Source organism: Uloborus diversus, chromosome 3 (genome assembly GCF_026930045.1).
Source record: "Uloborus diversus isolate 005 chromosome 3, Udiv.v.3.1, whole genome shotgun sequence".
NCBI classification, from domain to species: domain Eukaryota; kingdom Metazoa; phylum Arthropoda; class Arachnida; order Araneae; family Uloboridae; genus Uloborus; species Uloborus diversus.
Window position 1 is genome coordinate 208830384 of NC_072733.1, and position 143673 is coordinate 208974056.

Here is a 143673-nt window from a genome sequence, read left to right on the forward strand (position 1 = left end):
TTGCAACTTCCTACGTTCTCCATTCAAACCGAAGTTGTCGTTGAACGATTAGTCAGAGCGCATGCGCAATGAGTCGCTTTCCTATTGAATCACTTTTGTTAACGTCGTTCACCCACTGAGGAACCAAAAGCACCTTGACGACACTTCCTAGCCTCCGTTTCACCCCGCGGCACTGTTTTTTCACCCTAGGGTGAAATTCTTTACCCCTGTGGCACTCCTGGTTTTAACAGTGTAACATAATGTTAAAAATAAGACAGGGTACGCTCGTTTTCGGACCACTCTGTATTTAGAAAAATTCAGGAATCTTTTCAAACATATTTGATGCCAACAAAACTGGTAAGAAGGTTTAAAAGTAATGTACGATGTCCGACCTCATCTCGTAATACATTTACTGTAGAGGTGCCTTCAATTCGATCAAAACTGATGGTCGTGTAACCTATCGTCCAAAGGGATCCCAGATATGCTCGATCTGTGATAAACCAGGGGATCTAGAGATGATGTTGTGGAAGAGGAAGTCCTTTGACACCTTTACTGTGTGTGACGAAGCATTGTCCTGTTAACTAATGTCTCATTGAAGCCCCGCCATCAGTGTTAACACATGTGCCTAAAGCATGCCACAAATGTACCAATAGGCTGTCATGGTGTTGTGGATCAATATTAGAGGTGAGTATCCGATAGCCCCCACAACATTTCTCCAGCTGCGGGTGCGGTATGCAGCCGACAAGCAAAATTACTATTAGGGTGTTCACGACTCGGTCGCCACAAGGGTATACGATTGTAATCATTGTCAAAATTGAATCTGGATTCGTCGTCGAAGACGATCTGGATCCACTTTGTTGTTGCCCAATCCCGTCGTACGCGACACTACTCCAAATGTAGGCGACAGTGTGAAAACCCTAAACTTGCCTTTGTTTTCCGCGTCAAGCATAACGTGAAGCTGATGTGCCGTTATTGGTTGCCTTGGCATACGATACATAGTTACCCCTATATCAATCATAAAACCATGACAGCCTAATGACACGTTAGCGCCATGTTTCAGTCACATGTGTTGTAACTCGTGGCAGGGCTCGCAGGAGCTTTTTTGAAACAGGACAATGTTCGGTCACACAAAGCATGGGTATCAGCGGACTTCCTTTTCCACGTCATCACCTTCTCAGGCATGTTTGATCCCCTGATTTGTCACAGATGGGAGCATACCTGGGATCGCTTGGAACGGAAAGTTGGACAGCGTTTGATGGCATTTTTAGTGCGTTCACAGTAAGTGTGGTGCAAGATAACGTAGGACATCGCTCAAGAATATTATGCCCTCAATGATCTCGTACATTTCCGTTGTAGGTAACTCAACAAGAGTCTAAAACGTATATTCATTCGACATTTTTCCAGTAATAAGTTTTTTGCTTTTAATTCGTAATCACTTTCTTTTATCAATGTTGTCCTTACGCATGTAGAATTTCATTTCATTCTGACAAATCTTCAGTTTGTCTATTTTGATTTTGTTATATAGAGTGTAATTTGAAACTTCTGCTTGAAATTTTTTCCGTCAGCTGAGCGGTAGTTCACAACATGACCATAAATCAAATCTAAACTACGTAACTAAATCCCATGTTCGCGATTGTTGGCAATGCAAACTGGAACATAAAAGCTGAAGGTGATATTTTCCTCCTGTAAGTGTGGTAACTTTTATGATTGCTATATCTCCCGTTTCAGGTGATTTTTATGATAGTCGCTCAAGGCCATTATATGAGCCTCTTTTATGATAGCTACATCTCTCTTTTTGGATGTTATTTATGATAGATCGTATTTTGCAATGTTGCTCCACCTTATTCCACAACTTTATTGGAACCCTGTACCTTTAATTTTTTATATTTTTAATGCGAAAAGATTCTTGCTATTGAAAAGTTTGGAAAGGTTTTGGAAAATTCAATTATCTACGCATGTGCTAGTCTTTGAAATTTGAAGAACTACGTAGATAAGGTGGGTGGACCATGTGGGAGACCACTGTTACGAATAAACAGTTTTTATGAGTTCAATTACTACATAAATGAAAGAAACAAATTATTAATTAACATTTTATTTTATTGTGTGTTATATAAATTACGTTTTTTCTCATTCAAGATATAATCACTACTTATTAAACTTAACTTTTTTTAAGCTCTTCTAAACGGCCTTGCAAGGAATAGGGTACCATACAAAGCCAATATTACAAATCAGTCGTTCAACTTAAAAGTACAGTTGTAATGATAAAAATATATTCGCTTTTACTAAAACTGCATAAACAGCTCCTTTATTTAAACGAAATATTAAATGCTTAACATATTATAATCTTCTTTAAAAAACTCAACGAATATTTCTTGAACACCATCGTGCAACTAAGAATATGTTAATGGAAACAATTTAAAAATTACATTTATTTCTTCTTTAGCTAAAAATGAGCTGTTTGCTGACTGTTTCTGCCCCTGCAAAGCAAATAGTATGAATTAAAGGCATACTAAATGTATTCACAGTATTTCGTGATATTTGTAAGTCAAATTTCTACAGAGACACATTTTACTAGAACTAAAAATGATGAGCTCTGATGGATTCAAAATTAAAAATTGAAGAAGGGATATTCATAAAAATATAAAACAATATACTTAGCAATGTTTAACGTTATTCGAAAAACTTCTATCTTAACATTTTAATAGTAAAAGAAACCCAATGTGTAGGACATCTGAAAAGGTTATGGGACAAATGATTTACGCATGAAGAAAATGTTTTACTGTAAACCTTTTATTGTGATTCCAAAAATTTAAAATAAATATCCGTCTAGATGTGAGTCACAGCTGTTCTACCAGGCTCCCTAGAGAAATTCCAGATACATCATAATCACATCGGGGTCTTGAGTCCCACTAGGGTCTTGAGTTCGAACCTCGATGGTCGAAGATCCACCGTCGTCATTAAAGGGGACTGGGCGACGTTAAATATGCTCGTAGTCTCAATGTCCTCCAAGTGAAACGATACCTCTGGGGGTGCTAGCACCAGGTAGCTATTAGCTCCTGGTCTAGTTCTAAATTCTCATTAACTGTTCGATCCGGTGATGGTGCTGCCATCTATCGGTATAAAAAATAATGGAGGCAAGGCACTTAGTATGCAGTCCTCGACATAAATACAGTTGTAGTCAGTTGTGACTCTGAATCGGCTATGATGAAATCTGTAGTTGTTATTAGTTGCTTGTTCTTGTTTTGCATTGTACTTGTATGTTATATATCGTCAATAAAGTGTATGTCTAAATCATTGCAGTCTTGGATTCCCTTCTGTCAGGTTAGAACTTTTTGTTACCTATTGAATGAACTTTCATTTGAGATTGAATATTTTTGGTACCTGAAACCCGACAACTAGACCTTCAGATTTAAATTTTAACTCGTAATATAGTTTAATTTACCTTACGAAATGGATTGTGAAACGTTGAAGAAAATACGAACGCCTGTCAGAAGGTCAGCGATAGAAACGAGTAATGCGATTGAAATTGGCAAACGGCGAAAATTTGTCGATTGATTTCATTGAAGAACTTTGTGCGAAATTAATAGATAAAGAAAAGCAACTTCAAAATTTAGATCAAGAAATAGCGAAAGTATGCAACGAAGACGCCCTGGAAAAAGAAACGGAAAAACAACTGGAATATTGTGATTTAATAATAACATGTAAGTAACGACTGAATAAAAATCTCGAGAAAAAAGAACATCAAACATGAAATGTACTGAATGCAACTGTTAGAAAGGAGCAACAATGCAGTCTGAAATTTCCTCAGTGGCAATACCTTAGTTTGAGGGAAATATTTTGAACTTTAACGATTTCTTTTCTCAATTGAAAACCGCCATTCATAATAACGCAAATTTGAGTAAGGTAGAAACATTCAATTACTTAAAATCGTACTTGACTGACGAAGCGGGTTTAGCTATATAAGGTTGTAACTGTAAACGCGGAAAATTATGTTACGGCTATAAACATACTTGAAGAAAGATTTGGCAGAACCGTTATAATAATTGACACGCACGTGTCTAAATTGCTTAATTTGAATCCTGTGAGAAAATCCTACGATGTTAGAAATTTGCGAAGATTGCTTTCTGAATGCGAAATTTATATTCGGGGGTTAGAAAATATTGGTGTAAATCCTAAGGGGGAAAACCCCTTATGGCCAAAGTAAACCAAACGCAAAGGCAACTTTGGCACAAGTAAAAAATAATTAAAAAGGGAAATAATACTTTGGAACAAAATTATCACTATTCAGAAAATAAATTAAGAGAGCTTTAGATGCGTAAAAAGGGTTCCACAGCTTGGAAATATGAATAGTTACAAAAATATGAGAAAATATGACAAAAGTTCCAAAATGTGGCCAAAGTATCCTGTATTTACATAACGTATCATGCGATGTAGCGCTTCCAGCCACATGGGTATTAATTGCATTATGTTTGGCCGATCACGCCATATGGAGCGATTGATACTCAAACCCAATATATGCATAGTACTCCATTGTACTTAAAAATGTATTCACTTATTTTAAGCACAATAAAAACTAAATAAAAAAATCGACCACTACACGAAATTCCAATTTTTAGCTTAGGGGAATGAAACTGTAAATAATATTGTTTATTTAAGCATTGAGCACTGTTTTGTTAATTTATACGCTTTTTGTAAAATAACAAATGTGCATTATACTATTTTACTAAACATAACATCAACTACACTGCACATACGTTTACTTTTCGACAATAAATCTATATTTTGATAGCGAAGCAGATTTTTAAAAATGAATGCTTTTGTAATCAGTCATGAAACGGTTCTTAGGTGGCAATTTATTTTAATTGACGCTTCTTGAAACGCAAACTCTGACCAATGCTAGACGATAAAACAGCGTATAAATATTCTTTTATGCACCTACTTGGTTCTAGCAGGTTATATAAAATATGGCTTGTTTACTTTCCCTTTAGTTTCTTTTTGTAAGAAAATATTTACACCAAATTAAAGATTATTTCCCTAATAACCTTATCCAAAAAATATTCTTTTTGAAATTAATAAAAAGTAACTACCTTCACTTTTTTACACCAGTTTATGAAAACAAAATGTCTATTCATAATGCACGATGTTTTGTGGCATCCATCCATCAGTTTTATGCATGTACAAATAAATAAGTAAATATAATTAGAGTATTTTGAAAATTAAACCCTTTTCATAGACATTATTTACGGTCTAAACAATAGTGAGATTTCAGTAAAATCCAAAAAATGCCATTTCCCCCCCCCCCCCCCCCCAAATATCTTCAGTTTGTAACAAACCGTTAAGGCAAGAGATTTGTTCTGATCAGTTTTACACACATATCTGGGCGGTACAGTAGCACAACCTTTTTAACATCTTGAACTATGGCTCGGTTAATCCAGCTTTGTTTTTCAAGAAAAATAATCAAAAAATAACTTTTTCCAAAAATTATGAATCTTCATCGATCTGTGTGAGGCAAAAGATGTGATGCCGAAAAATTTGATTTTTCTTAGTATCACTTTTCAACACTCACCCATTCCAGCCCTTGGAGCTTCGAGTTTTTCGTTCCACTCAAGAATGCATACATTTAGTTGAACTGGGTCATAGGGATTAGGTTGATAGTGACAGTTCGGTTATGACGTCAAATATTTCGGTTCCTTTGAAAAAATTGCATTGGAGGCGAGTAACTGCTAAATGTTCACTCTCTCTTTTGGGATGGAAGAACATTAGCCTAAATCAGAAACCATGAATTCCGGAAGAATAATGCCAGAGGGGGTTAATGCGTTAATGTATCCATCCAGCTTGTCAAGTTTGGCAATTGGAGAATCATTTTAATGTTTTGCTACGGGTTTTCCAGAATTACAACATACAGATCATGGATATTTCCCGCTTCTAAATGTGTAACGTCTTCTGAATAAAAAAACAATATTGGATATAGTATTCAACTCAGTTTTATTGAAAAGTATGCGTGAATGAAGTAATTAAAACGAAAGTTATGATGTGTAAAACTTAGTTTTTAAAATAAACGAAAAATATATAAATATTCTAAAAAGAGCAGGGTCACGTTGTTTAACAGGAATTAATCGTAAAATTTGATAATATTTGTCAAAACGTCAAAAACTTGATTAAAACAGGAGAAACAGTATGTCTTACAGAGAAGTACAAATGAAAATGATAGAAATAAAATTATTTTGGAAAAAAAATCGAACCGACTTCAAAATTTCTCTAAAAAGTGAAAAATCATTTTAGTCTTTGAACATCATCGATAATACTTTTAAACATAATTTTTGAAGTTGGTACAAAAAGTAAAATCATGTGTGTAACCATACTTCGTTTATATTTTTTCAGAAAATCATCCAAGGTTAGGAACGAAACATTTATACCGTTGCTCAAATATGTTGTCATCAATGCACAACGTATGCAAGTGGTATTGAAGAAACTGGGTCGAGTTTAATTTATAGTTGTAGTTGAATAATGACTACGAAGGATTTTATCTATCGTTTTTGCGCCAGCTTAAAAAATTATGTTTAAGGGGGTCCGGGACACAAAAATCCTCAAATTTTGCAATTTTTTTTTTATAATTTGAAAAATTGCTCCGTTTTTTTTCTGCTTAAGAGGACGTTTGAATCATGTTTCTACCTTAAATAGAACGAAAGTTATAGTTATTTTTGTTGCATGCATCTAACGAATGTGTACATAACTTTGAAACTTTAAACGCGTTTTTCTCCATGATGCAATTTTTCCCGATTTCTTGCATTCAAACTCTTATAAGTCAGAAACCGCTAGAGATAAAGTAATGAAACTTGGAGCATATCTTTTTCAAGCAATTTACTTTAATTTTTATTCGGCGAATTTGAAAAAAACGTTTACTGCAAAAATTATGATTTTTTTAAATAAAAGTATCTTCGAATTTTTCGAAATTTTTCTTCAAATATTTTTTATTTTTTATTGAATCAATATTTTTAAAATCGCCGAATAAAAATTAAAGCTTAGATATTTGTGCATACTTTTTTGAAAAAAAATTGAAAATTGACCAATAATATTTTGAGTTATAGCAATTTAAAGCAACCCCATTTTTTGAAAAAAACTAATTAAATTTAAGTAAAAAAATAATTTTTTTTCATATTTATGTTATGATTTTGCTTATTAAATAAATGATGAATCAGTTCAAAAAATTTCAAAACTCTAAAGTACATAATAAAAAAAATTTCAAAATGTGTCCCGGACCCCCTTAAAAGTATTATCGTTGGCGTTTAAAGAATACAATTATTCTTTTTAGAGCAAATGTATTTCAGAAATAGTTCGAAGCTTCACGAAACTTGACCTTATTTTTTCATAAAAATGTTTCATGCTAAAAAAAAAAAAAAAAAAAACACGCTTTAAGCGACTATTATTTTGAATTTAACCTTGTTCCTCTCTGAGATTCATTCGTGCACTAATTTAATTATAATTTCCCAAACTAATTTACATTTCAGAACATGCAAGTTGATTGTGATGCAATCCTATATCTCCTTACTTAGCACCGATATCTATTAATGACATAGGTAATAACGATAAAAATCCTACTATAGTTGGGGGCAACCTGGTAGTATTGTGAAGACCTAATTAGAGCATTACCTCGCTTCCAGGTTAGGTTTGCCCCCCACTGTAGATCAATAACAGTGAATAAACTTGATACTTACTTCAGAGAAGCCTTCATTCAAAATTTTCATTACACTTACTGGTATTACTGTTGCATGACAACAAATTTTTGTAACAATGGGTTTTATATTTATATGCAATCATTTAATGGAGAAATTACATGAAATTTGTTGTTTTTTTACCCATTACGTTTTTTCAAACGAACAAATATGATCAACCAAATTCATGGAACCTGAATTGAACCGTCCCTTATCCATTAAAAAAGGAATCGCCAAAATCGGTTCACTAGGTGAGACGCTGCAAGTGGAAAAAGAAGAAGAAAAAAAAACATACATACAGTATTAACTGATAACCGCCTCCTTTCTGAAGTCTGTTAAATACAGTGTCCTTTGATTTGTTTTATTATTTTCGTTTATACTACTTTTTCTTATGAAATATTAAGAAAAGTTCCCAATATCTAGCCATTCATTGCTAAAGCCACTTCTAATAAAGTTTTTTTTCCATTCATATAAAAAATTTCTGCAGCCAAAATGATGAACAAATAAATTCTTAAAACTTGTAACAAAACTATTGGATTTCCGTTAAACATCCGTCACTTAAAGCATAGCATTTATTACCAAAATCAAATGTGACAGATTCGAATCATTGTTAGAGCTCTAAACTAAAAGTTGATTTACACGTATAAATATTAATTACTCATAGCAGGAAGTATGACTGTAACATATAAGTCATAAATATTAAGTGAGCTGTCACTTCTGATTTAAATTCTGTCCGTCGTGCTCTTTGATGTGTAGCAGTGAAGCGGATCTTTCACTCGTCGGGAAGCTTATTTTACAACGTGAGTTTGTCATAACGATTCAATAAGCAAACCCATTTAAATGAATTTTTAATCAAAAGCTACCAAGTTAACGTGATTTTTATACTTATCAGATCCATGCGACAGAAGCGGTCTTTTTTTTTTTGTTTGTTTTATTTATTAGGTCGTTCATTCGCAAAATGGAAGTCAGCTTGAGACACTGAAAATTTAAACTGTTACTTGCATCAATAATTTGTAAAAATTGTTAATGAAATTAAGAGTCGTATTTTAGCTATCCGCAGAAGTTAAGCTTTGTTAATGAATTATTAAATAATTTCAAGATGTTCCACAGAAACTACAAGGTTATAATTCTTTCTTAACACGGCGCTTGTCTTTATTTATGTAGATGTTTTTACATTTCTTCAATGTTTTCACTTAAAATTGCAAATGGTGTTTAAATTATTCATGTTAAAATTGCTTTTTAATTTGGCGTTTATTTTTCTTTCTCTTTTTTTTCTCCCTTTTGCGTTACTTTTTTTCGTTCTTTATCCCTAACTTCATTATTTATCGCTATATTTCCTCAAAAAATCTGAAATCAGTAAGTTATAAAATCTATAATTTCTTAGACACTCAGTTTTAGAATTGAAAGCAGTTTGAAAAGTATTATTTTACCATTACGACTATATTTACAATATTAGTAATTACAAATACTTTTAATTATAAATAATATTTGAATTTGTATAAGTTACAGTAAATGTAACAAAGCAGCAATTTTATATAATTACCGGGATTATTCGAAATCACTGTAAAACTGGGTAAATGTCATACATTTTTCAATATTTATTAAATTTACCCCCGATTCCTGTTTGGGAATGTAATAATTTCAAATTATTCAGTGAAGTAATGATGACTTCATGACCAATAAATTTTCAAGTTTTAGTAAATATTCTTAATCTTAAAAAAAAAAAAAAATCGTTAACAGCTAAACGAGCGTCATGATATCCATAATAACAAACAGATTTCAAAAAAAAAATAGTAAAAGCTGTACTGCTCTATTTTACTTTCATTAGGTCTCTTAGAGCAAACAAATTAGATGATATTGCAAATGTTGTCAAATGCATTGCAAGATACAAAATGTTTAAAACTACCAAAAGTAAAATGGTCAAGAATGTTATTTTAATAAAATCTTAAATTTTATCTGAGCAAAACAGCTTTGAGCAAAAAATGTAACCAGTTTTCCTACATAACGTTTTTGCCTAGTCAAATCTAAAACCAGGAAATAGAAAACTAATTACACTAATCTACAAAAAAAAAAAAAAAAAAACTTTTTTTCTCCTATTACATGGACAAAAATACCTGATTTTAATGTAAAACTAGCTGACCCGGCGAACTTTGTTCCGCCTTAATGGCAATAAATAAGCAGATTGTGTTTTTTTTTTGGAAAAAATACAAAAAAAAAATTAAATAACTACATTAATCATTCATTATTATTTCTGTATTTTAGTACATAGGTTGCTCTTCACTTAAGTACCTTGTGATACACGACATTTTTTGTTTTATTATCAGGCGCAAAAACAAACAACGCAGATGGTCTTCCGACCCGTGAACATGCCACGTATAATTGACCATGTGAAAAACATGAATGTTCTAGATTTAAACCACAAACTTTTAAGGATTGGCCTTGTGATTTGTTGATGGTCATGGCAAATGCAAGACGTATCGGAAATTGAAGTCTTTTAAATTCAAACGGCATATCGGTTGGGATCATCGGGATCCTCGGAATGAGAACTTCCTCACCTTTGAATTTTCCTATCATTATCGTAGCGTAAATTACATTGTTCATCAATTTACTAACCACCAAACGCGTACCGTTGCACAGTTTTGGTTGGTTTATGTTTCGAAGCATGATTACTACGGAGCCAACCTTTAGGCGTAAATTGTGCGGTGGTAAGCCAGGCACGTCCAAAGAGTTTAAAAATTCAATTGGATAGTTGGTGGCTTCATCTTCATTTGTGACGCAGTCAATAGATTTGAATGAATGCATTGTTCCAATGATCTTATTTTGAATTATGTAGTTCAGGTCATCTACATCTTTATTCTTAGCCGCTAAAATTGCTCGCTCACTCAACCATTCATTATTTTTGTAGTTAGAAATAATATTTGGAAATACATTGTTGATAAGTTCGTCTTTTGATGAGACAAAATTACAGAAATTATTTGGAAATGATATTAATCCGCTCGATTCATCGACAGGTACTTGACCATTACCGATAGTCAGCAATTGCTCCGAGAAATCTTCAGCAGATGTATCATTAAGCAATGTAACTCTCATGTTTGTTGTCAGCTGCAGTTTCTTCACATAGCGCCATAGATTTGACGATTTGAGGCAAGCGTTTATTTCATCGGCAGCCGTAGATCTTGGAATTATGGCAGTATTTGGCGGAAATCGCCAGACAGTAAAATCATTGCTCCTCCAAAACATCTCGAGTCATTGCGTAAATCTTTTAATGTTCGGTTAAGTGCTTCTAATGCACGTTTATGAGCCATTGTGCATTCGTCCCAGATGATGATTTTCGATGCCGCTAAAACTTTGGCCATTGCTGAGTGTTTTGCAATATTACACGTTGGTTCTTCAATAGTTTGAAGATTTAACGGTAATTTGAATGCTGAATGAGCCGTCCGGCATCCTTCTAACAATGTGGCTGCTATTCCAGAAGAAGCAACTGCAACCGCTATGTCGGATCTCCCCCGAACAGTTGCTAAAACTAATGACATAAGGAATGTCTTGCCAGTTCCACCAGGGGCATCTAGGAAATATAAACCACCATTTTCATCAGCGATTGCCTTCATTAAAGTATCATAAACTTCCTTTTGTTGGTAATTCAACAGGTGTACATTCCTTTGAACTACTAAATCTAATTCCTGGTGATCATATTTACGTTCCCGTTCCAATTCTCGATTAAATGCGTCATTCATTTCACGATTTGGCGCTGGCATTCCTAACCTGATTAATAAATTACCGCACATGAGGTAACACATATCTTCGATCAAGAGTAAAGCACGATTATGTATCTCCTCATTCATCTCAATATCGTGATTTCTGGAACTGACACGACTTTGATGTAAAATATCTTCTGACATACTATCCTTGTATTTGTGCCACAGGTTACATGGGTTTGATGGAAAACATGTCGAAATTATGATAGCGAATAATGTGCGTATCTGACTTGGAGATGCAGAGATAATGGCTTCAGCGATTGTCGTATCCCAATGGGTATCGTTTTCTAATAAGTTCAATTCTTCACATGCAGCACGATATGTTGGGAATATTACACCATTAACAGTTCGTAGTGTCTCAAATGAAGTTGGCCCACGCACATTTACCAGCAACAACCGCAAATAGAAACATTCATCATTCTTTGGATGAACTGTATACATACGACCAAGAGCATCAGTAGAACGCACATCTGGATACCCAGGAACCGCATCACCTTGCTTCCGTCTTTGAAAATTCTTGGATGAAGCATTCCAAGTATAATAACGTCGCATCTCCGAGTAAAGCAAAGTTCGTGCAAACTGATCGCTTTGGCAGATTGCAAAAAAACTGGTCAATGTAGTTGCTGGAGGTGTTTCAGCACGTTGCGTAGCATTCGAAGCCGTGAAATATACTCGTTGACCATTCTCCAGATGCACCGCCAAATGTATAACAGTAGGATGACGTTCGTGAATTGGAAATGCGAATATACGCCAAATCGCTTCATTACAGTTCACATAACGACCAACTTGATAGCGTGAAATTTCATCGTTGGTATTTGAGGATTGCAATCCAAAAACCGCCATATCACTGCCTTTCGTGACATATTTGCAAATATATTTTATTGACTTAACTGAATTGCAGTATTCAACGTTGCAATGTGTCTTGAACGTTTTAGAAATAAGTGGCGAATATGGAACAATCCAACTGTTGTCGACAACGAAATCCATTCTTTTCACTTTCGTTGTGACAGTTCGACCGTTGTCATCTGGTGATCGACGCCGATACAGCGGATACCCATCGTTGCCAGTGACAGTCTCCGCCGTTAATTTCCGTGGATATCGTTTAGAGCACTTTCCATCGACCATGCAAGGTGATTGGGGATTGATGGCACCACACGGTCCATGAATCATATTAGTAGTAACAACATCATGTAGGTCTGGATCGACTTCATGATCAGGAATCTCGGCACATATGATATCATCTATTTGGTCAGGCTGAATTCTTTCCACTAACCAAATAAGAATGTGTGCGTGCGGCAGGCCTCGCTTTTGCCATTCGATTGAATACATCCAGCATCGAGTATCTCCAAAGACGCGTTGTTTAACAATAAAGTTCATCAGGGACCGAATTTTTTGCCTGAATATACGTGCTGTGATGTCGTGTCTATCATTTGATGTTTGTCCGGGAAGCAGCAATTGAGTAATTTCTATCCATTTTGGATTACAGGTAAAAGTAATAAAGAGATCTGGCCGGCCGTAATGACGAACATATGTCATTGCATCTTGTGCATATTCATGCATATGACGTGGGCTACCAATGTACGTCGCCGGCAGAATAGTTAATCGACCAATATTAGCTGCATTTCCTTCAGTACTAACTGCATCACGTAAATGGACGTACTCCTCAGAACGCAGTTTGGCTTGGTTCAACCTAATAAATGTTAAACGTTCCGTTTCTATTTTTACATACATGTCAACGCAATACTGCTGAAACAATCGACGAAACCGCAGCAAATAGTTGTCAGCATTTTGACGAATCATCAAACGATATGCATAATAATTCATTGAGCTAACTTTCTTTGTAGTTTCTTCACCTGAAATTCAAAATTTGATAATTAACCATTTCAAAGACAAATAATACAGACATTAACCATTATTAAGATACTGATACTTTACCATTCAATGGATTTATCATTTTAATATTAAAATAATATCCATCTTCTCCTTGCCAAAACATCAGTGGGTATTGCAATGCGTCATATGATCGATGAGTTTCAGATATTTGTTGCAGTTGCCCAGTATCGCGACGTGTAAGCACAATATCGCGTTTTTCCAATTGTTCACCAACAATCAGGATGGCAACTTCGTCTACTGTTGGAGCATTAAATGTGCGTTCGTGTGTTCCAGATGGTCGTTTATCTGCTTTGATGACAACTTTATAGTCATCATTTGGCATTTGCTCTAAAGCACTCTTAAACAACCTGACCAACGCATGATGTTCATGAAGCAGACACTGCAAGTCTTGAATAATTGCTCGCTTCATTCCTGCATTGATCCCTAGGCGTCGATCAAGTTGTTCTTCCATGTTGCCCATGAAATATATTTGTAAAAATTTATTCTGTGTATCTTCGAAAGGTAGTAATGATCCAATTCGATGGTGAATCTGTCCTTGTATCTACAAAATAAAAACCAGACAGTATTAACTGGGTTATAAACACTTTTTCTGTGGGAGAGTAGAGTTCAGTATTAGCAAATATAATACATACCAATAGATAAAGTAAGTTATTCTTTAACTACATTCTATGTAAGTACAAAAATAAATACCTTAAATGTCGGATTAAATCCTCCTTCTTCGATAATGTCTGCCCCAAAGCAATGAATACAATGGCTCATGTGGCGGAGTCAACACTGGCAATTTCACTTTACCATTAAGGCAGTATAATCCAGGCGTTTCTCCGGAAAACTTTAATGCACCACAATACTCGCAAACAACGTCCATTTGCCCAATGCAAACGCTAGGATGCAAGCTGTAATCATTGCTGCAATCGTATCGAAACGCTGCTCGATTCAAATCAGCTAAATATCTTGTTCTGCGTCGCAAATTATCTATTTGTTGCCTTCTGTTGTTCGTTCGACGATTCTGCATTGCCAACCGAGCTGTTTCACGGGCTGCTTCACTTTGCTCTCGTGATTGAGAAGCACGAAGTCGAGCCATACTATCGCGGCGCTGTTCACGTGCAATTTCTTGTTCTTCTTCAGTCCTTTCATTTGCAGTATTTTGTATTCTTCTTGCATTACGGCTTTGTCGGGAAAGATTCGATCGTCTTGGTCGCGGCATTATTAATTAAACTTCACTTCACTTCAATCCACTTGTTAATTATTTATTTAATAGAAATAGTTTTAATATTGATTTCTTACAAATATCAAATTGTCATCCATACGTCAATACATAGCTGTCATTTTACGTCAATTACATAGCTGTCATTTGCGTTTTGTTATTCCAAGTCTGATTCTTTTTTGTTATACCACGTTTTATAGTGACTGACGTTTCATGTCAAGTCACACGGGAACGCTGTAGAACGGGATAAAAAGTATCCTATGTCCATCTCCTGGCTCTAAGCTACCTCCCTACCAATTTTCAGCCGAATCTGTTCTGCCGTTCTTGAGTTATAAGTGGTGTAACTAACACGACTTTCTTTTATATATATAATAGATGATGCGCTGAATCAAAATACGCAAACAGTTTTTCTCCATCAGCCACAATTTTTTTGAAACACTAGACAGAAGTTTGAAAGAAATGCGCATATTCACATGCATGACTAATACTGAAATAATGATCAGAAACTTAGCTATTGCTTTTTTCTTTCTGTATCAGGAACATCCGTCTTAAGTGTTTCTCATTAATCAGCAAGAATTAATTTACTTGGATAATAGGGGTCTCTCCCAATATGCATTTTTTTAGCTTTAATAATGCTTAGAAATTCTTGTCTTAAGTATTCAAATTCGGCACCAGTGTTACAAAGTCATTACTAAGTTTTTAAGAAAGGACAAATTTAATATGAAAAGCCAGTACAATTACAGGCCCAGTCTTTTTTTTAAAAATTCTTCTTGCCATTGCTATCCCACTCGAATAGAAGAAAACAAACAATGTATTAATAAAATTTAGTGTAGTTAATAAAATTTGTTAAATTTTATTTTAGATTAAAAACAATTGTCTCGTGATATGTGTTGCGCTAAATTTTATATAGAAAATTCTTACAAATCTCCATACGTTTCCTTCATTAGATTGAATAGGCTAGTGATACCGAAGGCAACGTGTTTCACTCATTCAGTAGTATAGTTTTAAAGACTAGTTTCGAAAAAGTTAATACCAAGTCTCATCTGTGATATTAAAATACAAACATATCCATTACAGAGTCAATACTATTACAGTATACTAAAGCATTTTTCTTAGAGTAAAATCTATGAATTCCTTATCTTTACATGTATATATAAAAATAAAGAAAATGGTTCATCACGAAAATGAAGTGCCATTAAGACTGACTACCATGTTACCACTGCAATACCATCAAACCTGACTATTTCCACATTTCCTGTTTTTATGATAATATTTCAATTGCATATTTGGAGTTTTTTTATCATTAAGTGATATAGGAAAACACGGAAAAAATAAATCACTTAAATCCTATGATTACACAAAAACTGTGGGTGATGTGAAAATTTTAAGTGGATATTTAAAATCAGCGTCAAAAATTATCATAGGAACACTATAAATGTTTCATGTAACAAAACCTTTGTTTACCAGTGTTATTAGCACAGTTCCTCATGGGAAAAAAGAATCCCAAATACTTCTCGAGTAAAAAGCATTTACTTAGTATACTTGTTTAGACTTATTCTGTTATGACATTAAAAATTTTCATAGTTTGGAAGATGCTTATTTTTTTGCAACATTTGCGCTTCTCTAGCTTGAAATTATGTTGCTGATATTCCTTACCTCCGAAAGGAGATCATTTTCTAATATATTCTTGGATATTGCTACACCTGGAACATCGTCAAGCAGAATAAATTCTTCTCAAATTAAAAGCAAATTTCTGGTAAATTTATTAACGTTCCCCATTACGAGTTGAGAATTTTAAAAATAAGCCCGCAAAAGCTTGATAAATATTCAATAATTCATCACAGTTACCAATTTTAGTAGTTATTATGCAAAATCATCGGATTTGACTCATTTGCCGTAACACACACACATACATTATTTTTGAAGGACCAGTTCTAAAATCCATCATTGAATACCATTAAGAAGTCTGCCCAGAACTAAACGAACGTCTTTTCTCGCTGGTCGACATTGTTTTCCTAAAAGCTGCCATCCGTCTCGATTGTAGTTACAAAAATTTCTTCACATAATGGAAAAAATAACTGCAGCAGAACTCCGGGAGTTTTCCGTTTCGTTATTTTCCCGTGAGTTTACGGAAAGATCCATTCATTATTTCTTCGTTGATCTATATTTTCGTGCCTTTACGGAAACTTCGTTTCTCATTTTTTCGTGAAGCTATTTTTTCGTTTCGCATCTTCCCGTGTATTTACTAAAATTTCGTTTCTATGACAAACTCTCTCATTTGTTATTTTTTCTGTAATTTCTCTCAGTATTCAGTTTTTTAGGCATGGTGTACATTTTAAAACTTACGATTTAGTTATTCACCTACTAATGCTGAACTTTCATCCACACGCATATTATTTATATTTAAAGCACAATTCTGTGTATAAGTGGAAAAGACATTTTATCTTTTAGAAAAATAGAAAAGTATTGCAAGAATGTACTTTATCTTTTAGCACAAATTTGGTTCCTAGAAGAAGCGTCTGATATAAAAATGTTAAGTCTTTTTAAAATTATTACATTAATCTTGCATAAGGTGCTTAAATAATACAAAGATGAAGTCATTACTATACAAGTATTAAATAACGTATAACTTGAAAAAATTCAATAAGTATTTTATTCGGTGCATTATTTTATGAAACCTTTTTAAATTAAAAAAAACCCAGCCGATCCACAAGTTTCTTTTTATTTTGTTTTTTCTGAATTTCAATCATGTACTACTATTTTGAGGAAATATCATATACTGACGCATTTCCCCTGCTTCCAGAATTATTGTTTTCTTTAAATTCTGCTCACTCTCTTAACGCACCAGTGTTTCTCGAAAAACTGGTAAAAAATTATCAATTTTTTTTGACATAAAATTTATTTATATGTATAGTCTACGTTTTTTTTTTTTTGCAATTTAAGTTGTGGGGGGTGGGGAATTAGATTCTTAAAATTTGTTTGATACAAATAAAGTGTAATAGATTTCATTGCATGTTTATTTAGAATTTAAAAATATTAAAATCAAGTTAAATCAGTTCTATTTGCAAATACAAAAGTTGCTAAAAATTCAGTTTTGCAATCTATATATATATATATATATATATATATATATATATATATTTTTTTTCACACCAAGAAATTCAGAAGAAAAATGCTGCATAGTTGTGCCATCTGTGGTACATAAATTCAATAATAATATAGCCTAACTATTTTTACTAGAACGGAACTCAGGGGGGTATTCAAAATAAAATAACGCGGGATATAAAAATGCCTGTGTTAGACACGGGCATGTACAAATTTGCCGGTAACTTTCCTCCGTATCAGACGTGGCCAAATGCATTAAGCGGTTGAAAAGTCTTCAATATTGTAAGTTTTATCCATTTTTTTTCTTTCGAATCATTTTTTTTTTGATGTTACAATGTAATCTATGGTATACTGTAACGTTTATATAATAATATTTTTTACAATATTAAGTTCAATTTGTCTATCACAAAATTGAGAAACATTCAAAGATGAAGAAACTTATGCTTTATTTATTGTAAAAGGTTTTTCAAATCAAACATTCATTAACTAAATTTTATTCATGAAATAAGTTTACTACAATTGAATTTTATCAAAAGACAAAGCAACATTTTTCCCTATGCAGCCGGTTTTGATGTATGTGATTTGTATAATGAAAATAATTAGTTAAATTTTCGTGCTTGGTATAAATTTTATCCTTATTATCTATCACTTTAAGAGCCTTGAGTTGAGGCTGCCTCATTTATCTAGAACTTCATGCTTTTCATAATATGGCGAACTTACTATCACCGTTTTTTCATCCTGATCAAATAATAATTTTTGCCATATTAGAGATGTCAGACATTTGGCAATCTTAGAATGATACTGGAATAAGTCGAGAGCTGTCAAATTAAATTAAGCATGAATTTCGGTTCCTTCTTTGTTACTCCATTCAGTGCACTAACTGCGCCAAAAAAACTCAACAATTTTAGGTGCAGTTAGTATATTGCGCCGAAAAAAAGTTGAGTATGTGATTTGTATAATACAAATAACTAGGGAGCGCATGAAAATTGTCCCCTTACCGAAATTGTTGTTCAGATAAGAATGACAGCGGTATAAGTCAATTTCCAATGCCGCTGATTAGACCAGCAGCCAGAATTTCCTGCTGGGAAGAGCAGTACACACTTATGACAGTCCTTGTACATATCCGACTTTCTTCCAGTAAAACTACTGTAAATTTTAGAATGACAATTTTGTGCGTCGTTTTCAGTTACTTTAAAGTAAGTTATAAAAATATAAACGTTAAATAAAAATACAAACAGGTTAAATTTGTTTCAAGTTAAGCCTGAGAAAACCGAATAAGTTGCATATAACGTTTGATGTATTTTATTGTAACTGATACTTTTGATTAGTGAAGTAAAATTTGATCCAAAATGACTTTAATATCACACTATTCAAATATATAGAACGCTAGTTCAGGAAGTTAAACTACATTTCAAAAAAATAGATTGGTTTTTCATTATTGTATTCTTAACTACGTGAGTCTATGGCTGTTAAATCCAAAAACGATAGATTACTAAATTTTTAACCATAGGCTAAGAATTTAGTAATCTGCTACAACTCTTAACCGTATTTAATTATTTTAACAACTACTAAAGCATTCGGTGAAAGATCTCATCTCGTATTAAAAAAAAAAAAAAAAAAAATGCTTGAAGATATTTACTTTTTTCCGTTTAGTCGACGTCAGAGATGCATTAATTCCTTTTTCTTTACATACTAAAGGTTAAAATGATCTGTTTCCAATGAAAGCGAATACGGAAATAGTAAAGCATAAAAGTGCCCTAAAGTAGACGATCTCCCAGACAGACACTATGATTAGAAATCTTTGTGAAACAAGTCCGTCTTGGTCGATGGCTATTTCCTCCTAATAGGTGTTTCGTCTTGGATCTTTAATGAGGTGTTTGGCCTTTCGAATTGAAAAGGATCTTTCCAAAAATCGATGAATATTCCAAGAAAGATTTTTTTGTCTGTGTTTACTTTCTTCGAAATGATCTAATTGAGCTATCTGTTTCTCAAAATTCTATCGTTGGGGGACACTTATTATTCTACGAAGTTCAGAAGAAAAAAAAATTGAATCTCTTTTTCAAAGTTGATTGAAAGCATTGAGGTTTAAATTACTTATCATATTTTTCTTTACTTTTAGCTGACTTACTCCAGATTTCAAAATATTAAAGATATGAATTTTTTAAAACTTTTTGTAAGTTGAAAACTTCGTCGTATGAGAAAAATAATTGTATTATGTACTCATACATTATGGGGAAGAAGTGAAAGCATTTAGATAGTCTGGTTGATAAATATTGAAGCCTTCGTTTAAAATAAGAGGCCTCGAATATTCAATCACTGTACGATATCTGAAGTAATGCTTTTAATTTTGGAGACTCTTTTGATGCTTCTTAGAATATTACTAACACTTCTCAGAATCAACAACTTCTCTTCCAATGAGCATCATATTCAGTTAAAATACTGTGGTATAAAATGGACTTGATTTAAGCTATATTAGCTATTTCTTTAAAGTATTTATCCCTTCAGACTTAACAGCTAGACTTGGTTATTTTATGTGACGTTTTGCGTGAAACTTGAACAGAACCTAAAATAAATACTCATAATTAATCTTTATAAGAACCATATTAAGAAATACGTAAAATATATTTAATCAATAATTAGCACTTAAAATAGCGAGGTAAAATCTACTTAAAATACACTAAAATGTAAAAGTATACTTTTATTCCGTCCTTCCTATCAAAGGTTTTGCAGGGGAAAAGAGTGCCGTGGGAAGATTAAACGCAGTTTCTTGCTGAAATGAGTTTTTGAGAATTTGAAGAAACGCGTTTTGTATTCCATATTAACAATAAGAAATTTTATATTATTTATAAACAATAGGAATATTATATTATTTTTGAACTTAGTTTTCAGCGGAAACCAAATATGCAAGCTGGTACACTAAAGCTAAAGCTAGGATTTCCAATCCCGCGCCAAATTCAGTCCAGCAGGATTGACTTTTCTAAAAGGTAAATTTTAGTGTCAAGTAGAAAAAGTTGTGCTATTTAGGTTACCTACCCACGCTAGTATTAGACTGCAGTGGGTCGGTGAAGGGCAGTAACTGCAAAATTTTCAATTTTCATTTTTTTTTTTTTTTGCTTTATCGTACAACCTTGCTTATTTTGTTTCCGCTGAAAAAAAAAAAAAAAAAACACAAGGGGAAACCCCCCCCCCCTTCTAATTCCATTTTTTTTGTTCGTATTGAATTCAACCCGCATTTCTTCAACTATCTTGAAAATTAATTTCTGCAGATACTGCCGTTTATCTGCCCACGGCAGTATGCTGTAAATGGTTCGTAATACGGTATAAATGCATGGACATTATTTTTAGTGTTTTCGTCAACGGAAATTGATACGAAATGTCTTTGACGTAACCCCATGAAAAGAAATCACATTGCGTTAAGAACAAACTTTTGTTAAAGATTAGACATTTGCTGTAAAACAAAGGGCTCACACATCCAACATTTGGTACCGAAAACAACTTATTATAATTCTCTTTACATTCATGTATTACTGAAGAACATGATTTCTTATTGTCAGGTCCATTATTTGTGCGCACACTGTACTTAAATAGTTAGAAAAGATTTTTGTTAGTTGCGTAAAACTATCCCTGGAAGGAGTAAAAGCTGAAACTTTCAAAATATTTTACTGTCTCCGTCTACTTAACGTTACCTGAAAGGATTACTTTCGACATTCGCCAAATTTCCCAATGCAGGAAAAACGTTAATTTGTGTCTTTCCTAGAGTGAAAGCAAAGGAGAGCAAATACAATTGGCTGGTTCGATTCTTTCTTTTTACTGAGCACTTTACTTAGCAATCGTCGAAGGACTAGCACGAGATAACATTAAAGATAAAACAGAGTACAACACTAACTCAATCCACTAAACAAACAGCGCACTAGAGTCACAGATTTCTTTGTTATGTATCTTCGCGTTATCACAAAATCTGAGGGAGTTTCACGTATTAATATATTTGAGGCTATTGGCGCAATTTATTTAAAGAGCACTTTACCGGCATTAATTTTATTAAGTTTCGCAAATAGCTATTTGGTCCAAAAGAAAATTGATTTGTTTTCTTGTGAGGTTCAATTTCGAATGCAGGATAATGCTATTTTTAATACTCTCGCAGGATATGAAAATAATGTTTCAGAAAGAGTCTTAAAAATTTAGAATTATTTTCTTCCTGTAAATTCAATATCTGTCACCGAAGTAGTTATTAAATAACTTTAAACATTTTTACTGATGTTCAGATTTAGTACATAACAAATAATTTAACTATGTATTTAATTAACCATTCAATATGAATTTTTGCTCACAAAATACTATTTTTTTGTGATTTAAAAGACAAGGAGGAGGATTAAAATCACAATTTTTCAAAATGTCAGAAATTTGCTACTGACTTTGGGATAAAAAAAAGCAACACTGTTGGAATAACATTTCTGGTCATGTGCCTCCTGTTCTCCATGTAAATATTTTCTAAAAACTAAATTTGGTTTCGTTGAAAGGTTGTGTAAAGCAGAGATTCAGACAGCTGAACATAAACAAATACGTTTAATAAGAAACATGGGGACACACATACAGCAAGACATAGAGAAAAGTAGTGAAGACCCGATAAACAAGACTGTGGCTCTTTAAATAGAATAGAGGGCAGATTTTCAGCATCCAATGATGTTTCTCAAATAGCAATAAGCTCTCTCCTAAGTCCGATGGTGGATTAAAGTAGAGATTTTGCGAACTCCGTGGAAAGCTGCAAATTTCTCTTCCAATAAGGAATAAGCACAGTTCTTTCTTTAAACCAACAGAGAAAGCGATTACATGCAACAGGTTTAGCATCTACGTTAAAATGATAAAACTGTTTGTTTCACTTCTAAATTGAAGAAGAAAGACATGTTGATTTGCATACTACTGAGTAATCGCAGTAGCGATTCAAGTTATAAAACTTCGATGAAGTGACCAGTTCCTCCCTTTCAATCTTTTTCATTGCTATTCGTGGAGTGCACGTAGGAACAATTTGTAATGAAATCCTGGAATGGTATGTTTCAAGTTTCTTTAAGGTTGATATAGTGTTTTGATATTTGATAAAATAAATTTTTATCAAAGTTATACTGTCAAGTTTTATTCAAGCAGAATTTCAATTCATATTTCACATGTCAGCTGACTCTGCCATGAAATTTTCCAGAAGGTATAAGCACTGCCATAGAAACAGAAACATTTCCCTAGTATATTTTCTTCATCTAATTCCTTAAATGCTTAGTTTTTTTACCTCAAAGCTGTGGCTTCAGATCATGGTTACTACTGTAACATTACTAATTCTATTTATAATAGGTTTGGTAAGTCACTCTGGTAATGTCTATACCATTGTTTAGCCTTTTTTGCCTGAATAGTTGCACGAACTTCTATAGTTTCAAAACATTAACTTCGTTGAATGAATAAGAAGTTTCTTTTTCTTGCAATTGTAGTACACACTAGGGTGGAGGGAAAAAAAAATATATATTCGAATTTCAAAACGCCTGGGGTCTCAAAAGTTGTCTTTTAGCATCAATAAGGTACCCTTAAAATATTAGCCTCTTAGGATAATATCCTTAGGTTTCACAATCGCCCCAAAAAAGTCCAAAATTGCAAAAAACCGCTCTTTTTTGAACTTTTTTTTACGAAATTTAAAATATATAACTTTGAAAATGCTTAGAGGTGCAAATGATAACTCTATGTAAGGTTAATATCTCCTAAAAGTTTTAGGTCGATAAAGTAATTTCTTCTTATTTTCTAAAAACCACAAATTAAACCAAAAATCGACTTTTTTCTTCTATGTTAATATAAGTATTTTTAACACAGAATCTAAACTTGTTTATGAGTTAAAAAATTTATTTTGTTATTCAGATAATTTATTACATTACATTTAAGAGCTTTTGCTAGACGTAATTTTTGTAGTTTTTGTATACTATAATGGTACAATCACATTAACAAACGCCCAACAAGAACAAATAATTTTGTTTACCAGTTAGTTTTTTGATTATAAAAACCTTTGTTACTGAATTTTCCATTTTGTGAGTTCGAATTAACTAGACTCAATTTGCGTGCATAGCCGCCTTATTTAAAAAAAAAAAAAAAAAATGAATTTCCGAATTTCGAAACGCACAAGTGATTCTCTTCGCAAATGAAAAAGAGCAAAAAATATTTTTTTTAAAACTGCTATCAAACATCATTAATACAAGAACCCGGTTCAAATAACACAGGATATATAAAATTTCTGCTTGGAGAAGCTGAAATTATACAGTATAACATTATTAATTTTCTAACAGCTGATGAAAAGTTATTGGACAACTTGGTTGTTATTGGTTAATTGGCTGCGACAGTACCAACAACAATACTGGTGAGACAGGAGGAGTCATTCGTCGTCTATAGTTAAAACTAAACAAAGAAATACAGTGGTCGATTTCGTCTGCGGTATGCAAATGAGCGTTCATTGATTGAGACATTTAATACAAAATTAGAAGGAAACAACGAAGGGCCCCTCAAATATTTTAGTGACTAACAGAAAAGGTATCAAAACCTGCGAAAATCTGCCACTGGTGAAATTTAAAAATATATTCTTGTGAGAATGTCTCTTCTACTTAGACTGGGGGGAATAATTCTTAGCTCCCATCAACTATACATTCGTATGAAATTTCCCAAGATGTTTCATCTGGAGATTGCTCAAGCAATCTTGATACTAAAAAACTTCGTCCTGTAGTACATTCCAGGTAGATAATGATTGCCGCCGTCTATTAAGTTATAAAGGGTGTCCCAAAATTAACGCAAGATTTGAATTTGACACCATTTTTTCCATAAATTGTTGGCAGCCATGAAAAGAACAATTTGACAGTTGAGAGTTTAGGGTTAGTAAAAATGGGGTGTTATTGTACCATACAGCTAGAGAGAGTGAAACATTTCAATTACTGCATAAGGCATTTCCTAGTCGCGTACTCTCTCATTTCGGTCATCAGAATTGGCACCCTAGATCGTGCGATTTAACATTTTAAAATTTCTTCTTATGGGGTTATTTGAATTCAAAGGTCTATGTCAACAAGCCCACAACCACCCGTGCATTACCGTGTTGCGATACCGAGCGCCAATAACAGTAACTGCTTGACCAGCCTCAACTTTCATTATTTTTGAAACAATTGTTCAATAATGAAAGCGCGTTATTGTATCGTATATAACGCTCCATTTTTGATTACCCAAAACTCTCAGCTGTCAAATTGTTCTTTTTTCAGGGTTGCCAACCATTTATTGCAAAAATGGCGGCAAATTCAAATCTTTTGTTAATTTTGGGACACCCTTTACCTTTCAGCGAATCAGAGTGAAAATGTGGTCGCGCTGTGTATACAGTGTACATTGCTCTTTGAGCAATCTCTAGGTGAAACATCTTGGTAAATTTCATACGAATATATCGCTTATGTGGGCTAAGATCTGTTCCAGTCAAAGTTGTAGGGACGTTCTCTAAGAATATATTTTTAAAACTTCATTAGTGGTAAATTTTCGCTGGTATTGATATATTTCTGATAATTACTAAACTGACTTGTGGGTCCTTTCGGTTTTCCGTTTAAATGTTACATCAAATGTCTCAAAGTAAGCTCAATTGCATACAGCATACAAAATCAACCACTGAATGGGTTAGTTTAGTTTTAACTTAAAACGTCGAATCACACCTCCTGCCACACCAGATGGTGTTGGTACCGTCACAACCGATAATCACCAAGTTGGCAAACGGCTGCTAAATGCTCATTACTTATTTCGAAATTAATAACGTTATACTCTATAATTTCAGCTTCTTTGCACGGAATTGTTATTTGTCCTGTATTTTTTGAGCCGGGTTCTTGTATCAGAGTATAATGATATCCAACATTAGTTGTAAAGTGCTTTTTGCTCTTTTTCATTTGTAAAGAAAATCAGATGTACGTTTCGAAATTCGAAAATTCATTTTTTTCAGTCTACCCTAAATATAAGGCGGCTCTGTTAAATGTAATGTAATAAATTATCTAAATAATAAAATAAATTTAACTCATAAACAAGTTTAGATTCTGTGTTAAAAATACTTATATTGTGTGCACTTGATTTATTTGTGTTTTACAATTTTGTGTGAAAATGGAAGAGAAAAGTCGATTTTTGGTTTATTTTGTGGTTTTTGGAAAATAAGAAGAAATTACTCTATCGACCTAAAACTTTTAGTACATAGAGCTATAATTTGCACCTCTAAGCATTTTCAGAATTATATATTTTAAATTTCGTAAAAAAAGTTCAAAAAAGAGCAATTTTTGGCAATTTTCGACTTTTTTGGGGCGATTGTGGAACCTAAAGATATTATCCTAGGAGGCTAATATTTTGAGGGTAATCTATTTATGCTAAAAGGAAACTTTTAAAACCCCAGGCATTTTGAAATTCGAAAATTAATTTTTTTCACTCCACCCTAGTACACAGTCCAGTCATATTAATGTGGTCATCACCTAGTTTTGACGTCAACATTAAATAACCAATCGCACAAGGCACTTGTCATCATCTAATTTTGCGGATATATAAAGTGTGGTGTAGGCATTCGTTAAAAAATTCAACTCTTTAATTATGCAAAAACGGAGTGATTTATCCTACGCACAGAAGGATATTTGAGTCAAATGCCGGACAAAAACCGAAATTGTCAACTTTACTGATTAACGTCTGTTCTGTGTGTCAAAACAAGCGGATTAACAGAACATCATGAGGAAATGAAAATTTTTTCATAGTTAGTCTCAATGAAAAGTTACTAGCGGTCGAAAGTTAGCACTTTCAAGATTTGGTTGTCTTGTTTGCGACATTAAAGTTTTTCAACAAACCTTTATTGTCTTATTTTTCACGTTAAAAGTGATATTAGAAGAAAAATGTAACAAAGAAAGACTTTAGCGAGGTTCTTACTCATCAGTTTATGTTTATATATATATATATATATATATATATATATATATATATATATATATATATATATATATATTATTTATTTTACTGTCTTTCTTCAAGTCTCACCAAAATAATATACCCCGAATAAAGTTTTGTAGGTGAATGTTTTAAAATAGTGTTTACTTATTCCAAGTTACAGCCTATAATACTTCAGAATGTCTGTTTTGTTAATCTGCAGCCGAAAGTTTGCACGAAAAAGTCACAGCTATAGGTAAATAGAGCAAATTATTATTTTCATAAATTTTTCTTTTTTTTCAGTTAGTTTTATGTTCACACTTCTCATTTGGATGCATAAATCGAGAACAACTACACGATATTATAAATTAGACTACAGAAAGACAAATTCATCCATAGTTCAAATTCATAGACACAGAAATAAAACTGGGTGTAGGTTTTCATTTCGATATTAGAAGAGAAAAAACAATTTCAACTACATGAATTTCTATTTACTTGAACTTTGCATCAAATAGCCTTTCTGTACTGTCTTTTATAAAATCGTGTAGTTGTTTTTAAGTTATACAAGCCACAAAACCTAAAAGAATTCGAAAAAGCGAAAAATTATGAAAATAATGATCTGCTGTATGCTTATAGCTTTTTTATTTTGCATAAAATAATCGTAAAAAAATGGATGATATTTTTGAAGGCTTAAAGAATTGTATTAAAACAAATAATAAGTCTTAAAAAATAAAATTTGATGAATAATAGAATAAAACCATGTCCCTCGAAGCCCATCCATAATAAATAGCTTTTCTAATATAATTTTAACAAAAAAAAGACGTTACAGGTTTGTTGAAAAACTTGAATGTCGTAAACAAAGACAACCGAATCATGAAAACCCTCATTTGCGACTGCTGGTAATTTTTTATGGTTAGACTCAATGAAAAAGGAATGCTTCCACATAACGTCATGTTTATCCACCTGTTTTGAGATTCTAGGCTGACACCAATTAGTAAAGTTAAAAATGTCAATTTCTGGCTAGCTTTTCGGCACAAATGGCCCCTCTGTGCGACTTCCAAAAGGGAATGGTCATTAGCTTTCGGCCCAAGGGTTGAAGTACTTTCAAAACTGCTCATTTTGTAATCCGTTCGCAGGCGTTAAAAGTATATATTGCATGGCAAAATGGTACTATTCAAAATTAGCAACGTCACAAATGTGGTATACCATGGGATATGGACGGTTGAAGTGAACGACGGCTGTGAAGATACTTTCGAGCAAATAAACGTGCAACCGTTGAGCAACTGACTGTCCAAGGAGCCAACAACAGGCCACAAGGATGGGTCTCCACAGCAGAAACCTGGTTAATGCACTTATACTGATGTTTATTGACGACGAAATTTGGGATTTGCACAGCAGTGCTACAACTTCACTTCCAATGAGTGGAGACAGGCTGCGTTTTCCAAGAAGCACGTTTTACGCTCCATCGGACAGATGAACGCTATCGTATACGGCGTGAAAAGCCTGAAAGCAAACAATCAGCAACAATTTGCCAGCAGGGTTCAAACTAGAGGAGGGACCATTATTGTCTGGGAAATGTTTGCGTGGTATTCTCTGGGTGTACTCATCATTGCGGAAGGCACGATGGATCAAGTATACATAGGAGAGACCGGGGCATATATTCTATAGGGGAACGTATTCCAACGCGCCATAGTTTAAGTGTTTCTCGCTAGGTAGCGACGTTTACCGGACAGTGTGAAACTGTAGCATTGCGCACGCCTTCCACGTGATCCTCAGTTCATCAGCTGGCTTAGTCTTGATGAGACTTCAACTTTTGCCGTTTTTCTTCTGGTGAGTAACTTCGCAAGCATTTACTTTTCGTTAAAAAAAAACATGTATGATACTGTTTTTATTTCATTGTCAGGACCTAACTTTAAACTATATTTCATTACGGTTCTGATGGCGTGATTGCTTTGGCAAATAGTTTTCATTTTCATAGTTAAATATTAGAAAAAAAAAATCAAATATGGCATTGGGGCACGTTCAATGCGGGGCACATTTTCTAATTGGAAAATGTGCCCCGGGCTCTCCATGAATGCTTTTTATGTTTTTTTTTATTTTTTATTTTTTTTAACAGTTTAACTTTACATTTTTAGTCAATACAGTTTATAATTACTGCATAAAAGCACAATTATAAATATTTTAAATTAAACTTTGGATAACTGCTTAAATGATCTGATTTTTTTTTTTTAAATAGTATCAAGTCATATCTGAAACTGAATTTCATTCCCCAATGTTATATATCAGATGGACTGAAAATGGTGCGCAATTACCGTAAGAAGAACGGGAACTACACGCAAGCGCTAATAAATGCAGCGCTTGCAGCAATAAAAAATGGATGTAGTGTTAGGAAAGCTTCTATAGACTTTAATATAAATACGAGAACATTAAATAACTACCGCCACAAGTTCATTGATGTTCAGTTGGCTCCAACTGAAGTACCGCAAGTCGAAGTGCCTCAGGTCGAAGTTCCACAAGCCCGAAGAAGTGCTTCAAACCGAATTACCACAAGCCGCAGTGCCTCAAGCTGATGGCCCTCAAGTCGGAATACCCCAGTCCGAAGTATCTACCTCAAGCCAGTCGAAGAGTCTACAACCCAAATGCCACAAGTTGATGTACCGTCAGCTTGAGTTCCTGCAGTTGAAATGGCCTCAACTGAAGGCTTGTCTCCTATACCAGAATTACGATTCGGATTCGCCAAAATATGGTCGCCATTCTAAGGGATACTCCTATCAAAAACGCTCTTGAAACAGATCAAGAAGCAGAAAAAGAAAAAGTCCAACATGGTCATTTTGAAAAATGAAAAAGGAAAGCAAACTGTGAAGCATCAGCTATTTGTTGATGAAAAAAGGGAGAAGAAGACATTTCGCTAGCTTAAGAAAAATAAAACTAAATATGCCAATATATCAAGTGAGGAAGAAGATGAAGATTGTGTTTGCCTATATTGCTTTGACACCTTTTCTAACTCAAAGCCAAAAGAAAAGTTGATCCAAATGGGTTCGTTGCAAGAAATGGGCTCACGTAGCATGCGTCAAAAAAGAAGACTCTTTGTTTTTTTGGTTGCATTAACTGTCACAGTGGTATGAAAGATGACTCTGACTAACTTTGATTATTGTTATAATACATTTTAATGTAATAAGTTATAAAGAATGTACTTATTGTACTTAACAATGAATTAGAATATAAATTTTACGTTACACTCTATGTTTATTTTACCTTTACTATGGAACATTTAAACTAATTGGAAAACTTGACCCGACCCAATTTTATATGGTAGAAAACGTGCCCCGGCTACGGGGTTGGTTTTCCAATGTGACATGGTAACAAATATATATTTATTTATTTGAAGTTTTTTTAATTTTTTTTTATTTTAGTAATGTTAATACTTAGGCTAAAGAACAAGAATCCAAGGCGTAATCAAAACTTAACAAAATGTTTAAATAAAAAACTTAAAATAAAATAAAACAAAAAAAGTTGGAAAACCTGCCCCGATCTCCCCTATATCCCTGTGGACTATGATCACACCCTACATTCGCATTGTTTTTTCCCAGGAGGATGGCATCTTCCAGCAGGACACTGGGACGTGTCATAAAGCTCGCAGTGCACGTGTGTGATTTGAAACTCGAAAGAATGAGCTTACCACTCTCTTGACCAGCAAATTCCCTGCACTTGAGCCCAATCGGGAATCTTTGGGATAACTTCGATCGGGTTATTCGAACCATTAATCCTCAACCACGTCACCTAGTGCAGCTGGCTACAACACTGCAGTCGGTATGGGTCTGCGTCCCAGTGAATACCTGCAAACGAGCCTAATTGACTCTCTTCCTGTACGTTTTGGAGCAGTCCACTTGACGAGAAATGCTTTTTCTGGATTTTGACAGGCCCTACGTGACTGGACTGTGTATTAGTGCGTTATCTTACTTATTATATCGATGAACCTTAGGGTATACTTTTTAGAGTATCCTACAAAGTTTCATCACAAGTTGTGCGCTCTAATATGAAGTCCCTTTTATGAAAACTGGATCTATATATGTATGTTTAGTTTACTAATATTCGCGATGACTTAAAATGGGCAATATTGTTCAACTTGACTAAGGAGAAGATTTGTTGAAGGTCCACCGTAAAGTTAAGTGCCTGTAATAATAAGGTTCATTAAGGTTTCTTTATAGTAACTTTTACCTGAATTTCATTCAATGGGAACTCATAAAAGTATTATATAATGAATATTAAACCATAAACACATTAATTATACGGTTTTATTTTCAATTGAAAGTCCACTGATTATCAACCGGTTTTCATGTTTTGTTTATATATGCTTGCTATTTACACCTTAACTACGCCGACGTCTCAAAGACATCAATCAAAAATGGCACATGAATAGCATCTTCCCGACACCGTTGTAATGCTAAGGAGTTAATTTTCTTTGAAATATAAATATTTTTATTAGTTTGCTAAGACGTTCAATTTGATGTTTTTCACACAGTACGGACGTCAGCCAAGCTATTATCTTGACGGCCAAAATGAAAGCACGCTCCGGCAGCTTCGAGAAGGCTCCACGTTGAATGGGATTCGAAAAATTAAGCCAAGATACTACGGACAAGTCTCCGCCGGTCAACCTTTTGCAAACACTAACAGTAAGTACTTTTCTTTCTTTTTAGAGAAAGTATTATACTTTGAAAAAAAATATCTTTTTTGCCGTCAGGATGGTGTAGTGGTTACGCGTTGGCCTCCTATGCCCAAAGGTTCAGGTTTGAACCTCGCTCCACTTGATAGATTTACACGACACAGAAAATATATAGCACATATCTCCATATAGCACCATACATATAGCACCATATCGGATAATAGCACCAGTAACAGACAAGGGTCCAGTAACAGACAGCCGTAAGTTAGGTTTTAAATAAAAAGAATTTTAGGCGGGTAAAACTGATGTTGCTGCGACCTATGAATCAGTGCAACCATCGATGTCTTGTTACTGGGGGGTTGGACCTTTTTTCGAAATTGAGAAAATAAAAGTAGAATTAACTAACTCAGAGGATCCAGAAGAAGCCAAACGTTGGATGAGACGTAGTTGCATGAGAGAAAAATGGTTTTAAAAGTGCAAATACATTAAAAGGCTCAGAAAATTGAGTGAACCTGAGATCGATGTCTTAAGCATGTCTGTTACTGGTGCCATTACCCTAGTATGATTAAGAAAACCTTCGAGTACTCGTTTGGTTTTGAGTACTCTTAGAAAGTTCAATTTCTAGAGCAGTATATCATCAAAAAGAAACCAGGTGCCATCATCTGGCGGGGAAACAGGGCGTCAAAATGACCTCCACCAATAGTGAGGATAGGTGAAAGAATGGATGTTACCTATATCTAGAGATTGCACTAAATCGGCAAATAGGCAAAATCCTCTAACGCTGTTCCAATATTTAGAAAACATTTTACCCGCATAAAACATGAAATACCTAAAATGTTTAACTCATGCTGATTTCATTTCAAATGCAATTACATTTATAAATGTAATCATGAGTGTTTACATTTAGAAATGTATCATAAACAAAATGTGCCGCGCTTTTTAAAAAGAAAAAAAGGTATTTCAAAGGGAGTGTTAACAATGCCAGTTTTGTATTGTAAAAGTGGGGCTAGTTGAGACTCCAGGGGGTACTTGAACCAATGAGAAAAAAGTCATTAAAATCCGTCCTTATCCTATATAACTCAATGCATAGACTTAAAAAACTTTCTCCGTGATAGGTAGCAGTGCTAGGTAGAGGCTGGAGTATGAAACCAAGTTTCTGCTATTCCCGCCTTTTTCTGTCTGAAGTTGTGATTGTAAGTTGTTTCAACAGTTGTTTTTTGTGTTTGCAAACTTTCACATGTAAGTTCATGAAGACATCTGGTATCATCAAGGTCAAGATAGTTTTATGTTTGCATTCTGTTTCTTAATAAAATAATAGTAACTGCACTGGTTGCCTTAAAATGAGGCTACTTGAACCCAGCATTCAATTAGCCCCAAACCACATTTCATCACTAAATTATGTTAAGTCAGGTTAGTAATCTTTTAAAATAAAGATGTTAGTTACTATTTATACCTGTTTTCTGCAGATCTGGGGATAAAAAGGGTCCGAAAGTAAAGGAGAACCCTTTGAAGTAGGAAATATGCGATTATCAAGAGGAAAAATGACAATTGTGACTAGATTAAACTAATTCCGGAGAAATGTCTTAAAGAGTTGCATTAGCCCATTTTGACTTAAGTATATCAACTCTAAAAAGGAAATTAAAAGATCGTTCGCAAAACAGGGCTGGGCATTTTAACTTGTCTACTTCTCGTACATGTTCTTGAATTAAAAGAAAAAGCATTTTCAGGACTTTAAAAAAGTGTCTTCCGGATATTAGCTAGTTTTATATCAAACGCATTATTGAAATGTTGCAGTTAATACTTATACAATACAAAATGTTAAATAATCTTGAAGACTATTGACTTTTCCATTCTCAAACACACTTTAGAAGCTACGCATTTCGTAGAACTTCCCAAATGTCTTGCGAATGTATCATTGGTTGCTAAGGTTTTGGTGAAAACAAATACTTGTGTCTTTTTGACAGCGATGTTTTCGAACAATACTTATTTTTCGTCTCTAAACATCTTTATCTTGTAATGATTCAAAGAGAAAAAATGTATTTTGGAAGACTCGATAGTTTGTTTCCGGAATTAGAAAACAATGAGCAAGTTTTAAGGTATTAAAAGAAATGTTTTTGCTATATGAACTATTTGGTGATTCATGAATTACTTAAAGCTACGATGACATTCTAGTAAAAGTTCAGAAATTTTATAAACTAAGCGCTGTTTAATATTTAAAACGCTTCTGAATAAATTTTTTTTGAATTAAATTCATTTGTTATATTTGAGATGTAAGACTTTTTTTACGTAAGAACAATTATTTTATTTGCCACAGCGTGTCATTTATTAAGTGGAGTATGGAGACAAAAAATATGTTCGTTCAACATTGATAAATATGTATTTATTTGACTCTACACATACGTTTGTTGATTGTCATGAAGTTATTTATCCAATTATTTTTTGATAAACAATTCATATGGAGGTAGATGCATTTTTCAAGCCTTTTCTACAAATGTCTCAACAGAATTTTTTCGTTTTCGTTATTTCGTTGGAAATTTTAATATATATTCTAATATTAAGTGTACTGTATCATGAACAAGTACTACATCAAGAAGTATGGATTGAAAACATAACAGCGATGCAGTAGATACGCGTAAAGGACCAAAAGAAACCCTTCTTTTTGTTAAGTTAAATAAATGCCTTGGTGTATGAAAAATAAAATAAGAAATTACAACGTCAAAATAATGCAGACGCGTGTTTCGGCGTTACGCGGAACGCCTTTTTCGATGCAAAAGAAACGAGCTCTTCCATAAGCTCATTTGTTTTGCATTGAAAAAGACGTTCCTTGTATCGCCGAAACAATAGGGAAGTTGCAACCTATTAACCCTTTCTGGCGAGGTGGTCACAAAAAAGGACACCAATTTTAAAAATTTCTTTAAAAAAAAGTTTTTTAGAACTCCAAAAATCGCTGCATTAGTAGCTTTTATTTCTTTTTGACGCACACAGATGGCAGCACCATTAAATATGAATATTTTTGTTGGCTTAATTTCTTGTTTAAAATACCTCAATTTTCAAGCTCAAATACAATATTTTTTTTAAGATTTTAAAATTTACACCATAAACTAAAGTAGACAACCATTTTCCCTCAGGAACCTTGAGCTAATCAATCATAATTTTGCAAAAGATTAGAGTTCGTTTTTGAATGCTTAAACATAGTTTCTTTCCAGGTGTCCCCAAATGTGGACACCGCCCTTCTAGAGCATTGATCTCACTGTTACGGATGAAAGATGTAATTTGATACATTTCAAAGAAGGGGGACCCAAAAGAATAGTTTTCAACAGGCTTTTGTTTATTTATTTTGGGTTCTTGACCCAGAACAGGTGAATTTGAAGGCCCATAACTGCACACATTTGTGATCAGCTTTTCCTACCAGACAGTTGTTTACTTTTTGTATTCTCAGCTTTGATATTATTTTTTCTGTAAATGGTCCAGTACATGGTCCATTACATGAAAAAATCCAGTCGTATTTTTTCATGTAATATTTTATAGCACAAAAAGAATGCACATAAAGCAAGAACACTGTGCCAAAAATATTTTTAGCATTTTAAGTTGCTTACTTAAATCATTTTAGATAATCTATATGAACTTTCTTGAATTTTACTTCATCTTTATTTTGGAATTTTATAGTAAAAAAAAATGGATTTTGTGTTCTAAATATTCTTAATGGCATAAATTATTGAAATAATTAGTAAAAATGCTTAAGAACTTAAAATATTTGAAATTAATCCAATTGTCATACTAGGTAAACATAACCACTTCAGAAAAAAATTTCTGCTCTAGAAGGGCGGTGGTCACAAACGGGGACACCACTCCCAGCTGGAGGGGTTGAATTAAAAAAATTTTTGATTGTAAAATCTATGTCCAGATAACCAATTTATCCCATCCATTGTGTTTTTTAATTACATTTCTAAACTTTTAATGACCCGCGCCTGTAAGGGTTAAATGTTCATATTTTGACTATTGGATATTGTTAATTGACCCTCAAAACTAAAAAATTCACCATCGCCGAATTTTAAAACACCGTGATTGATTTTTAATGAATTTTTAAAAATTCACGCGCAAAAATGCGCTCTTCTGAAACGTCACGAGCTTACGTCACAGGGCACTAGTGGGCAGCCTTCCGCCGAAGATCCCTTGTTTTCGTACGGACATTTTGAGCGCGTTGATATTTTTATTTTTTAGAAATTCAATAATCCTTTTGAACACACTATGGAGGCCGGATTCGTTAAAGCACAATCTAAATAATCTTCCTCAAGTAACATCAATGGTGATATTCGAATATTTCCGAGAAGATGAGAGATTTAATGTTCCAGAAACGCGAGTTAAATGCGAGGAGATAAGCCTTTTACGTTTCGTCTTCGAAGTCAACTGCATGTCCTTCGGCTTCGCCCGTATCGGAAGAGCGCATGACGTCACTTCCTATGCCATTTGACGTCACAAGCGCTAGAACTTTAAAAAATAATTAAAAAAAAAAAACTACTTATCGTATAGCAAAAAAAAAACTTCACCTATGATGTTCATACATGTTACTCTATCATATAAAAATAAAATTGAAAAATCAAAAACTTCCCTATTGTCAGGAGTCGTATGCAATTTGTGCTATTTGACGTTGTTATTTTTTATTTTACTTCTTTTTGGTGTTTTATGGCAATGTACTGCTCAAAAAAAAAAAAAAAAAAAAAAAAGTTGCGACTAATTGTCAACAGTGAAGAAAAGGAAATGATGTTTATTAAGCGATGTACAAGATAATGCTTGGTAGTGAGCACGCAATACCTGGGTTGCAGAAGCATTGTTTCAGAGCTCTGCAAGAGATGGGGGGAAAATGAAAGGCAGTGAATGTGTATAAAACAGATTAATGAATGAATAAAATGTAAGAAGTTGCTGAATTTCTTACTGCTTTATTTTTAGTTGTTACAGTCTTTTTTCTGCTTGCCACTGTAATGGGATTTTTTCTGTAGTTTGCCGCATTTTTAAAGAAAAAATAAAGCAACTGAAAATGTTGAAAGGATTTTTTTAAAATGGATTTAAAAAAAGAAATTAGTGAACTAAATAAAAATACAATAAGCTTATTTTTATGACTTATGTTTCGGCATTTTTTCAAAAATTTCAACTTGTATTTTCAAGTTTGGAAAAAGGAGTAAATTTTAATTTTCTTCACTTGTAAATGTTAATCTTTGTTTCATTAATTTTAGGGCCAACAGTCAGCAAATCGCAGATACGAGAAATTATATCCGATGGAAATATGAGTGCTTTAGAAGATTTAGTATTACAAGGCCAAGGAGATAGATTGCTCGGAGAGACATCATCTGTTCCAAAAATACAGTCTTTTTTAAACATTGTGCCAATATATATGGTAAGAAACTTACTGCATGTAAAACAAAGTTAAATGAAATGGATTTTTCTAAAATTATTATGTTAATCAATTATTGATGATTAATTACGTTTATTTGGTTGAACGTAACTATTATACAGGATTCATTTTGAAAGTAATGCCCATTTTCTGGGTAAAATAGATTTATTGATCACACTTGTACAAATGTTCAAAATTCTTCAAAATATTGTCCTCCTTCATTAATACACTTACAGAGACGTGTTTGACGCGACTCAAAGGCACCCTGAAACTCCTCGACGGGAATCTCTCACAGGAACGTTGTAAGATGGTTTTGGATGTTTTCCATGGTATCCCAACGTTTTCCTTTCAGCACTCTCTTGAGTCGAGGAAACAAGAAGAAGCTGCATGGAGCCAAGTCAAGGGACTGCAAGGGGCTGGGTGACCACCAGGGTGTTGCTCTGGGCCAAGAAGTTGGTTTTCAGTCAGCACTTTCGGCACAAGCTTCACGCAGTCTTGGCTTATTTGCAGGTCCTCGGTCACTATCCCATGTACCGCAACTGGGGACATGTGTAGAGTGTCAATCATTTGTTGGAAGCGCAATAAATGGTCGGAACGCAAAACTTTAAGCGTACAATCTACGTTCTCGTCGGTTCTAGCCGTTGTTGGGCGTTCAGAACGGGGATCGTCGGTGACTTCCTCCCGGCCTTCCTTGAACGTCTTTGTGCCACCTTCCGGACTGTAACCTTGAAATGCAAACGTCCTTGAAGGCGTCTTGAAGCATCTGGAGTGTTTGGGTTGCATTCTTTCGAAGCTTCAAGCAAGACATTATGGCGTTTCGTCGCTCAAACGCACTTTCTATCGCAATTCCATTGCAAAAGTAGAAAACACACTTCACGCGTAGCCACGTCTTTCCGCTCACACTGCTCGGAGCAAACTGACGGCCAACTGCGTTCAATAAGCAGATTCCCCACCACACTTCCATCATGTTTTACCACACTGCCATTGATCGTCGTGTCACAATAAAATCATGCACAATACTTTCAGAATGAACCCAGTAGATAAGAGGAAAATATGTTATATCACCCCAAATCAAAAGGCCTCAATTTAACCTTACTGCCTACCGTGACCGTGAGGTCACAGAAAATTTCATTGTTATATTTGTCTATAGAAGTACTATTATTTTGTTGACCAGAGTGACTTCGGTGGTGAAAAATGGCTGCTTTACATTTAGGTTGTTGATACCGGCAAAAGTAAACTGTCACAAATCTAGTTTGAAAATATAAAAACAATTTTAAATAAAAATCCACCTTATATGTGTTAAATAATTTTTTTTCAACATTCTGTGCATATAAGTATTTTTTTACAGAAAATTAATACTTTAGGCAGTAGATGTTTAAATAAATATTAATAATTGTTTTTGTAATAGAAGAGCTCTGTAGATGACGATGTAAGGTGATGTAATAAAGATACTTTAAAACTAGTTTTTTAATGTATGTTCGCATGCTTGTTACCACTTTTTTACAATGCACTATGTTGTAGCGTTACTATAAGATAGAAATAAACTTAGATTTTTTTTCTGCTGCTGATTTTGCCTCACTTTCAGGAGCTCTTTCATATTCACTAGCTTAAACAAGGAAGGCTTTGAACGTACCGACGTTTAAAGGCTTTATTTAAACATTTAGCAAACAAGAGGAACATATGCTTCAACAAAACACCGTCAGAGTAATAAGTGGTTAGGAATTGGCCTCTTACATCCAAACACTCAGGTTAGAACCTGTCAGTGGAATTACGGGATGCAGAAAATTGATAGCGTCCATATCGTATTATTATGCTGCATGTAAACGATCCCTCCAGTACTCACTTGGGCTTAAGTACTCGTGGCAAAATTAAACTGCTAAGCTTGTGCAGCTTTTATAGAAAATATTCCAGATGTTTCTATCTGTTAAAAGAAACTGGACTTCAAAATTTTCGTGTTAATGGCATCCGCCGATAGTGATGCCATATGAAGGAATGTATGCAATATTGGGGGATCGCTCTGGCTCTGCAAAAGATAAAGCCGCTAATGCAGCGACATTAGAAAAAAAATTCTATAATAACTGGTTTATCCGTACAAAAACTGAATTTCTTTAAAACATAATGAACTTTATATTTCTACTACGCCGTTAAATTTTTACAGCAAGAAATTTCTGTGAAAGATGAAAACTAAAAAAAAGTTTTGAGAGAAAATTTACGTGCTTTAAGTAAGAGTTCTGGTGTTTCTTAAGGGAATTTTGAAAGTAATTTTTTACAGTACTTGTGGTATCATGGTCACTTTTTGTTTACGGCTAGTCTAAACTAAACTGAATTTTTGAGTGCAGCAAATTACATAATTTTCTAAAGAAATGTCCTTCCTGTAATATGTTTTATCCGCTTAAAAAATGTTAGATAAATTCTGCATTGCTGTTATACATATGTTTTACGTAACGCTGAATTTAAATGAAGTTAAAATTAGCCTTTTATGAATGCAGAGAAAATAATTTAAATTGAATAAAATTTAACTGAACTTTTAAGGAAAACTCAATGTCACCTATTTTTATAAGAAAATGTAAGCGTTAGGTTGTTAAGTATGTAGTAATTTCAGAATTGTGATGAAAAGGCTCTTGCATTTTATTTTTAGGAACGCATTTATGATGTTCACAGAGCAGTGATGCGTGATCAGTTAGAACACGTGGTTATATTACTCGAGAATAGAAAGCTGGCATTGGCTCGGGATCAATTAGGAGCTACCCCACTGCACAAGGCTGTCTGGTTTGGACATTACAAAATTGCACATTACATCAGTCGACAGTTCCCGGAGACGCTAAACGCCATAGATATGGTTCGTTAAAATCCATTGATCTAGAATTAGTAGACTAAGGGGCTGTCCATAAATGATGTCACATTTTTCCATCCAACAAGTTTAAACCCCTCCCTTCTCTGTCCTTTCGCCTTACCCTTCACCCTCTCACATGGTTTGAGGGAGAGTCTATTGCCCCCTTGGTAATAAAAAAATGTTTTAACTTAAAAGTGGTCTTGATTTACACCCCGACACTACGGAGTTTTTTTAATGACGTGTCTGAGTTACGTCAGGCTTTTTATAACCCCTCCCACTTCCTTTCCACAAACTCACAACTATCATTAATCCCCCTTAACCATCAAAAGCGTGATATCATTTGTGGACGATCCCATTTGTTTGTAATTTTGGACTTTCGTAGTTTCGATTTGCATGTTTCTTGTTAACATTTTCAATGTATTTGAATATTACTTTCAGCAGCAGGTGTGTTTAAACCATTTGCATCGTAACTGCATGTGTTAATGGAAAAACTCTTCGGCGTTTTTGCCGAGGTGCATGTATGAGCCCGTACTTAGAGTTAGTGCAAAAGGACAAGTAAAAATGGATTAAAATATTTTCCTGTTAAATGTAGTTCTGAGAAACGGAGAGAGATTGCAATGTAAACGTTACCATCATGATTTACCCGCCAGCATTTTCTTATACTTATTGAAACATCATCATAACTAAAAGCTCGTAAATGCTGTATTATTTGTTTGCAGGAAAACGATGGATTTATTTTATTAGTGTGTTTACCATTTCAAGAATTAATCAAACAGTGCAGAGTTATTAATTTGAGTTAATTAAACCCTTTTTAGTGTAGAGGTAAGTAGGGAAAACCAGATAAGTGGATCATAGCGACACCTCTCAATTTTGTATAATATGTGCATCTTTTTTTGGGGGGGGGGGAGCTATCAGTTATTTAAGACCCCCCTATAAAGAGTATTTGAAGCTGTACTTTGCAGCCGTTGGCCACTTTCGCAACTTTTTGTCTAGTTTTTAGGGGATAAAGATCCTATTTTATATTTAGATATGATAATACTTATGCATCAAGTTAGCAAATATATGAACTAACTATATTTCATATTATATATTAGCTTCGTAATCAAATGACACGTTTTGCATTAATAGCCTTAAAACAACCATATTTGTTTCACTATGTTCTGAAGGACGAATTCGCATGCTATCTAGTTGAGCAAAACCACATTCTGGTCCGTCTTATTCAACCATATTAAAAAAAGTTAGAAAAACCGAATGAGCCTGTATTCGCATATTACTAGCATCAAAAGCGAACAGTTTTTCAATTTTGTATGATTTCACAAGCATTATTATTATTGAATTATTATGAATTATTGAATTTGAATCAACTGAAAAGAAAATAACACTTTAAATTCATGAGGTCCCTAAACATAATTATATAGGAAAATGGGTACGGGAAATTGAAGCAAAAGAAATGAACGAGTTTGCGATTTCAACTTCAAGAGTGATACTAAAATCGTTATTATGATTGTATTTTCAAGAAAACAATTTTTTTTACATAATTCATAAATTTTACCTTACGGACATTCAAAGTGGATGGCTAAGCATTTTAGTTATACAAGATGCATCACAAATAACTTCCACGTTTTACACCTCAGTTCCTCTGCTGCTAATGGTGTTGCGATAGTCATTGTATGGTCTATCATTTTAATTGCTGGATACGGAATGGAATTCACATTGATGTATTCCTGTTCTACCTTCGTATTACTGCCGAGTGGCGAAGCATACTTTCATTTGTCACGCTAAGTAAAACAAAATTTCAGATAGTGGGCCAAAAACAGTCTTCTGTAGGATATATATGTCATGAATGATCTCTCCACCGCAAAAACATATTATTGTATGATGTGCTGTTACTGATTTTGATACCCTGATGCATCAAATGCTTCCTGAGCACCTGATCTCATTACGAGATGGCGTTACACGCACTGTTAAAAATTCAGGAAGATTTTCTGGTAATTGTTACTGTAAAATTGCATCGCCGACGCATCGCTGATTTTTACGGTAATTTATACCGGAGAAATAAGCGATCCCAGCGCCAACTGGTTGCTGTGGCCTACCGAGGAAACCGTAAAATTTTACAGTAACATTTGATTTTTACGGTAATAGTTACTGGCAACATGGATGCCAGTAACAATTACCGTAAATTTTCCGGAAAATTTTTAACAGTGCGGCCAGCGTGTTTCTTTGATCTCGCTCCTTGCAATTTTTTTCTCTGAAGATATTTGATGACTAAAGTCTACCAACTTAAGGCGTGAACATAACAAGAGCAAAAATTTGCCACCAGTCAAGAAATCGCAGCAATATCACGTAACTTTTGCAGGAAATAGATGCAGAACTTAAGGAAGGGGCTGTGGCTTCATTACATGAAAAGGGTATGAAGGTGGGCGTGGGTTTGGACCATTTTATATCTAGAAGAAAGTGGTTCAGGGTATGTAACACTATTTAAGAGTATAAAATCATTTTTTCAGAAGATTTTATTATTGCTTTGTTATTAATATTTGAAATATTTGAGTTATTTCTGCAGTACCATGCAATGCTTAGTTTTCGGGTAAAAATATTACCAGATTCAATGTAATTGTTTATTTTATTTTCAAAATGGATGCAGCAGGAACAAGGAAAAATCCTGTTCCAAATTCCATCCTGCAAGGATGCAGGATGAACGTTGGTACATAAATAAAAACCATTTTTTAAGGGGAAAATTATTTCTTCCAAGATGATTTGAAGCTAGGACACCTAATACTTCGGATTTCGACAAATTCATAGCCATTTTTTTTATTTGAAGGGAAAGGGAGCATTATATTAGCCATTAAAACACTTTTCTAAAGGGCTAGAGAGGTGCGAAGTTCAAAAGCATGAACATTTGGCGCAAGTTGGGAGACTCATAGAGGTATCTCCCCCCTAAAATATTTTTAAAAAAAAATCATCAAAACCCTTTTTTTGTAGCCGTTTGTTGATGATTTTCCCAATATTTTAGGAGGAATACCCCTTGAACCTTCCAACCTGCTCCAAATGTTCATACTTTTGAACTTTGCACCTCTCTAACCCTTCAGAAGAGTGTTAATGGCTAATAAAATGTTCCCTTCCCCTCCTAATGGAAATAATGGCTATGAAACTGTTTAAAACTGGACAAAAAGGGCGCCATTTCCAAAAGAGGGGCGTGATGGGAGGGGTTGATGGTGGTCATAATTGGATTCAGGGGGTCATTTTACCTAATCATCAGCAAGAATTATGTCAGAAGCATTTTGAAGGTATTTTTTAGCTACCATGTGGACTTTCTTGAAATATGTACTTCCCCCTATAAAGCAAAAATTTCCACCTTCTCCCAGCAACATCGATAAATTCACACGTTATTGCTTGAAATGCCACAAAATGACGAACTGACGTATTTTTCACCATTTTTGAAGGCTTTCTTAATTTCTTTGCCGAAAATTAAAACGCTTTTGCATTATCAGAATGACCATCACGGTGTAATTACCTCATCATGACGAAAATCGAATAGATGCCATTCTAAATAATTTTGTAGAGATGAATGTTGACGGTTCCAAATGAACTGTGTATGTGTGTGTGTGATTTAGTCACTTCACACTCGAGTAGGTTCATGTAAGATGAAAAGGAGCCATTATTCATTCATTTGACACAGTAACATGATGCAACTCGCTTCACCAGTTTTGCACCAACCTTACGCACACTCATTCCGTTAAAATTATGAAGTTTGCAACGAGTTGCACCAAGCTCAATTCGTTGCAAACTTCATAATTTTAACGGAATTAACCTAATGTTAGATGATACAACACTTGATATCTAATTGCCTCTACTGTTATTTCTTAAGATAAATTACTACTTCAAATAATTCTTCGTTTGAGTCGGTTATTTCCGTTAATTATCACTGGTAATTTTAAAGCCGATACTTCAGCGAAGTTGAGAAAAAGGCTTTGTTACTACCAAATGTCCCACATTTTTTCAAATCTTCAGGCAAGCTTTGATTTCAATATAATACTTCATTCTCACAACGGTTGAAATAAGATTTAGTAAGATTTTTTCAGGAAAAAAGACATTTATCAAAAGTCAAAAGACGATGTAATCAAAGTAATCACCCCAATGATTCTAGTTCCTTTTTACATTACAAAACAAACAAGCTTTTGAAATTGAACATTAAAAGTATCCTTCTCTTCACTCACATCAAAGAAACTATTTTAAATAGATTTAGAAAAGACTTATTACAACGCATGCCAAGCTTGATTTTTTAAGAAGCTCTTTTAAATGCAATGAATTTCTTACTATTGTCTAAAATACATGATGGCTTTTAGAAAAATATATTTACATTCCCTACACAAATGATAGGTTTGTCAACAATACATTCTCCTCTAACAGATCAATGACAAACTTTGATGATTAAATAATCGGGCACGATTTTTTTTAAATGACTTTTCTAACCGCCTAATATGAAGGTTAATTACGAACCCTTTTGAAAATTGACTACTCATGACACCAATGCAAGTTCGACTCATTTTCACAGAATTCTTAAGAGTCATTTTTTTAAAGCTGGACACTTTTGATAGTTGATGTCTTCAATTTTCGTAAAAATTTCAGGATGCGTTAGTAGTACTATGATAAGAAAAAGTCAAGTTTCTTTTTTTAAAAAAACTGATTTGTTTGTCCTTGTGTAGGGGTCAAAGTTTAAGGTCATGGGAAAAAAAGAGCTAAATATATGATTGCTTTGCTTCAAAAGCAATGAGTGAACCAAGCCAATTCTTTTAAATAAGGATACTACTTGATACTATGTACATTCTAGTATAAATATTTTGGTGACTCACTCATGGCTTTGAGGGCAAAGGTGAATTGAAAATGCAATTTTTAAAACTTTTTTTGCCCTGTTTGGGCCCAGATATCTGCTAAAGCCATGAGTAACCCTCGAAAATAAGTATATGATTAACTACTCAAAACAGTATAGTACTAAGAAAAATATAAAACAGCTTTCGTTTCTCTTGGCTTTAGTAGTTAAACGGTCTCAAGGTCAATGATCTTTTAAAAATGGCCAAGTTTAGAAGTCAATATCTTTGATCCCGACGGGTCAACAACTTTAGGACACAGCTGTAGCTATAGTCCTAGTAGTGTAGTTTAAGATCCAGGTTAGAAACCCATGGCAACTAATCAACTTTTTTAATTATGCGGTCTCAAAGTTGATAATTTGAAACAAAAAGAATCAATGTTTTATGTCAATTACTCTATAACGCCTGAGTCAATAACTTTGAGCAAGAGCTGTAATTATGCTCTACGTGGTGTAGTTTTTACGTGGTTTAGCTCTTTTTCTTCACGACCATAAACTTTGACCTCCACTCGAGGGCAACAAGTCAAATTAGAGAGGAAAAAAAACTTCACTTTTTCTTATCACAATACTAGTAAAATATCCTGAAAGTTTCAGAAAAATTGAAGGTGTCAAATATCAGGTCCCCATTCCCTTTGTCAAGCTTTAAATAAAATGACTCTTAATTAAAAAAATGAATAGGACTGTTAATGCCATTAATCCCACTAACAGTCCTACTATTAGCAGAGCCATGAATAATAGGAAATAAAGAAATAGTAGGACTGGTACTGCCATTAATTCAGAAATTTTTCTAGATTTTTGGATTGAAGTTAGATAATTTAATTATTTCATGTTTACATCTGCCCTTCTGTCAAATACCTGTGAAAAATCTCGATAAAACATGCGTCAGAGACATATATGATTACATATTTTTTAAAATGTAAGGTCTCTAGTTAACAAATTCTCAGTTTTAAATAATAAACTGAAATAATTTGCAGAGCACTATTAATTTTTAAGAAAAATGGAATTAAAGCTAAAGAAATTATTGTTTTTAATATGAAAACAAAACACAGTTCTGTTAAATAATTATTAAAATCAACGTTACTTATCATTTCGCTAACTCTCTACTTCATATAATTTTTGATATTGAAGGGTCAAAAATTTAAACTTTAGCTAAAAAACGTAAAAAAAAAAAAAAAAAACTCATGTGTCTTGTTGGCATTCTACGTGCTATGGTTAAAGCTATATTTCAGATGAAAATGCATCCACAATCTTCAGATGCTTTAAAAAATATGTGCATACGTTCGGGAGTAGCTAGCTTTGTTGCAGACAAATAAATAAAAAGCATGCAAAATATAAAATTTAAAAAAAAGGAAAAAAAGAAAGCCTATTTTACAACTTGTGATGTTACGTTGTACTTTAAAGCATAGGTATGCACATAACTTAATTAATCCGGGCATATTCTTTTAAATATTGCACCTACACCCACCCTTAGAGACTTTTCCTTGTGCAATATAGGATATAGACGCCGTATTCCACAAACCAACTTTTTTTTGAGATAAGTATTTAATTTTCAGTGATTAATATCATAATGTCTTCATAATACAGTAATAAAACAAATCTTTAAAAAGAAATGATGGAAGTAGCTAGGTCATTTGGTGATGCGCTTTCGATACAAATACGCATTTGTTCGAAGTTTTAACACTTTGTATTGTATTTTTTTTGAGCAATCACTATTGCTTTCATTTGACTGTTTTTGGCGTGCTATCATTTTATTTTTCCACCGCCACCCTCCGCACCATCACCGTCGACCGGCTCCTCACGATGTTGCTCCTATAGCGAAAGCCGTCTCCAGGTTGCCTCCATGTCCTACACACACGCGCATACATACACAACTACACACGCACACATACACACACGCATAAACACCTACACACATATACACCCACACATACACACACGCATAAACACCTACACACATATACACCCACACATATACACAAACACATACACACACGCATACGTACAGACACCTACAGACAGAGCATACACACACACATACACACAACTACCCACACATTCATGCCTGCACACAGATACAATCACATATGCCTACACACTCATACACATACCTCCCCTCCACACACATTCATACTCACACGCACAAACACCTACACACACACAAAAACATACACACACATACACACAACTACCCACACATTCATGCCTGCACACAGACACAAACACATATGCCTACACACACACACGTTCATACACACAACTACCCACACACTTATGCCAGCACACAGACACAAACACACGTGCCCACATACACATACCCCCTACACCACAAACACACATACCCCCCCCCACACAAACACACACGCCTACATACACACACTCGTGACTGCGAAAAACATAATTTGAATTCAAGATGTCAAAATTCAATTTTTTTTTCTAAATTCCAGAGCCAAAATTAAGAAAACTTTTTTTCCTTACGGAATAAAAGCATCTTCGCTGCAACTGGCATATTCTTTGTCGATTTCAAAGAATTTATGTTGGAAAAGCAAAGATGAACTTCTTGTCCCGCAAACAAAAGTTTTGTAATGCATAAATAGTGCGACATTTAGCCATAAATACCTTTTCTCGGAAGTTCGATAAACTCAAACGTATATGAGAGCCATCACGTAACTTTTTCAGTTCCTATAAAATGAAGTATTTGCATGGAATGGGAAACGTAGTTTAAGTGTCACGAATGGAAATTGTTCGACACATGTCAACTGACATGCATATGTGTTGAATATTGCTTCGGAACATGAAATATGAGGCACTTGTCTCAAAGAGTTTGGAAGTCATATTTATTATCAATTGGTTAGCTGTCAAAATACACACTTTGTAATCATCTGTTGTTTTGTGAGTTCGTTTTCGCCAATTGTGTGTTTTACTTTGCTGAAATAAAAAAAGATAAGGGTATTGACGTTTTTGATTGATACCGTAGAAGATATTCGTCAATTTCACAGTCAATGCATTTTTCACAGATATTCACGCATACGTAGCTTAAATAGAAATTTTTGGAAAAAATTTACAAGTAGTTGAATTTATGTATATGAATTAGGTTTGATTTTCACCAGTCCATTCACATACTATAGGCGAGTTTTAACAAACATTATTTTGTAAGCATTTCCCTCATTATTCTTTACAAAATGGTTATTAGGAAAATTACAGTACCTTTTAGTGATAAACTAATGCTCAATATCTTGCTACGCATCAGAAAATAATGCTCCTCAAAAATAGAAGTTCGTGTTAAATAGTTATCATGACTTTTCGCAATACGCTTTAGTATTAGTTTATAGATCTTTAATGCATTTTTAAAGATCATTTTCTGCGTATTATTAAAAAAAAATTTTTAAACTGCAAATGCAAATCTAACACTGTCCCGATGAAAAATATCAGAGAAGTTGGAATACATGCATTCAAAAGTTATTTGCCACTCAGATATCATCTTTCAAACTGTGTCATGAAAAAAACTATGAGCAGAAAGAAAATATTAGTAGTAAATTGCTGCATTAGTAGCTGTAGATTTACAGCTGATAGCTTATGAATATAAACCATAAATACAATATTAAAATAATATTTAAGTATTTTTTTAATTGTTCCTTGAAAAACCTTTTATGTAAACAGAAACTTAAAGTGTTGCATTACGAATAATTTCGGGTAGAGAAAAAAACATACATTCATTAGAGCGAGGATATACCCAAAGCTTATTTCTGGTAATTTTGTAACTGTCTCTTTTTGCGAGGTTTGGTAAAAATGAATAGAATTTATTTGATAACGTTCATTGAATTTTGTAAAACTTTTGTTTTAAGAAGAAAATTGCTAAAATTTACAATATTAGATTAAAAAAAAATTCAATTTAGTTTTAATGGAAAAATTTTAACATAATGATATTTGGTTAAAATTGGTGTCTCTTAGAATTAGCAGGGAGACCGGGGCTAGAATGTGCGAAGGTGTAAGTGTGCGACCATTGAATTATTTTCTTGTGTTTGGTGTGACAGCTCTTATTGAGCTGTCGCGAGATAACGTAGCTACCTCGCTTCTGTGAGTGTTTTCAGCTAAATCTATCACACTGAACGTGTTGCACGAAAAAAGTTGTTTTTTCACGGTTAATTAATTTCTTTCATTCCTTGTTTTTTTGTTTACACGAGCAGTAAAAAGGAAGTATGGTTGAAAAGCTTCTGCGTGTATTCTTATATGTAAACACTTCCAGATATGGGAAATAAGGTAACCGATGACTCATCTGCCCATAGTTCGTTCTACTATGATCAATTTTGCAAACATTATGTTCATCACATTATTTTTGAAGACGTGTGATATTTATATCTGTGACCACTGGCTTGTGAACAATAACTCCGCCTTGGATTTGCTGTTTATAAAGGACACTTCTAACGGTGTGATCACTGAAACTGAAAAATGTATCTCTAATCAATGTGGGTGCAATTGTTTTGTTCATAGATTCTATTAATCTGTTTCGGTTTCCACCTGTCAACCACCTGCATATCTAGTCATGGAATACTAGCATATTTTTAAGTGTATCTATCTTGTTCCCTCCATATTTTTCCTTCAGTCGGGACATTCTAGTCAAAAAACCCTAACAATAGTTCCCAAGGCTAATCAATACGTTTGGACTAGGTGCTTTGTCAAAACCTGCATTCGGAAAATTACGAGTAGTTAAAACTACGTATTGCATGCAAATAAGAATATTAGGTTTAGCCCTAATAATACTTCCTCGTAAAGATTTTCAAGAAATATCTAAGACTGCATTTCTTCTGCAATATGTTTTACTTTTTTTTCTATTTATTAAATTTAAAAATGTCTATTTAGATGCAAATCCTAAAAGAAAAAGAGCTAATAATAAAAACTATTTCGCTAAATGTATTTAGTTGAAGAGTTCACCTGAATTGAAGTCCGTAATTTGAAACTAAAATAAAAGGACTTTCTATGTATTTTTATTCTCTATGAATGTTAAGACGAGCCCAGATGTTCTTCAGCATTGAGAAAAGGAAGTGCACTCAAATATTAAAGACTTCACGAATAGCTACGGAAAAAAACAACGAGATGATTGAAACGCGCTAAAACATAGTGCTACCGAAAATAAAAGTTGATGCATGTGACCTATCTATTCATTCAAAATGGACAACAAAATGCATTCTGTCACGACAATATCTATTTGAGTTAAGGAGATAAAAGAACAGATTTCTTCCCTCACGAACTGAATAGAATTAATTATTTAAAAGCTTATATGCTTAGCTTTCCGTTAAAAAGCAGGAAAACAGAGAGGAAAATATAACAGTCTATCCTAAAAGACTCATTTTATTTGAGCAGTTTATACATTCTTACTGACTGCCCCAGTGTAGGGGTTATACCGGTAAAAGATGATTTTGCAATATTTTTTATTTGTCCAATAGGTAAGATTAATCAAGGCTCAATTTGAGTCTGATATAGGTAAAATATACTATGTGTAAGCAATTTTGCATGATTGCGATTCCAATTTAACACAAAGTAAAGTTTTATATTCATTTTCCCTAAGGTGACTGCAATTACCCGAGTCTCCTCTACGCAGTTTGTTTTAAAACCAAGTTTCACCGCATACAATTTAGTGCCATCGTTGTTTCAATCATCTCTTTGTTTTTACAGACTAGGGGTTTTAAAGTTTCTAATTGCACTGCCTTTTTCCCCACTTGAAACCAAATGTTGTTGATGTAGCGTTTCTATCAGAGATTAGGCAACCGCAGTAGCTCAAAGTTAATCCTCATATACAGGGTGTTCCATTTTAACCTGCAAGAACTTTATTTTCGCAACCTTTAGTCCTAGATGTATACTTCCAGTTGCAAAAATGTTCAAAATCAATTGCAGGGTTAAGATATTGGAGGTTTGAAGTGAAAATAAAAATGAGTCCCAAAATACAAAATTTAACTTTTTATACGGACCATAGGTCCCCTAACTTATAGTTAGAGAAATAATCTTCATTGAAAAATAATTCTAACACAAAAAGTTTGAAATTAGTACGACCAATATTCACCAAGATATGAAAAGCAGCGTTTTCTGACTTACACCAGTTTTCATTCGCCGTCAATAACGCCTTTTGGGGGGAAATATAGTGGTTAACAAGTGTTTAAAACTACATGTGTGCATATAGTGTGAGTTTTCAAATTATTCGAGGTTTTGTAGTGTGTTTCTCCGTATCACGGCATAATATTTGCATTTATTTTGAATAGCAAGGAAAAATATAAATACCTTGTTTTTCTTACTTTGACGACCTGTCATTCTTCTGAAAGAGCGATAAGTTCCAATCTAATCTTCTGTATGGTCCCTTGAAACTTTAAACTGGAATATCTCCTTGAGTTTTGGTCGCACAATTATCAATCCAAACAAAATACGGTGGCAGCATGCTGCACAAAGTGCAGCATGCTGCCACCGTATTTACGGAGTAAGGTTACACATTTTTTTTTTTTTTACAGTGTAAGTACCACGCTTCTTATGTATGTCAAAGTTCCAAGAAAAAAAAAACAACACAAAATATTCACAACTTGTCGTCCTTTGAAGGAAAAGCGTTCTCGTCAAGCTGAAATATTTCAGGGGAGTCAGTACCCCCTATACCGTCAATGTTAATTTGCAAATTTCATGTACCTTTTTCTGAAAATCTATTTAAGATACAATTTTGAAAATTTTCTGTACCTTTGGAAGACTCTTTTCTCTATGCTGAAGTAAAATTTTACAGAAAAAAAGCTTAGTTAAAAAAAAAGAAAAGCGAATGTGTAAGTCACTGTATTTTTTTCAAAAAATGTCATTTTGCAACACGAAATCAGCTCTATAAAAAATATTTTTCAAATATGAGAAAAAATTTGTTTCAGTATATGCAATTAGATGTATGGAATAGGTGGTAAAAATTTCAAAGTCGAACACAATTTAGTTAGTTTATCTGAGAAAAAGGAGCATTTAGTTTCAAAAATACATTTCGAGATATTGCAATTTTAAGGGAAAAATCATACCTCATCAAAATAGGTTTACATTTTTTAACGCTTATTTTAACTTACTTCTAATATGAGCACGATCAAGATCATTTAAAAGGTATTGAAATGGAGTTTCAAAATATATAAAAATCAAAAAATCGAATTTTCGAAAGTATTTAGGGCACTGACTCCCCTTAAATTTAATCTTTCTTTTTATGTAGCATCGATTTAATGTTTTTTAGATAAACATCAACATTAGGATACTTTTATCTCTAATTCACTATTTCATATTCACTTAACCAAATGCAATGCTTGATATTTTAAAATTTTAGGTTGCGCCAAAAAAATATTACAAAATCGTCACTTACAAAATTATTTTAATTAAATGCATTAACATTACATTTTTGCTGGCATTTTGTACGAAACCATACGTTAAGAAGTGAATGTCAGAATGTGAACTAAACACGATCTGAGTATTCATCAAGCTAACAGCAAATTAAATGCTTCGAGAGGAATGCTGGAACACATGCGCTCAAGGCAAGGTGAAAGGAAATATGAAGTCTAAGAGATGGAAGTGTGTAGTGAAGACGTACCTTTAGGCAATGAAAGAATTTGTATTTATTCTTGCAAAAGCATAGCGTCACCTATATAGGAAGGCTCTTAATTACTAACACTCTTAAGTTTAATTCGATTAATTGAGCTTGATTTGGATGCTTTCGTAGTTCCTAAGATTTCTGCCAATGTAAATAGATTTCCTTCTAGTGAATTTCGAGAAGAAATAAACCAAATGTTCATTCATTTAGCAGACACTTCTTAATGGGGTTGGAGAAGAGTCCTTCCATCAATTTGTTCCTAGGAATTTACAACGTAAAAATAGGTGAATTAAATGATCTGAAAATCGGCTTTTTCACCAAATTTTTGCTAGCTCTTGAGAGTAGTAATTTAGTTGTTAACTCAATATTGCTTCAGTTTAGGACAATGAAAATAATGAAAAGCAATTTTTTTAAGCAATTATAAAGGTGATTTTTTTTACTACTGAAAATGCTTTCATAATAGACGGTTTAAAGAAAGAACATGATAACACAGTAAGACAATACACAAATGCGGCTTGAAAGTCTGTTAAACAGATTCGGCAATAATGCCTCGAAATATAAGAAGAACAAACTAAGTAATTCGGAAATTCCTTTTTTCAGAAAACGTGAAAGTAGTTCAATTCTTCTTAAGATGAGTCAGTTGAATTACTTAATGTAACGCTTGCCATATTATCCTGTAATTAGTAAAAAATGTATCTTTGCATCTTTGATGCTTCTTCGCATGTTCCAAAATAAATAAATAACTAAATAAATAACGTCGAAGGACATTTTATATACCGATCCAAATTTGGATGAAGATCTGCTTGATATACTAGTGCAGTTATCAAGAATAAAATAGTTCAAAATAGGGTAGAGTGACCAGTGAATGAACACAACCCACTGATTAAACATCTCGTATTTTTTGTGAACAAATAAGGTTTTAAACAATTTTTATTAGATGAATTGGCAGTAGTAACTACGTTCTACCCATTTCCAGGAAGAAAACATATAGAAAATACTGTTTATTTTCACTGGTTGGGGTGTTCATTCACTGGGTCAGGTCACTTCTTTTCATTTCAGCCCCCCCCAATAGGTCTAGATGCAGAACCATAAAAACTCGCACAATTTTTCAAAAATAACTACATACATCATTTAATGCGATTTTACTGTAATGTGGCAAATACTACAATTCTTAACGATGCTATGAATTTTTGAAAATGAAAATGCACTTAAGTGTTCATTGACCGCTCGGTATACCCTATGCAAGACAAGAATAGCAATAATACTACTCGTTTTTTGTATATTTCGTGAACATCCTCAAAGTTAGTTTGCTAAGTCAAGAGTCATTTTCCTTTAAGCTGGACAAAGTGAATGGGGACCTGATAGTTGACACCTTCAATTTTCCTGAAACTTTAAGGATATTTTACTAGTATTGTGATAAGAAAAAGTGAAGCTTCTTTTCTTCTCTAATTTGACTTGTTGGTCCTCGAGCGGAGGTCAAAGTTTAGGGTCGTGAGAAAAAAGAGCTAAATATATGATTGCTTTGCTTCAAAAGCAATGAGTGAACCGAGCCAATTCTTTTTATTAAGGATATTACTCGACACTAGGTACATTCTAGTATAGATATGTTGGTGACTCATTCATGACTTTGAGGGCAAAGGTGAATTGAAAATGCAGTTTTTAAAACTTTTTTTTTTGCTTTGTTTGGGCCCGGATATCTGCTAAAGCCGTAAGTAACTCCCGAAAATAAGCATATGATTAACTACTCACCACAGCATAGTACTAAGAAAAATATAAAATAGCTTTCGTTTATCTTGACTTTAGAAGTCAAACGGTCTCAAAGTCGATGATTTTTTAAAATGGCCCAATTTAGCAGTTAATAACTTTGATCACGACGGGTCAACAACTTTGGGACACTGCTGTAGTTATAATGCGAGTAGTGTAGTTTAAGGTCAAAGTTAACGAAAACTATTTTATATTTTTCTTAGTACTATACTGTGGTGAGTAGTTAACCATGTACTTATTTCCGAGGGTTACTCACGGCTTTAGCAGATATCCGGGCCCAAACAAGGCAAAAAAAGTTTAAAAAATTGCATTTTCAATTCATCTTTGCCCTCAAAACCATGAGTGAGTCACCAAAATATTTATACTTGAATGTACCTAGTATCAAGTAGTATCTTTATTTAAAGGAATTGGCTTGGTTCACTCATTGCTTTTGAAGCAAAGCAATCATATATTTAGCTCTTTTTTTTCGTGAATATAACCTTTGACCCCCTACTCAAGGACGAACAACTTAGTTTTTAAAAAAAAGAAACTTCTTTTTTTCTTATTAAAGTACCACTAACACATCCTGAAATTGTTACGAAAATTGAAGACATCAACTTTTAAAAGTGTCCAGGTCCAGCTTTAAAAAAATGACTCTTAATATTTCTGTAGTGACTACTTCTTTGTTTCAGCCGGTGTTGCATATAATTTCAACACTATTTTTTACATAAAAATATATTTGGAACTAATTGATCAGCTAAAATTAATTATTTCAAACTATTATAGGACTATTCAAGCACATTTTTGAAAACTTAAATTTTTAAAAATAGAATAAAGAATTCTTTATTTTTGCATATTGTTCTAAGGTTGATGATGGGGAACACAACATCTAAAGGCACATGTGAACAGCTTCCAAATTGCCACAGTAATATAAAGTATTAGTAAAGGATTATTATAATTATTAAAAATGTGTAAATACTTATAAATATCATTTTTCTATTATCAGTTTGCAGATTTATTGTTAATTATCATAATGGTTAATAAATATGTATATTTTTATTTTATATCTTTTTTAAATTTTTTATTCGCAAATAGTTGGTCAACAATTTAGTGCTCTCTAATACTGAAAGGAAATACGACACGCACATTATATATTTATTTTATTGATGACTGAAGTTTAAAATCATTTCAAACACATTTCAGGTTCTTTGTGAAGCTTAAAACCAATATATAGTTCGAAAAATCTTTACATAATGCAATCCTTTGTACTATGTAGTCGTTAGTGAATTTAAAGCAAGTTAGTGCGACTTAACTTTAGAATAATCAGTTAAAAGTGCATAATTTAAACATTTTTCTTGAACTTAGAAATAAATGAGCTTAGAGCATTTTGTTGATTCCAATTTTCGCCTTTGTCTCATTTTTGGATTCCGATAACAAAAGTCAAAATAATGAATACCTTTTTAGCTGTAAAATTTTCTGTAGACTAGGTTAAATCAAAGTTGCTGTTGTTTAGAAACTTTAAACGTTTAATGTCGAAAGAAATGTAATTATTTGTTTTCAATTTCTTTTCCAGGAGGGTCGAACTGCTCTTCATTACGCAGCGAGTTTAAAAGACAACAAAAATATGTATGGTATTTTGATAGAAGCTGGAGCGAACAAAGGAGTTTTCGATAACGTGAGTCAACGATATTATTTTTTTTGAGAAAATTTTTAATTAAAGGACCAGAGGATAAGAATTAAGTTCAGGTGTGCGTTTGAAATAGTGTTGTAATAAATTAAATACTTTAAATTAATGCGTTTTTTGGTTTATGTTTTTCTCATACCATTCTTTTAAAATGTAATTAAGAGCAAATGAATCTTCGCGTGCTAGAGTAAGTTGGTATTGTAAGAAGAACTAGGATTTTTTCATGGCATAAAAACACTCCTTGATATTTTTCAGAGGGATAAAATTCATTTTGGAGGAGTGGAATGTTCCAAAACACTGAAAACCATAATAGTGATATCTCGGAAAACCAAAAAGATCCAATTGATTTTTTCCCAGCGTTACTAAATTGTTGATCGTGAAAACACGTTGAAATGTTTTTTTTTTTTTTTTTTTTTTTTTGGGGGGGGGGGGGGGTGTTTACAATTCTCAATGCTTGAATTACACGATTGTAGAGACGTTAAAAATATCGCTGATCAAAATCATTTTATCTCTATTTTCTTGAAATATAAGTTCATTGGAGTCTAATTACTCGAATTCCTCTAAACTTACTCGAATTCTAGTTCGGATAAGCAAAAGTTTGGATAATTGGACATTAGACGTCAAAGATGTTTTTGATTCAATTAAAATGGTTGAAATATTTATTTTTAACATCTAGAAAGTATATTGTACTCAAATTTAGTGCTGAATGGAATTGATTTAAAAAATGTTTGTGTACAATTTTCCTTTGCACACACTAGGCTTTGGACATACAGTAATTTAAATTGTGCTGTCCTGACCTTGATTTTCAAACTTGACGAGTTCTAATTTTATAATACATCGGGATAATGGTTTTGCTGCGCTCAGTCGTAGAAATGTAAGTATGGTAGTTTTATTGCAAAACTGAGTAGTTCGGTTAATTAGAGGTCAGATAACCGATAGTGTAGAGTATCACCATCCTGGTAACATAATTTTTATTCAGTAGTCTGCAACGGATATAAAAAAAAAAGTAGTCTGCAAGGTAGAGCAGTATTAGATTAGTTGTAAAACTTACTACAAATAAGCAAAAAGAAATGTTTGAAAATAAAATACTAAACTAAAAAAATGACTAGCTAAGCGGATGCTAAAAAGCTTCAAAATAAAATAAAAAACTGAAACCCAGGTAGCTGGGGAGCTAGTGCTTTTGACCTCTTAGCCACTAAGGACTTATTCATAGATTTAGGCGATTTTTATTTGTACAGTCAAACCCGTTTAATGGAATAGCCATTTTACCACGAAAAAATATTCTAATATGAGGGATATTCCATTAACCCTGGAGCACAACAAAGAATTACATTGGTTTGGTTCATTGAAAATGTATGATATTAAGCGGGATATTCTTTTAACCGATATTCTAATAAGCGGGCTCGACTGTATTTACATTCTTCTCAATTTCACCTTGAACTTTATTTTTCTGCTGTAAATTTGGCAACTGCGTGAAGAACGCGAAAAGAAAGCGCTGTTTCAGCTACCAACTGCCATTAGTGTCATTGATATTTTGGATTGATTAATTTATAATGGAAGAGTAATAACACCTTTTCTAAGAATAGAAGCATCTTTCGATGTCATAACATTAAATTTGATTCGACAATTTCTGAAGCTTTGATACGGAGATTGTTTCAAAGATTGAAAAAGGAAAACATTTTATAATAATTACTGTTCTAATCTTTTTTAGAAAGGGAAAATGGCGGACTATTACTCGCAGTACCCGGAACATTTAAATTTAGAAGAAGTTATTAAGAGGTGTCACAAAGTGAATGCCAACTACTTAGCCAATACAGCAAATCGCATAAAAGGAAAATCTCCAGTTCGACGTAAGTACTTCTACGTCTCCTTGTTTCTTTTGTTTCTTTGACAGTGACATTGCCAATAACTTCACTCCCACTTCCTCGCATAAACGAAACCAGTTTGCGAATTATTTCTCTTGTTCATGTTGAATGTATGAAAAATTCTGGTATGTATCTGGTTGACGTTTCGCCAGACAGGTCTCTTGATTCTTCAGAGAACGACTACAATCAAAGAAAAAGTTTGTAAACCGGACAATATTCTAATCGAATCATGAGTGTTATACAAACACTTATGGAAAATGATTGCGAGGGTCATTTTTTAAAGTAAGATCAGATAGCTCCAACCATCCGCGCTGAGGGTTCCATAGCCATAAGGATTTGTTTGTCATCATGTCGATCAGTTATCTCATTGGTTGGGAAGTTTTCGTTGATCTTCAGTTTTTAAACGCAAAAGAGTTCGTCCTACAATTTTGCCGAAATTCCCTGGCAGGTCTTTGAAGTGTTGTGAAGGTGCAATGAATGATGGCACTTTGATATAAGAACAAAGACGCCACTGGACAATAATTATTGTAAAGTATTAGATCATCTACCTCATAGTCCTGACCTGGCTCCATCAGACTTTAAACCTTTCCGCAAAACTTTTGTTATTTCTTGGTCAGCGACTTCAAAGTGATGACATGGTACAAGAAATTGTTCCTTTCAGGTTAAATGATCAGACTCGTTTGTTTAGGATCCAAAACTTGGTTCAGACGACTTAAAAAACGACTTTACAAGTGTTTCGATACTAATACTGATTATGTTGAGAAGTACTAACATTTTCACATTTTAGTTTTTGCCACAGTTTTCATAAATCAATCAAGTTTCTTTTCTTTAACTATAAAACGGTTCTTGCTTAAATATGACCCTCAAATACTATTGACGTAAAAGCCTCAATTCTGAGTTATTAACATTTGTCATTACTTAATAATTGTAAGTCTGATCCTGAACTTATCGTTCACACAATACATAAAAACTTTTTCATTTGAATATGATGAAGCAGCAAAGTGCAGAAAAAAAAAGTATTAATTTTGATTTATTAGGTTCTATTATTCGCTGAATTTTCATTTGCCGCATAAAAAAAATAAAATAAAAAACAATTTCAGTCCCTTTTCTCCAATCAATATTGAAATTTAATTAAGACTTAATTATTCGTAACAAATACCTTTCTTTATACACAAATTAAAAAGCACTTATTGAAAATATGAATTTCAATTTTCCAGATTAATTTGAATACAGCAATCAATAACGACAGAAATATCTCGGTATCGAATTTTTCCGTGAAAATGAGTTTTCCCCATATATGGATTTCCTTCTTTGTTTGTCTTTTGTTCCTCTTCTGAATTCAGGATTGCTTAGTAATGAATCTTAAATAGGAGCCGGATTGAAATTCATTTTCAGCAAAAATTGATTGCCTCAGGGGAGACGAGCTTTCATTACTTTATTAGAGTTCAAGCAATGAATGTAAAAAGAAAGCGAGCGTAATTGGAAAAGAATTTATTTAGCAAATAATACCATAGCTACTTAAATAAACGGTGAGCTTGTTTGTGTGTCTTTTGTGCGCCCCTATTTTTTTTTTTTATTCAGGGAAAGATTGCTTAGAATTTAATCAAATTAATGAACTTGTTCGAATCAAGGCAGCATTCTTTTGGAAATCAGATTAATTTTTCCTATCAAGGCATGCATTAACTAAATGCAACTTTTTCTATTAGTATTTGTTTCGCTGTTGCTAATGGTTATTTACTTTTTCAAGGTGATGAATATGACGTTATAAGAGAGAAATATTTCTTTAATGTTGCTTCATTAATGAACGATTGTTAATAAGACAATCATTCGTGTGTTAGGCAAAACATTATGAAAAAATACTTAGATTTTTTACGATGGAAATTGATTATTCGCAAGAATTCTTTTTGATTTTAATAATCCACAGTAAGTTACACAAGCTCTCTAGTGAAGGAACTAAGCATTAATTGCACCAAACTTCATAAAATACTACGAAATGGCTCCAGAACCTAGGTGGTCAAAGTAACAATGTGGTCAGAGGTACAACACTTCGCCTATATATAATATGCGTGTGAGTGTGTGTGCGGATTTTTAGTGTTTGTATGTATAAATGTGGACATTCTTTTGCAGAAAGTCCTCCACCAACTAATGGAACTCTAAGTAGTCCTCGTTCTGAAGACAACAATGGATCTAGTAAAGTAAGTTCATGAAAATGAATTTTTTTTTATACTTATTGAAAGTGATCTTGTTACTATGTTAAATGGAATTTTTGTGACAACTTCATCAGTTTAACATCTATTTTATGATTACCGTAAGACGGGGTAACTTTGGGACTCCGGGGGTAACTTTCGGACAGTAGGTAATTTTTAATTTGCGGGATTACCTGTGGGACAAACTGCTTTTGTTCAGTTTGCAATCACGTCTATTGTATAGACCTGTATTGTTCTGCTACCTGGCAGCAGTTGTCAGAACCCTCGTATACTGCACTCGTTGTTACAACAAAGTTATCCCCCTCCCCATTTGTTTTTCAAAAGTCTTGTTATGGGTGAAACTTTCGCTAGTGCATCAAGAACTGTGCACACCAAATTATATTCAGGTCTGTATACACATTGACAAAGGCCTCCCCAAGAGATTAATATAGAAGTATCCATGCTATTATACGTTTAATGTTTTATAACCTCTACATTGCAATTTTTCATTTTTTTCACGGGGTAACTTTGGGACTGAGAAATTTTCAAAGTTAAAGAGCTGCAAGTTTACCGCGATCGTTTATATTTGATTGACAAAAACTAAAATTTACAAACTGCGTAAACTATATTAATTACACTTTCTTCTTGTTTATTAAAATTTCAAAGCACCATTTAACATATTTGTAATCTTGAGTTTTACCCATTAATTAGACTGTATTGTTCTTATGACCTAATAAATATAATATTCTTGGTTGATATTAACTCTTTTCCCTTGTTGTTTCAAATGTAGATAATGCACCTATATAATAATAGTGGTGTAACATTGGCACGAAGTCATGTTTCCTACTCTTTTTAATGCGGATAAAGTAATGTCTCAATGTTACCCCAGTCAATGGGTTACCCCAATCATTTTTTCCCATAAAATACTATAGCAACTAGTGTTATTCTCTTGTCATATCTTGTAAGAAGAATACTCAACTGACATATTAATGATTTTTTAAGCTTTTCTACTTTGAAAACAAAGATAGGAACAAAGTAAAACTTTGAAAAGTGTCCCAAAGTTACTCTATCTTACAGGACCAACTAATTACAATTATACTATATTGTAACAGTTAAAATATTAAGTTTTATATTTGCATGTGACATACCGCTTTTCTCTTGTAATGAAATCGGGTATCTGTAAAGATGTGTCTATTTATGTTTAAAAATGTTCTACTTTGCCTACAGCTTTCTTTAGCTATAGAAGAATCGGCGGCATTCTGGTTCGTCTACTTTTATGCCTTTTTGTATTTGTAATCAACTTCAGAGAGCAGCTTATTTACCCTCTTTTATACCTTTCTCCAATAACACCCTCAAATTAGAAAAAATTAAAAAACGCGTTTTCTTTTTCCTTTTAAAGAAAATAATAAAGCTAAGTAGATTTTCGAGAATGATGCTTGATCTGAGTACTGCTCTGTAGTTTTTTTAAAAGAACATTAATCAAATCAGATAAATATTTTTGAAACACTGTCCAGTTTAAAAGGAGTAATCTTCCGATTTCCCGAAAACTGCCAATTTTATAATGACCTTGGAAAATTGAAAAACTTGAGTAAAACTGATTTCTTACCAATCATTTGACATACACTCAGGAACATCGAAAATATCGCCCCAAGAAAGAAGAAAGGTACAATCACGAAACTTTGCATATAAGAAGAGTGACATCTGATATGCAAATGATCCAAGTTTGGTATCAATGCGCATGACCGTTTACCCACAGTATCGATGCAATTGGGAAAAAGGTACTGTATAAACCAGTGCATAATTTAAGATTTATAAATGATACGATTACATCCCGATTGTTGGACAACCTTAATGAATGCAGGATGCTAGGTAGGCGTGTTAGAAAACGTTTCTCACAGTTAAGCGAATTTGAGAGAGGTTTGCTCATCGGCATGAAAATTGCGGGCTGGTCGACGAGCCGTGTTGCTGCCTAGGTGGATCGTTTTGAGTGTTTCGTTGAGGCAGTGGACACGAAATGGTACTTACGTGCGAAAAACCGGGTCTGGAGCGACCAGGAAGACGACGAGGAGAGAGGAGCGAAGGATCGTGCGGCAAGCGCTCGTGGATCACACAGTGACTCAACCCATCATACAAGCAGACGTAGGGGTAGCAGTTGTTCCCCGAACCATTTCTAACGGAAGTGAATCTGCTGTCCAAGGGTCCTTTTTGAGTACTCCCTTTACCAGCAAAACATAGGCAACTCCGTCTACAATGGTGCGAAGTCAAAGTGATGTGGAATGTCATTGACTGGCAAAAGGTGGTGTTCAGTGATGAATCCCGGTTCGTTTTGGGGTCAGATGATAACCGCGCACGGGTGTGGAGGCGCCCAGGAGAAAGGTACCATTGCACCCGCTCTATCGCATGACACACTGTCCGCACCGCGGATATAATTGTCTCGGGGGGGGGGGGCATAGCCTATGATAGCTGTTCCACTCTAGTTGTGGTACGTGGAACCTTAACGAGTCAGCGTTATGTTAATGAGATTCACATAACGCTGTACACATGTAGGACCGTTCGCTCAAAACACAAAACGTGTACGCTCAATCACATGTAGAACCGTTCCTAAATGGTCTCCCAAGGGCAATTTTCCAGCAAAATAATGCTCGGCCGCATACAGCTAGTGTTTCTCAAGACTTCTTAGGTCCTTTTGAGACTTTTCCATGGCCCAGCCCGCTCCCCCGACTTGTCCCCCATAAAGCATGTATGGGATCAGCTGAAACGCCTGATGCAGCCATGTTACTCTGTGGAAGATTTAAAAGTGGCTGTTCAAAATTTGTGGATCCATCTGCCTCATGACAACATCAGACGCTTAATTTACTCAATGCCGGACCGCATTGCAACTTGTATTGCAGCAAAAGGGGGTTCAACCTGTTAATGAAATAGCACTATATTTATCTTATTTCTTGGCCTGCATTTGTTTAATTTTCTAGATTTTAGGATCAAGTGTATCCCTAACCTATATTTTTCTGTATATTAAATTTCACTTCAATCCAACGTTTCCTTCTTGGGGCACGATTTTCAATGTTCCTGAGTGTATTGTGTATGTCTCTCAGTAATAACCATTATTATTGCTTAATAAGAGTCTATGATTCTTTTTACTACTGTCCGACTGATTCGAAATGGACTAACCTTTTCATTAACGTGATTAGAACTGCGAACTTGTAGAAACAGAATTGAATTCGATCATCAGTATGTGTCAGAGAGAGAGAAATTACACTTTCGTTACTTTATTCCGAATTTGCAAATAAAATCTGGATTAATAAGTGTTTTACAAATGCTGATACTAGGGGAAGGTTGCCGTCAATGAACCACATAACAGTTTTCGATTTTTTAGAAAAGAAATCCAACTTAAATTTCACTTTAAATATAGGAACAATTTCTCAGTACATTTCTCTTTTAACAATAATATTGACTTTCATGATAAATATACGCAATAAAGGATGAAAATTAAAAATAAGTATTTTAGCATGTGGTCTATTCATGGGAACCGGTTGCTATGGTTGAACCATCGAGTTTCCATTGACAGACCATATTCTCAAATTAAAAATCAATGCGTAACATACAAATATTTATAACAGTCGGTCAATAAACACTACAAATAAAAATACGATATAGAAAAAGAGATTTATTTTCTAAAATGTTTTATTTTCGGGTAAGAGGAGCATACCCCCCCCCCCCCCCCCAGTACTCACACTACACACAGCTGTTGTCATCACACCTCATTCACCACTTGATGTTTTTCCAACATGTGCAACACCGTTCCTAGAGCTAACATCTTTTTAACCTCTTTTGAACTGTTGGGAGTTATGTTAAATCCATTTTGAAATTTTTCGTTCGACGCAAGATTGTACTTGCTCTCTAAAATGTCAAAGAACTTATTGACAATTTTATTGCTAAAACCAGAAGCTTTAGTCTCATTACTACCAGAGAATATATTACTAACAGACTTTTTGCCTTAGTTAAATCTGTGGGACATTTTATTTTTCTCTGCCTCTTGAAAGGCTAATTCCCCCAATTTTTTGGAAGTAAGTCCAAAAACGTCTTCTCTAATTTCAAAATATGATTCACTAATTATGTTCCTATTTCGGGGGGCTTTCCTCCTGAATTTCTGATAAGTGACTAAGGTAACAACAAACCGGTTTTTATCTTCCTTGAGACTGTTTAAAGTTGCTTTCAGGACTCTTGTAAGCTACTGTAGAACGTTGCATGCTCTCACTAGTCCACTGGCCATGCTTTACTAATTTTTGCATTTTCAGGAACAGCAAAAGTATTTGAAACTGTATTATTATGTTTTAAATTTTTTATCAATTTTATTAAAAAAAAATTGAGTTGAAATTATAATAAAGTAAAAGAGTTTTCCTGAATTACTCAGAAACTTTTTACACTATTATCATATTTATTTTAAAACAATTGAGCAATTTTCAAAGGTAATTGGGCTGAAGTTACAACAATATTTGCGATTTTCTATGAATGAACCACTTTGTCAGGTGGTGCATTAGTGAAAACACCTAGCAGTCCAGTGATAGCATCTGTGTCATTTCGAATATTCTTTTAAGTGTTATTGATGTGACGAACCATGATGAAACATGAGGTATGGAGAGTTGTGCAAGTTCCGAATCTATATTATTCTTCTGTTACTTAAGTTTATATGTTCAAACGTGAAGTGAAAACCCTTCACCAATATAATCTTTGTTTTCTATATTATAGGAGAACAGTCAAAGTAACGACAGCGGAAACGAAAATGAATTAGTTTCTATGTTTCAAAAAGACAAGCTTAACAAACGTAAGTATGTTATAATTTTATTGCACTGAATGAAAAGCCCCAAAAAACGATTATAAACCTTAAATGTTTTAACACGGGAAAATGACGTGGATAACTTAGCACAGTTCAAACAATTCCTCCACAAATATCGCTTAGTAAAAGTAAAAGAGGTGAAATAATTTCAAAATGTTTCTCTCAATTAATTAGAAAGTTTTTCTTTTAGTGCCGGAACACAGGCTTGTAATTCCAAGGACTATTTTTGAAATGTATGTTATTATCAAGTGAGCAATGATTTTTTTTTTCGAATGAAGTTGCGAGAAAATATAAGGTCCTTAAGAAGAAACTTTTTAAAGATTTGCGAAGGAAAAAAAAAAGCTCATTTGGCTCTATGTGGTCAAATGCTAAAACACCTCTGCTAACATCACAGCAACATTGCTCAATTTTCCACTTAGAAAGCAAGGGATACTTGGGAGAAATGGGACATCCGCCTTTTGACTCTTGCTTAACTCTAGCCTGCTATTTCTACTGAACAAGCAATACATATTTTTTTTTTTACGTTTTACTTCATACTAGTAGTAGCCGCACGGCTTTGCCCGTAGTAGAAAATTAAAAGGTCATTTGGTTCGCCTGTATATTTACAAATAATGGGTGGTGAATTTCTCGCCAATTTTCTCGCCCATGTTACTGTTCCACGTTATGATAATTTCATAATTTAATCGTCTACGTTATGATAACTTGCTTGGTAAAATGTTCTTAAAATTGGAATAGAAAAAGAACAACATCGAATTTTCGAAAAATCGCTTTGAGGTTCACACCTCCATGCTACAAACTAATTGTGTGGCAAATTTCATGAAAATCGGCCGAACTGTCTTGGCGCTCTGCGCGTCACAGAGATCTTGACAGACAGACAGAGATGCTTTCAGCTTTATTATTAGTAAAAATTATGCAGCAGCCCTATTTCTTCCGACTCTCCCCTACTTACCGGATCTCCCTTGCCATCAGTCAATGCATGGTGATTTGAACTTTTCGTGCTAAAAGGTGAGAGCTTGGAAAAAAAGCTTGATTTTGACACTATGAGAGGTTTAGTTGCGCTAAATGGACACGTTTGCAACAAAAATCAAGTCTCCAAGTCAAATGGTTCTCGAGATATAAGCCCTATTAATTTCAACGAAAATGCAGCAAAAGGCAAAATGAGGATTATTTTTTTGGAATAGGAAATTTTAAGAACATTTTACCAAGCAAGTTATCATAACGTAGACGATTAAATTATGAAATTATCATAACGTGGAACCGTAACATGGGCGAGCAAATTGGCGAAAAATTCACCATCCATTTTTTGTAAATATACAGGCGAACCAAATGACCTTTTAATTTTCTACTACGGGCAAAGACGGGCAAAATTTTTGCAAACGTGTCCATTTAGCGCAACTAATCCTCTCATAGCCGCATTTAGCATTTCGCTGTTCGGATATTTTTTTAATCGAACCGCACTTAAAATCCTCATTTTGCCTTTTGCTGCATTTTCGTTGAAATTAATATTGCTCATATCTCGAGAACCATTTGACTTGGAGACTTGATTTTTGTTGCACACGTGTCCATTTAGCGCAACTTTCAAATACTATACATACTAAATATTCTAAGTTGCTAAGTTCATTTAAACGGGTGTGACGTTTTTATGCATATATCTGCACTTTATTTACGAAGTATTAAATTTTGGCTTTAAATTGTGATAGACTGGAGTATTAGTTACCATTACGTATCGTAATATGAACTATCAGCTTTCTAAAATTATTTTTGTACTTGAAATGAAAAAAAAAAAGGTTTTAACGTGTTGCGGGTGTGGCTGCACTGTCACGCCCGCAACACGTACGGATCACTACTTTTTGAGTATAAGAACCTTTTTTAGAAACTAGATACTTAATATTGTGATGCATAATGTAATCATGCATTGTGATGCATGGTTACATTCGAATGTATGAAAATTAAAAGTCACAGTATAAAATTCCACGAATAATGATGCATGCATGTGTTATTCTCAACTGATGTTGATATAAAAGTTGTAGCAATACCATTTGAAGTAAAATTTGTTTGCAGACTTAAAAATCTCAATTTTCTGCATAATAGCAACGTTGGCATTTATTTCGGACAATATAATGTCAGTTGAAATTTTTTTTAAAACTAATTGGCACAAAATGATTGAGATTTTTTTAAATACTGAGCAGAGTAAAATGATAGAATGCCTAAAGCCGAGAATATTTCGCATTTGAGCATGTAAAACCGTTCCAAGTTTTATCATTAATCACGCAATCTTAATTAGGTAGCATAAAGAAAACTGAAACATAAGTAATAAGAAGTGATAAATCGAAATTTGAGAAGTCTGATTACGCCGACGCAGTAAAATCCTAAATTAAGATTAAGCTATTGACTGAAGTAGAGGAAATTTGATCTCTTTTTTTTTCTGCAAGAAATTGGATGTTTTTTTTATCTAGCAATCCGTTCGGTTTATCATATTTCGTTCTCCAGGTTACTTTCTTCGGACAAAAACATAATTAAAAAATGTATATTGAACTGCACGTATTTACAACTCACTTTGATTAATGCTTGAAATGACGTACTAATTGAAATGTAGAGTTCTAAATGTCTCTTAAAAACATTTTAGGCCCCATTGGATAGTCTGGTAATATTTGTACAGTTTGGTTTCAGATTACAGAAATGCAATCAAACTTTTTAAAATATGAAGGTTTTAAAGTCTTAAAATATTAAAAAAGATAATGCGACTTGCTGTCAATGATGTAACAAATCCGCAGGGTTGTTCATAAGAAACTTCCCCTATGCAGAATGCCAATTAAATTCCGTTGTCTCCCCAATAATTTCTGAATGGCACGAGTTATGGTCATAAAACTGGAATCCGTATAGTAGAGTTGTCATGCACAACGCAGTGAAGCCTCTTACAGCGGTATCTGGCGACAGGAGTTTGCTTTCTTTGCTCAACCACTGTACAAGTTATGGGAAAAACGTTAGTTACAAAGTCGATCAGCATCATCAAATGAATTTCATAAACATTTCTTGTGCAGAAAAATTATACAAAAGAAAAGAACAAAACGGGGTCACGTACTCTCGTCGCTTGATTTATCCTTACAGAAATAAGTTCAAAGGATTCAGGGCAGGTGAGCGTGAAGGCCAATCTATTCAAAAACCGTACCCGATAACTTGTCGCAAGAATGCACTTCACGCCCACTATTTTTAACATTACTCTCTGTAGGGATGATATCTTTTCTTTCTTAACTTGATGATGCGGAACAACATTTGCGATTGAATTTTTTCCAGTATTCCTTACCGCTTTTGGAATAAGAACGACAACTTCGAATATTGCCACCAGGTAACGGTGTAAGCGGTTTCTTTGCGTTGCGCTAGTTAACTTTACTTATGCTTAGACTCTTTGTATGACCACAGTTCTTGCCGTTCAGATGTTATTGGTGTGACAACGGACTTCAGCGGGCACACTATAAACACCCTGACTGAATCACTAAATCAATCAAACAAAAATTTCCCACATGTCTTTTTGAAGGTATACGCTGGAGATTACAATAATTTCAAACAACGCAAGGCTTCATTTGCAAAAGAAAAAGTTGCTGTTGCCTATTAAATATTTTGAAATTATCGCATTATATCCATAACCATGAGCCCTGCGTTGTTTAAAGTTATTGTAATATCCAGCACATACTTTCGAAGAACCATGTGGGAAATTTTGGTTTCATTGATACAGCATATGGGCCATTAGTGCTCAATATAGAATGTACGTTTATTTGGACCATCCAATATTTCACTTCCTAAAACAAAGTGTACTGACGTCAGATAAAATACCGTAAAATGGTCCAACTATGGCCACTTTTCGATGTTTTCAATGAAAATTCCGTGTATATCTTTGATTTAGAAATTTGAGGATTTTAGCAATTGCAGCTATATATCACGTCTTTGGAATGAATTGTTTAAAAAAAATCTAAGTTGGAAAGAAGAGGAAGGGGAATTTTTTCCCCGTGGGCCCATAGTTGTACCCCTACTGGGTACAACTATGGGCCACCTCATTTTAACCCAGAAAACACAGTGAAAACTTGATCCGGCCTGTTGTTGTCTGAGACTACATGTTGTTCTCTGCTTGAAACTGTATAAATAATTTTTTTATTCCATCATTTACCTTCTTTTTTCAATTTTTTTAAGACTTAATCATCACGTTTCGTTTTGAGTGATTAATAATGTTCAACATGGTAAACGTAAGTAACATTCAGTAAATTACCGCCCAATAGCCAGGGCTAAAGCAGAAATACGTGAAATACACCGCCAGCTCAGTCATTGCCAGCCGATGACTGCAGTTTCGTGCTTATTAGCACTCAACAGCCCGGCATAGGAAAGTGACTGAGCTGGAGATGGAAAACCTCTTAAGGAAGCCAAGAGTGCGAAACAAACTGGTAGCTAATATAGAATTAGCAGACCAGACGAGTGACCGAAGCAATGGTTCGGTTCAACTCGAAGATTGAACGCGAGGCAAGGTATATTCTTCTGCTTTAGCCCTGGCTAACGGGCGGTAATTTACTGAATATACCTTGCCTCGCGTTCAATCTTCAAGTTGAACCGAACCATTGCTTCGGTCACTCGTCTGGTCTGCTAATTCTATATTAGCTACCAGTTTGTTTCGCACTCTTGGCTTCCTTAAGAGGTTTTCCATCTCCAGCTCTGTCACTTTCCTATGCCGGGCTGTTGAGTGCTAATAAGCACGAAACTGCAGTCCTCGGCTGGAAATGACTGAGCTGGCGGTGTATTTCACGTAAGTAACATTCTTTATTATCTGCCTAAGTTTTGATATAGAAACATTTGAAAACTAGAAAAATCTCACCAACTAAAGGCTAGGTACCTATAAATAGGTCTCAGAAAATACATAGGTCTGACAAATTTTAAACGAGATCAAGAAAAAGAAAAGAAAAAATTGATAACTAAAATGCGAAATCACATTTCTTATTCCAAATCTCATCAAAATAAATATTTTTAAAAAGTTATCTCAGTTTGTATTTTGTCCGGCTTTCAGTCAGCACCTTCTTCAAAAACTCCTAGTACGGGCTCATGAGTACGGACGATAGGGTAAAATACTATCATGCTCATGAGTACGGGCGATAGGGGGCAAATCAGTAAAGCAAATCCGAACATACCAGATTTTGGAAAATAGTATAAGTGGTCTGCCCAAAGGAGACTTTTGGCTCTTTCACTAGTGAGTTGAATCACGCACTAAGAACGGCTAAATTATTTAAGCCATACAAAAACAACGGCAATCTCTGATGAAGCGTCTTTAACTACCTAAATAGTTACACTACCTGGTGATTTTTTTTTTTTTTTTGAAGCTCGTAGGTTCAAAGAATAGTCCGCTAGAGAGAGCAAAATCATCGCTACGGCAACAGTGGCCCATTGTTGCCCCCTTAGCATAAAGTTGTGCCGTTTTACGGTACTTGAAGAAATCGGTGTGAAAAAGAAAGTCACAACTAAAACTAAAAGAAGTCTCGACTGTAAAGAATAATTTCTGTGCGGAATTATTTTTCTGTGCGGAATTATTATCTGTAGTGCCAGAAAATTTGTTTTTCACATAACTAGATGATTTTTACTTTCTTTGCTGTAAACGTCAGAACAGAATTAAATGAACATAGACGTCAGACAAAATGAACATAATTTTCATGTTCTCGTCAGAATGCTCAATCATTAAAATTTGTTGCAATGTCGAGAATCTAAATGTTCTAAACATTTACAGCATCAAAGAACTTGACGCGTATTTAGCTTCATGATTTCCTCTTTTTTTATTTCTAGGCTTTGATGTAAACAGCGCAAACATTCGCAAGTGGGTAAACGCCAAAGATGTGGAGAAACTAACAAAAGCTGTTATGGATGGGTACGGAGATAAAGTTGTTCGTCTTCATAAAATTGAAGATGACGAGGAGAAAAGTCCAGACCAATTTTCTGAGTTGGTGGAGAGAATTAATGCTATTCATGCTGCCGTTTCCAATGATAACTTAGATGAGTTAGAAAACCAACTTGAAGAAAAAGATTTCGCTTTAGCAAAGGACCACATGGGAATGACACCTCTACACAAAGCTGTTCTTTTGAGGAAGACTAAGATAGTAGGCTTCCTGATAGAAAAATTTCCTGAGACTATAAACGCTAAGAATAAGGTAAATCTTCAAGTTTGATTCACTAATTATTTTCGTGTTACTCATAATTCATTTTCAAATCTGTGCAATGTTTTACATCATTTACAACGCCTATAAATATACCGCCTGCCGCCCCAGAACTTTAGAGAGTTTGCATTAAGGTTCACGGCAAGAGACTGAATTAAGCTTTAATCAAGGATTTAGTAAGGCGGTACAATGGGGATACATACATTATTTTGCTAATTTATGTAGCTTTCCGAGTCCCAAATGCTTTTTTATTTAAAAAACTGAGACACGTCACGCGAAACATTTGTGAAAAACATTCTGGATGAACTACATTAGCCCGGAAGAACCATCCATATCGGTGATATCCGTTGATCTTTTATGAACAGACAAGTTCTAACCCATTCATGTATTTTTTAAGATACACTATGTTAGTAAGTTATCTGGGAAAAAACTAGAGAAAATTGTTCAAAAATTTTAATCGAACTCATTTTATTAAAATGTATATTGCATTATAATACCTTATATATATATACTTGCCTTTTTTCTAAAGGTTTACCTTTCTTTCATTCTACACTTATAAATGCTTTAAATATATGCAAGTAATGTGTCATTATACCATTCTGTGTCTCTATTGATATGAGATCTCACTAGGCTTGACCTAACCTCATTGAGTTTCCTAAAATTGTTACCATAAATGAAGAGTAAAAGATAGAAATAGAACGCTAAACTAAGGTTGCCTACATTTTTCGGATCCCTAATCAGGGTTGTCAGGAGATAAAAGGTTTTCAATGAGGGATATAATTTACCCCTCCTCGAGTTTTCGGAAATTGTTGTCATAAATGAAGCGTAAAAGCTGTAAATAAAAAGCAAAAGTAAGGTTGCCAACCTTTTTCCGGTCCCTAAGCTGGGTAGCAGAGGCTAAAAAGTGCCCAAAATGAGTAATTTACCCTCATTGGGTTTTCAAAAATTGTTGTCATAAATGAAGAGTAAAAGTTATAGAGAAAACGTTAAAGTAAGGTTGGCTACCTTTTTCAGGTCCCTAACCAGGATTGTCAGAGGCTAAAAGGTGCCCAAAAAATGAGCAATTTACCCTCGAGTTTTTACATAAAATAATGTAGGTAAAAGTATTACAAAACCGATGGTATAGGGTTGCCTAAGCAAAAGTGCTCCAATCATAGGGTTGCCGTGGTTCGAAGTTTCAATATTGAAACTTTAAATAACGGCAAATTAAAATTTTACGTATGTAAATCTTATGTAAGACAATATTTATCTTATCAATAGTTAAGCGATATGAAATAAATTCAGTTAATAATTGTTAAAATGCGTGAATTAATTATTAAACTAACGAAACTTGAAGAAAACATGAAATTGTCATAGTAAACTATACGGATACCTTAATAGTTAAAAAATAATAATGTAAAATACTCGTAAATATGCATTAAAAATGTTGTCTCATTGTTTCAAGATTCTTTCTCCTTGTTTTTCCTTTTGCATTTCAGAATGGATTAACAGCTTTGCACTATGCTGCTGCTATGTCTCGAAAAGACGGACAACAGATATATAAGATGCTTGCTCAAGCTGGAGCAGATTCAAAAATAAGAGATAATGTTAGTCAAGAAATAAGTTTTTTTTTTCTCATAGTAAAATTATTTTAGAATCTTTTGAATGAATAAAACTTTACTTACCTTTTACTCACTTTTTAATCTTGAACTTTATTGTATTATGAGTTTACTTTTGTATGCTTCCTCCCGTTCTCTACTACCCGCTCTTGAAATTATATGCTGAACAAATAAATAAGTTTTCTTTGATTTTTCTATGAAAACAAAATTAGACCTCATTGTTATTCACCAGCACCAGCTCTACTTCCAATAAACCCAAGTACTTTGTACATTCTTACCTTATTATGCCTACTCGGTAAAATGCAAATGATTTTTGGAGCGCGACCGTTTAAAACTGCAAGTTGTGCGAGCTCTAATATTTCGGAATTAATAAGGTTTTCTTTCTTTCCCCATATTTTCGAAGATATTCAAATGTTTTGATTAACGTAATAAGCTAAATTGCACAATGATGGTATGAAATTTTTATCCAAAGTACAACAATGGGAAGATTCATTGAATAGTTGTTTGGATACAAATTAAACAATACAACAGAATAAAATTACAATAAACTACAACATAATAAAATTGAAAGAGATAATCCAATTAAAATAGTAAGTAGATTCCAAAAGGAGCGGAACTACTATATTTGCCGTTATTTTTAGTAGGAGAAGAGAACAAATTAGCAGTGGAAGACATTTAACGGATTTAGAGCTAGTAAATAAACATCTCGAACTGAGCAAATTGATAAACTTTGTGTCACAAAATTTTGATTATATGTTTTTTGAAAACAAAATGAGGGCAAGCATTAAGCTTTTATCTTTTATTTTTACATGAGTATAATTATACATTGTTATACAATATATTTTCAGTGCGCTGAAATTGAAATTTATACGTTCTGAGGTTTAATTAGTTCTGAGGAGTCAGTAGACTTGTTTTGAAGTTGACAAATAAAACTTAGTGTTCTGTGTCCAGTTTTAATTTCTAGCTAATTAGGTTTTTTTTTCTATTTAATGTCGTGGAAAATCAATGCTCAATAATGCCATGGCCAAACAAACCTAAAATGCCAGGTCTTTAGAAGCAATTTGAGAGAATTACATTTTTAAGAAGCAAACCTTGCCACCATACAATATCCACACCAAATAATTTATCCATTCTTTTAAACATGATTTCTATTTTTTGAGTAATTATTTGCTCAGTTACTAAAAAACATGTGCAAACGAGATGCGTGAAGTTGAGCCTTCTATTTGCAGCACGGTCGGACACCGGACTACTACAAGACTCATCTTATAACAATGCCAAACAAAGGAATGATGAGAACTCGACTTGCTGGGGGAAGACATTCCGAAACATTGAATCGTTACAGCAAACAAGGAGGTAAATAATTGCTTCATTTTTTAACCGACTTCAAAAAGGAGGCGGTTATCAGTGTATGTACTGTTTGTATGTGTTTTTTTTTTTTTTTGAGCAATCACGATTGCTTATTGTTCTCATTTGACTGTTTTTGGCGTCTTTTGATTTTTCCCCCGCCACCCTCCGCATCATCACCGTCGACCGGCTCCCCACGATGCTGCTCCTATAGCGAAAGCCGTCTCCAGGTTGCATCCATGTCCTACACACACGCGCATACATACACAACTACACACACAAACACATACACACACATACACACACATACACACACATACACACATACACGCATACATGCAGACACCCACACATACACACACATACACACAACTACCCACACATTCATGCGTGCACACAGACACAAACACATATGCCTACACACACATACACATACCCCCCACACACATTCATACACACACATACACATAACCCGTACACACAAACACACACGCCTACATACACACACTCGTGATTGCGAAAAACATAATTTGAATTCAAGATGTCAAAATTCAAATTAATTTTTTTTATCCACTCTTAGCGTCTCACTTAGTGAACCGATTTTGATGATTATTTTTTAAATGGACAGGGAATGTTCAAACTTAGATCCATTACCTTTGATTAACCATATTTGTTCTTTACAAAATAAGTTATGGGCAAAAAGGGAAAATTTCATGTAATTTCTCTACTCATGGCCTCACTAGATCACGCTGACGCTTAAGCGTTTGGTATGGAGTCTAATTTCCCAGCCGTTTAATTAATAATTAAGCCAGGCAGTTGAGGGCCGTGCGGCTAGGGAGCACGCTACTTTTGGCACAGTTTACATTAGTAAATGCGGTATTTGATTGTCATTCTGTTCTGTGTTAGTGTTGCTAAACCGCTGAAAAATTTATGAAACAGCTTTAAAAAAATTTAATGAACTCATCAAAGTTGAATACTAAGAGAAGAATTGTTTCATACCTGGCTGCAAAAGTGGGTACGGATTAGTGATGTTCCGGATATCCGTATCCGAGGATATCCGAGGGAAAATAAAGATCTGTATCCGTATCCGTTACTTTTTGGCGGATCTTAAACAGATCTTTTCTATTCTAGAAATTCTTAAATATTTGAATAAAAGACTCTTAAATTTCGTTTAAATTATGTTTTATTCCCTATCTAAGTTATAAGGTATCATTTTCGAAGCCAATTTGCACCCTCCGTCACAAAAAGTAAGGGGTAATAAGTTTTAAAAGTGTGTATCTGTGTGTCTATTTGTGGCATCGTAGCTCCTAAACAGATGAACCGATTTTAATAGTTCTTATTTTCGTCGAAAAGTTGACTTGATCGAAAGTGTTCTTATCTTGGCCACGTTTTTGTAGAACTTTAATTACCAGAGATATTAATTAAAAACCAACTCAACCTTTTTTCACAATTGTGGTAGTAAAAAACTACCCGCACATTAAAAATAATGGCAATAATTGAAAGAACGAAGTTTTCTGCGTTTGATATTTATTTGGAACTTTCAAGTTATGTACAGTAGGAGTTATAATCATGTTGAGTAAATTTTAAATGTTGTTCTAAGCCTATACGCGTAATTAATAGCGACTTCATAGTCGGAAGTTAAGGAGAAACAGCTCAATAATTTAAAATTTCTGTCTCTTGCCAGTTCTGTTAATAATGTGTGTTCTGACCCGCGAAATTCATCTTAATTTGAGGTTGACCCTCTGGGATATGTTTTTCTTCTTTTTTTTTTTGAAATTTTTAATTTAATATTGGTTTTTGTTATTGATTTGGTGTTTGGGCTATTCTTCCTTTTGGTTTTTCTCGGCATCCTTTAAAAAAAAAAAAAAAGTGAGACTAAATTCTCTATTTACTGTTTGTAAAAGTGTTTCCGGCTCTGCTATTTCGTCGGTCAGGGTAAGTTGTGTGGAATGGGTTAGAACTGCATTTATGCTGAAATAAAACGCGAAAAATTATTTCTAGCCTGTCCAGAAGCTGCTTTATACTCTTGCTCCTGTATCCTACATCTACTAAGTTATCTAGAAATAATTTTTCACATTCTATCGAAGCATTAATGTAGCGCTGACCCATTCCTTTCAACTGCCCCTCAATTTTAACAGAGATTTCTTTAAAGAGTGAATCATAGTCTTGATTATATTTTCGCCGTAGATTATTTCTTGAAGAAACAGTGCCATTACCCTTACGGGAATACCTCCCGTAGCAAATTTTACACTCGGGTAGTTTCATTTATTTGAGTAGGGATTTGGGGAGAAAAATTTTTGAGATCCGTATCCGTGGATCTTGACACTAATGATCCGAATCCGTATCCATATCCGCGGATCTACTTTTTTAGCGATCCGGCACATCACTAGTACGGATCAGGCAAAGAGAACGCTTTGCTGTAGTCGCATGTAGTCTGCGACCTCCCCCCCCCGCTCTTCGTCACCCTTGTAGTTATTGGAATAAATCCTGGAATCGTAGGTTTATCGAGATGACCAATAGCTTTACTAAAAAGAGCAGGGCCATTCCACGGAAAACGGTAATTTTGTCCCGCACGTGACGCTTCATACATTTCATAAAAAATAAGAATTTAAAAGGATGATGAACAAAATTTTGTTGCTTAAGAAATCACAAACGCATGTGTGACTTCTTAAGCGAAAACTTTCTTCATTTTTTTTTCTTTTTTATTAAATATAAGAACTGTCACGTGCTGGACAAAATGACCATTTTCAATGGAATGAGCATAGACATATTTTTTTTTATTGGTTTAAATAATTTTTTCTAAACTAATGAGATATGTTTCCTTTACGTTGGAGCCATAGCTTTCAAAATCTACAATTTCTTTCGTCATTGCTGTGTTAATAGAGCAAAAATATGAGCTTATTCATAAGCAAGTTACCAGAGGTTGACTTTGGATGTCCCGCCCATGACGCATGTAAATAAATTTTATTTTAAATAACAAAATTTTTTAATAAAAAAATAATTGTGTCAGGAGTACCTTTGTATCAAATGTAAAGATAAAAAAATTGCTTACTCCTGTTTCATTAAACTATTAAGGGAAATGACGAAATGTTAATGAAATTTAAGCATATTTTTGTCCGCACGTGACGGTGGAATGTCCCAGCAGATCTTTAAAATACAGACTTAGCCATGGGAGCCTCCCTCTCCAAACCCCCCAAAAAAGCGATAGAAATGGCAAAACTACCTATTACTCCAAAAAGTCATTCTACTATTCCAGAAGGTAATCCAAATGCTCCAAAAGCTAATACCCATATCAACTAACAGCAGAGTATTAAAACATTTTAAAATCTTTTTATTAAAAAAAGAGAAATTCAACTTACCGAGACAAAGAAATGTCTTATTTGGGATTTTGGGATTTTTTAATAGAAAAATAAGGGAGACGAATTTAAGCTTTCATAGACATAGAATAGGTGGGGGGGGGGGGGAGGTATGAGTTTTATTGAAAAAAAAAGGTAATTTTTCTGCCCATGTTTACAAATTTCAACGAAATGTATAAAACACAAGCATTGAATATTAATACTAAAGAATTAAGGGTGAATTTCAGTCTAAAAATGAATATTAAAATAGATCGAAACATTTCAGCATATTCTTCCTTTCTTTTCGTTTCTTTTTCTTTCTTTCTTTTTGAACACCATGTTACGGTATTGTAATATATTCTGTTACATCAATATGATATAAAGGGATTCTGTAGATTTTTCTTTTTACATACGACTAATTAAACTAGTAACATTTCTGTGTGTGTGTTGTGTATAGAAATAAAATGTTGAAAATTTATGGACCTAATTTCCTAATATAAAAATTGACACCTGTTACAACAGATGCTCTGTTGATAACCAAGAGCTGTACTCGTTTATCGACAAGACGTCTGAACACAGTACATGCAACCACCTACAAGAAGAAAGAAAGAAAGAAGGAAGAGTGCATAAACGACTTTTCGTCACTCAAAGAGGTTTAAAATTTCAAAGCTCTCGCATACAAAATTTCACTTGAATGATCTTGCTGAACCATAAATGTTATTTTGGCAGATACCCCGAATGGTTTTTAAATTTTAGTTCACTAAACTGCATATAAACAAAAACCTTCAGAACAGACATTTTGACGGCTCTAACGATATTTTCTTGAGCTTCTTTTCAACGCAGAATATGTGGAAATATGGATGAAAAGACATTCGTTACTTTTTTTAATATCAAATAAGGAAAAAAAGAAAATATTTTATTTTCTTCCTCATTAAAATAATATCCTGTAATAATATCAATACACAGTATAATAAAGTCGAAGCTTATGAAAGTTTTGTTTTCATTTTATGCACAAAATTCCAGCAAAAAACAGAGGAAATAAAATCTTTCTCATTTTATTTTATCAGTACTTTGCTTTATCAGTTTGCATTGAAGAGGAATTCATTCAAAAAAATAAATAAATAAATAAATAAAAAAATAAAAAATAAATAAAAAAAATAATAAAAATTAATTTGAATTTTGACATCTGAAATTCAAATTATGTTTTTCGCAATCACGAGTGTGTGTATGTAGGCGTGTGTGTTTATGCCTGTGGGCAGGTATGAGTGTGTGGGCAGTTGTGTGTATGAGTGTTTGTGGTGGGGAGGGGGAATGCGTATGTGTGTGTAGGCATGAGTGTGTGGGTAATTGTGTGTGTGTATGTGTAGGTGTCTGTATGTATGCGTGTTTGTGTATGCGTGTAGGTGTATGTATGTGTTTGTGTGTGTGTAGGTGTATGTATGTGTTTATGTATGTGTGTAGGTGTATGTATGCGTTTGTGTATGTGTGTAGGTGTATGTATGCGTGTGTATGTGTTTGTTTGCACGTGCGTGTATGTATGCGTGTAAGTGTAGGATATTGGCGCAACCTGGAGACGACTTTCGCTATAGGAGCAGCATCGTGAGGCGGCCGTTCCACGGTGATGGTGCGGAGGGTGGCGGTGGGAAAATAAAATGATAGGACATCAAAACAGTCAAATGAAAGCAATAAGCAATCGTGATTGCTCAAAAGGAAAAAAAATGCTGTTGTGCAACTTAACGGTATCCCCCCCCCCTAGATTTTGGAAGACGAGCGTCGGAGCCGTGTCCTTTCCCACCAGACGCTGACGAGGAATCGCCATAGTATTGCCAGATTAAGTGAAAAGTAGCCGATTGGACTACATTTTTCTACGATCTAAAACTTTATTGAGTTAAATTCACGAAATTATCCAATCGCATTTCGGGGTTATATGAGTAGAGTTTAGTGAGAACATTTTTGTTAGAACAGACATTTTAGTTGTATTTACGCCATAAATAATGTCGTGCAAAAGAAAAAGGCAAACCTCAAAAAAAAAAAAAAAAAAAAAAAAAAAAAAAAATCGAGATTATTGAGTATGCAGAAAAAGAAAATGCCAGCATTAGAAAATTTTCTGAGCATTTGGGTGTCGGGAAAACACTAGGCGGATGCTTATGAAGGATTGGAACTACCCAACAAACTAAAAATTCATTTGGAGAAAAGCCTTCATTATACCTCTAACCATGCAAAAAAAACAGTTACAACATTTTTTTTTCAAATATATGATGTAACACATAAAAAATGCCTTTCTATTTTATTTTCCCCAAAGATTCTGCGGATTATTTACTTATTGGGTATTACACTTATATAAGCGCTACTTATTAATTTAATTTAGAATTATAAACTGCATGTGTAGGTTTAGAATACAAAATTAAAATGTCATTGGACATTCAGACTCCATAGTAGATGACACTCCCCGTTAACGGACATAAATTTTGATCCAGACGGTGTCCGCTATTGGGTGGTTTGACTGTATTGTCTACCAAATGAGTTTTACACAAATCATGACTGCTATTCACTGTTCAATACTCCTCTTCTCAAGGAGACGTTTTAAGCTTCTCTTGCCTCACTCACATAATGACATCGCTCACCCTTTCGGAATTTCGTCATTCTTGCAATGATGGTGGATTTGGACGTTGCTCCAAGAGAAACGAAAAGAAGTGTCGTGTCACTGCAAAAAATTTGAATTCCCTTTTCCCCACTTCGTCACTCTGCCACGTGTGTCATTATACAAGTTTTGGGGCAATGATCAAACTTCATCTCATTTTCATGTTTATTTATATAATTATGGATTAAATTATACAGATATATTTACAATCATTTATTTACAATTGATTTTAGTTTAGCCATTTCGGTTCATAACGATCAGAGTATACGCACTTCAAACCACTCCAGGTAAAGTCTAGTGCAGGAATGCCCCTAGGAATGTTCTCACCGTTAGGCACTCGGTTTCCCAGTATTTACGGTGAAGTCAACAAGTATCCACATGTGGACACACGTAACATATGGCTTTCGTTATTGTACAATCAACCAGGAGGTTGACAGTCACGAGTCTAGATGCGGTTTTAATATAAAGTCCTCAGTCTCCAGATTTTACAATTGAAGATCTCGGTGCCAGAAGGGGACAACTCCAATTTGAAAACGTTCAGAATTCGTTTTCTTTTTTTAAAGAAAAAAAAAACATTTCAAAAGTTCATTTTTAAAGATTTTGGGTTCATATTCAGTATGATTGTATTTTGTTTCTATGAAAGCAATTTCAATAACTTAGTATTGCATTTTGAAGCTTCGGCGGCATACAGTAGATCTTTAAAGAAAATCCTCAATAGTGTTAGAATTTGCTTTGTGACTGTGGAGTTGGCGAGCAGAGCGCTGAACATGTTCTTCTGCACTGCAGTTTACAAGATGGCCCTAGGACCGTCTTCAGAAAAGGTTTGGCAAATTTTACCTTATGCTGGCCGCCTGTTTTCTCGGATCTTCTTAAAAGATCCGAGACTTTTGTCATCTTGTCTGATTTTGTTAACAGTCTAAACTTTTAAAGTTTCAACTTTTTATGTTTTTTATACTTACTCTTGTAAGCCTCGTGGCATACTGTGTGGAACACGAGGAGTTTTTAAATTGTATTAAATAAAAAAAAAGTGTTAGAGGCTGGGTTTTAACACCGACTAGCTAACGATGGAGTATGAGGACTCAGGACACTATTTAATATACCTTTTAAGCTGAAAGGGGTAAAGCTTTTTTTTGTGTCTTGGGTGTGCGAAGTGTCGGAATTTTCAACAGGAGAAATTTGTGTCGATTGCTTTTACAATCTTTATTTTTTAGCAGTAAATTAAAGCAGTATTGTGAACCTCTACTTCAATTAAAAAGTTGAAAATCCGATGCTTTTGTATGTTTTAGTTTTGGAAAGAATGACTGCAGCTTTGCAAAAGGGAGATGTGGATCTTCTACACGAGTTGGTTCTTGAAGGTCACGGTAAACATTTGCTGGGAAAGAGCTCATGGAATGAAGAGGCCAAAGTCTTTCTAAAAGAGCTTCCTACGTACTTAGTATGTAGCCGTTCTAATTTCGTTCCGTTTTATAACTGTTTGTGCACTTACATCTATACATACAACAAAATTAATTGTCTGTGTGTGTGTGTGGCGCGCTTCCCTAAAACACGAAAGGCCTAGAAAGATGAAATTTGGTATAAAGGGGCAACTTTTTCTGACGGTGTACACATTGGAACGCGGTTTTTTGGTATTTTAGTAAGAAAAAGTTTATTTGATGTTTATATGAATTTTAGCACTTTAAAACTTCTTTTTACTCCACAGATCCCGAACCAATTGAGCCAGAAAATTGTATTTTTTTCTTTTAATTTTCTTTTTTTTTAATTTTAAATATGGTGAAAAACGTTTGAAAAAAATTTTTAAAATAGAGCAATTTTTGTAACTTTTATGAAATTTTGAAAAACCTTCATTTTTAATTTAATCCTACGTTTTATTTTTAATCTAAACTCATTCCTAGGGAAGTATATAAGGCTATTTTCTAAAATGTGAGTATACAATAGTGACAACACTTCGCCCTCTTCAGAAAAAAAAGTTTTCAAAAATACGCAATGTGTTCTTTAACTCAATAATTTTAATTTCAACCATACGTATATTTTTTACGTACGCCTATCTGACATGAACTAACACATCAGTGACAGCTCTTAAAGATATAGAATGTGTAGTAAATGTTTTAAGAGACCATCTCTATAGAATCAGAGTGGTAGATTCCCCAAACTACTGTTTATGTGATTTGGATGAACCAATGACCTTAGATTGTTTGTATAACTGTATTGTGATTTCATCGTATGATAACATTGATAAAAAGTACTAGGCAGCTTGTAAACTAATAGCTCATGTGCTAGTGTTTGTCATTAAACCAAATAATAAATTGCTTACGCTCGCACTTAAAATGCAGAAGTTACGGAGAAAAAGGTGCAAAAATGGGAATAGTTGCAAATATGGGCAATCCCCCCACCCCAGTGATTAGGGAAGTACTGAAGACTGTCATCGAGGACTGTATGTGGTACCATTTACTTATATAGAATAGTAGAGAGCAATTGGAAACATTCTTCCAAATAGTATGGATGTAGCGTGAGTTATTGTGCAAATTGGTGTTTTTTTTTTTTTTTTTTTTGACTAAAAACTTTTAAAAAGTATATGAAATAGTTTTCTTTTCATGTTCTCATGTTTGGTTAAAAACAATTTTGCAGTGATATCCGGAAAGCGGAGATCGTAAGCTTCTTTTTGAAGCACACATTTAGTCACACACGTTTTTACGTTACATGTGAGAGTGGCCATCTTTCTTAGGTGTAGTTATTTTAAATATGGGCCCCCATTTAAAGAGTGCCCATAACTGTACCACCCTTTAAAAAAAAACAAATTAATTCTTAAGCGATGCAACTTTCATCTTTCGTGACGAAAGTTCGCTGAAGATACTCAGGGAAGATGTGGGTGAAAGGTGTTATGTTCTAAATGTGGGCACACTTAAATTGTGCCGGGGCTGAAAGAGGCAGTTATGTTTGCGATTTCTGTAAATATTTTTTTCTCCAGTAATAAATAAATTCTCAGCCATTTTGCATATTTTTATCCAGTGTTTAAATTATTTTTGGTGACGTTTTTGAAGAGAGCTCATATTTGCACCTCATTTTTTCTGAGGCTTTTTTTAAAGTTTTTTGTAAATTGTCATTTTTGAAATGAAGTCATTGACATTCATATTAAACATTGTTTTGGCCTTCACGCATTAAGGATACTTGATATGTCAATGAAAGACAAAAATCTAGAACTTTTTAATATGGAAGTTACTTAAAATCAAAAACATAAGAAGGCGTCCATATTTACAGCTTTTCCTCTACTCTGTAAAAATAATAACGGCATAAGTATAAAAACGACAAGGTTTCAACTGACCATTCATTAAACCGTAGCAATGTGAATTTTTTTATCCTAATAAAAGTCTACCATTAGTACATGAATAGCTTTAGAAATAACTAAATAAAAACCACTAGACTTTTTTTTTTCATTTGCAATATCAAAATGCTCTGAAAACTAATTAACTAAATAGAATGTATATGATTGAAAATCTTTACTAAAAGGTGCAGTGTTATGAATTTGGACGCATTCTGCAAATAAATACGCCTTTAACATCAGTTGTATATGCATTACGTTACATTATACCCCGCATCACATACATTGGTTTTTGAAAAGCAATAATTGATGTTGTAAAAATTCAAGCGTTGCATTTTGTTTGCTCCAGACATTGAGACTAACCTAGTTTCAGCTTGATGTTTCATCTAGTGGTATTTATTTTACGCATATTGTCACAAAAATTTCAATGTTGCTTTGATTGGGACTGAATGTTGCTTGAATGTTGCTCTGAGGTGACGTACGACGTCACCTTAGAGAGCCTAAGAGAAGATATCTTAGTGTTACAAAAATTTCAATGTTGCTTTGATTGGGACTGAATGTTGCTTGAATGTTGCTCTGAGGTGACGTACGACGTCACCTTAGAGATCCTAAGAGAAGATATCTTAGTGTTATTTATGAGATTAGATATCTTAGTGTTGCTCTGAGGTGACGATATATGCTGGTTTTAAAAATGCAGTTGATTTTTAAAAATTTCAAATATAGCCACATGTTTGCTCCACAAAGTAAAAAACAGTATCAGTTTTATTTTCTCTGTCAGTAATTTTGTTAATGAGCGCATTCATGTCTGCAGCTTCCTCTTTGATTCTTTTCAGAATAACATTAAATCTTTTCAAGAATCAATCCGAATAGGTGACGTCAATAAAGTGAAAGAACTGGTCTCAACCAATGAAAAATTGATGAGAGCAAGAGATGAAACAGGAGCTTTACCCTTCCATATTGCTGCAGCGGCGGGAGCAACGCAAGTTTTACACTTTCTCGGCAAGAATTTTCCAAACATGCTAAATGTAAAAGATGCTGTAAGTAAGGAATTGAATTTATCTGCCTACACATTGAACACGAACAGCTTCTTAACGAACTAGTCTCTTAAGAGTTTCTAGTGCTCGAGTTTTCGTTGAATGAGTTTGAGATGCATTTCTTATAGCGATTTTCCAATTCTCTCTGCTAAATTATTGCTTCGAATGAACGTTGTAATTTTCACGCTTCAAGGAAGAAAAAAAAAACTCGCTATTTAAAACTAAAATAATCTCAGTAGGTATAAGAAAAAGGTATCGGGAAGATACGCAGCGCACAGAAGCAGTTTTTTTATATAGATGAACGCTATTGCTTGTAACAAGTATTCTGCTTTTATACAGTGTATGAAGCCTAAAATATTTAAAAGAAATGTGTTTAAGTGTTGATAAAAACAAATGTCAGAAATAAAGACGCTCCAGAAAGACTGGTATTCTAGCCCACATGTAATGCACAATATGTTTACACCATTTAACCAAAAATATTGGGAAACATTTAAAAAATCACATTTTTAAGAATTCCTTTAGAAGGTAGGGACCAATTGTTCTGCAACTTTCGTCACATACGAGCAGGGGCGTGCACGGGGGGGGGGAGTGAGAATTGACACCTGTTGTCCAGGGCCCGAGCCCGAAGGGGGTACAATATTTTAAAAACTAGGCGTGAAATATAGGGGTAAAAAATATGGAGGGGGGGGGGGCGAAAAAGTCATTTGTGACCGGCCCCAAAACTTCTGTGTACGCCTCTGCATGCGAGGTATGCTTTGGCTGACATTTTTAAAATAAAAAATAAATTACCCATTCATTAAGAGTACCAGCAAAAACTAGCCGAAGTTTTTTAAGCATCCTTCATCGTAAATAGCAGGGAGTGAGCTGTAAATGTAGAATATAATCTGTCCCATGTGCTATAGTTTTACAGATTTTTATGAAAATATGACTGATATTTTCAAAAGATATAAGCATTTTTTTTGAAAACTATCAATTCTGTTCTCATATTTTTGGTTTATAGCATGTAAAATTTTCCATCAAACTGTACCAAACTTTCAGAAAACTTCCCAACATTCAAGGGACTCCTTATACTACAATTTGAAGTAAAACAGATTAAAAATATGATGAAATATGAACATTTTAAGTAATTTACTTCTCGCAGCGCATGCGCAAGTGATAGCTATTTATAACATACAAAATTTTTACAGCCAAATAGATTTACCTGCTTGTAAGCAAATTCCGGTTAAATACGTATCATAAAAACTTAGAAAGATATTGGCGACCAACAGTGCTTCGATTAGTACAAGCTAGGTGGACAAAAGTCATGTTTAGAAATCTAAACTTTGCTTTGGGATAATGTAAACAATATAGTACTAAAACAAGACACTTCCCTATTTGTTTATGTTTGACTCACTTCCGCTATGTGAGTAATAAGGTTCAAAGGTACGTATCCATTTGTAATAGAGTAGTTTCAGACATCATTTCAATCACACAAAATTCAAGTGTTCCTCATTTTATGATTTTTCAAGATGGATATTATTTAAACTGGTAGGTACTATTTTTTGTAATTTAATAAATCTATTTGATAATTGAATTATATATTTTTTTAAAAACGAGTTGATGTGTGCATCATATGACTTCCTTTTACTCCAATTTAATGTCATTTCCCCATTATTGGCAATTTTAATGTGATTCAATAGTTTACTCTCTAAATATCACCAACAGTGGCCAATTTGAAACCAAATTTAAAAATTAAAAAAAAAAAATAATCCCCAAATTTATAGCCAAGTTGGCGACAAAACTTGACGACCAAAAGACTGGCGATATATCGCCAAGTGTACGACAAATTTTAACACCACTTGAGTTTACATCGAAATTAATAATGATTTCCCTCCAAACGAGCTATGTGTGCATCACATGACTTCCTTTTACCCCAATTTAATGTCATTTCCCCATTATTGGCGATTTTAATGTGATTCAATTGTTCACTCTCTAAATATCACCAACAGTGGCCAAAGTGAAACCAAATTTAAAAAAACAAAAATCGCCAAATTTGTCGCCAAGTTGGCGACAAAACTTGGCGACCAAAAGACTGGCGATATATCGCCAAGTGTCCGACAAATTATATCACAACTTGAGTTTACATCGAAATTAGCAATGATTTCCCCCCAAAAGGGGCAAAAGACCCCCTCAGGAACATCCGAATGCAACCAAAAGGGAAGGTGCACAACTAAACCCCACTAGGAGTCTAGGTACCAAATTTCACCTTTCTAGGACATACCGTTTTTGAGTTATGCGAGATACATACACACATACGCATATACATACGTACATACGGACGTCACGAGAAAATTCGTTGTAATTAACTCGGGGGGTTGTCAAAATGGATATTTCAGATGTCTGTTGGTTGCTAGGCATATATCCACGTGTGGTCGGGTCGGAAAAAAACCTCAACATTAATTCGGGGGTGAGAAAAATGGAAATTAAGGCCGATTTTTGAGTGAAATTTTTTTCGCGAATACAATACTTCCTTTTTTGTTAAAGGAAGTAAAAGGAATGAAGGATTTTTTGCTTGTTTCAGAACTTTTAAGTGATGATAATGACTTGTACCCATTTGTACCCGTGCTAAATTTTCTGCATATAATAGCTACTTTTCCTCCATTATTAATAAGACGTATTATTGTCAGCACACTTGAGTACAACACATTTTTTCTCTACAGTACTTTCTTTAGTGGAGGGATTTCTTCGAAGAATGGTTGAAGCACCCTAAGCTTTGAGTTAAAAAAAAACGTTGTACTGGAGTGTGCTGACTATAATACGCTTATTAATAACACTGAAAAGCAAATTTGAACGTATTTTCTATTCCTCATTGTACTTTGGGTGTTTCTTATATATTTCAAGGTGCTGAAAAAGAATATGTTTGCAAAAATTTTCTACCACCCTCCAATTTTAAGAAATTATATATTTGTACGCTTTGGATTACATAGGTCATCTTATAGCAATTATAAGTTTACTACATTTTTCTTTAAGGTGCATTTGGTCCATAGACACATTTTTTTTACTCATTACAGCAACAGAGCATGTAACAAGGAAGTAGAAACCAAATTCACTTTGATAAGTTTTATATTTGCGACCTTGAGCAGATGGCGCTAGGCGTTCCATATCATGTCGGTTTCACGCAAGATCACGGTCGTTTTAAATATCTTTTGGCCCGTGGAAATGCCCTGCCGTCGGTTCTCATAACTTATTTTTGGATATTGAAGGAATCTTACAAAAATGTGAAGATGTTGCTTCATGAAATTGACTACTCATAGCATTAATTGGAGTATATGTAATGCTTCAAATTAATTTCCATTCATTGGTCTGAACCTCGTCTATACAAAATACTGCTGTACAAGTGGGACAGCAGGTCAAAACATGAACATTACATCAAAAAGAAATGGCAAGAGTGCAATCAATATATTGCAGATGAAAAAAAAAAGTTCAAAACGTTCCTCCTAATTGATTAATAATAATAATAAAAAAAAACTCCCACCTTACAAAAAGTTGGGATTGATGAAATATTTGGTTAAAGCAATGGATAAAAAAAGGTGTAGATTTCAATATTTGTAGGAATAGTTCCCATCACTCAATATGCAAAAATTAAGCAGGGTATTTTGATTGACCCACAAATAAGAAATCTTATGATGGACCAAAATTTTGAAGCTAGTTTAAGTGATTTCGGAAAATTAGCATGGCTTGGCTTAAAAAATGTTGTGACACAATCCTTAGGAAATAATAGAAGTCCTAAATACGAAAAAGTTTTTAAAGTCTTTTGGAAAAGTTACAGGTTACAGAAAATTAGGATGTTCATTGTCATTGATTTTTTTTTGAGCAGTCACGATTGCTTACTGTTCTCACTTGACTATTTTTGACGTTCCTTTGATTTTTCCCACCGCCATCCTCCGCACCATCACCGTCGACGGGCTCCTCATGATGCTGCATCTCTAGCGAAAGCCGTCTCCAGGTTGCATCCATGTCCTACACACACGCGCATACATACACAACTACACACACACATACACCTACACACACATACACAAACACATACAAACACATACTTACACGCATACGTACAGACACCCACACATACACCTACACACACATACACAAACACATACAAACACATACTTACACGCATACGTACAGACACCCACACATACACCTACACACACATACACACAACTACCCACACATTCATGCCTACACACAGACACAAACACATATGTCTACACACACACATACACATACCCCGCCCCCACAGACACAAACACACATGCCTACACACACATACACATAACCCGTACACACAAACACATACCCCCACACAAAAACACACACGCCTACATACAGACACTCGTGATTGCGAGAAACATAATTTGAATTCAAGATGTCAAAAATCTTTTTTTTTTGGCATCTTACTTAAATTTTTCCTCTGAAAGTATGGGAGTTGTAAGCGTTGAGCATGGGAAGCGCTTCCACCAGGATATTTCTGCAACTGAAGAGCGATATGAAGGACAGTTCACTCCTGATATGCTCGGGATTACTGTTGGAATCTTATTAGAGAAGTTTGTGATAGTGCCCATAAGAGAGCATCCACAGTTAAGGCATTTACAGCAACGTTAAGTATGAAATTTAAGAATTTTTTTACAAGTATCATTTTTTTCTTCAAAAATCTTTAATTCTTCTACAACTTTTCTACAACATGTCATTAAATTGAAATTTTAAAGATTTTGGATTTTTCAAAAATCTGTGGTTGATGGAGTATTTTTACTATCATATTCTTTTTCAACACCCTCTAATGTATAAAAGTCACCATTTACTTATTTAGGAACAGAAACTTTGTTTACTAGTGTAATGGGAAAAGTGCAGCTATTATATATAGAAAATTTAGCCCGGGTGCAAATGGGTACAAGTCATTGCCATCACTTGGAAGTTTCAAAACGAGCAAAAAAGCCTTCATTCATCTTTAACTTTTGTTTTACGTTATTTAATTATCAGATAGCAAAATTGAAAAGGAAAAAAAAATGGCACTTACCAGTATAAAAGTCACCACTTACTTATTTAGGAACAGAAACTTTGTTTACTAGTGTAATGGGAAAAGTGCAGCTATTATATATAGAAAATTTAGCCCGGGTGCAAATGGGTACAAGTCATTGCCATCACTTGGAAGTTTCAAAACGAGCAAAAAAGCCTTCATTCATCTTTATTTTTTGTTTTACGTTATTTAATTATCAGATAGCAAAATTGGAAAAGAAAAAAATAGCACTTACCAGTATAAATAATACCCACCTTGAACAATTAAATCATGTAAAATTAGGAACACTTTAATTTTATGTGATAAAAAATGATGCCTTGAACTGCACAGTATTTTTATTATTATTATTATTATTATTATTATTATTATTATTATTATTATTATCCCATGTGTTCAAGGCACTAAACGTGGACAAGGATCCGTGGAGAAGCTAAAGTACAGCTACAAGAATTAATAATAATAAAAAAAAAAAAAAACACCGAAAATCTAAACTCCAAATACAATATAAAAAAAAAACACAAAAAAATCTAAATTATATATTATGAAAAACATTTAAAAAGTCTAGAGGCAGTAAAAAGTTTGTTGAGAAACGTTCCTTCTTTGTCAGCCCTAAACAACTAAGAATGTGTTCGGGCGTAGCTGAATTTAAATTGCATGAGGTACTGGTGGGGAAAACTTTTTCTCCTGCTACAAACTTTATTTTCATAGTGTGTCCAGTACGCAATCTTCCTAAGCATGAAGAATTGCGCCGACTAAGACCGGAATCAATTCAGATTCCAGGCTTGTTGCCCATTGTACCAATGATGGGAAGACACTGTTTGAGTGGCGACTTCCTTTAAAGCTCTTTTCTGTTGGGACTTATAGAGGTCGAAATTCAATTTCACCATTGGAAACAAATTTTTCAATGCAGGTCACTATGTCCCTTAAAATTGATTTTGAGCTACTATTGCACTTTTTTAATTCCTGGACGGCTGCCACGGAATCCACAAAGAATACTGCATTGATAGGCATGGATTTATTTAAGTGATTTAAGGCCATTTCGATTGCCTTAAGTTCTGCATTCATGACGGAACAACCTCTAGGATTTGGATGGCTAAGGTTGTGAGTCTTGTTGTCGAATATTATAACTGCCCCACTTCCAGAATTGCCATCAATATCCTTAGAACCATCTGTAAAGACCTTGATGTATTCAGAGCCAAATGAATTTATTTTTTCTAGGGCAAGAACTCTCAAAAGACAAAGGATTTCTTCCTGATTTTTCCACAATTTCCAATGGAAAGATTTATATTCAGCGAGCATAAAAGCACGTAAAAAATAGTTTTAAAGGTTCAATTTTCAGCAAATTTTCAATATTTTTAATTCAAAGTTCATAATAATGATTCTCTAGTGTGCTGTCTAGTTTTCTGAAAGTTTTGTGATATTTAATGGGAAAACTCTGCGCGTTATGAGTCATAAACATGCGAATAAAATTGATAGTTTTCGAGGAAATGCTTATTAATTTTTGAATATGAGTGATACTTTCACGAAAATATGAAAAACTATTGTACGCAGTAAGTAAACCTAATTTCTGAAATTTGCAGCTAATTCCCTGTCGTTTACGATAAAGGATGCTCAAAAAACGGTTTTGGTTTCTTCAATATCTTGCTAGTCCCCTAAATGCATGGATGGTTTAATTTTTATTAAAAAATGTCATATGAAGCATACCTTTTTATATAACGAAAAATATAGAACAGTTTCTCACTTATTTCTCGAGAAATTTTTGAAAATGAGTTTTCAAAAGTGCCCAAACAGTTTTTGGTTATGAAGAGAAATATATATATCTTCTTTGAATGATTGTAATACAAATAATTATTAAGATATAGAAAAGTATCAAACATCAAAATAAAGCAAACTAATGTACATGCCAGTCATACAACGAACGTGTTCAACTTGTTGGTCGTTGTGATTTAGGCACAGATGCTAGCTCTGACCAATGGAATTCAAAATGTTTAGAATCACTTCGTTTGGTGTTTAGGAAAATTTTCTCGCAATGGCTGTACTCAACTCATTGTCTGTAGCTGGTTTTATGCTGTAACAATGGTCCCTTGATCTGCTTTCAAAAAAAAAAAATCGTTATCAAAGGTGTGTACTGAAGTTGATCGTACTCTGACTTCAGCCATTATTTTATGCTAGACTAGAAAAAAAGGACAGATGTGGCAGTTATTCAAAGAGGGTGTGCATTTTTTGTGACTATGAATATGTTTAAAGATAAATAGGTGGTAGATAGATAATACATATTTTATGGGTTATTAAAACATACTCCAACTGGACCAAACTACCATTGCTTAATCGTTCCACGTTCCAGTGGTAAATACGGTAATGTGTGCGAATAGTTCACTAAATAATTAAAAATGAACTGTTGCAATAAAAGCAAAAAACTAAGTTTTAAAGTGATATACCAGCACAACATAAGAAAATAAGCATAAGAAAGTAAGTTACTCTGCTCTGTTTAAGGTAGACTGGGGACTAGTGGGCCAGTTTATTCTACATGATCAAAAAAAAAAAAAAAACCTTTAAATCAATTTTAAGATAAAAAAAAATTGACAGTGTTAATTACAAGTGTTAACAAAGAAGCAACGATTTACACATAGTCAATTTGAACCACTTGCTCCGTTTGCAGGGAAAGTTAGCCAAAGAAATTTTTTTAATATTTTGATAAAATAGAAATTGAAAAAAATAGGCTAACCTTGACCAAGTTTCACATTTCATTTCGTGCAAACGAAAAAAATATTACTTCGTTAAGAAAAAATATCCTTCATGCACATCTCTACTATCGTATTAGACAAATATATAAAACCGTGTGAATAAAAAAATCATAAGATTAAAAGTGCAATACATAAACAGTATTATGCCTGAAATTGAGAACTGCCTTCCTCGGCATCATTTTTAGTCTTAAAATAAAATTCAAAGGCTAAAAATATTTTTTCCAGTGATACTCGAACGGGCAAACTTGGCCAATGCAAAATGAGCCAACTACCCCATATCGCATTTGTTTCTTTTTACGAGTGTGTGAAATTATTCTGAAAGCATCTCAATAACAACATAGATACAACAATAATTAGAGACACTTATTACCCTGAATATTAGTTGCTAAGAGAAAAATTTAACAAGAAATAAAAAAGCAATTATTTGTCCGACATAATATTTAAACACCTTAGCGAAAATTCTTGCTGGTTATACCATGCAAACTATTTTTTCTTGGATATTTAAGTAGAAAGAGGGGAATAGGATCTGCACTAACTTGGCTAAATGGAGCATTATATAATGAATATTTTTTAAAATATTGCTTCTGAGCCAAACGTCCCCTTATGGACAACTAGACACGCCTGGTACACGCCTGGACAAACTGCAGTCTTCGGCTGGAATTGACTGAGCTGGCGGTGTAATTTCATGTACGGTCTACTTTATTTCTTGATAAAACTGAATGCTTAAATTTTGACTGAATGAGACAAAACTGAAAGACGCATACAAGTTTCATCGGAGTGGTGTAAACGAAGAATTTGCTTGAAGTGGTTTTTAAATTCATGATTTAAGCACCTGCTTAAACGTTAAAAAAATTAAAAAATAAAAAGTCCAGGCTGTGACTGAGCAAGTACTTTTTGTAGTAATGACAAAAACTGTGCAAAATTTATAAATGTAATACTAAAATAGCGGGACCAATTTCTATCGTATTTCGTACTACACTAAGATAAAATGATCGATATTAAAATGCTTACTTAGCTTGTAAAACGATTTCAATATTATTGTTATAGTTTGCTATAAATGTATTTTGCAATTAATTTTTAAAACAATACTTCGTCTTTCTTTTTTTTTAGAATGGCAGAACAGCCCTTCACATAGCAAGCCAAAATCAAAATCATCACATATGCAGGTTATTGAAGCAAATTGGGAGCGGATTCAAAAAATTTGGATCAAGTAAGCTAAATATATTGATAATTTTAACTTATTGAATTGAATCTAAAATATATCTGTCTCAAAATACTAACATGTAGCAAAAATTATATTGTGATTGATACAGTTAAAAAGAACATTATGGTACTACAGGAATTGAAAGAGAATAACGAAGTCACACTGTTTTTTTTTCTTTCTTTCTTTATTTATTTACTTGTGGTGCCCGTACGGCTTTGCCCGCAGTAAAAATTAGAAAGTCATTTGGTCACCTGCATATTTACAAATAAATTCTCTTATACATATAGTTTTTTTTTCATGGTCCTTACCCATTTTTAGTACATAAAAAATTTAACAATACAACAAGCAGTTGACTAGCTTCTATTACACCAGTAACTATTTTTTCGAAAAATTGTAAAGGAAAACAAAAACATGTCAGCATGTGCTCATATAGGCTAGTCACTGAATTTGGCCTTATCATTCATCCCTTCCCGACCATCTATAGCACTGACATAGATTGATTATAACTGCGTTTTTTAGACTTAATTTGGAAAATTCCGGGGGATATCCCTTGACCCCCCCCCCCGTTCCGTCCCTGTTCTGACTCGAAACTTTTAAGGACTTTACTTAGTAACTTTTAAGTTAGTTTTTTTTAAAGTAACTTTTTGTATTTATCTTTTCTTCAAAGGAACAAATTGCACATAAAACATATGTCAGGGTTAAACATATCATAAAATTTATGAATTCTTTATTATTTTTTTAATCTAAATTAAATGATAATATACGAATTGGAGACCCCCTTCCTAACGTGAGTATTGGTTATGCTCATTGTTCATGAAACTAAACACTTATTTAAAAAAAATCGTGGGGGTAGGGGGGGGAGCGCTAACTAAATCATCTGAACTTGTATATTGTCGGTATGTTGGCCCGCCTCGCCTTCAAAAATTTACAATGTGGCCCTTTTGTTAAAAAGATTGGATACCCCTGATGATACTGCGATTGACCATGCAAAAATAAACGTTTTTCCCCCTGGTTTCAATGAAATCCAACTATGGGTTAGAATCTAGCTCTTGTGGAAATTTGGATAAAAATTCAGCTGAGGAAAATTAGTCCTTTAAAACCTAGATTTTCTGGCCTACAGAATAACCGATCCCATGACCATCACGTTATTAGCAGGACGTTATTACCAACTGAGCTAAAGGGCCTCCATCACGGGATGCTCTGCACTAAAGCAATGCGCAACAAAGCAAAAACCTACATTGGAAATCGGTGCATTTACTTGGTTAAATATATTTTTTAAAGTTTGCGATTTACCATGTTAGAAATAATTTCTTGTTTTCTGATTTTCACAACAACAGCTCAGAATCCTGGAATGAGTTTAGATAATATATTCATAGAAATTTGGTTCGGAATTCTGCTGAAGATTTGTATTGGGAACATACACTCATATATATTCTCTGTTTTGCTAATATAGATGTAATAACATTTTTCCGCAAGTCTGTCTGCCAGAAAGTGATGTTGTAATAAGCATTTCTATATTTCGTGTGATGTTTTCTTTTAAAATGCTTCGGCATATATTTTGCTAATACAATAAACTCACGTATAACGAGCGTAAACGGACTGAGATATTTCCTCGTTAAAACCGAGTTCAAGCAAACAATGAGTAAAAAAAAAAATCAATAAATTTCATGGATACTTTCTTTTTTCTACTTATCTATAATATCAAGGAAGTTGGTCAAAATGCTTTGAACTGTCGTATTGTCACTTCATGATGGTTTTTTTTTTCGAGCAATACTCCAGGCCCGAAAACCATCGTTATTTGCACCCCTGAATTTGAAAATACAGTGAAGCACCGTTTATACGTTTCTGAAGGTGACTGTATGAAAAAAGCGTACAAATGAGAAAAAAAACGTTTTGTTTTTAGCAGTTTTGTTTCTGCAGAGTTTAAACATTAATATGTATTAAACTCTGCAGAGACCAAATTAAAAAACGTATAAATGATAAAAACGTATAAAAGAGAAACGTATAAACGGTGCTTCACTGTAGTTTTAATTTTATTTTGCACATCAGAAGCCATGGATTATATTGAGGGTTGTTTACGTTCAAATTTGTCTTTACCATTATTGCTTTCATTTTTTCATACTCGGAAAAATATCTCGGAAGTGATAACATTGGCGTTAATATATACCATACATAGCTATTAAGTGTTTCTCTATACTCCGCAAATTTAAGCAGAGGACCGTTATCACCTGGTATCAGGATGTATAACTAACCACTCAGTTGACTTCAGAATGTTATGGGAATATTTCAGAGAATGAATACGCTGAGCTGGAAGTTAATAGAAATTTTGTAAATTACAAAAGTATTTTTCCCATTAAGCGGGGTTTTTTTTTTTCCTGTTAAAAGCCAGGCTATGCTCTCAGACTTAGCATGGTGCCAGTTGCATGCTTTAATTCCTCGCTGAACCCGGACTCTTGTTAAATCAGGGTTCGTTATAAGTAGTATTCTAATGTTTCCATACTATTAAAATCTGTTCGCGTCTGTCTGTCAGTCCATCTAAAGATAGATCTTCTCGAGAATGGCTACGAGTCGAGAGTCGAACGAGATTAAAACGTTAATTAACATTACGTTATTCGGGAATTTTTATTTCTTTCCTGTTGCCATGGTGAGCAAATAATAAAATTCTAATAATTGTTTTAAACGGGATTTTTTTTTTTTTTTTGGTTGCAGTCCAAATTTTAAAACGTTTCCATCAAGAATTTTATTTTAAATTAGTTTACTTTCTCTTTTATTCTGATACATAAATCCTAAAACTACTCTTTAAAGCATCTTTTTCGTTTACAAATTTATTATAAAAATTAGCTTCGTTTCTCTTTTATTTTAAGCAATGATTTTTATTTCTTTCTGTTGCCATTTTACATTTCTGTTAACAAATAAAATTTTTACAATTGTTTCAGTGGGACTGACGTCATCAAAACAACCAACTGGGTTAATCGGTTGCACTATTCGGACATAACCTTTATTTATTGTCTGCCTTTTTTTAAGTTTTTTACTGCCAACGTTCTTAACTCTTTTCAGCATATGAAAGTTATTTCTGCAGTTATGCTTGTTTATTGTAATGTAAGCTTATCATTACCTGCCTCATATTTCGGTAAATTTAAGATGTGCGACTATTTATGTTTATATTGTTCGACTTTTCCCTTTGCAGGGGTGAGTTTTAGAATTATTACAACTCTTTTCCCTTCCTGTTTGATTAAGAGAACACGTTAAATTAAGATTGTTTGAATTTCTTTAAAGGAAACAGAGTTGAACCAAAAAAATTGATTTTAATGATTTTAACTAAAGCTTAATTGGAATCTGATGACTTGGCATTAAATTGATTCTTAATAGTATTTGTTAAGTCTTGATGCTTTAAATTTACGTAATCAATCTTAACGTGTTTGAAAATGATGTCAGAGTACAACAAAATCATCAAATGGACATCTCTTTCTTGTTTTAGGTAGCCCGTGCAACGCCGGGCACGCAGCTAGTCCATGCTATTAAAATCTGTTCGCGTCCGTCTGTCTGTCCATCTGAAGATCGATCTTCTCAAGAATCGCTGCGAATCGAGAGTCGAACAAGATACCGGTCAATTTAAAATTTTCCAAAGAAAACAATAAGACCAATCTTGTGATTGTACGACTTTAATTAGCGGAGATATTAATTAAAACGTTAATTAACATTGCGTTATTTAGGAATTTTTATTTCTTTCCTGTTGCCATTTTGCATATGGGTGAGCAAATAAAGCTCTAATAATTGTTTTAAAAGAGATTTTTTTGGCTGCTGTCTAAATCTTAAAACAACGTTACATCTAGAATTTTATTTTAATAGTTAAAAATTAGTTGCTCTATCCGGACATAACCATTATTTTCTCGTCTGTCCCTTTTTTTTTTACAGCCAACGTTCTTAACTCTTTTCAGCATATGAAAGTTGTTTCTTTAGCTATCTTTATTTATTGTAGTGTATTTTTATCATTACCAGCCTCATATTTTGGTAAATTTAGGATGTGCGACTAATTATGTTTATTTTGTTGGCCTTTTCCCCTTCACATGGGTGAGTTTTCGAACACGTTAAATTAAGATTGTTTGGATTTCTTTAAGTGAAACAGAGTTGAACAAAAAATATTGTTTTTAAGTATTTTAACTAAAGCTTAATTGGAATCTGATGACTTGGTATTAAACTAATGCTTATTGGTATTTAATAAGTCTTGGTGCTTTAGTTTAGTGCTTTAGTTAGTGCCCACAGGAAGGGGGGGGGGGTTATGGCACAAGTTGCGCCATCAAATTTTTTTTCGGGGGGGGGGGGCGATTTGGTATTTAAAAAAAATTAAATCTATTTATTAATTTATTTTTAATTTAAATTATTTATTTTATTCTGTTTATATTTTATTTCATTTATTTATTTAGTTTGTGTGTGTGTATGTATGTCATTAAAGGGAGCTAAAAATAAAAAAGGGAATGAGGGTTGAGAAAAAAGGGGGGGTTTCGACATTGAACTTGGGGGGGGGGCATTCCTGACAGTATGTGTCATTTTATGCAAAAAGCTGATTGTAATTATACATAAATATTTCAGATATAGTCTATCAGATGTAATTCAGTTCAACGTGAGCACAAATTATAGTTGATAATGCATTTTCATCTTTTTTGCTAATTGAAAATACTATTGACTTGTATCATTGATAACTATGATTAACGTTAATGAGATTATTGCCAAAAAATGCTCTACTGGTGTTTTGAAAACCTCGCATTACGTGCATTTATTTAATCCTTAACGCGTTAGACACTAATGTCAGATTAATACAGAAACATCAACTTGACATCTCTTTCATTTTTTAGGTAGCCCGTGCAACGCCGGGCACGCAGCTAGTAGTATAAGAAGATATCACAAAGTAAAACTTATGCGTAACTTTTTTAGATTTTATTAATAGGTTTCCATTAAAAATATAGGTTTTTAAACGAACTGATTAAGCCAAGGAAAAAGAACGTACATAAAAACAAACAAAACTTTATATAGAAGTTAAGATGCAACCAAAATGCAAATGCGCATACGACCTAGCAGTAAAAATATCATACAGTCAATTATTTTGAAAGAAATAAGGTTAAGCATATATGAAAAAGAGAAATATGGTCAAAAGTCGATGAAATTAGAACATTAATTGGATTAAATTGCTGCTAAATGGTAAAGCAATGGAAGCTCTAGCAGTAACGATTGAAGATTATACGTCGAGAGGAAGTTCCAGTTTTATTTCCTTTAATTTAATGAAAAGATTCTTTTTGAGTGGGAAGGAGAGATTTATTTTTGCATCATATTGCTGGAGTTGTTAAACGGCTTCACGCTCACTGAAACAAATTGTTTTCAAACTTCTTTTCGAAATATTATCATCATGAGTTTTCTCAAGGTAAAATAAATCTTACCGATTTCCTTAATGAAGAAAAAAAAAATCAACCACTAGTGTGTAGTGGTTGATTTTTTTTCTAGTTTTTAAGCTGATTGGTTTATGCACTGTTCCTCACCGCGGATTGGAAAACCCAGCATTACCTTTCGTGTTTTCAGTTTTTGTGTTAGTGATTTTTGAAAAAGCAAAAGCTTCGTAAATTTAGCAATATTTTGACATGTTTAAACCCAAATGAATCAAGGAATTTTTAGCACACGCAGTTCACATCATTAGAACCGTGTGCTGAACCTTCATGAAATAAAATGTTCTTTTGAAATGTATGCATATATGTATAAGTTGAACATAACAAGAATAATTTTACTCAATTATTTCTACATTTCTTAATATAAATTGATTGATTAACTAACTATATTTTTAATCAGATGCACCTCATTTTAAAACTATTTCTTGTGAAATATTTCATTTTAAAAGAAAGAAATACTTACACTTTACTGGCTAGTGTATAAAAGTTAAATAAAGGAAGTTTATTGTTGTAATCGAGTGATAACAAGAAATCAAAAACTAGTCTTCATCTTAAAACTCGTCAAGAAACAGTTGTAAGTAAGCGTTAGCTGCAAAAATAGGTATATCCACGAAAAATAATTTTGGAATAAATCCCATATCATCATATTTGGAAAGATTCGCAAAAATAAATAATGAAGTTTTTAATTGCCAACCAAATGGAAAGATTTCTTTTTATGCCGGCACTGTATTAGATATTTTTTCTTCATACAATATTAATGGTATTCAAACCTTGACCAATGATGGGAGAGGAGGGGGGGGATTACCCAGAAATCCATAGCATTGGCCTAAAGCAAAATTTTAAAATTTTGTATTTTTACAAAGTTGCTATTTCAGATTTAACTTCCTGTTTTACTATTTATTAATCTACGGATTAAAAACTACTGATAATTAAGGAATTATAGGAAAATCGCACATTTGCCTACATTTAATGATTTTAAAAAAAAAAAACTTTAATTTTATGCACATTTCATAGATTTTTTAAAGCAGGAAAAAATATTTTTTTGCATAAGAAACATAACACATATTTTTGATTTTTTTCAAATTTGTGATTGTTGGTTTTTGGTACACATTGATAGTTATAAATCGATTACAGGCGTCCGTCGTATAACACGGTACTTCTAGAACACGGCTTCGATATTACACGGTACAAAACCTGAATTTATAAGTACACGGTTTCGATGTAACACGAATTTTAAAAGAAGGAATTTAATTTTTGTTCAATACTCTGTTAAAAAACGTATGGTAATAACTGTAATACGTTATTACTTTGTTTTTATGAAACTTTTACGAAAAATTGTGTCTTCGGTTCAAAAGTTTGGTTTCCCTGAATAACACCAACTTTTTCAACTTTATAATACATATTTTATTCTTCTCATTAGTGTTCTAAAAGCAAAAATATTAATATTATTTTTTTTCCAATGCATTGTAAGAAAATAACATTAGGATTAAACATAAGCTAAATTTGGCAAACAATAAATAAAAAAAGTCGAAACAAAATATGAAATAAAATAAATAGAATAATTCTAGTTATTTCATTTTATATTTTGTTTTGTTGTTGTTGCTCAGACAAACTTTATTGCTATAGAAAAGCTCAGATTTTCTTTTCTTATACAATGCGTTTAGTTCTTAGTAAAGAAGAGCGAATAAAGTTTTTTCTTGTTGTGCATAAGTTTTAATTTGACGTATGTAAAATAATTAAATTTTATCGTTTATAACAGCTCTTATTTTTAAATCAGTGGGTCTTTGCTTGTTCTGGTTACCAGTTTTTGTTCGTAAGTTCTATTGAACCGAAATTTCAGCTATTATAAAATTTGCAACTTATGACTTGGTTTTGATATAACACGGTACACATTCCTTGGTTTAAATTATTTCAAGGTCCCGTATAACACGGTGTCGATATAACACGGAACATGATTTCGATATAACACGGAACATGGTTTCAATATAACACGGTACACATTCCTTGATTTAAATTATTTCAAGGTCTCGTATAACACGGTTTCGATATAACACGGTACACATTGACATGATTTATGATATGTACATGATTAATTAGGTTAAAAAATAAGTAAAAAAAACATTTATAAAAATGTTTCGTATAACACGGTTTCGATACTACACGGAACGAATTAAACGTGTTTTACGAGGGATCCCTGTATGTGTTTTGCACTAAGGATATAGCTACGTAACGCAAGAGATAAATGTTAAATGGCATTTTAGACTTTTAAACTGTTCTTTTCGCCAATTAAAGTGATACGACGCAAAATAGGGGATTACATTAATTAAAAGTCCTCTTTTGAAAATCAGGGTCCTCTTACACGTCCCCATTAATAAAAAGAAGTAATCGAAGCATCATATTTGACATTGCTTTTAATTGATAAAAACTTGGCTATTAATTATTGTTATTTTCCCATTACAGAAGGGTAGGACAGCAGATTCTTATCTTCAAGGAGGAAAATCAGGGCACTATAAAGCACCTCTAAACTCTAGTTCGGATAGTATGTTTTCCAGTTCAGGAAAAGATGCATTGGAACAAACTAACGAAGATATTTCAAAAGAAGATCCAATTGATGAAGAAAATGCTTCCGAAAAAGCAATTAATGAAAATGAACCATCTGAAAACGTTAACAACGATGAAGACAAGGATTTAATTAATCCAGACGATCAAGATGCAACCGAATGTAACGAAGAAAATCATTTAGTCAATAATGAAGAAGATACTGAGGCAGAAGATGCAAACAGAAAGTTATCGACTGACGCTATGGAAGATGTGTCGACTGAAGAACCCGTGGAAGACAAGGAAGAAAGTGAAGATTGCATTATTTCTACTGATCCTGAACTTCAAGATAACGAAGAAGAGGACGAAGTCCCGGAACCTGGTACGGATGAGGTTGATGAGCTTGTCGAAACTTTGGAAAATGAAGCACCAAATGGCGACTCAGAAAACGAAGCACAAGAAGAAATAAATGCAGAAGATCCAGAGGTTACTGCAAATGAAAATGAGGAAAACAAAGACAACGAAGTTAACGCTGAAGAAGTCGGTGAAGGAGGTGTCGAAGGAGAGGAAGCAGAAGAATCAAGTGGCAAAACAGACGAGGAAGAAACCGAGCCTGAAACTGTTGTAGAGGTAGGAGAAAATGAGAATAGTGAAGAGGCATCGGAAGAAAAGGAAGAAGAGGTAATAGAACCACCTGGGGATGCAGAAACAGAAGATAAGACTGACGAAGATAATGAGGCAGATCCTGAATGCAATGAACCTGATGGTTTAGAAGGAACTACAGAGGAAAATGAAAACGCTGAAGAAAATGAAGTAGTTGCTCCAGAAGAAAATGATGATGCAGATGAACCAGAACATTCAGAAGCACAAGAAGCAGAAACGACTAACTTGTTGAAAAGACATAGTGTATCGGAAGTTACAGTAGCGGAAGTTGGAAGTGGTAATGTATCCAATATTGAAAATGTTGATGCAAGCGAAGAACCAGATACTGCTGAGACAGAGGAGCCTGCTGAAACAGAAGAGGATAAAGAAGCAGGTGAAAATGAAGTTGAAGCAGATGCAAAAATCGCTGAACCAGAAGAATGCGAAGAAACTTCTCCTAGTGTACCAGATGATAATAATGATAATCCTGACGAGTGTAGTAATGAGAATATTCCCGATGAAGAGAAAGATGTGTCTGCTGTAACGGAAAACGAGGAAGAAAATAATGCTGATGAGGTGAAAGAAACTGATGAAACGGTTAAGGATAAAGATAACGAAAATGAAGACACAGCAACTGAAGAGCTTGAAGAAGAGAAAACGACAGAAAATGCGGAAGAAAATACGGAAGAAACTGAAGAAGAAAAAGCGGAAGAGACAGAGAAAGAAAAAACGGAAGAGGCTGAAGAAGAAAAAACGGAAGACACTGAAGAAGAAAAGAAAGAACCAGAGGAAGCAAAAACGGAAGAAACTGAAGAAAAACCAGTTGATGATGAAGAGGAATTAGTTAAAAACGAAGTGGAAGAAAATGAAGATGAAGTTACAGAAGAAAATGATGGAAAAGAAGAAGATACAAAAGAAGATGAAGAGGAAAATATCGAGGGTCAAGAGGAAAAAGATGAACAAGCAGAAAAAGCAGACGACGAAAAAACAAATGAGGAAGATAAGAATGAAGAAACCGGGCCCCAGGAAAGTGAAGTTAATGCTGAACCTGTGACCGAAATTGATGATATTGCAAACGATGGAGATGAAAATAAAGACGAAAGCTCTAAAGATACGCCACACCAAACAAGTAAAAATACATTTTTCATTTCTATTTCTACCTAAATAAGTAATACGAGGTACAGAATTATTAAAACTCGAACATTTTTCATGAATGAAAAATCGCAAATTAATGATTTTAATCATAAATATCTCCAGAACGTCATGGGACTGGTAAACGCAACCAATTTTAAAAACGTATGGTAGAATTGAAATTAAAATTATTACACAGATAGTAACCAAAAAGCTCCTTGCTAAATGATACTTTGATGGGGGAGGGTTCGTAACAAGAGACACTTACACTTTAAAATTAAGATTAAAACGTAATGATTTATTAAAGTTTTTTTTATTTCTAGATCTAGTTTGCATGATTATATGTAAGCCATTAATTTTCAGTGGTGCGAAAAAGGCTATATTCAATGCTTGCAATCGAATAGTGATGTGCGCCGCAAACTATATTATGACAAAATAGTTTTCTCTGCTATATATGACGTTTGTCATCTTTCTCCATGTGACAACGAACCCTCATTTTACCTAATTCAATTAAGCTGCAATCTGTTATAAGCTCATTCTATATTTAAGCTTCATCAACGTAAATTAAAAAAATTAATGAAAATGAATGTTACTTACTTTGAACTGCTGAGACCTTATTACACCATGAACAAAAATTAGTTCCGCAGGATTTTCAAGTAATCAACGCAGATAAATAAAAAAATATAATAATCCAAGAAAAGAGATAGTCTTGCGTTTAGTTTTGCAACAACAAACAAAATTTGTTGTAAAAACAAAAAGTTGAAAATTTCAACAAAATTCAATAATTTGAGTCATGTGGCCCCACTGAAATTTTCCTTTTTCAAATCAGACTTTGAAACACTCAGAGGAAATTTAGGTGTTGTGAAATTTAGTTATTGTGAAATTTAGTTATTGTGAACAAATATTTACATTTAAGGAAGAGAAACTGAAAAAAATCGATTAAAAAGAATAAATAAAAGGAGTGCCGGCTCCCCAGAATATTTTTTTATCAAACCGAAATGCTGAATATTTCATTCGAATGAGAAAATACACCTTTTTATCCTATCGTTAAGCACTTAATGAAATTAAATTTTTTTCAGCCCACCATAATAGACGTTACTTTTAAATGTAATTTCGAAGTTTTTTGCTAAATTATCACTTTATTATTATTAAATTTGCCCTCTATTAAAAAAACAAATCATTTCACTCGTTAAAATCGATTCTAATTGATTTCTCTGAAGACAGAAACGATTTCGTGCCAAGTGCTTAACTTCTTCTACCTGGACAGGTAAACGGCAGTAACTACAAATGTGTCGTTCTAATTTTGTTTTGCATACACTAAAAATTTCCGAAACGTTGCTGATTGTTTTCGTGGAACATTGCAGTATTTCACGTGTTTTCCGCTATTTCCCCGTAAAACACTTTCCTGAATTGTTTCAAGATGTACGAATGCAGACTCCTCATTGGGGCGAAAAATATTTTTAGCTACCAGTTTAAAGATTTATTAAGTGTATCGTCTTTAGTTAGATTACTGCCCATTCGGAGGGACTAAACTTCCAATGAGAGCAAATAAGTCTCTGGATAGCTGCAGCTTTGCAAGACGGGGATTGCAGGAAAAGGAGATGCTTGGTTCTTAGTTGCAGTTCTGCCTAAACGCTCTGGTCATGGTTGTAATGATGATTGTGGATCTTTCTCAGTATATCTGGAAGAGTCTATTCAATTGTATTAAATCTACCAAATTCCCCTTGGAGGCTCCAGACTGACTTTAAATCGGTGACATCTCCATATTTTCTTTAGAAATATTCAAGGATAATTTCAGGAAGGTTACTGATTTTTAGCAGAAAACGTTCCTGGTTTTTGCAAGATATGTTACTGGCAGAAATAGGACACATCAGCTGCCCATTATTTTCCAAGGACGCTTCTGAATCGTTTTTACATGTATATTGGCGTTTGTCTTTCTTAAGTTTTTATATTTAAACATTTCTTTTTGGTTTCCGCAGTGAAAAAAGCATGAAAATATATTCAAACTTCAATATTTTACTATCGCTTGTTGGAAATCAGAAACATCTTTCTTTTAAATATCTCTGAAACTTTTCTTTTTAGATACCTGCTTAGTCTGCTGTTAGCTTTGTTTGATGTTTTTTTAATGCTCAAAAAAGTTTAAAATTTATTGGTATTCATATAAAAAAATGCTATTTCAAAAACATTTAAGAACACATTTTGATGCTTCATAAAAAATATATGTAAAAAAAGTTTAATCGCATTAGTCATGTGATACATTTGAAACTTTTTTTTAACAACTGGAATGCAATAGCAATAAGTTCTTTTGCATAACAAATAATGCAATACAGTTTTTAAAAATATCAATTCCTATCTTGTTGTTCGTTACTACTGCTTCCCGACTGATTTTTGTAAACAGAATAATCGTAAACAACGCGCGAAACTTTTCCGGGTTTTTCCCGTAAAACTGTTTCGAAAAGGAGTAAGTTCTATGAAAGTACGTCACGAGCCTTAACAACGGGCCTTGGCAACGAGCTGAAGGTCAACAGAGTTAAACTTGGATCGATAGTAGCTCTATAAGCCGTTCAACAACGGTAATTAAAATACGTTATGTTTCACTTTTAAAGGCAAAAAATTTGTAAAAATGAAATTAATGAAATTAATTATTATATTTCAGGCTCAAATACAAGTTCAAATTTTCAATCGGATTCCTTTAATATCTCCGTATAATTCTTTTCAATAGGGTACATTTCTAGGCAGTATTAAGAAAGTGAAGGTTTGAAAGTAAATTTAATTTGTTGTATTATCCTTTTAAAAGTCAGGACATATGCAACGCGTTAATGTACATAAATAAAAAAAAAGTGTGCTAAAATGTATGTCAAGAGTTAATTTTTGCGTCTGTAGTTTAGTAAAAAAATATTTAAAATCAGATATATATCCGCATTATAATTATAAAAAATATCACGGTAACTTTAGAGCAATGATGTGTAGTTTAGTACACTAAAATTATCCATTCTCCGAGTAAGCTTGGGAATCAAAATTTCTCCGTCTGGAAAAGGGCAACGCATGTTTATAGATTTTTTTAATTTAATGGAAAATTATTTATTTCTAAAAAAATTAATCTTATACCAATCTAATTCATGAATTTATTTCTGCTGTTCTTACTTATAATTAAAAAATATTTGTGCGCAAGCTTTGAAATAAAGAATAGATTTATTTTTACGTTGCATTTTATATTTTCAAGCTGCAATCGTTCTTTTACTACAGTTTTATTGAATGACAAAATATGTGACTTTTAAATGAAAAAATATAAAAGCAGATTTTTCTATTGGCTTATTGCTTACCTCAACTAGGTTACTAATATTCAAAGAATTCGTCTTTATAGTCTCCGAAAGGTCGTTTTTCTGCGATGCTCAGAAAAATATAGCTCAGAAAAAGCTTCTCGAACGAAAATATATATATATTTTTTTATAATAGCTAAAATATCTCTTCAGATGTCAAGCTCTTATTTATTGTATTATTAGAGGCCCGTCCCGACTTTGTTCGGGTTAAAAAAAAAATCCATCTTAACTATTATAAAGGTACTTTTTAATTTGAATATTAATAGTAAGCAGCATTGTTTTGTTTCATTTTTATGAGATATGAAACATTTACTTCATTTTCTGATCAAAAGAGACCAACATATAATTCCCACTGAACAACACAATCTCCCAGTACGTAACGGTGTACTACGTATCGTATGTACAGTGAAACCTGTGAATAACGATACTGTCTATAACGATAACCTGTCTATAACAATATTTTTTTTGGCCCCAGCAAAATGTTAGCATCAATAATCAAACTTTCTATAACGATAACCTGTCTATTACGATATTTTTTTTAGGTCCCAACAGTATCATTGTAGACAGGTTTTAATGTATGTACGCTTGACGATGGTGATGGCGTAAGATATTTTCATTGCATATTGTAATCTCTTAAATTGGAAAAGGAAAGATACAGGGACTATGGGGAGGCAAGGATCATGAGCCAACTGATGTGCTGCTGGTGCTGTAAGAACAATACTCAAAATCATATTATCCCGTAGTGAATTTAAATGGGCTTATTTTGATTATTTAAGAGTGTTAAAGCTGTTATGTCTTATTACTCGACCATGGTATAAAAAGGCCTAATGTCATTTTTTAAAAAAAGGTTTTATTTCATTCTTGTTTTCTGCAAAACTGATGATTTTTTGTTAGTTTCCTGTAGTAATTGATCTGTATTTTCAATTATTTTACAATTTGTTGATTCGGATACATCATTTTTATTTTATATCAAATGTCCCTTAGGTAGGCCTTATTACCCGCACCTACCTTATATTAAAGTCTTTAGTGAACTCAATGAATCAGAATTGAATTTCACTCCACATGTGAATTTCACCCCCCCCCCTTTTTTTGAAAATTAAAGTTTGTTTTATTTTCCCCTGTAAGCTTGTGTGACCTTTTTTGTAGTTTTATTTTAAAATAAAAAAGCTTTTCTCTAATTGTATGATCAATTTCTTAAAAAAATTCAAAAAAAATAAAAATAAAAATAAATAATAGAAATAAATAAAAAAAAATCCTTTTTTTTTAAATCAGTCGAAATGCCGCCCCTCTAGCTGCTGCGCCCCTGCCAACCTCTAGTTACGCTACTGCTTTGCAATATGTCGTCCCAGAGATCTTTTTTTTATTGTTTGCCATTAAGCAATAAGTTCTAAAAGTTGACATAAAAGTTCTAAAAGTTGTAAACAATTATCTAAGTTTAGTAGCATAGTCCGAAAATTACATGTATAACCTAAGGTTAGTTTCCAAGGTTTGTCGTCGTCTCTAAGACCGAGTTCTTTACATGCTGCTTCATAGGCTGTCAGGATCTTTAACTGCTAAACGACTTTGGAAATACGTAGAACCACGAAAATATTCCAAATGAATTCTTAAGTAACAAAATTTAGATTAGCTATTAGGATGGATGTTATAATTCTACTTAGTCTTTCACAATATCGGGATTCCTTTCAACCTCTTGTTCTCGTTTTCTTCGGGGAAACTTGCTTTCATCATACGCCTCTATATTTTTTTTTTGAAATTTCATTCTGATGAGATATTTGATAGAATTTAATTTTAAAGCGTAAACATTCTGTGACTATAAATATGGGTTTCACTGTCCGAGGTTAATCGAATGCTATGTACCCTATGTACTGCAGTTTCAAATGTATGTAATGCTTTTGGAGGATTTTTATGTTGGCACCAAGAAATTTTTTTCTTTATCGTGTTCCCATCCCTCAGCATTACGTTCGAAGAGAACCGTCAACTATTCGATAATTGCGGTTGCAAGGCAAGGGGGGTTTGTTTTTACGTATATAAGAACAAAACAGTACCAAACAGAAACTGGTGTTGAAGACGAACTATTGGTTTAAAAAATAGTATTAATACATATATGCATAAATTATAGCCTATGTCACTCGGTAAAAATGCATCTTTTATACAGTGAAAGAATTTTTCAAATAGTTGCAGTGGTTCCAGAGATTACCTCGAACATATAAACATACAAAAATCCGCTCTATCTGTTTTTAATATTAGTATACATATGTGATTATTCTGAAATAGTGGGCGAAAGGAATACTTTTTCTTTGTATTGAAAGCAGAAGCAAGGTTTTGCGTATGCGCAATCTGTTGTTGCACTTAATTTTCAGTAAGGTCAGTAGATAGAGGATAATAGGTAATAGGTTGCTTTCTGTGAGTAACGTCAGATTTTCTTTTTTCTATAACGCTTTCAATTTACTTGTTACCCGAAAATGTTTGTTTTTTTATTAAAACTTGTTTAATGACATAAATTACAATATTCAGCTGCATAGTGATCACACCGTTAGAATAAAAATTCATATTTTATATCGAATTTTGTACCCGATTTTTTTAAATTATACTAAAGCTAAGGAAACCTTTCTTTTCATAAGAAACACGTTTTTCTATTCCGAATTCTCACGTCATGATAATTTACGTACTTAATAACTAGTGCTTTAAGTGTTTATTACGTGGAAATTAATAGTTTATAATTTCTTACACGTTATAAAATGATTTTTGCATGTTTTCCCATTAAGTGTAATCTGTCACTGCTCGAAACCTTACCACGATTGTGAGAAGCGTCGCTTGTCTCCCTACTTAATGATTTCACATTAATTCACACAAATAATTTGGGAGGGGAGGGGTCGGTCACAAATAATGTCACGCCATGAGGGGGCAAGGGGGGTTCGTGAAATAGTGACTCATTTTAGCAAAGAGGAGGGGTAACAAAAAATGTTAGGCATCCCGCAGTTTGCTTATGTAATGCAGCGTGACATTAGACGAGGGAAGGAGAAAGGAGAAGTGAGACTTTGTGACAAAGGGCGGAGGGGGTTAAAAATGATGAAAAAATGTGGTTTCATTTATAGACAGCGCCCTAAAGCAAAAATGAACGGTATGCAATGTTTTGAAAACAAACCCTCAAGGACACGAACGTTTGAGCAAATAATATGTACTTGTATATACTTGTTCGAAAGATTTTCGAGGAAACTTTTGAATACAATATATTTTTTTTTTCTATTTGAGATTTTTGTGGAGAGTTTAATATATGAAACCATTAATAGATAAAAAGGCTTTAGCTTTAAAAATTTGAAAACACTTCAGCATTTTGCATTTTTTGCTCTATCAAATCGAAAAAATAGAATGAAGCTATAAAATACAATTCTGAATAGCTTAAGTTAAATTATGAACATGTAAAAATACGATCAGACGATTTTTTTAAAATAATATATTACATCTTTTTATTTACTTTTTTTTAGTCTTAATACAGATAAAACTATCGTTACTAACTTCACATACTTGTTTACAAATGTGTTTAAGTGCTTTTTTTTTTAAATTTTTTTTTTAACATTATAGTAAAATAAAACGCATGAAAAAAGACAGTTAAATAGAATTTAAAAAATGTATGATTTTTAGTGATGAATATTTAAAAAAAAAATATTTTGAAAGTAGTAAACCGAGAAGATGACTGAAAAATATATTTGTTTAGCTCATTTTTGACCATTGGGGTGCTTTATAATTTTTTTGTACTACACTTGATTATACAGTGAAAGCCCGGGACCACAAATTTTATTCGCTGTAACGGAATTAAAACAATGCAACTCCAAATGCATTGGGACGGAACATTTATTTCGTTGCAGCGAAATTTTCGTTGTATTGGTGTTCGTTGTAACGGAATTTCACTGTATTACAATTACAGCATTTTTTCGTAGACTAGCGCAGTGTAAAAGAAAACCATTACCAATGTGTGAAAAAACATATTTTCTACTCTGTAGTAGTTTTATAAGGTTATTGGTATCTATCCAAAAGCTGTTGTTTACAGTTTATCTTGACTGCAATTTTCAGTAAATGAAATGATCATCGTAGTACATTTTGTTACATGGTATCCTATTGTCTCATTAGGACGCTATACAACTCGTTGTAGAGTACGAGACTTTTCCTATGAAAACATAATTTTCATCTGTATTAGTTTGAAGCATAATGCTTAATATTTTGAATTTATTTATTAGAAGATCATCTCGATGAACTCATAGAACACTGGATAAAAGATGGAGATCTTTTGAGGTTAGAGCATGTGGTCTTGGCTGGCCAAGGCGACAGACTCATTGAAAGAACTTCCGATGACAAGCAAGTTCAAGATTTTTTAGACCTTGTGCCCATATACATGGTAAGATGTATCAGAATCAATGAGTGACTTTTATCGTAGTGCCTGATTTTCTAAAAATTTCATAACTCTTTCAGTAATAACATTTTGTCAACATCCTATCTGTCGAAAAAAATGTAAGCGATTTTTTTCAAAAAATGCAGTGCACCTTACTTTGTAGTATATTGTTATCGTAGTATATTATTATATAAAAGTATATTTTTATCTAAAGTATAGATGTTATTAATTGCGTTAATACGTTTTTAAAAATGTATCGTGTAAATTGCAAAGAAAAAGATGAAACAGTAAAGTAAATGTTTAGAAAAAAAGCAATAAAAAGTGTTCTACAGAAGTCCACTTAGCAGGTTAATTAACAGAATTAAGAAGTTCGTTCAAACATGATTTTTGGGAAATGAGGAAAACAAAGATATTAGGAGATGAAATAAATCTTTGAATTTGAGATCAGTAGGTTTTATATTGTTTGTACCGTAATTAAAAAATGACGAATCAGAAAAATTTGTAAAACGATTGATGCGAAATAAAACACCAGATGCCAAATTAAAGCTAGGATCGAAAATTCGCTAATATTCTAGGAAGAAGTCATGATGTTTTGATCTATAGGGGAGAGTGTTGTAACTTGGGACAATTTTCTTATTTTAGTTTTTAACGTCAGTTATTAGAATCAAATTTAAAATCTAAAAGTCACATTAAAATACCCCAACATATTTCTATTCAATATATTTTTCAAAACTCACAGTTTGAAAATAAAATATTGCCAGCCATTTAAAGTAAGAGATCCAAGCTGTCCCAAGGTACAGTACCCTATTGTACCTTGGAACACATCATGTTGTAGTATGGGAAAGTATTCATGATACAGGAAACAGCCCTTTACTTGAATCAATCTGCACCAAAAACAAAATTGTTTTTCGTGGTAGTGAATTGAATCATGAATAATGAATTATTATCTAACATTAAATGTGTTTAAAAGATTACATAAAATTAGAACATTGTTCCATGTTCCTGAAAATATCTTAATTATGAAGAACCATGCATATGTTGTATCTTGGAACGTGTCTTAAGTTACAATATGTTTTGCTGTTCTAAGCAAAAATCCACGTGGATCAATCACCACGTGGTTTGACAAAAACCAAAAAGGTGGTTAATATATATGCACAATTGTTATTTTCTCATAACCAAAATATTTAAAATACTTCTCTTTCATAACAAAATAAAATTCAGTTTATTAGTTTTACAAATGCAAAGACAGATTGCTTTTAAACTTAAAATAATAATAATAATAATAATACGGTCAAAAAAAAAAAAAAAAAAAAACGATTACACTTACATACTATTTCTTACCCAAACCTAGAAATGAAATTTATTTTGCAATTCCAGTACAAAAATCAACTAAACTAAACACCGAATTATAAAATAAACACTGATTTAAATTACTATATGATGAATTATTTTAAATACCTAACTAATTATATACGATATCTTAATTTTTAATTACCTTTTGAAGTCGGGGCCTCCTATAAACAACTACATAACGTAACTGACAACCCACCGAATCCTGAATTAAACACTAATTTAACTATACGCGAAATTAGTCTTTAAAACTAAACCTACTCAGTTACGTTAGGTTGTAGTTTATAGGAGGCCCCGACTTCAAAAGGTTATTAAAAATTAAGAGATCGTATATCGCCTAATACGTTAAGTATTTAAAATAATTCATCGTATAGTAATTTAAATCAGTGCTTATTTTATAATTCGGTGTTTAGTTGATTTTTGTACTGGAATTGTTAAATAAATTTCATTTCTATGTTTAGGTAGGAAATAAAATGTAAGTGTAAACAATTATTTTTTGCTTTTTAGTTCCTGGGTATTTTTTGAAGGCGTTTTTTATATTTTATTTAAAAGTAATTTATTTTTTGCTTTTTAGTGGTGTAAATAACGCAGCGAGCAATCAACTTAACACCGAATTATAAAATAAACACTGATTTTAATTACTATACGATGAATTATTTTAAATACCTAACTAATTATACACGATCTATTAATTTTTAATAACCTTTTGAAGTCGGAGCCTCCTATAATTACAACCTAACGTAACTGACAACCCATCGAATCCTGAATTAAACACTAATTTATCTAAACAAGAAATAAATCTTTAATACTAAATCTACTTAGTTACGTTAGGTTGTAGTTTATAGGAGGCCTCGACTTCAAAAAGTTATTAAAAATTAAGATATCGTATATAATTAATTAGGTATTTAAAATAACTCGTTGTATAGTAATTAAAATCAGTGTTTATTTAATAAATGGGTGTTTAGTTGATTTTTGTACTGGATTTTAAAAATAAATTTCATTTCTAGGTTTGGGTAGGAAATAGTATGTAAGTATAATCGGTTATTTTTTGCTTTTTAGTGGTGTAAATATAAAATAAGTTCGTAGGAAGTAAAATAAGTGGGAAGTAAGTATAAAATAAGTATGTGGTGCATGACGTTGAGTCCTTTCTTACGAGCATCTCGAGTAAGAAAGCGTCGAGCACATGAGTCTAAAAACAACTAAAATGAGCACGATAGAGAAAGAAATAGACCACAGTGTCTCGAAGACTTCCGACGACTGTGAAGAAAGCCTTTTTCAAATGCGTAACTATGTACAAAAAATGTTTGTCTTCATCATTAGTTCAACTTAATTCAAAGTTAGCTTTCCGAAAGCAAATGCACGAGTCACTAAAAAAATAACAGAAATCGCTTTAAGTTTAAAATTGTAAATTATAAATGTTAAAATTGTAACGTTGTAAATTGTAAATTATATTTAACAACAATACGCATCACACAACCCTCGATAAAGTTGTCATAGATTTAGGAAAAAAGAACTTTGCGAAAGGACGAGCATACGTAGCTCTCAGCAGAGTCAAGACTTGAAAAGTAATAGCTCGATCTGATTTAGAACTCTTTAAACTTTTAACTCAACCTCACGATGAACTAGCATAAGCAGAAACGCAACAATTGATACATCTTATTTCTGATGAAAAGTAGACTGGATTCAGTATTTAGTTAGAGCCATTTAAATGTTTATGGTTTCCCAAACTTCAAATAAACTGTAAATTGCAAATTGTAAAATTGTAAATTATAAACTGTAAAATTGTAATTTATGTTTCACAACAATACGTGTCATGTAACTCGTGATAAATGTAGCATGGTATTTCTAATGCCCCCATTATAGATGAAGATAAAAAAAAAATCCACTAGAAAGAAATTTATTTTTGCTTCAGAGAATCCTTGATTCAAAATTTTCATTATGATTACTCTTAATAATAATATTTTTTAGTACTTTCTTTCCCTATGGGTACAGAAAACAATGGGTACTTTTGTTTTATGGCATTTTTTTAAACAATGGGTTTTATATTTAATCGTTTGTGAGGGAAATTACATGAAATTTATTGTTTTTTACCCATAACTTTCCTCAAAAGAACAAATATGGTAAATCAAACATTTGGAACCTTAGAGTAAAGTAAGACCAATCCCTATCCACTCAATAAAAAAAAAATCATAAAAACCAGTTGAGTAAGTGAGACGACATACAAAGTTAATAAAGTACAAATCGCTTTAAATCTGAGTATGATATTTGAAGAGTTCCCTCAATTTCATCAATTACCATTAGACTGCCGGGGAAGTTTACCGTTTCAAAAAAAAAAAAAAAAGAATTTTCCTAATCGGTACGCCCAGGGGCGTGCACAGAAATTTTGGGGCCGTCACAAATGACTTTCCCGGGCCTCTCTCCATATTGTTTACCCCTATAGTTCACACCTAGTTTTATATATATTGGGTCCCTTCATTCTCAGACTCGGACTAACAGGAGTTTTGTTCTCCCCCCCCGCTCCAGGGGACAGGTGTCTTCGAGTATTTATGGAACATTGTACAAAGAGAAAACAAATCCGATGAGTTCAGAACCTCCCCCTTTCTTTGAAGCCTGCTGATTAGTATAACCATAATTTCAAATTAAACTGGCGGAATTGTGAAATAGTAAATCTAGAACACCGGTCAAACTTGAGAAATCAGACACCAGTTACAACATGTTATTAAAAAATATAAATTGAATCATGGGGAAAGAGTGTTCTGCATTTAATTCTCCTTAGATGTTTAAAAACTGGAAAAAAAATATTTTAGTGACTAAATAAAGTTATTTTAGTTCAAAATAATATTAAGGTAATTGGTTCAGCTGTTAAAGTAGCGAAATATATTTAATTTACTGCTTTTCTACGTAGTAAAACGTTAGTAACACCTATAAGTAAAAATTAACAGGCGGCGAATTAATCATCCATATGCCGCGAGAATTATCGTTTACGACGAAGGTAGAAAATACCTTTGCTGTGAAAATATGCCGGTCACGGAAAAACCACGTGACCTGTGACATATTTCGCCCACTGACGTAAGCTAAATTAAGTATCCTCAACGTGTGAAATTCAAAGTTTCTTGAATCAACAAATTACCATGGGACCATCTGGGAAGTATGCCGTTCCAAACAAAAAAAGAATTTTCCAAATCGGTCCAGTAATCTTTGAATAATATAAAAACATACATAAAAAGCCGCAAGACGAAATCATAACCTCCTTTTTTGAAGTTGATTAAAAATGAAATAAAAATGAAGAAAGTATTTACTTTTTGGGGTTAAAGAATTTTCTTTCTCTCATAAAAATGTCAATTTTACTCATATGAAGCTGATTTTTACTATGACACCATTTAGTGGTGAAAGTTACAATTAGAGATTACAAAAACATGACTGCTAAAAATAAATTCTTAGCAATTAGCAGTGTCCCAAGGTGCAACACTCTCCACTACATTGAGCAGTTCAACATGTTTTACGGGTTGATATTTCTTAAATAAGGTTAATAAGTTATAAACTTAAAAATAAATTTTATGATTGTGAGTACTTTTCTAACCAGCACATACATAATTAGTTAAAATTATTATTCTGAATGAGCGTATTTTACTTAATTTATTTATGGCTATTTGTTAGTAAAAGTATCGTTTATATAATTTTTGTGAAGGTACCTATTAAAGTCAGTAAAATTAGTCCCTTAGAATTTTTAATTAGCATAGTTAATTTCTTGTAAAATTTTGATAATGGAGATGTTTGGAGATGCCTTTAAAGAATTTTTTAAGACTATATATTATTTCCTTATACTTTTGGGCTACATAAAAAAATCAACTGAGCGAATATCTTCTTCAGTGTCGCTTAGCAGTTTTAATCTTTTTTCTCTTCCTATTTTCAACTTATAATTAATTAGTCGACTTGCAATACCGAGAATATCTATTGTTCGCTTCAATCAGCGAACAAGGTCTTTATCGGGAAATATTTAGATGAGGTCCACAAATTGTTAAGCAGGGAACCTCTCCGAAAATACTCAAAAATGAGTAATTAATAAGTAAGGTAAATTAATAAGTAAAGGTAAGCATTTTAATATATTTTTTCTTTAGATTCAAGAGATTCTGGAAAGTTAATTATGACTTAATATAACACATCTAAACTGAATCACTGCCTTTTTCTTTGAAAACAAGAAAATTGGTGGAAATATTTATCACAGAATGCTTTTAATAACATGTTGAAAGTACTATTACTTGAACCTATTTTCCCTCAAGGATAAGCAATTCCCTTTGAAAAGTTAGTTTTTTTATTCATTATGTATAAATGGCTCATATCTAACAGTATTCAGCTCAACTGATATCAAAAACAAATACGATAGACTTCTTGAAGCTGAATGCTTCTCGAGTCACGCAATTGCTTATTTTAAAAGTCATCTTTCAAAGAAAATATTATCTCACAGTAGGAGACCTTACATAAAGTTTATAAACAAAGTACGCCTACAGTAGGTAGAGTGCTTTATTTTACATAGTATGTCGCAAAAAGCTAAAAAAAAAAAGAAAAACTTACAGGGAAATTAAACTAAAAGAAATAATTAAATAAATAGCATACCCCCCTCCTTTTTTTGCCATTATTTTGGGTAGATTCTATTTAGCTGACCTTTTTGAATACTCGATTTTGAGAGTCACTATTTCACCTTCAGTATAAATAACCGTACAACTGATAAACAAAAAATAAGAAATATCATTACAATTAAATTAATGAAAAAAAAAACTTATTACATTTTGTGACAAAATACGTATAAACTTAGTTAGCTTAAAACTCGAATAGCGAGAATTTTTTTTTTTTGTTTAATCCAGCGAAAAAGGCCAAAAAATGAAATTAGCATATTGCTTTTTTAATGAAAAATGTAATTCTTTAAAGCATAGCTTTTCATCGGCATCCACTGTGATAAAGTAATTTTTAAAAAAGCTATTTTTAAATTTTTTTCTTTAGCTTAACATACACTGAAGAGCTGAGAAATAATCATTTACATATTCTGAAAAGCATTACCCTTGTGCATAGCGAAACGTGTTAGGTAAAAATATTTTCCCTTTAGTCGTACTATAAAACTTTGTTGAAGAATATTAAAAACGTATGCCGCAAATATGCTTGAATATCAAAACATGTAAAGCCAAGATCGTGATTTGCATTTTAATTGGGAAGAAGAAGATACTTTTTTGTGTGCGAGGTAACTTTTAGATTTACATCTTTACGTGAAAAACTTTTTAACTCGATTGCTGTTAAAGTTGTTACGAAACAAGTTGTTTCATTTCTTATCTGATGCATTGAAAACGAGGAAAATTTTGCTTCGTGGGTTTTTTACCATACAAAGTATAGAATAGGTACATTAAAGCATAATTTTTGTATAAGCATTTACTTAATTTTTGCTCGACAAGAAGAAAGTTGGTCACAAAAGAAAGTTTACGTATATTAAACCAAGAGTACTACTCTTGATTTGAGATATTTGTTACATTTCATTAGGTAACCAACGGTCATGTAAATTGTTTTACAACTTACTAACAGTTTCTTTTTACCCTTTATCATGTGATTAATGATAGATAAAAGGGGAACATTATAATAAGATGTATGAATTTTGTTGCTAAAAAAGGGGAAAAAAATAGCTATAAGTAAGATTTTTTTTACTGTAACGATACAGTCGCCAAAGTAAATTTCTTACAATTTCACTTTTTCCCTTTCTTTCTTTTATTTTACCCTCCCCCCCCCAACTTTTTTTTGTTTTTGATTTTACGATGTCCTAAAAAAAATCTTGAGCCCTTGACATATTATGGCGCAGATCGAATATAGATACGACAATTTTTTGCTGTTCAATGAATTTTTAAAATATCACCGACTTTTCGGTCACCCTTATTTTTTTTCTTTCCTTAAAGGTTACTTAATGTGTTTGAAATACAGGGCCAAAAGTAGAGAGGGCATTTCCTGCTTAAAAAAAGAGGAGAAATTAAAGTCCGTCTATGCTTCTTTTTTATTGGAAAGTCAATAAAAATTTGATTTACAGAACAGAAATTTAAACAATAAATAACTTTAACTTACCCAATATAGTGCGCAAAAGCATCTTTCAGGAAAATTTACTGATTGCGCCAGTTTGCAAAGGGATACGGTGCAACGAAAAAACAGACACCCTTTAACTTTTTCTTTTGACGTTATTTTAAAGACCGAATGTATGCAGCTCCAGTTTTGAATATCTATTACTTAAAAAGACGAACCAGTCAAGTCATTGGAGAAGTACTAGCTGAAATGCTGTGATGCACTTGGAATGGAGGAATTTTACTGAATTTCACTGAAAACTTTCTGATTGCGCTAGTCTGCAAGTGGCTACAATGCAACGAAAAAGCAGATACACTTTGTCTCTCTTATTGCCTTTATGACAAAGACCGAATGTACGCAGCTATAGTTCTGGATATTTATGACCTAAAACAATGAATACTTAAGTCATTAGAGGAATACCTATTGAAATGCTGTTAAATACTTGGAGTGATATCGAGTTTCTGCTTGATATTTTGCGTGCCACAAACTTACCTTATGCGGAACTCTGATGGCTGAAATTGGGTTGCATAAAACTGTAATCCAATAAAAAATTCCCAATAAAATTTGTTTCCAATACAAAATTAACATGTACGTACTCACTTAACGCTCTCTTTTTTCAAACATTAAATGCACTTAAAAACTTGCTCCTTCCCTCCCCTCCGTATTTTATAGAAGAAAAGCATAAGCAGTAAAAATATTCCCTGCACTTGATAACTTTATCACCAGAAGCTTCACGAGGATTGGTTTGACAGTTCATTAAAACAAAGACATTTTAACAAAAAAAAATATATTTTTTTAAATTGAAAATATTTTTTGGATGCCTCACAGTTGTACGCTTTTACGCTTTTTGAAGGATTTTTCACTTGCTTAAACATTCATGCAAAAATATGATGATTGAGTTGTTCTTCCGATGCTTTTATAACAAAAAAAAAAAAAAAAAAAAAGAAAGAAAAAGAAAAATTTTACCGAACTTAAGAACTAAAATGTAATGAGACTGTAACATAACCAATGAAGTGTACCCTCGCCCAATTGGAAAATCAATAGCTGAAATGTTATTTAATATTGTTTTCACATTTTGGAAAATAATATGAGATGTAATAACACTTTTATGCTTTTTTTCATTTGTGGCTCATTGATTATTTAGGTGTTTCTCTAAATCTTTTCTAAGAAGAGATTGAAGTCAAAATAGAAATAAAAGAGAGAAATATCGTACCTATATGACGATATGAGATCCTGAGGCAATGTTTTTTTTTTTTTAATTCCTCAAGTCTTTCGTGAAATTTGAGGAAGTTATTTCCTTCATATGTGCTTCTTGATGCACATTGTTTTTGTTTTTAACAGTGAATTATGTTCCATGTTTAATATTTTAGGTATTAAAATATTCTAAATCCATCGAAATAATTTTTATGCCATATTTTGAAGAGAAAATACTTCAAATGTTTCCATTTTCGTTTCATATCTGGAGAGTTGCTTTGTTTTAATGGATCAAGATTGGCGAAGCATATACCAATAAAATGTTGCAGTTTCATCGTTATTTTTTCCTAGAATCTTGAAACCAATGCTTTTGAGAAGCCGATTTAAATAACTTTTTGTCATAAGAGCACATGATGTGTTTTCTACTCCATCTCTGAGTTGAATATACTCGTATTCTTCGTCAATCTGAGCAATGCTTTTGCCTGTAATTCTTTAAGCATGCGTTCATTCCTTTTGAATCAAGGGCGGATTTTTCTTCTGGTTTCGGAGAGCGTCACTATTAAAATATGAACCCACAAATCTAAATGGGGAGGTCATTAATATCATGTTCGGCCATGAATACGGGTTCTGGTACTCTGATATGGTTGATTCTTCAAATTAAAGACATCAAAGTACAATTTTAGCCAATATTTGATTGAATTAGTGAGATGAAAAAAGTTTCATGATCCCAGTCATCCACGCCTGAAAACACGCTTAACTCCAACTTTAGCTTAAAGGATTTTCTTTTTTCATCGGGAAACAAATATGATGGGACTTTTACTAGCTATTGGTGCCTTTAATATCTTTCTCGACTGTCATTTGCCAATTTGTATAATTTCACATAAGGGTCATTCTTCAAAAAGTGTAACTTTTCTGCCAGACGCCTTTTACAGTAAAAACTTCGAAGAACAATTCATTAAACAATGATTTTTAATTTCATCAAAAATATATCAATTTAAACCTTCCAACATTTTTTTAATAATAATTTTTATTTTAGTATATTTTTGGTTCATAACATGTGAATTCTCAATTCCGTGTTATGTCAGACACCTTGTGTGACTGTTTATGTTGCTTAATAACTTGTTTAATTAATTGTATATATTTATTTATTTATTATACCTTTTACAAGTGTCTCAAATGCTAATTGTTTAAGTATATTTAATTTTTTAAATATTGTGTTTATGTTTGTTTTAGTAGGACAAGGAGTCATGTTACACATAAATTCTCACATCCGTTAACAAAACACAAAATGCCATTCTTCATAAACACATGGCCGTAATTGACAAAAAAATTTATTTTCCATGATACAAGGGAGCCCCCTTGTTTATTTTCAGCCATAGTTGAAGTTGTGAGATTTTTGTCGAAAAACAATAAGATATAGATTTTGCTTTAAAAACTTAGTGTGGTTATTCTGACTTCTCACCTCCGTAAATTTGAATTTCAGGAATGTAAATTAATGTAAAAAAAGAAGTGAACATGTTTTCATATGCTTAACCTGTGCAGATTGTAGCAACTAAGAAAAAAAAAATCGCTGAAAAATGTATCTGTTAGGCAGATACATTTTCCAGAAGCTATTAATTTATAATTCCTCACCTCCGTGACAGACCTTATCGATGTCATTATTTCTGTGGTTAAAATAAATGATGGAGGGGAAATACATCAATAATAGGCATTCTACCAATATTATAAATATCCAATATATTCTCAAATTTACTCAATACTATTTTTTAACATACATTTGAAGCTATTAACTGAGCCGTACTTTGATTAAGAGAGCGTAATATTATCTTCCCACTTATCCTTAAAATAGCTGATTGTTTGCACAATTAAAAAAATTACTACTTTGATATTAATTTGGCCTTGATTTTTAAATATTTAAAGTTTTTTTCTTTTTTTTTATTTCCCTGAACAAAGCATTTTTTTTAATTTATGAGTAAAATAATTGGAACTTAGCTGGGCCATTGTTTACGTTTGCTTCTAGTAAGTAACACTTTCATGTAAGAATGACAAAAAAAAAAAAGAAAAGAAAAGGTTTCGAAATTGAATAATATTTGCTTTCAAAAGTTACGTTTTCTGGAGAATGACCCATAAGGGATTGACTTTCAGTTTATAACTTATTATCTCTACAAGTTTAAGTTCTGAAATTTACCGATCATAACTTGAATTGCTTAGTTACGTAGAAGTTAATGGTTAATATTGACATACTTATTGAAGACAAATTAGCAATTTAAAGTCCGATACATTGATATGAAATTTATACTATGAAGCGATCAACGTAAACTAGACATGAAATGATTTAGTGATAACTCATTGTCTTGTTTTGCATTTAGTAGCACCATGGTACCTTTTTGAAGCATTATGACATACTTTTCCCAACTGTCTCTTCAATTATCACTTCCGCTCTAAAGTTTAAGATGTAAAAAGTTGTGATAAAGTTCAAGTTAAAATTATATGTTTCCGTTTACACCAACCAACCTTACTCAGATATAATTCAAGACATTTTGTTAATTGTTCTTGATACTTACTAAATTTTGAATGGTCTCTTATCTACTCTATCCTTGGGTAATACTTTCAAACTCTAACTAACTACTAACAATTTCCCTACTCTACTAACAAATTCAAACCAACAACCTTTTTTTTTCAGGCTAAAATTCGAGCAGTCCATGAAGCTGTTGCAAAGGGACATTTACGAGAAGTACGTTCTGTACTAACGAGGAAAAGATTTGCATTGAGCAGAGATCACGTTGGGGCAAGTCCGTTGCATTTAGCAGTTTTATACGGACATACCGACGTATCCACATACATCATTTCTCATTTTCCAGAGACAATGGATGGACCAGATAATGTAAGTGAAAGTGCAGTGGATTCTCCACTATTTGGTAAATTATAATCTCAACTGTCCAACAAACAAATTAATTTTCAAGTTTAGACATTTATTTTTCTGGGGATTTTTGAATGACAGCCTGCTCCCACACAGAATCACATGTTTTTTCCAATACACTAGCCGTTTCTCAAAAGCAAGTAGAAACATCAAGCATCGTCCCTTTCAAAAATTGTCATGTGCTTATTTTCTTGTAATTTTACTAAATTCGTCATTTATTTCATTCAAAGTTACCTTACTGTTTGACTCTTTACATTTCCCCACTTAGCTATGATTTATTATATGAGGGTTTGAGCATGGTGCGAAATTGGTGAGATATTGTCGAGTTGGCCACTTTTTTTGGCAACATTTCAGACCCTAAATTTGGCGAGTAATCGCCAACTATCGTCAAACTTGGCAACAATAGGTACGTTTTCGAGCCTTTTAAGATGCGTGTAGATTTTACTACAACTTTGCAGCATTTTCGTACAAAAGTATAAACATTAGGGATGGCTGCAAAAATCAAAGTTTTGCAAAGCACTTAGCCTTAATGAGGAAAGTTTGTGTCCCCCTAACACTAACTACTGTGCAAAATTTCGTGACTCTGAGTTAATGTGTTTTGATCTGGCAAGAGACTTGAATTTTTGAGATTTTTAGAGAAAGATCAAATACACAGAAAAGTTACAAAATATTTTAAATTCCGCAAAACTTTCAGCTTCAGTGCGGTAATTTTGAACCTTCCTAATACATACTGCCAAGTAAATTTTCAAGACTGTGAGTTAATTATTTCTTCTCTGGCAAGAGGTCTGAATTTTGAGAATTTTATGTAAAATCCCTTAAATATGAGGGACGCATTTCAAAGTAGCTACATACCTGATACACAGTAATACTTCGAATTTTTAATCACAGCAATGATATCAGATCACCCCTTGAACCAGGTTAATGTACAGAGCGTATGTTTGTATGTATTAAAAATGTGTGTGTGTAGATTATCAAAATAGTCTATAAATTAACTACTTAAGCTGTCAATCAGGTATGAACTACTCATTCATGCCCAAATATGTCTAAGTTATCAAATTAAAATAATTATTTTTATACTTGCTTGTTTTTTCAGTATATTATATTATATAGAGCACGCTATACGAAATTTAAGAAGGTGAAATAAAGATTTCACACTTTTTATTTCTGTTTTAGTATGTGAATTAACTAGCAAAATTTCTCAATTTCAAAAGACCTGTATCTCTTTTAGAAACCAAATACACAAAAGAATATACATAACATGTAGAGTACTGAGGCTTGTCAACTGGCCAAGAAATTTCATTTTTAATTATATCCCATTTTGGTTTACAGGGGTCTAAAAATGTCATTTTTTTCCGTTTTTAGAGGAGCTCTAACCCATAAAGGGTAAACAAACACACAGCAACACTCACATATTCTTATTAGCGTGGTTACAGTGATTAGTGTTTGCCATATTTCATTTTGTGCTTCCGTCCTCTACGCGAGTTACCCCCCTTTGAAGCGAGTAAAATTTTTACATTGGAAATTGAACTTTAGCCTGTTGCCATTATTTTAATTATTAAGTTCCAGCCGCGTAACTCTGCATTTAAGACTATTGTCTTATGCACTCTAACATCAAAGCGTAAAATTAACTGTCGTAAATGTAATTCATATAGATTTTGGTTAAAATGCAAAGGTCTAAAAGTCCCATAGAAAAGTTCCCCCATATTGACTACGAAAACCACTTTTGATGACCTCTAAAAAATCAAAGGTCCAGTTCAGAGAAAAAATAAAAGTGGTTTTTAAACATCTTTCATATGCAGCTTTTACGAACATGAGTTTCAAAAAAATTAAAAATAGTCGAGCGTACCCATCCGTCGAACCTGCATGGATTGACCCGTTTGTGAAATCGGTTTTTATTTCGTTAGAGGCATATCATTTAACTCTCTTGCGAGGCCTACGTGCTTTGATTTTATCTGAGTATGATTTCATCTTACCTTATTTATAAGTAAACATAAACTTATGGCTGTTTTTTGGATGTTTTATGATATTTGTTTAATTGCTAGATGTTTTAGCAAGCGTACATACACTATTCGTAAATAAACGTTTAAAAAAAATGGAATTGAGTTTTCTCTCCAAAAACACTAACGAACTTTATAGTGGTCTTGTGACAATATACCGTAAAATGGTACAACTTTGTGCCAAGGGGGCAACAATGTGCCACTGTTGCCATGTTGAAGATTTTGCTCCCTAGTGGCCTCTTTTTCGAACTTACGAGCTCCAAAAAAATTCACCGGGTAGTGTAAACATTTAAGTAGTTAAAGACGCTTTGTCAGAGATGGCCATTGTTGTCGTATACCTTAGATAACTTAGTTGTTCTTAGTGCGTGATTCAACTCACTCGTGGAAGAGTAAAAGTCTCCTTTGGCCAGACCATTTATACTGTTTTCCAACATTTGGTGTGTTCAGATTTGCTTTACTATTTTGTCAGTTATGAATTAAGACGCGTGTTGACTGAAAATGTTTCATAGTTTTCACACGCTCTCAACATTTATCGAAAATGGGAATTTTGGGGTATAACAATGGGCCACTTATTTTTCACGGTTTTTAGTGGCTTGGAGCTTCATTTTATCCTCTGTAGGGATGCTTTCATCATATTTTGTGTTATTTGATGTAAATAAGGGCAAGAAAAGACAGAAGAAAGCTTGGGGGTTGCCCTACGCCCCGTATTCATAGAATTTTTGCAGAAGGTGCTGACTGAAATCCGAACAAAATATAAATTGAGATAATTTTTAAAAATTATTTATGTTGATGAAATTTGAAATGTGAAATGTGATTTTACATTTTAGCTTTCCTAATTTTTGTTGATTTAGTTTAAAACTTGTCAGACCTACGTATTGTCTAAGACCTAAGTATAGCCTTTAGTTGGTGAGATTTTTTTTGGTTTTCAAGTGTTTCTATGTCAAAACCTGGGCAGATAATAAAGAACGTTACCTACATTTACAACGTTGAATTTTATTAATCACTCGAGACGACAAGTGAGGATTAAACCTTAAAAAAATTGAAAAAAAAAGGTAAATGATGGTCTAAAAAAAATCTGCATACGATTTCAAGCAGAAAGCAACTCATAGGACATCTGACTATCAGACCACAATAGGCAAGATCAAGTTTTCAATGTGTTTTCTAGGTTAAAATGAGGTGGCCCATAGTTGTACTTCGTAGGGGTACAATTATGGGCCACGGTTAAAAAATTCCCCTTCCTCTTCTTTCCAACTTGGATTTGTTTTAAACATTTCATTTGAAAGATTGCTAAAATCCTCAAATTTCTAAATCAAAGATGTACACGGAATTTTCATTAAAAACATCGAAAAATGGCACATAGTTGGACCATTTTACGGTAGTACAGGGATGAGGCAAATTACTTTTTGTACTTGTATTTATTAACTAAAAGAAAATACAATGTTCATTTTACTTTTCATTTCAGTATGGTTTTAATTTTTTCTCTCCAAAATGTATTAAAAGTGGTCTGATTTACGTTCATTCTGTCAGATTGGGCCGATTCAAATGATCTAGCGCTTGTAACCGTAACATTTATTTTAAAAAAAAAATTATTTTTTAAGTAAAATATGTCACAAAATATTGAAAAATAAAATTTACTTGAAAGATTAAACATTAGGACACAAAAGTTAACTAATTGAAAAAATCACCCATATATACAGGGCGTTCCGTTTTAACCTCCAAGACAAGATTTTCGCAATGTTATTCCTAGATGAAAACTTCCAGTTGCAAAAACGTTCAAAATCAGGTGCAGGGTTAAAATATTAAAAGTTTGAAGTAAAAATATAAATAAGTCAAAAAATACAAAATTTAACTTTTTATACCCAGGTCCCCTAACTTATATTTAGGTTAATAATATCCATTGAAAAATAATTCCAACGCAAAAAGCTAGTAATTACTACGACCAATATTCACCGAGATATGAAACGCAGCGTTTTGTCACTTACATCACTTTACTCTCGCCGTCAATGACAACTTTTAAGGGAAAATACAGCGGTTAAAAAGTGTTCAAAATTATATGTGTGCATAGAGTGTCGTTCGAGGTTTTGTTGTGTGTATTTGCGTATCGTGGCATAACAGTTGCATTTATTTTTGAATAGCAGTTAAAAATCTGAACACTTTGCTTGTTTCTTTTACTTTGACAACCTGTCATTCTTGTAAAAAGGCGATAAGTTCCAATCTCATCTTCTGTATGGTCCCTTTTTTAAACTTTGAACCAGAATATCTCCTTGAGTTTTGGTCGCAAAAATGTCAAGTTTTTTGTGTCGGTAATAATTTTCAATGGAGATTAATTCTTAAATATAAGTTAGGGGACCTAGGGCCCGTATAAAAAGTTAAATTTTGTATTTTGGACTTTTTTTGCTTCAAACTTTCAGTATATGAGCTCCGCATCTGATTTGAACATTTTTGCTACTGGAAATATGCATCTAGGACTAACGATTGCGAATATCGAGGTTTGTAGGTTAAAACGGAACACCCTGTATACCTTGAGTTGAACATAGTTAAAATATTGTTAGATAATTGACGATGCAAACTGTCAAAATATTTTACCATTTCACATTGCCCTGTTGTTTCACTTTACCCCACATTCCCCTATTAATTCAATTGTGAGACAATGTAAATATGCTTTTTAAAATTAAAAAAAAAAAAAAATATATATATATATATATATATATATATATATATATATATATATATATTATGGAACTACTGTGCGGCGTTGTACTGTATCAAAATTGTACTTTTAAGAGAGTAAATAAAATTTCCTGTCTTTTGAGTATATTTCCAGACAGCAGAACTAAGGACGAATATTAAATTCATAATTTTCAATTTTGTTAAAGATCATATTTTCTGTTGAAAAAGAAAACTGTAATAATAACACCTAATGAAAGAGGTTTGTTGTAAAAATAAGAGTAATAATAAAAAGAATACGTAGGCAAACGTATTTGCATCTTTTACAACGCATATGCAATAGCATACTTTTACAAATGCGTATTAAACGATGCTAATAAAAAATGGAAATTAATGGTAATTATTATTCATAGGAAGGAAGAACCCCTCTTCATTACGCGGCAGCAATACAAGATAATGGCATTCTGTATCGGCTGCTGAAAGCTGCTGGCGCGGATGAACATGTGGAAGATAAAGTAAGAACTTAATTGGAAATCTATACATTTGATTTATCTACGACTAAAACTTACCCTGCTCTTATTAAATGGGATTTAATAGCACTGTTATTTGTCAAATTTAAGCTCATTCTTTTGATTTAGTAACTTTTGATTTCATTTCCTGCAACTGCTGTGTTTCATGCACGAAATCCGGGTGTTAAGCCGCATTTTTTTTCCGCAGCTTTTTAAAGAATCCTATGGGGCACATAAAATATTATGAATCATGCTGTGTTATTAATTGATTATTTGACATGTGTATTGCGACAAAAAAGTATTAAAATATTATTAATATTATAAAACTTTTTTTCTGAAACATTACGCTCAGGGGGCTTCGTAGGAAGGTTCAGGGTGAGATGCCCCATTTTGATTGCATTGGCGTTATGTCACGCCTGGGATAAAAACAGAATTAAACAATAATTGAAGATAATTTATCTGCAGTCTAATTTATTGCAGTCTTAAGTAAAAAGAAAAAAAAACTAAATTATTTAATGTAGTGAACGTCATTCAGTTTGAATTTATTAACGTCTGAAGATTTGTAGGGAGATCCTCGCCTGATTGAATATTAAATTTTCTCATGGTTGTTTCGTCATCATTTTTATTTATTTAGTTTCTTTTAAAAGCATTTTTTTTTGTTTCATTTCTTTAAATTTGATTTATGATTATTTCTATTGTCAATGGTGACGGAGCTATTGCTGTTATCTTGAATTATGTGATTTGATTTCAACAGGTTTGGAATAAGATATATTACATGTAAGAGCGTATGTTTGGAGTATGTTTGTAACACTAAATATTTGTAAATGGAGTTAGGGATTAAATTTCAACTATCAAAATCTTACCGAACAGGCAATTACTTTGTTTATGTATAGAATCAATTTTCCCCTGTCATACTTTGAAGGGTGTTTTTCTCTAATCAGATTAAACCCGAAAATGTTCTTGTTTACTCATGGTTTATTTCGGAAAATTGACTATTCAATGAAAAAAGATTTCTTTTCTGTCAAATTTTATAAATTTACCTTAGTTAGAGAGAGCTGGCAGACATATATCGGATTTTAAATTGATATCAAAGGAGCGGGGAGTGTTAATTAAGTGCTTTAAAACTAAGAAAATTGCTTTTTATATTAATTCATTGAAAATTACAATGCAAAATGCTAAATTCAGTATTAACTCTCTTAAAAGAGACACGCAAAAGGAAAGATTTGCATCATAGTAATTAAGAAATGTTTTCAGTCGGTTAAATGATGGCCATCTTCTAAATAAGTTAACATTTTTTGAAGCAGAAAACTCATAGTTGAGGGTTATAAGCTATGCAATTGGGTCAAAAAGGTGAAGTATGCTACTTCTAGAAAAGGATTGGACTGTATGATAGTGCTCCGGAAATAGAACTCTGGCTGCTAGAGCGATGATAAAGTTCACTACTTTTTGAGGACAATTTTAAACTTATGGTTTCTCAGACGAAATGCATCTGATCGGATTAGTCATTATGACTTCATTGACATCATTAATTAACAGTGATTGTTATGGATATCATAAAATGACTATCAGTCAAGCATTGATCTGACAGTGTTTAATGTATGACACATATGAAGCAAGCAAGTACATTGTTGTTCAACAAAGATGAATTTCAAATCATTAGCTGAAAAATGTTGGAGTCTTTGTCCTATTTAACAGATGACTTTATCGGTGTACAACTTATATTAAGCGCTGCACTGAGTTTCTTTTCTCCAAAGAAAATCTAGCTATACAAAAGCTTGTTCAAGATTGAATTGCTCCCGTAGAATTTTTTAAATAACGCACTGCATGTGAGCTTCTTAGCGGTCTCTATACAGGGTGTCTCAGTTAAATGTTTCAGAACTCTTATGAGGGGTAGGGTGCACCCTGACGACTTGAAATGATATAGCAATGCGTTGTCGGAGATGTTTTCCCGGCCCGAGAAATTTGAGATATGCCGAGAGTATTCCAGAGTATTGAAGTTCCATGCACCAAAGATGTGAGGAGCGCATTGCAGCCGGTTGAAAAAACTTCAAATAAGAACTTGGACCCATGTGCCTTTTGCTTTCTTACATGCTTTATAAATGATTTTTCTTTTATGGTCTCTTTTCTTTATGGTGCTTTTGTGTACATGACAGCTCCAGGAAAGTATTTCCGACTCCGCATTGCTGTATTATTTTGAGTCGTCAGAATGCACCCTACCCCGCTCAGGAGTTCTGAAATGTTTAACTGAGACATCCTTTATTTGTTGACAAGTATTTAGAATCTTTCTATAAACTCGATTCTTTCTATCAGCATTGGATTTTTTGATCATGGACACTTATTTATGCGTCCATTGTTATCAATATAAATTTTGATTTAAAACGAAAAGTATGAGCTCTTTGAATCATATTTTCCATTGATGTCAGTGCCCAAATACACATCATGTAAGGTTTTAGATACAATTACGTAGATACAATGTTATTATTAGTAAAATAAGTATAAACTGATCATTTACTTTAGGTTGAATTATAAGAAAACTGACGTAGCAAAAGCTTCTTCAAACTATGAAAATTTAAAATCGAAATTACTTTGAACTAGTTAATTAAATCATCAAATAAATGAACCTAGTTTTAGATTATTTTTATTGTTCATCATTTTCAAACATACTTATCTGATGATTTTTTTATAGTCTGGTCACAGTCCAAAATACTACATGAGTCGTCCAGGATCTTTATCTCTGATGCAACTTCTAGAACCATATTCATCGTCCGAGTAAGCTTCCTATTTCGAAAATTTCTTCCTATTACCTCAACGAAAACAGAAATTGTTCTGCTAGAACAATGATGCTGACTCAAGGAAAGCTTCGGTGAATGCTTTCAAAAAGTGATTCATCGAATAAGCTTTTCACTATCAAAGTCTCGATTGCTTACGAAGAATCTCATTTATCTTCAAAGTTCCAACTTTTGACCATGGACAATATAATGTAATATATTCAGTGTGCTAAATAGACTTCAATTTTTATCAAGATGTTTATAAACAGAAGAGTTGAATAGTTACTTTAAATGAGAAAACTTTTAGAAGAGGCCAGTTATAGAAAAAAACTATATAATTTGTAAGAAAGCTATGTTTTCTACTGAGAGAATTTTGCGTACGAATTCAGTTTTGAGATGAAAAGCCTTATTCTGTAGTCAGATGGTTTGAAGAGTGAAGTCATTTTTGAACGAAGAACAACTCCAAGACCCATTTTCATGGATTACAGGTATTCTCAAAATAGCAATGTTTTCATGTCTTTTCTATTAGGGTCAAAAATTTGTAAGTTTACTCAAAAAACGTATATAATATGGACGCTTACTTTTTACTCGCATGTAACTAGTTCTTTTTTTTTTTACTTAAAGTGCTCTTGGAAACGTAAAACGAGATACAGTAAAATATCGTTTCAACGTAAAAAATATTTACATAAGATATTTCCAAATAGTACCATACTTTTTAGTAATAACACATGGTATTTTTTCATAAATAAACAAAAAAAAAAAAAAAACTATTGAGTTCTCAGTTTTGTTTTAATTACAAAGAAATTATGCTTAGTTTGACTTGAAATTTTGCTCCCCAACATAGAATCCTCATCATGAGGCACTTTTGAAAATGAATCTTTATGAGGATTTTGGTTTCATGTAATGGCAACGGTTTGGAAAAAAATCTATCTTCGGCATGAAATTGAATTGTCATGCTATCGTAGTCTTAAAAAAATATGGATGGTAAATCTAGGGGGAAATTAGTTTGCTTTAAGGATATTAATTTAATGTCGAAATGTGCTTTGGAATACTTATACCTTATGGTAGATAAACTGAGAACTTCATTGATAAAATAGAGCATTTACTTGTTTATAAGTTGTAAAAGTACTTAAACGACACTAGTGTGCAAAATTAGTAGAATTTCTAGATTTAGTTAATTAATTTCCAAAACTATTGGACCGAAATGTGATATGTATATGCAGTCAGGAACATTGAAAATAGCGCCCGAAGAAGGAAGCATTGGATTGAAGTGAAATTTAATATACAGGCATCCCTCGTGTAACACGGTACTAGTTCAACACGGTTTCGATATTACACGGTAACAAATTTGGGATTATTATAACACGGTTTCGATATTTCACAGTACAAAACTTGAATTTAATGCTGCACGGTTTTGATACAACACGAATTTTAAAGGATGGAATTTTATTTTTTTTTGTTACACCCTTACAAAATGCATGATAATAACTATAGTAACATTTCACTTTTTTTTATGGAATTTATTCGAAAAATTGTGTCTCCGGCTGGAAAATTCGGTTTTCCCATATAACATTAACTTTTAAATTTTGAATACTTAATATTTCTCACCAGTGTTATAGAAACAAAACGATGAAAATTATTCTGTTTCCAATGCATTGAAAGAAAATAACATTAGGACTGAACATAAGCTTAATTTGGCAAACGATAAAGAAAAAAATGTAATCGAAATGAAATGTAAAATAAAATAAATTGAATAATTATATTTTTTTGATTTTATATTTTGTTTGGCTGTTATTGCTCAGACAAACTTTATTGCTACACAAAAGCTCAGATTTTCTTTCTAATAATATCCGCTTCTTTCTTAGTTAAGAAAGTTTTCTTGGTGTGCATACTAGTTTTAATATGAGGCATGTAAAATAATTAATTTGTCTTGTTTATAGAAGATTTAATTTTGGATTAGGAGGGCTGTTGTATGTTTTGGTTCACAGTTTTCGTTTATATGTTTTAATGAAACAAAATATTAGCGATTATAAGATTTGCACCTTAAGACTTAGTTTCGATATAACACGGTACACATTGCTTGATTTGCGTTATTAAGTCTTGTATAACACGGTTTCGATATAACATGAAACACGGTTTCGATACAAAACGATACATATTGACATGATTTATAACATATATATGATTAATTAGTTTAAAAAATAAGTTAAAAAAAAAAAAGATTTCTAAAAAAGGTTCTTATAACACGGTTTCAAAACTACACAGTACGCATTAATCGTGTTATACGAGAGATATCTGTACAGGATAACACAGGTGAGAGACAGTCTTGATCCCAAAATGTAGACAACTAAATAAATTCAGGATAAGAAATGAGATAAATACAGTGCTACTTCAACCGCGCGTTGGACCCCCTTTTGCGGCAATACATGCCAAAACACGGTCTGGAATTCAGCTAATTAAATGTCTGATGTTGTCCTGAGGCGGATGGATCCACAAATTTTGAACAGCCAGTTCTAAATCTTAAACAGAGTAGCACAGTAGCATCAGGATCCTATGCATGCTATACAGAGGACAAGTCAGGGAAGCGGGCTGGCCATGGAAGAGTCTCAAAATGAAGTAAGAAGTCTTGAGCAACTCTAGCTGTATGCGGGCGAACATTATCTTGTTGGGAAAACTCCCTGGGGATTAACATTTAGGAATGTTTCTACATGTGGTTGCAGAATGTCATCAACATAACGCTGGCCTGTTAAGATTCCACGTACCGAAACTAGAGTGGATCGCTTATCATGGGAAATGGCCCCCAGATCATTATTCCTGCTGTGCGGGCAGTGCGTAGTGCGACATAATAGGGAAGTTGCAACCTATTAAATGTTCATATTTTGGCTATTGGATATTGTTAATTGACCCTCAAAACTAAAAAATTCACCATCGCCGAATTTTAAAACACCGTGGTTGATTATCAATGAATTTTTAAAAATCCACGCGCGAAAGTGCGCGCTTTTGAAACGTCACGAGCCTACATCACAGGGCGCGAATGGGCAGCCTTCCGCCGAAGATTCCTTGTTTTCGTAGGAACATTTTGAGCGCGCTGATATTTTTATTTTTTAGAAATTCAATATTCCTTTTGAACACACTATGGAGACCGGATTCGTTAAAGCACAATCTAAATAATCTTCCTCATGTAACATCAATGAGGATATTCGAACATTTCCGAAAGGATGAGAAGTTTAATGTTCCAGAAACGCGAGAAGTTAAATGCGAGGATATAAGCCTTTTACGTTTCGTCTTCGAAGTCGAATGCGTGACCTTCGGCTTCTCCCCTATCGGAAGAGGGCATGACGTCACTTCCTATGCCATTTGACGTCACAAGAGCTTGAACTTTAAAAATTAATTAAAAACAAAAACTACTTATCGTATCGCAAAAATTTTTTCACCTATGATGTTCATACATGTTACTCTATCATATAAAAATAAAATTAAAAAATCGAAAACTTCCCTATTGGTGGAATGGTACCTCTCTCCATTGCGCCTCCACACCCGTGCGCTGTTATCGTTTGACCACAAAAGGAGCCGGGATTGATCACTGAAGACCACCTTTTAACAGACAGTGACATCCCACATCGCTCTGGCTTCACACCAGACGGAGTTGCCTATGTTTTGGTGTTAAAGGGAATACACGAAAAGGACGTTTGGACTTCAGATTCACCTCCACGAGACGTCTAGAAATGGTTTGGGGAACAGCTGCTGTCTTAAGTGTGCTTGTATGGTGGAACGAGTCACTGTGGGATCCTCGAGCGCTTGGCGCATGATCCTTCCATCCCCTCTCCCCGTCGTCCTCCTTGTCGCTCCAGAGCCGGTTTTTTGCACGTGGCTACCATCTCGTATCCACCGCCTCCAACAGTTACTTATGGAACACTCCAAACGAAACGCTTAGGGAGCAACACGGCTCGTCCACCAGCCTGCAATTTTCATGCCTTTTAAAGAGCCTCGAAGCGTGATTGCATACTTGAAAAATGAGGCAGTTTATGAGTTCTTGGAGTATTTGGACTCACTCGTTTAATAATGCTGCTCTCAGGCTATGGGTGGCCCTCGGAAGTGGGTTGCGAGTTGTTATTGCACTCCTGAGAGTTTCCCAGACTTCCTCTATAAGGTGAAAGTCTACAGATCTGTTTGGTCAAGCCATTCGGCGAATATCCTCCCCTTCCAGAAAATTCTCGATCAAAAGAGCTCTATGTGGCCTGGCGTTATCTTCATTAAAATGAACCCAAGGCTAAAAGCAGTCTTAAGGAGGCTAACATAGGGCTCCATGAGTTAATCCCTGTGCCTCACAGCTGTCGCAGAGCCTCTTTAAACTACATATTGGGGTGTTTTATCACTCAGCATGATGCCTGCCCACACCAAAAAACCTCCGCCGACATAATGATCGATTTCACGGATATTCGAGGGCAAGTAGCGGGTACTTGTTTTTCTCCATATAAACGTGTGGCGCGAGTCGTTGATTAAGCTGAACCAGGACTCGTCAGTAAAGAACGCATACAGATAGGAGCATGTAACGCAGCCTTGTTACATGCTCCTATCTGTATGCTCTCTGCTCCATGACAAAGGGGCTCTCCTGTGCATAGCAACAGCAGGTCTTGTGATAGTAGCATCTTTTTTAGGTGATAAGGTGTAAATGTGGAGATCCATTATTGGTGTGAAAAGGGAACCCATTTTTAATACCTGTGCTATACTTTTTCAACCGGACCATTCCGAACAGAAAAATAGCTTTAAAATTCGTGTGTTCAAAGCTGCAAGGTCCATCTTTATCCTTGGATGACTTTAGTAGGGTTAGTTGCTCAAGTCGCTTTACAAAAGTGCTCTCTCGAAGACGTCTTTTAGTTTTTTTGACATAAGATAATGTCCAAGGGGCATGGATGGACCCCCCCCCCCCTTTCAAAGAAAAAAAAAGAAAATTCGACCGCCGAATTGATATGATTCATCATCACACTCATCGGAAAGCTAGGTCTTTCCCTTGTAGACAGTAAGGATGATATAAACCTAAATGTCAACGACAGGGCTTAACCAGATTTCAGAAAAGAAAATTTCATCCTTTTTAAAGGGTTCTCTGACGACACTAGTGAAAGCATATTGCGTAAATGTGTTACGTTCTGAATGTGCACACACTTAGAGTGCCGAGGTTAGGAGAGCTAGTAACATTTGAGAAATCTTTTAATTTTTTTTCTGTAATTAATATTTTCTACCATTTTTGTTTTACATTGCTTAATCCTTTTTAAAAATCATTGAAAATTTTTTGCCGCCTTTCTGGAGAGGGCCAATGATTGTACCTAATTTCTTACGAATACATTTTTGCATGCTTTTTGCAAATCTCCGTTTTCGACTTGATTGATAGCGATCATTTCATTCCCTATAATTCAGTGAATTTGTTACAGTTGTTAATAAAGGTAAAACCATCTACATAATTTTAACGTACAAACAAAAAAGGGATGCTTATGTTTGTAGATTTTGCTCCACCATTAAATTTTGAATCAACAGGTTTAACTTTAAAACTAAGCAACTATTAAAGTTATTTCTTGAAGACAACGGGTAAAGGGAGAAAGGCAAAGGTTATGACTAAACGTAAAGTCACTCATGAGTATTTTGAATTGAAGCCAGAAAATATGAAAGTTTAGACAAAGATCAAAGACATAGCCAAAAATCAAATTTAAAAAAGTGTTTTCATTATCATTGTTCCCTTTTCAATATCGTTGTAAAAGGAACTGAATGTAAATTTCTAACTCATTGTCATAAAAAAGTTTCTGCTGATAACTGGAGTATATAGTATACATCATCATACACAACATGTAATTAAACACCACACTGCTTCAAGAATATCATTAACGAAATAATTTTAAACTTTTAATACGTGAAAATCCTATTTTGAGAATGACCTTTGAGTGAGTTGAAATGAGCTATTTCTGAAAATGTTACCTTACGAGAGACCCAAGAATAAGGCTCTACATCTGAATTTCACTCTAAATAGTATTACGACGCAATGTTTTGTGTTAAAGCGCGCCTTTTTTACATAAGAAAAACATAAGATGAAGATCTTTGACAGTGGCAAGAAACTTCATGTGCTCTAATCGTCAGTAAAACATATTACACTGTATGGCAGCTAAAGTCAAGAGAATGTGTATGTCATTCGTGATGTATGTAAAATGTGAAAGCATAATGTTTTTTAATGTTTAGTCGAATCTCTTTCAAATATAAAGTTTATTTTCTAAAATGCAGTTATTTTACTGAGTGAATTATATGTAGACACTGTTCCTGCATTTAAAAACTTTTGTAAAATGTTCAAGTTTTGCTTTGAATCAGTTATTATTTTTAACTGTTGCATTTTTGACTCTCTTTCCTCTTTTGTGTCAATATACAGAAATCACTTTACATTTCCCTAATCCATGATTTTAGATTCTTCAACTTTGTTTCTCAATATGAATTACACTTCGAATAATCCAAACTATCAGAAAACTGCTTGAAAATGTTAATCTTGTTTGGTTAAAAAACAGATAGGATACTCATATATTTGTTTCCGCTATTTTATATTTTTCAAACTCAAAATATAAGTATGTATGTTATTTTGAATTGCTATATGAGCACTTACAAATTTATTTATATTTAGTTTTGACGAATGGTGTAACTATCTTCAATGTCGAGAATTCACATACGTTTAGCAATAGGTCAAGGCTACTGATACATTTTTACATGCGTTTCTTATTTTGAGTGACCAAGTATTCAATTTATCAAAATGTTAAAAATCCTTATTTATGTTTTGATTAAATATTATAGAGACATACTTTAAAATGCATTTTCTGTTTTTCAGCAAAATGTAATAGCTGGATATGTTAAATACTTTTCGTTTTTCTAAGCTATTACTTCTTTTCCAAAATGTAAGCATAATATTGATGAACATAAGTGACTCTTTTATAATTTTCAGTAAAATTAAATAAAATAATAGTGTTGATCGAAAGCGCGTGTTTTAACCTTTCTTATAGTTATATTTTGTTTTAAAATTTCAATCAAACTCTGTTTCACCTTTCGATTGCTGATTTGTTTTGTTTAAAAAATAAATTTTCATTGTCTCTAATTTAATCGCTAAAAAAGTTAAAGGTATTCATCAGAATTACTATCCTTATGATTCCGTTTTGCGTTTGTTATTTTGTTAGCACTCTTTCTACACCGGTAAAGTAAAACTAGTCTTTTGCTAAATTCGTTAAATATAGTGAGGATAGTGATTGGAGAAAAATGCACTACAACCCAAGTTTTTGGAAAATCGTTTTTCCAAAATATATAGATATAACTTACTGAAATAATCTTCGTTGTAATTTTATGGGGTTAGTGTTCCTTTGAAGAAATATATGAACAGTTTGTATTTAATGATGTATGTCGTTCACGGTATCCATTTAATGAAAATAAACGTAAGATATATCCTTACTTTTCAATGTTTGGAAATTATTAGATGTGTATTTTAACAAATTAACAAAAATCACCATGTTATGAAGACTAACAGGGATTAGTAAGTATTACAACAAGAAAGCAATACGTTCTCTGTTTTTCTGGAAAAAAAAATGCATATTAGTTATGTTTTGTTACATTGTCACAATGATAGTGTTATACTGTTTTTTTCCGAAACATTCTTTATTGTTTTGAACTATTTTGGATAGTTAAACATACAATTTATCTGTGTTAACTAGTTTCTAAGTTTCTTTGGAGTCTGGACGCAAATAGCTTATCCGTTGTTCAGCCCCTTAAACTTCTCAAGCGAATTTCGTATTCGGATGATGAACGAAATTAGTCACCCGGCATCAAATTCGGGCTAGAAGTTTGGTTGTGAATCTTCTGAAACAGTAAGCCTCCGTAGTGTAGGATTATTGAATGTTAAACGTTCTAACAAATAAGTAAGACAAGTGCACCTATAGAGGAAGCGGATAAAGTGTTCGGAAAAAGATATAAGGCTTTTTCCCTAGCTAGGTGGTCCCCCTAAAAAGTAAAGGGGTAAACTTTAGGACTACTTAGCTGGGGGGGGGGGGGGGACTGCCGTGGGGCAGTAACTGCAAATTTTTCATTTTTCATTTTTTTTTCATTCTTCGTCATATATTGTACATTGCCATTATTGTACAAGTACGCTTATTCGGCTTCCGATTAAAAAAAAAAAAAAAAACCCGCCTAGTTTCAACCTTACCCCATTGCTAGTTTTGAATCCAAAACACGTTGCTTCAAATATCTCGAAAAATAATTTTTGCAAATACTGCCATGTACCTGCTCCCCCCACTGCAAAAATGTCTTATAATCTTTATTTTTCGCGAACGTTATCCGCTTCTAGTATAATGTTCCCTATAGGTGCACTTACCCTTAGAAGGATTTGTCAAGTTTGGAGTCCAGAGTTTCATATTGCTCGATATAACAACTGATAATAAGCTCCTTGGTATCAAATTCCAAGAAGCTGCAAAATTTATGTTGAACATTTTTGAACACAATCATTTCATTCAATTATGTCTACACTTATAATGAAATTTTTAAATATGCTCATTGATTATTTTTACATAAAATGTTCATGTTTCGTGTGTATTGTAATATTTATATAAAAATAGTATGATGTATGAAAAAAAAAAAAAAAAACCTCTCCGTGTTCGGTCATGAAAAATCAAACGTATGTCTTAAGTTCCTATTGATGAATTATTTGTATGAATGAGCTTTAAACTATAGGTAAGCTCGTGTGATGGTTTTAAATCTACATCAAAACAGTTGGAAGCCAAAACATTGACAATTTTTCCTTACATTTTTTTTTTTTTTTGAGTCATGTCTGATTGAAAAAAGGTAGGGTAGGCCGAGCCACGTTTACGCAGTGCCTTTTTTTCAAAACGAATTATAACTGGATGGGAAACAGTCATAACATATTGAGGCTACTCCATAGCAAATATTCTCACAAGTTTTTGAGCATTAGTCGAGCTTCGGTCCAGCGTGCAGAAAGAATAATCTGTTTTTTTACCAAGTTGAGTAAATAATGTGTTGAACGTTTTGAAGCTTATTGTGAATAAATAATACTTAGTTAAAAAGAAAAAAAAAATAAAAATAGGCAGAATTTTATCCTTTTTTGAGAATTGTATTTGTATGAACTGGAATGTTTTTAAATTTTTTTGTACGTTAAAAATAAATCCAAACTGGGCGACGGGGTAAGTTTACGCGTTGAACGTCGGAGCACCTTTACGATCGTTCTTACTGTGCCTTACTTAAACGTGCCCGTGGCACTTTTTTCGCTCCAAACTGTCTCCAACATTTTTAGTATTTTCTGGCTATTTAGTTTTCAAAATTACCATTTAATTTTTAATGACGTTACATATTCGTATCTTATAGCTTACAGTCATATACTTCATGCCCATTCAGCTTCAACTTATTACACTATTCAGTCTGTAATAAACTTGCTTTATTTTAGCCATGGTAAGACATTATGTTCAAAACACTAACAGAATCACGTTAGGTGTCAAAATAAATATGCTTAAACGTACCCCGTGTCCAGGGCAAGTTTATGCAACCGACTTGGACTTAAAAATAATTTTTTAACGGTTAGAAACACAAACGGAGCAACAACTGAATATACCAATTTTGACTCCATTAACTGCTTAATAAAACCACAATGTCTAAAATTTTCTAAGTTAAAACATAAAAATTAGAAAATTCATCCATTCATCTGTCCATTGAAAAAGATCCTCGTAAACGTGCCCCCGTTCGCATATAAACAATCTTTACTCCGTTAGCGACCTTGTAATCCTTTTGGGACTCCTGATTGGCCAGTCGACGCAAATGTGGGTGCCATTGTTTTTCCTCTTCCAACGTATTGAACAAATTTCGTGGCTTGGAAGTTCTGGATTCACGTGGGAATTCTCCCCCTCCCCTGGAATAAAGTTTAGAAGACATGTCTTGTTTTAAAATGAAACAATAATTAGAGCGTGCAAAATGAAGTATAAAGGCGATGGATGACATTTTCAAGTAGTAGCCAATCAGCAGTCCCCAAATTTTTACATGGTCTCTAACAGAGTTAAGGTTGTTTATATGCGCCCCGGTCGACCCTAATATTTTGACTTCCCTCCCAATAATATGTAACATTGTAATATTGAAAGAATGTAATTGCTACTTCATCATTCACATTAACTGAAGGGGAAACAGTTTAAAATGATCCATCAGTTATTGATGTAGCATCGATAGCGTTATCGATGCCTGACCAATAGTTGAGAGATCAACTTTAAAACCTACTCCTGTAGTTAACTTCAATGCTGGAGCAGCAATTGGAAGAAATTTAAAATCTGTTTATATCAAATGAGGTGATAAATGTCTTCATCATTTTCCATCAACTGTTTATTTTATGTATATTTCATCATATTTACCCATAGTTTATCAATTATAAGAAAGCTAAAAATTTAAAACAACTCTGATAAAATTTCATAATTATAAGTTATGAGATAAGTCGCGTATATTATGGCAACAAATCTTAAATATGAAAGCCATGTGTAATATACATGTTTTCAGTGAGTGGTCGAAAAAAAACTTTTATATTTTATTACGAATTGATGGTTTTATTGTACAGTGTGTGGTTTTATAAAAAAATTAAAACGAATCCAAAAAAAGGGAATTTTTAGTTTTAAGCAATAATACATAAATTGTACCAATTGTACTAATTATATAAAGAATAATGGAGAGAACAATGTATTTTGTGTATGTTTCAAAACTGTTACATATTTTAAGACAGATTATATTGGTTGAATACAATGACGTGTGTATGCCCAAATCTATAAGTAGAAGATGTGAACTCAAGTGTGATATTTGCGACAAATTTCTTTATCTTATGTTAAGTTTCTTGCATTAAATTTTTTATTGTTTCGTACGTACATTTGTATTGTCTTAATAAATTATACTGAGAAGAATTTCTAAGTTTTTATTTGTCTCGATCTTTTCTTTACCCTTTGCAGGTGTTGCTTTGAACGTTTGTCTCAGCTTTTCGAAAGATATGATGATTGCAGAATAAAACACATCAATTTTAGTGAAACTTTCAAAATTTCTTAAATATGAGCCGCTTCCTCTGGAAATGACGTAAGTGGCATATTCAACTCGACTATGTTTTATTCGATCGAATTCTATCAACCAGTAGCGTGGCGAGAAGTTTCTTTTTGGGCGAGGCAAAGAAAATTTCTGGCTGCACTATTGATAAATGGAATTCGATCGCATTGATTACAATCGAGTTGAATATGCCTATATGTCTATTTTACTTAGTATGCAGTGTGAAAAAGCATAAATTTGGACGGTATGAAAAATATTGGCAAATTTTAATGTTGTTGACGGGTCCTTAGTAAATATTAGGGAAAGATTGTGTGCCATGGCCTCCAGAGTTTGAACTTCTTTATTTTATTTGCATACAAGACAACACAATGATTCAAACCCACGACCTTCGGCTTGCGAGGTGAAGCTCCTACGACAGAGTCATGGAGACCCCGGTAAATGCACTTTCTTTTTTTTACTAGATTTTTTTTCAATGTCCTCTAACAACATTTTTAAAGTCAATAAAGTGTCACAACTGTAAATTTATGAAACATTAAATGTGAGGATTTGTTGTCTTGGGGGGGGGGGGGGCATTAAATATGGGGATTGTGGTTGTATCTGAAAGTTTCGAAAAAAACCAGTTCTTTATGATGTTATTGCCTGCGTCGCCCGGTTTTGTACGGGCTACCTTGAAAATAAGAGATAGGTCAAGTGATGCGTGTTCTACAATTAGGCTTAAGTAATGGGGGGAAAAAAAACTTAAAAATTTGCCGCCAAAATAATGATTCTTAAATTTCGTTAGCGGAAAATCTGAAAGTATCGAATTAAAAAAAAAGGCGGGGGCAAAACATTATCAAAAGGGGAAAAATATACCTCAAAGCAAAATCAGGAATTTTATTTGTTCATTGTTGAATATAAAATGACAACAGATCTTTCTTTACGATAGTTTTATTCACGCAAGTTAAAAGTCGGCTCGTTGGCAAGCGAAAATTTGAGATTTCATATGGATGTTCCTTTAGGCTTAACGCTGCTTATAACTGTTATCGAGGTGATTTTACAGTCTTTTTTTTTTCTAACTAAATCAACTTTAGGGGTATTTCTCGCAGGCTTTTTGATTATGTTTTCGAGGGACCTAAATCAAGAAAATCTGATAATTATTTCGAGTGCAAAGAGCTATTTAATGCCATTTTCAGGTCCTAAAGTTAAAATTCGAACGGTACGGTACTTTTCTGGCTTTTGAACACCGCCTACGTTCCTTCTTAGAAGCTCAAGTACCTCCCTGCCAAATTTGGTCAAAATCCGACGAAAAACTGTGGATTTGTATAGAGAACACACACACACACACATATCTATCTATCTATCTATCTATCTATCTATAAATTCTTTGCTTTATTCATATAGATTATTAAATAACTCAAAAGCAAAATAAAAAGATGAATCTTAAATATTTCTTCAGATAATGCTATTTTAATTACTTCAAGTACAACCTCATATCGTCGTCTCAGAGTAAGACATCGAAGTCTGAGTCTGAAAAAAACAGTAAGATGGCCTACTGTTGTTCTGAAGCGACGATATACAACCCAAAACTAAACAAAATTGAATATCAGAACTGTTTAAACAAAACTCGTCAGTAAGTCGGGTAAAATGAATGCATGCTAATTAAACAAAGTAAAACACGTTATTAATGAAACGGTAAAACAATTTCAACAACCCCAAAGGTATTAGTTTAACAACTTAAGGGTCGTTAACGCATTTGAAAATTATTTTTATTTTCTTATGAGTCAAAAAATTAGAATAATCAATTCATTTAATGTGAATTAAAAAAATAGCGAAAATATTTGCATACTGTTAACTGTATAGTTTGCGATAAGTATAAAGCTTGGAGTCTGCAAAGTTTTACGTAATTATTTTGCTGAAAATGAGCTGTCGGAAACAAGGAAGTTGCTTATTTGATTATTGCTCAAAGTAAGAAAAAAACTGCTAATCTTGGATTAAAGGAACGATTTTTATCGACGTTCTCGAGCATTTTAAAAGAATATAAAATGACCGAGCAATTAAAAAATAACCGAAGTAAATGAGGTAGAAAGCTTGCAACAACTGGGAGAGATGAACGCAAATTAAAGTGAATCGTCCAAAATAATCATTTTAAAAAAGTCTCTTACATTTAAAGTGCCGGCTCCTAGTCTGGAGGTCAGAGCAGTCTGACTGCGATGGGGAGGTCCCGGGTTCATATCCCGGCTCGGGCATGAATGTACTTTCTCTCTCCTATCCTTGTTCTTTCATTGTGTGAATGTGGTGTTATGCTGTGAATGGTTGCTCACTCTATAAGCGGGTCCTTGTGGCATGTGTGTACTTCATACCAAAATACGGTACAGTAGTACAAGTGAAGTAGCGCTCTCCAAATTGCCAGCTTGGCTAGTCACAACAACAATATCCATAAGTGTTGGAAAGAATCTGTAGTTATCGTACCCAAGCCAACTACAGAAAGAAGAGTGCATCAACTGTAGTTGCAATTTCGGGTCCTCGAAGTAAAACCAAAGACGAACATTAAGCAGAGACGTCCCCTACTTTCCTGGAGCAAAAAGAAGCTAATCTAGGTGCAATAAGACTGCGAAAGTATTTTATTTAGTGATGAACCTTTATTTGAAATATCTATTGAAGAAAGAGGCCTTCTCAGGTTTAGCATTGAAAAAGCGAAGTGCTTGAGAAAGCTTGTGTAAGACGTTCTCTCAAATTGAGAAATTCTTTATAGTATGGGAATGCATGAGAGTTGCTGGATTTGGCCACTGTATGCATCTTAAAACAAGGTGTGAATTCTGCTGTTTATCAAGATATACTGGATTATTGCATGATACTCTTTTCTGAGGTACAGCAGAGACACCTTCAGTGACACATTTATCTTTCAGCAAGATTCCACGTCGAGTCCCATCCATAAATCGACAAGTGGATTTTAAGAAGAAAGAGGGATTTCGGTATTAAACTGGG

The 143673-nt window shown here is 33.3% G+C and overlaps 1 protein-coding gene across 1 annotated transcript; it reads left to right on the forward strand.

Moving 5' to 3' along the window:
• Positions 1–57057: 57057 nt before the first annotated feature.
• On the forward strand, positions 57058–121692 carry LOC129219150 (myb-like protein X). The gene is made up of 10 exons (XM_054853470.1): positions 57058–57187; positions 59330–59397; positions 64135–64210; positions 70037–70398; positions 71883–72006; positions 80609–80757; positions 83472–83675; positions 100572–102420; positions 109978–110135; positions 121447–121692. The coding sequence occupies exons 1-10, from the start codon at positions 57058–57060 to the stop codon at positions 121690–121692; spliced, it is 3366 nt and encodes a 1121-aa protein (XP_054709445.1).
• The last annotated feature ends 21981 nt before the right edge of the window (positions 121693–143673 follow it).

Bases quoted from the DNA above. Each gene is read 5' to 3' on its own strand.
- LOC129219150 (XM_054853470.1), top strand. From the start codon at position 57,058: ATGGCGGACTATTACTCGCAGTACCCGGAACATTTAAATTTAGAAGAA. The intron at 72,007-80,608 runs GTTTTTTTTTTC...TGTATGTTTTAG, and splicing joins TAATGTTAGTCAAGAAATAA to TTTTGGAAAGAATGACTGCA. The intron at 110,136-121,446 runs GTAAGATGTATC...TTTTTTTTTCAG, and splicing joins ACCTTGTGCCCATATACATG to GCTAAAATTCGAGCAGTCCA.